Source organism: Nannobrachium achirus (assembly GCF_963921795.1).
Source record: "Nannobrachium achirus genome assembly, chromosome: 23".
NCBI lineage: Eukaryota > Metazoa > Chordata > Actinopteri > Myctophiformes > Myctophidae > Nannobrachium > Nannobrachium achirus.
Window position 1 is genome coordinate 39,688,052 of NC_137830.1, and position 122,896 is coordinate 39,810,947.

At 42.4% G+C, this 122,896-nt stretch overlaps 1 protein-coding gene across 1 annotated transcript; it reads right to left on the reverse strand.

Moving 5' to 3' along the window:
• Positions 1-10,335: 10,335 nt before the first annotated feature.
• On the reverse strand, positions 10,336-100,975 carry ppp1r12a (protein phosphatase 1, regulatory subunit 12A). The gene is made up of 26 exons (XM_080753810.1): positions 100,564-100,975; positions 70,306-70,436; positions 65,148-65,266; positions 53,873-54,032; positions 52,678-52,822; positions 51,054-51,128; positions 50,740-50,819; positions 49,465-49,622; positions 47,490-47,620; positions 43,245-43,472; positions 42,184-42,275; positions 40,884-41,000; positions 40,148-40,300; positions 38,198-38,347; positions 35,872-36,024; positions 34,117-34,207; positions 31,136-31,315; positions 29,949-30,120; positions 28,296-28,417; positions 27,561-27,629; positions 22,646-22,662; positions 22,348-22,468; positions 21,150-21,254; positions 20,576-20,623; positions 19,061-19,111; positions 10,336-12,565 (listed from the first exon to the last, which is right to left on the reverse strand). Exons 1-26 carry the CDS (start codon positions 100,798-100,800, stop codon positions 12,479-12,481), a joined length of 3,192 nt encoding a protein of 1,063 aa, XP_080609936.1. The 5' UTR covers positions 100,801-100,975; the 3' UTR covers positions 10,336-12,478.
• Positions 100,976-122,896: the final 21,921 nt, after the last annotated feature.

Genomic DNA, 122,896 nt, shown 5'->3' on the forward strand with positions numbered 1-122,896 from the left:
TTGAAAGAGTGTCAGGTGGGTGCAGTGGTGGAAAAAGTAGCCTACTCACATATTAGTGCTATTATTATTGTTGTTATTGATACAAAAGTATCAATACTACAATGTAGAAATACTCCAAGTAAAAGTCCAGAATTCTAAATGTAGTTGTAGTGGAGTAAAAAGTACTATTTGCCTCTGAGATATAGTGGAGTACTCAAGTAAAGTGAATACCTCTTGAAAGTGTCAGGTGTGGTGGGTGTGTGACTGTGTGAGTGAGCTCCTTTGCCAGTTATTTAATTGTGCCATCGTCAACCACATGTAGGCTATTCTATAATTTTGATTTATCTTATTCTTATGGCAACATATTGGTTGAGTTTCTCAGCATTCCCTTGGTGATTCGTTGTTAATTGAGCAGGTCTCCCACGCGTATCCCAGTCATCACTCTCCCGACTAGTCCCCAGAGAATAGCCTAGGCTACTTTGTGTGTGATTCTCTGTCTTCCACAAGACTGAAAATGTATTGTATTTAATAGATTCTGCCATTTATACAAGTTAAAAAATGATCTAAATTTAAATAAGCCATGTGCTTTCTTGGGCGTATACTTTTAGACCAGTGAACTGTACTGTCATTAAACTGTATAGCCTACCTCTATATGCAAACTACTAATAAATACTTCAATCAATCAATCAATACATTAGTATCTCCAAATCTTGTCTGAGGCTAGAGGCTAGGCTATATAGGCTATGCTGCATGTAGTCTATTATCATGCAGATTAGCCTATGAGCTATTTTACTATTGGCATCACTTGTGTGGTGTGGTAGAGTTGTTTGATTTGATTTATTGCGACCGAAAATCGCAGCATGAGAAATGTCGTAGCTTGTCTCCGTCTGTGTCAGTCAGTCCTTCAGTCAGTGATGTCACCTGACATCACCTCATCAAATCCATACTGAGTCAGTCAGTCAGTCAGTCAGTCAGTCAGTCAGTACAACATTTTACAGTCTATGGGTTGGTTCCCTTGTCACGATGACATCATATCACAGATGACATCACCTATGTAAAAGTACATATATGGGCATCCCTAATATATGAAGATCCCTGATGTCATTATATCACTGGCCAGATGGCAAAGGCATGGCCCATATATCTGTGTGGCTGGTTCAGATAGGGATCTCCATGTATGGGCATAAAATATATTGTAGACCTATGTATATGGATACATATTATTGTTAATAAAGGATAAAATAAAAAGTCCATATATGGTCATTCCCAGAAACAAAATCAATGTTATGCCCATATGGAGATTTCTGATGTCATCAATCCCAGGCCCTAACTGGCCCAAGAGCCTGCTTTACTCTGATTTACACCCTACCTTCCCCGAAAACGTTAATACAAGTCCATATGTATATGGACATTTTATTTATTTTATCCTTTATTAATACTAGACCTTACCCGTTCGAAGATATGTGCTCCAAAATATGTGCAGAGTGTGGGTTGTGGGGAAAGTTACTGTAGCTGGTGCGTGCGTGAGAATATGTGGGAGCATCATAATGTAAGGAGCAGCTCATGGAGGAGTGTATATTTATGATGGATACAAATAATTTAAAATCATTTTTAGGTGAATAGAAGTATGAATGCGCTTGCTCCACATAGTTTTTTCATACCCGTTGGAAGATGAGACACACATCAAACGCACCTGGTAAAAGCGAGAGAGAGAGAGAGAGAGAGAGAGAGAGAGAGAGAGAGAGAGAGAATGCACATTCCTAACTGTGAGAGAGAGGGGTGTGTGTGTGGGGCTACAGATCCCATGGCCTGGAGGAACGGACCGTAACCCTGACAACAGGCTAAGAAAACGCTAATAAACAGCTTTAATTTGGGAGAAATGAAATTTGGGCTCCGTCAGCGTTGGCATAATGCTAATGGCCAAGCATGTGAACTTTGGGATCAGTTGCTGAAGCGAGTGAATAGATAAACGTAGATAAGCGTGAGCGTTAGAGCGTGAGTGTGTGAGTGAGTGAGTGAGTTGTTTGGTGGTTTATCTGATAGATATATCCATATAAATATATGGACTTAGTATTAACGTTTTCGGGGGAAGGTAGGGTGTAAATGGGCATTGCCAGATGATGCCATGTTAGGGTACTCCCTTATGCCCATATATGGAGGTCCCCAGGCATCAAACCTAGGCCCAAACTTGCCAAGGCCCTGCTTGGCTTAACTAATTAACATACGTTTTATGCCCATATATGGAGATCCCTGTCCCAATGTCATCAATATTAAGGACATGTCTGGAAATGCACATATTTGGTAATGCCAGGGTTTCCTGCAGTACTTTATTGGCCAGGCGGGCCACCCGGCCTAAAATCTGTAGCACCTGGCCAAGAGTCCGGTGAAGATTTTGTGTTTGTTTAAGCAACTTCTCCTCCTACTGTATGTTGAGGGCAAAAATAAGAAATAATCAAAATTAGGGGAATTAATTCAATCAAATTCATTCATTCATTCATTAAAAAATGACGGTGCACGCCAGAGTCCTCCCAAAGCCTACCACCTGGCCAAGCCTTTTTCCTGCAGGAAACCCTGAACATGCCCATATATGGGCATTCCATATATGGGCATGTTTTGACATAACATTGTTGACTATCATGCAGGGGTCTCTATATATGGGTAACTGGTCCGATATACATCACTGGCCAGATGGCCAAGAATTGGCGCGACCTCACCCTTTAGGGCAATGTCGCATGTCGCCCTGAGGCCTCTTACTAGTAATATAATATAATACTTTTTAATGTACTGTATGCTATGTATGATATATAATTCATACAGTGTTTTAGAATGCTATAACCCACAATTGACTTTTGGTTTAATTGGTGACAGCGACTGTAAGCTGTTAACCACTTTCAACCTAGCTGCAAACCTTTTTGGATATCTATTGTAGGCAAACACTTACAACATTTTCAAAAATAGTGAAAATAGCATATCTCCAAGCTCACTTATACAATAGGGGTTACAGTATAGACCTAAGTGCTTAAACACTTGCAAACTGATTTCACTTGCACATTAAAAGTCTATACAACAATGTTGCACGTGGAACAAAAAGTGAAGCTTTGTATTTTTATTTGTTGAATGAGATCGTTTAAAATGTGTGACTTTTATTCAAATATGTTTAGCGATAAGTCCACGATGTCGGTCAGGAGCTTAGGTTTCTATGGCATGCTCTTTGAAAGTTGTCATATAGCACTCAAGTTTTTTTTTTCGTTTTTTTTCCGCATTAATTTGACTCTCTTGCAATGAATTCAGCTTAAGGAAATGTGGCATTCCACACTAATTACTGTGTTGAAGCACATCTCCAATGTAATAACTCTGCTTGACGTTCCAATGTGATTCTGTAGTTGTGATCATTACCTTTTCACTGTTCCGTGCAGCTCTTGCCTACCTCTGTGGGGCCGTGTGGGCTCATTATATGCTACTGGTGCCAAGCTTTAGTCTCTCCAAGCCAGTGATTTAAAGCTGTTGTTGGTGCCAACTGCCAGAATTCCAATTTCATGCCAGGATAACAGCATTATAAGTTACCTGTGCTGTAATCCTGATGGAGCACTCTCATGTGAGATTTACATGAGAAAGTCTGCTCCCAAGGTTGCACTAATATTGAGGCAGCGTTATCATCAATAGCTATGACACATTTCTTCGTGAAAAATTGGGTTTTTGTCTAAAGGATTTATCATAAAAACAACTTTTAGACGGGCCATGTCAGGTGCCCGAAGCCCAAAAGGGTACGGACAAACGTGTCCGTGCCAAAGACTTTGGTCTTGTCTGTGGCATTTAATTTTTTATGTTGAACTGAAAAAGGAGTCAAAATGCAGTGCCAGAGGTCAGATTTTAATGGGTGGTGGTAGAGTGAGTGTGTGTGCGTGCGTGCGTGCGTGCGTCTTGGAGGGGGTCTTTGGGCAGGTGTTCACTCCCAGGCATTAGGCTATTATCTCAGCATGTTCCATCCCTGCCAAAGATAATGAGAAAACGTAGGTAGAGACAGGGAGTGAGGCGCCTTTCCTAAAAATAACTCCTGATCTATGGACTGAGGTCACGTTGCTGCATATTTAGCATATTTCAGTCTGCCTCTGGAAAGAAAAAAATACAAGGGGGCACAAAGGTTGTCGCTGAGTTTTTCCTTCCATGCCAACAAACTCTGTACCTCTTTTAACTAAAGTCCCACTTGGCTTTCCCACAATAATTGTAATTGTACTCACTCCCCCTTTTGAGTGTTACACACCTCTGGAAGCTTGCTGGAAATCGCTGAATATTGGTCAGCACTTGTGGTTTAACAACAAAAAACATATAGGCAGCCAAAGCTGTAAAATCGTAGTAGCCTGAAATTCATATTAACAAAACACAGGGTAATGGTTACTCTTGCATTAACACATTTAAATTTATTCTAAGTTTAGGCTTCAGTCAAATTATGTTAGGTGGCTAATGCTGTGGCTGTGGGCCTATGTTGAGCGTACTCCTTGTACTGTACTAGTAAGACGCCTCAGGGCGACATGCGACCAATTCTTGGCTATCTGATGTACTGTATATCGGACCAGTTACCCAATCTCAACAGTGCCTGTTGAGATTGGCAGAACATGCCAATATATGGGCATTACCAAATATGCGCATTCCCAGATATGCCCTAATATTGATATTGATAATTAATTAATATTGATAATATCGGGACAGGGATCTCCATATATGGGATTATGGGTATAAAACGGACATAATTAATTTGCAAGTGTGATCTGGGAATGCCCATAAATGGCCATGTTCTGACATCACATTGTCGACTATATATGGGCATAAAATATATGGGCATAAAAGGGACATGAAGCCAGAGCGTGATGTCAGAGCAGCAAACCCCTTCTGTGAAGAGTGGTTCCCCTACATCACAGTGACATCAGAGACTGTAAAAATGTGTACTGACTGAAGGACTGACACAGACGGAGACAAGCTACGACATTTCTCATGGTATACCGCGACCTTCGGTCACAATAAGCAACTGACCTTCTCACTTTCATGATCTGCAATGCAGTTAATTCCAGAATTAAGAAGGGAGTCTGTATAGTCTTATAATACCATTCAAGGATGTAGGAAATCATCAGCTTTTCCCTACAGTTGTGAGAAGATTGTAGGGATAAACTAAGTGACTTTCTTGCTTTACCCATAAGAATCAAAAATACATATACAGTACAATATATCTTTAGGCAATGTATGAGTCCCCAATAAAACGCGTTTCTGGTTATTTTATGGGAGCGTGTCGATATTGCGACGTAACATTTGTTCGCCGTCCCATTAGTTTGACGCTGGTGAATACTTAGCCTGGCTTGGCCAGATATATATACCAGTAAGACTCCCTAATCGGGAGATAAGCGACCGTAGGTCACATGTATACACAAAGAGTAGGGAGCAGTGTCCCCAAAAAATGTGGACGGATCCATGTTGATGACATGAGTGTAGACATACTGTGTACCGAGTTGAGTGATTTTAGGGCAAAAATTGGAGGAGCAGTGTCCAAAAATGTGTTTTGCAAGAATCGGCCTCATGGTGGCGCTAGAAGAGGGCCATGTGAGAAATGAGGGGTGGGGTCTCCGCGCCGCCGAGGCGGACGAATAGGTACCGGCCCCGGCTCTCCCGGTGGCTCCTAGGCCAAGTTAGGGCATTTTATGTGCGCTGCAGTGGCAGGGGGTCCTCCACTGGGGGCGCCACCACTTTTGCATCCGTTCTGGAGCACAAGGAGTCGGTGGTCCCCGGGAATTCCCCGTGAGCAGCCCCGTTGGGGTGGTCCTTTGGTCATTTTTGCACATTTGGTCATTTTTTACATCTGGGGGTCCCTCAGGGACCTGGGGGTCCCTGGAGCTCCGGGGGTCCTTGGAGGTTGTAGTTTGGCAGGCAAGGAGTGTGTGTGCAAAATCTGGCATGGATCGGGGCAACGGTTGCGGAGATATGAGCAGGGCAAAAGTGTGACGTGTGACGTGTGACGGACTGACGCACGGACACCTGGTGGAGCTTTCTGTAGTAAGTGCGACCTACGGTCGCAACTAATGCAGCTAACTAACTGCAGTATAGTACCACCTTGTTTTAACATGGGTGGATTGTTTAGCTGTGCTAGGCTAGTGAATGCTAACCTGCCGATGCTGGTGAATGCTAACCTGGTGAATGCTACTATGCCTAAACCTAACCCAAATCCTAACCTCAGTAAAACTATGCTAAACTAATGGGATGTAGAAATATTCAGATTTTACCTATTTTATACCAGTCATGACTGATGAGGGGTTGCTGACACAAGGTTATTTAGCCTCGTAAACCAGCCTATCCCTGAAATTCTGATTCGATTTCTAGGTGAGCAAATGGAATGTAGCTGCAGGAGGAGGTGGTTTACGAGGCTAGGTTAGATTTAGTGAGGACAGAGGTATTTTGATTGAATCTTGCCACACTAAAAGCTGCATGACAGGAAGGAAGTCTATTTTTGAATAAATGTATAGCTGCACCATCATGCAGATGAAGTACAAATTAGCCTTTTGGGCAGGGATGATATTCCAAATCCACTCAGAACACACAGACGTACGTGCATATAGCTTGAAACCTGACTGATCATTAGTCAGGGGATATTAATAACACCTGGGAATAAATTCCTTACCAGACAATTTCTTCACCAATGTGTTCGTAAAGGTGTCTAGTAACATATCTAACAAAGATTGAAATTCAACATCCCTAGGAAAATCTTTGAAGGCTAGGGTAATTCTGGGTCTCATTTACTATTACTATACACTATACTAAAAGTGAAAAAATGACTCCCAAAAAGGTGATTTTTTATTATTCTGAATCCATTGCATGCATTTGTTTTGCATGAAAAACATTCCTTGGGCCAAAAATGGACCCCATATACCCATACAACTGTGAAAAGTGATGACGTCTGTCACCAACACATTGGCGAAGAAATTGTTTGTTAAGGAATTTATTCCCAGCTTTGACAGGTATTCTAATAATATTCCCTGACTACAGGTATCAATCTTGACTTCATTGTGGAGAGAAGGAAGCCTCTTTGCTCTGTGGATCCATCTTTCTACCCCAGCGGTTGTCAAGGACCAGCTCGCGGCGCACCACGATGCATCGTGAGCTTGCTGATCCGCCATTTTCAAATTGCCGATGTATAGGGTTAAAGTGGTTAAACCAATTTTTATGTTATATATTAACACATTTTGCTGGAGACCCTCGGGGACACTCCTCCCCCCACAAGAACCCCTGGGGGGTCCCCCCGTCCACACTTTGACAACCAGTGCTTTAACCCAAATTATATATTTTTTCTTTATTCTTCCTGTGCCCTCCAATGGCTAGTGCCTGTGCCATCTGCAGGGTGCCATCTGGTGACAAGCATGGTGACGAGGGAGGGACGGTGGGTGATTGAGTGGGCCGGCTTGCCAGCCTGCTGCGCTCTATGCTGTGTGTTGCTGAGTCAGCTGCACTGCTCCCTTTGTGTGCAAACTGGCTGAGTGGATCTGCTGTGTTGTCTTGTCTCCATGTCACCATACTATGTAGCATACATACAAACAAGGTCTCTGAGTATGTGTTGCTGGTACTGGAGGTAAGGAGCAAATTGGGTTCAACACCTTCATGTTCAACCTTGTTCCAGGAGGATGTCTGTATTTAAGTGTCTGAATCTGAAGTCTGTATCCAACTCCATCAGGGGACAAGCGAGAGCCCAGGACTGGAGCAGCAACTCTGACTGTTCTCTGGCAACATCCTCTGTGTGTGTGTGTGTGTGTGTGTGTGTGTGTGTGTGTGTGTGTGTGTGTGTGTGTGTGTGTGTATACTATACACGCCAAAATACTGTTCGCTATTTTAAGCACCCAGTGCTTTGATCACAGATGTATTGTCTTCTGCCTTCCTCTAACAGATGGGTTCATAGTTCAGCAGAATGCCTTGAGTGGCAATATTGTGTGACACATTTTAACTGAAAACAGTGCTGCTATTTGGAGCAGGGGGGCTTTGCTCAGCCAGTGTGTCTAATTCTTGTGTGTGTGGGTATGTGATAGTATGTGTCTGTAATTGCGGAGGTTTGGTTAGAGGCAGCAAGTATCTCTATTCCCCCCACAAACACACATTGCAACTGCTGCAGGATATGATTCAAAGGAGGAGATTGGGCTATGGTGGAGGAAAACATGACTTGTGGGAAGAGGATCAGTTTTTGTGTGCATGTGCATGTGTCAGAGATCTATGGATTATTTCCAACCTAGAAAAGCACAGCACAATCATTCCCTGAAAGAGCATCTGTCAGGAATCAAAGAATACATGCACTCAAAAGTACTTTTCTTTCTTTCCTTTATTTGCGTCTAATTCCCCGATGACAATTAATGGGAGAATATTTCACATTTCTTTGGACTGATCAAGTTCTGGCCAGAGACAACAGTTGGGTTTTATTTAACTGGTATCAAGTTAAGCATGACACATAAATCATCTTGTAGGGCCCTGACAAAATATATCAAACAAATTAAGGGATTTATTCCGAAGACTCCTTGCTTTAGCCATACAATGTCATCTATTCAATCAATTTACAATCAATTCCTGCATCTGTATTATGTAAAACCAAGATAGACTTGATTGTATTGATGACATTCCAATCTAGTCACAGTAAAAAAAAGCCTGAAGCCTGCAATGATTACTTGAACAAATAGCCCATCATTGTCCTCTTTGCCTTTCAAACAAGTGAAAGGTGATGATGATACTGATTAGGCACTAGGCAGCAATATTTAAAAGCATTTGATACTATCATTTCTGGTTCTGTGTCTGGAATGCTGTCCAAGTGACCTTTTCCTTATTATCTTCGTCAAGACGATGCAAACCAGACTCGGAAACCCTCAACCATGTGCCCAGGCAAGGGGAAGTATGTTGCATGACCCTCACAATTAAAGCACAATTGTGTATCCCTGAAGAATATATCAAGCTCTATAACACCTCATTAGAGCATGCCCTGTGGTAAATAGCTAATGTCATTAGGTATTTAAGTAAATAATGGTCCTGTGACACATAAATCACCAACAGAGATTGTACAGCTGGATTGAGTTTCTACTGAGCTGAATATAATATGGGTGTGATCTCTCTGTGATAGCTTGGTACACAACATTAACATATTCTCCCTTGGCATGGTTAAGCCTGAGGGAAGAAGAAAACAAAAGCACCCATCACCATCTCACATTCTGTAGCACAATACAAAATACACTATACTGCAGTCTAACTGGGTGCATGCTTTTCAACTGCCAGTATGGAAAGTGGAGCTCCATCTAGTGGTATAAGGCAGTATGGTACAGTACATATAAGCACATGGAGACCCAATCAAATAATACAACACTCATTCAATGCCTCTTTCTCAACTTAAAGGATAACTTTGTTTTTTTTTACAAGGATTCATATTTTAGATTGTAATGGACCAATCCCCAATCACATACACACCCATTGTAACTGTTACAATGGGTGTGTATGTGATTGGGGATTGGTCCATTAGAGAAAAGAAAAGAGGAGTGTTAAAATGTTTTCATTTACTGCTTTCTATTTTAACGATTTTAGTATTTTGATTTCAGTGGGTGGGGGCATGCATACAAGTGGCTAAATATGTATTTTTAGACACAATAAGCTATCAATTTCTATATTAGCTTATTATTTACACAAGCCCCCATAAGTCATCTGCCCATGAAAGATTGTGGTGCATCTTGGGAATGGGTCAACTGTGTCAAAGAGATATTTAGCCTCTTGCATGCATGCCCCAGGTGGGGTTAAAATCACTAAAACGATAGAAAGAAGTAAATGAAAACATTTTAACACTAATCTTTTATTTTCTCTATCTAAAATACAAACCCTTGTTGTAAAAAAACAAAGTTGTCCTTTAAAGAAAAATGTTACGATTTGGATACTAAGGCCCGATCTGTACTTTGTCATATATCGATGTTGCAAAGAATATAAGATCTAGAAGCCACCTACTAGTGCAAGCTTGTAGATAGGCTAGTTTTGGTGCACATCACCATATGACCGGACAGAGCTGAAATTAAGCATGTGTCAATATGATATCGCTAAACATTTGTTCCATCCTTGCCATGTTTAGTTTAGTTGCAAACTGGCTTTAGAGTTTAGAAAGTTTCACTTATCTCATATGCATGTCCATACTGGTGAATTAAATTAAATGTCTAGCCTAAAATCATTAATCAAATCATACAAGTAAAAGACCATTTTAGTGTTAACACCTGGTAGTATTTTCTTTCATAAATGAAAAGGGGAAAGAACACTCAAACATGGGAACTTTTACAATGTACAAGTTTATTTTTAATGAACTCTTCAGTGGTTTGTAGTCACAGCACAGCTTGCATGTATGAAGCCACACATCTATTTTACAAGATGGGAACATTTTAAAAGGAAAATATAACATCGAGAAAAAAAAAAAGAAAAAAAAAAAGAATAAATGGTCAACAGTTCATCTGCAGCGACATTTTTTCTTTACTCTTACTCTAAAATATTCTTCAAAAGGCCACTGAAATGCATAAAATGTGTGTTTCAGATGCATGGAATATATGAGGGTGGCAAGTTGTTTCAACCTGACATCAAGACTCCTCACATGGCGTTGACAGTGCATGTAGACATTGTAAAATGGACTGGGTTAGCGATACCTAAGATTTCTTTTAGTGACAACACCTTGGCTATAATACTACAGCTTAAAAAAAAAGAACGAAAAGAAAAAAGAAATGAACAGCACTCTTCCAAAGATACAATGTGTGAAATGTAGTGAAGCAATTATATTATTTTATCTCACAATTATGTGAACACTTTATTTTTAAAACTTGAAAAAAGAAAGAAAGCATTGAACACTGCCAGCCATTCCCTCTAAGAGAGGCTCTAATGTAATCCAATGTCTTTTGAGTTTTGACTATTAAATTTCGAAATTATAACACACTTTTTGTCCTCTGGAATTTGTATACTTTCAATAGTAACAGACGGGAACCATAAACGCATGCCATGTGCTGGTCTCAAACAATACATACAGGTATATACAGCATCACTCAGTACCTGCTAAAACAAAGTGAGGAATACAGAATATAAACCGACTACACTACAAACATAACCACTTAAACCCTAGACTTAGTTCACCAAGGGCTCTATACTAGGCCCGCTCCTGTTTTTGCTCTATGCTAAATGTCAGTTTAGCATAGAACCCACAATAGGGATGTTAGGGTTCAAGTGGTTGTAAAAAAAAAAAAAAGGGGGGGGGGGGGGGGGAGGCTGAGGGGGGGTGATGGAAGAGTGAAGACCTCTACTGCTGATGGACTCATCATTAAAGCATTTTTTAAAGAAATAAATGCATATTGCACATACAGTGAAAGCTTAAATTCCACCAGGTCCACCTTGTTCTGTAAAGCGAGAATTACATTTCCCTCTTGGAGGAAGACGCACAGAAGCACAGAAATGGAGAGGGTGGGCGTTTAGATATAGATAGAAAGAGAGCAAGGAGGCCTGTGTTTGTGCATGCGTGTGTGCCCTGGTGACGTGTAATGGAGAGTGGGAACAAGGGAGGAGTAACCGATCACTCTGCACAAAGATAGGGCAGCTAGGACACAAACCTAAACACACACACACGCGCACACACATGGGGCACAAACTGGCACTTTTTTTGGAGGGTTAGGGTTGGGGTGGGGGGGGGGGGGGGGGGTGGAGGATAGAACGGGGAACCCGCACAGCACTGGACAGGAAGAGGAGCAGAAGAAATCTTAATTAAATTAAATTAAAAAATAAAGGAAAAATAACGATGACATCGATTAAGAGAGATCGTGGCACAAATAAAATCACTTGTTAGATCATAACCGTGACAGCCGAGTGATTGATGCTTTTTATGTACAACTAAAGCCTAATTTATACTTGCTCATGTGGCCACGATACTCACCAAATATCTGCTATAGTTGGTGAGCGACGCAGCCACACGACAAAGTGTAAATTCAGCTTAAGGCGTATTGGTTAAATAGTTATTCAGGCGTCTGCGCCCACATCATGCTTTTTTTACTACCCTTTTCCTTTTGCTGTGTAAACTCAGTGGTTCTATCAGGAGGACCGCAGCCACAGAATCAAGTGGATTAAAATCTATCAGGTGGTAGCGACATGGCTGGATGAATGTTTGAACGAACCAAGGAAGGAAGGAAGGAATGGATGCTGCGGTGGAGGATGTAGGGAGCAAATACAGCCAATGTCTGACCTATACTTAATTGCGTGCCCGCATCGCACATCAAAGCAGATGTACAAGCTCATCAGCTACTTCCAGTGCACGACACGCACAAGCAACTACAGTAAGTAAAATTCAGGCGTAAAAGTTGGGAGGCAAAAATAAAGGGAGTCTTGTCTCTGATGTCTGTTGCAATTAATAACTAAATGTGCAATTCCATTAGTCACTGTCATGAGGAAGTGGGGGTGCAGAGGACAGGGCGGTGGGGGGGGGGGTCTTGTTCTACTTGGAAAGCTTGCTAATGACTCGAATGAGGGCTCCGTTCTCATCTTTTAGTCTCTGGTTGTCTGCTTTCAAGTCTGGTAGCGTCTGAAAGAGAGAACAAAAAAAGGGGTGGGGGAGGAAAGGGCTTTAGATGGGTCTCGACAGATGTAGGAATGTCCAAAGTTAAGTCCAGTTTTCACAAACGTGTTAATTGCAATCTGCAGCATGTGTCAGCAATCTCAGACCAGTCACACAGCCGTCTCTCACCATTGCAACCTTTTTTATGTTTAATCGCATCCTTGTTCCAAAACTCAGGAGAGCAAGAGAAAAGAAGCGGACACACCAACAGGCCAAAGGTTTCTGATACAGAGCCATGCAGGACCAGAATGGCTACTCACTGGCAGCCACAAAAACAAAACAAATCAAAAACCCTGCCAGATCAGCCACTCACTCCTTTGATCCACACAAAGTAATGTAGGCCATCTCGCAGACAGTATCCACGTAGATACTGGCAGTACTGGTGCTTGGCCAACGATGCAGGCAATTTGCAAAGGAATCAGTTTGTGGGTTGAACTCCAAACGCATAATGGGTGGACATCTACGCTAGGTTTTCAGATGGCTGTTAATTGCCAATGCAGTTGAGTCACACAGTACCCACAAAAGGTTTGTGCACTTAATGCATTTCCCTGCTTGATTTGATCTCAACATGACAATTTTATCATCTGAATTGCTGTGTTAGTCCAGAACACCACATTGAATTACTCCACAAAAGTCTTGGCGAACATTTTAATCACTTAATCAGTGGTATATTGTTCATTCTATCATACAATTCAAACGGATATTAAAATATTAAGTGAAGTGCAAATCATGACATTTATGTATGCACCCTATTGGCTGACAAACAACAAAAAGAGGGGGTTTCACAGTCTTGAAAAAGGGGCCAAAATGGACAGAAAAAAAGAAAGCCACTTCATGCAAAGAAGCCAGAACAAGCCAAACTAAATCTGTGCACTCCCTTTCAGAGGCATCAAGACTAGGACCTGTATGACAAGGGACACTTTCCTTTACAGTACTTGGAAAAATGACTTTGCTAATAAACTTCATGCAATGGACCTGTTTCACAGACATGTCATTGCAGGGTAAAGACAGCAGAGGCAAATGAATGAGTCAATTTGAAAAAGTATGCCAAGGAGCACTGACTATGTGGACAGGACCTGCCTGGCCTGACAACACAGAGGCCCTCTACAGGAAGGGACAAAGCAGGACATTCTTTCTACAGAGAATCCGGTCTTCATTGTGTTTAACAGGATGCTAGTCCATAGTAGCCACAGATATAAAAACCTAGATGCCTCATTCGCCGCTGCAGTTCATTGGAGCGACCTGTATCGCAGAGGGAAGGAGGAAGTGCGGAAGGCACGCTGCCACTCAAAGTGACTACTGGCCAATCACAGCGTGTCCTTTCCAGGACTTAAATTATGAGCTTTATTGGCATGGGAAAACTAACGTTTACATTGCCAAAGCAAGTGCCTCTGATTGGGATACCGAACGTCTTCTGTGACGCGCTTCCCTCGAGATACAGACGCTAGTAGCCAGCGTCCCCTTCTTTGTCATGGTATGTTGGCGGGCTAACAACACAACATATGCCAGTAAACTGAATGAGGTGGGGAAAGCCAGCTCTGTAGATGGAGCTGAACTGCACACTCTGGAGGTGGTTCCAGAAGAGGATGACTAGGAAGCCGGAAACTATCCTGGAAAACAACCTCATCCTCTATGATGAGCTAGCAAAGATGAGGTACACCCTGCCACAGATTCACCACTCCTCATAACCACCAGGCATCTCAACCAAGCATGGCCATATGAGAGCTTTAAAGAGTCTTATTACAAAAAAAAAAAAAAACACTTCCAGCTACCAACTCCTGTATGGACTTTGGTGCACTTGCACACATACTACTACTATGTACATTGCCGAACATTGGCAGATGCCTGCCTAACTCATAGGAGGTCCACGACGTGTCAACAAACCAAACTCTTTGATGTCTCTGTGTGCCCTTTGACACGTTCGACGCGTTGTACAGTAAACTATACTGTAGCTACTGTACCAGGCTACCGCGGTGACGAAAAACACTCCATTTCCCGAAATGCAGCGTGAGATCACGTGACCGGGAAGTGCTTTCTCCCTGAAAGACATGCATGTTACGCTGCGGCAGAAAAGTGCATTTTTCTCCTAATCTAGCTTTTAAATCAACTTCATGTTCAAAACGCAGCCTTTACAAAAGCACTGTGGCCCACCATTGTTTAAAAACGGTCCTGGCTGAAAGAAAATATTATCGTGATAAACAGGACATACTTGGATTACATTTACTCGCATTACGTTTTTGCCAGGAGGACCTCAAAGGTATATAAAATGGCGGGTTGCCATGGGCACCTGCCAATTAAATGTTGAATAATCCTGGGCACCCTATGTGTTTAAGGATAACTGTTGAGAGACTGTACTTATAGATTGTACATCCAGATACTCACTGTTGAAGGTCTACTCTGTTGAAGGTCTACTCTGTTGAAGGTCTACTCTGTTGTGCCGAAGTCCAATTTCAACTTTTCAGTATTTACTGCTCTTTTGCTGAAAATGTCCTGCAAATGCATATTTTCCACAAGTTTCTTTCCCTGTTTTCCTTTCAAATTTTTATGGAATCCAGAATTCACCTTCATAGGTAGATTTAAACTTCGAAGTCAAAGAAGGTCATAAAAATAGCTGATCTACAAGCTCAATGTTCTGCAAATCCCCTGAAAGTCAACTGACTTGCCAATGGCAGGACGTGTGATGTTTTGTAATGGTGAAATATTGCACACAAAATAAAAATAAAATTATCTTGGCGATTACGTCATACAGCTCATGAAAATGCTAGTATCTCAAATTATTAGATAATAGTTTATAATACAGAAATGTCAACCATCTGTAAAGTATGTTCATTTACACACTGAATACTTGGTCTGGGCTACTGTTGAACAAATTACAACATCAATGTGACGTGGCGCACTGTTAAATTAATCTAGAATATTATCAAAGTTTCACTTTTTGAATTACATTATGGAAATAAAAAGAAGTTTTCCATGATATTAAATTGTTTTGTTATGTACCTGTGTATTCAGTGTTGATACTGAACATACAGTATATTCATTCATATACTCATGGTAGATACTGTTAATAGATGTGCATATATCCACCTGTATACTCATGGTTGATACTGTAAATGGTATTCTGTATCTTCATATATTCACTGGTGATGTAGTGATGATTAATATAGTGATGTATTGATTCGTATCTTCACAGTACATTTATATTTATTGATCGACTGTACATATTTTCACTCTTTCGCAGATCAAAAGCAAATATCTTTATTTCGTTATTGACCCTTACCTGTGTTTCATTCTTACTGCTGTAGATGCTAGGCCTGTCACAATTATTACATAATAGTCTAATCACAATTATTTGACATATCGCAATTATTTTGTCATAATCGTCGTAATCGTTTCCATGATCTACAAGCTCACATTGCGTCGCATGTGAGCTTGTAGATCGGCTGTTTCCACTATCTATGTTCTTTATTAAAGGGGAAGACCACCCATTTTCAATATTGAACTGTGTCATTCATATACCTTAGAGGAGTTGTGTGGAAATAGAAAAAAAGTTCCTCCCTTTCTGTGTTGCCTAGAACTGGAGGATTGATTTTGGGGTTTGTATTGTAGTACAATGTAGTACAAGTACAATGTGTGATGTCATCAAGTTGTAGTTTACAATACAAACCCCAAAATCAATCCTCCAGTTCTAGGCAACACAGAAAGGGGGGAACTTTTTTTCTATTTCCACACAACTCCTCTAAGGTATATTAACTCACCCACTGCATATGTCGAGTTTGACGAGCTATAGTTATGGGTCCACTCTGCTTATGACGAATATGACGAGTTATCAATTAGCTTTAATAACTATAAAACAAAAAAGTATGATCGCCGATTCGCCATCCATAGCGCTCTATGGACCCGCCCTATTCACAAAAAACGGATCTGGATGTTCCAGAACGGAAATGGGGGGGCGGGACAACGACGCCTGTATCCTGTCTGCCGAAATGTCATCCGGTTCAATGTTGTGCAACACCAGCGTGGCGCTCCGTCGGTTTCGCTTTGAGCGATGGAAGGCTGTAGTGCTTTGTTGCTTACCCTGCCTGGATCGTATTGTGAATGCAATCGGTGAACCATCGCGCAATGGATTCGCGCGCGCGCCCACGTTAAAGGTAGGCAAAATCCTGGCGGTGTGGACCATTAGAAGGGTCTTAAAAATAGCGGTGGGTGAGTTAATAACACAGTTCAATATTGAAAATAGGCGGTCTTCCCCATTAAGTATAAAAGTTGTCAAATATGTCAGTAATATATATTTAGGTTATATATTTAGGTGTCATATCTGTGCAACTTCAAAGCCTACAAGCAAAACATAAATGTAATTGTCAAAGACAAAAACACAATTAAATCGTTAATTGGGTAGTGACAATTAATCGTCATGTAAAATGTCATAATCGTGAGAGCCCTAGCTATGACATCTGAATTTCCCTCCAGGGATCGATAAATGTTTATCTAATGGTATTATTAGTGCTTGTTAACTGGTACACTAAAATCACACGTACCAGCTAGACGTGTCACAATGCTCTACATCCACCATTTGATTGGACTGTTATTTTAAGTTCATGATTCGGGTCTTGCTCATTGTTTTTCGACTTCCGATGGGGTATGAAATGAAACCCCTAGTACCCACTATGCATTTAATTAGCTACGCCTGAGTTTACGTAGTTATGACACGTCTGTGAAAAGGCTCCATTTAATCATCTGTAATTGAAAACACACAACCATAATTGTGTGTAAATGAAATGCATACAACCAGCCAAATTGGGTATTAGTAAAATAACAGCAAGTCTAAGCTGATACTCACCTGGCGTGACCCTCATATACAATATGTGACATTATTACCTATGGTAAAATAGCGCTGTATACTTAAAACTGGTAAAACCTTGGAAACGTGTACTGTATATAAGGAGAGTGCCCTGTCAGCAAACACCAAATCCAAACACCCTCCCCAATCTACAAAACCAGGAGGTCTGGGGAGGCAGGGAAAGGGGTGCTAGTTAAGGAAGGAAGGAGCATCAAAATCATGGTTGGTTGGGCGGCTGGACACCTGCCTGTCTATGGATGCGGGGCGGTGCGGAAATGGAGCATGAGAAGGGTAAGGTTGGGGGACACGTGAGGAGAAGGAGGAGGACAAGAAGAAGGAGGTGGTGTAGGAAGAGGAGGTGGTAGGCTGACTGACGGACGGACGGACGGACGGGCGGGCGGGGCGTGGCTTTAGAGGTCGATGGCGGGCAGGTGGCTGCAGGCGGACTGGGAGAGCTTAGCCACCACGCGGGCCAGGGCCCGGTTCTCTGCCTGCAGCCTCTCTTTAACCTGCCGCAGGGTCTGAACCTGCTTTACCTGGGGGAGGTTCTGCAGGAAAACGACAAAGAAAAAGAACACCACACAACAACAGGAAGAAGAAGGGGGGGGTATGGAAGGAGAGAGAGAAAAGAAAGAATAGAAAATGGAGGCGGAAAAGAGGGGCATAGAGGCAAGTAGTAGTAAGGGGTAAATGTTATGAGCGTTTGTAGAGAAGAAACAGAAAACAAATCAGGGATAGGTACGGAGGGGAGAGGGTCGGTTAGAGATAGCACAATATAAATGAATAGGGAAAGAGAGAGAGGAGGAGGGAAACAGAAAAGGAAGATTGTTAGAATAATGGGGAGAGAGAGATTGGAAAACTGAAGGCGTGATAAGAGCTCTTTCGGCTGCTGCGTGTCGGGAGAGATTTTCCTCTCGGCTAGCCGAGTTGAATAGAAAGGGACAGCGATAAGATCAGAGTAGCTGCCTACGACCTAGAAATGAACGTACTGTACTACATTATCACACTGCTGGGAAGGACACAACACTGCTACTATTCAACAGCCTTGGGGTATATCTCAACCCACCGGTTTACCAGAACAAGGACATTCAAGTGAACATCTTTAAAAACAGCTTAAATATTCTGTTGGCACAGACTATAATGGGTGATCTGAATTATTTTTACTGGCCCGGCTGAATAAAAAAAAAAACGAATATCTGCTAATATAAAGGCTTGATGTACAGTAGTGGTTTTATGATATCACCATCTTGTCCCGTGTATCTATACAGTATACCCGTAAGACGCCTAAGGGCGAAAAGCCCTAAAGGGCGAGGTTGCGCCATCTGTCTTAACATTCCTGTCACATTGAGGGTAGCACGAGTCCACCAAGAACTGAAACCCCTAACGGATAATCTCAACGTCATGGTGAAATTAGAAAAAATGTGCATCGGGTCCAGTATGGGTCTAGAGTGCGGCTGGTCTGCTAAATTCAGCTGAAAGTGCCAATTTGGCCAAACAGCTGTACTTACTGACCTTTGGAAATGGAAGAAAGAAATAACATCCCTGCATCGCACATTACAAGTACAGTCATGAAATCACCAAACACATGTGTCATCCAGAAAAGTACAAATATTGTGAGATGTTACCTTGAGTTCCTCCTCCATCTCAGAGATCTTCCTTTCTAGAGCTCTTCTTTCCTGTGGGATGGAGGATAAAATACATGAACCCTGGCTTTCCTTCTTAAGACAGCAAGCCCATAAGACGCAAGTAAACACAGACAACTCATCAGACGCTCTGTACACTGCACTAAGCAGACACGTGAGATGGTGAGGAGGTAGCCATTTTGCACACACGTGAACACACATGATAGTGAGGTGTCTGAAAGCCACAACCAGGCAAAGTGATTTGAACAACCTCTTTAAAGTTAAAATGATAGATGATGTTTGGTGGCCGAGTTAATGAAATGACTGAGACATGGTCAACTGAATATACACTAGAGGCCTGTTTGTCACGGAATGAAGAAAGGTGTTACAATGATCAGATACATTGCTTTATGTTAGAGTATGGACATCAACCAGTAATAAAGTCTATGTGATTAATGCGTGATAGTGAAGTCTATGTGATAGTGTTACAGCTAAGGTGTTAGTTAACTCATTTGTTGCGAGTCCCGATAGTCACGAGAATTTCCCTATGTCTTTCACTGCCTTTCTTCTCTTACCTTTAACGTGGTCACGAGAATATCCGTGTGCACGATCGGACTCGAAACGAAACGAAATGAATTGTGCGTGTTTACGCTGTCCACAGAAAATCTGAACATCCGTTCAAGAACTAGCTCTCATGTTGTATAAACAGTGAGTGAATGGAACCATCCCATGGCTCGGAGGGATGGCTGCTTCCGGTTGCCATGGTAATGGTGCAGCGATCAAATTTTTCTTCTTTTGATTAACATTTATTTTTAATTAAAGCTTATTACATTTTCGGGATTATCGGGCCTGACAGGGAGCTACATAGAAAGGGTTGTTTTTGGCAGGGACTGTGTTAAAATGTATAGATTGCAACCACCATCAAATATGATTACAAAAGAAAAATACATCAAAGATGAATGCACAAAACACATGCCAGAGTAATTTAACAGTGAGCGCACAATTCCTTATTCGTCTACTGCCTGTACACACGCGCACACGCGTGCTGCAGCACACAATTAAAAAAAAACAGAGTAAAAAAAGACATTCTTGACAAGTGGTGACCACGCGTTGCCTTGAAGTTTGAAAGAAAAGAAGAAAAAAAAAAAACATGTGAGAGAGAAGGTGCTGGGTGTTTTGGGAGTGTGTTGTTCTCCCTCCACCCCAGGTACAAGGGTATTTGTGACACGACAGCCAACAGCAGAAAGGACTGGCATAAAAAACAACAACTCTTGCTTAGAAGATCATACCGCCACCCAGATGAAATTGGGGCCTGCTTGTTACCTTCAGACATAAAGCCATTAGCATAATGTTACAAGACTGTTCGAGCAGTAAGAGATCATAATCCAGGCAAAACAATGGGAACGGGCATCTGAGCTCAACTTTCCCACATCTACAAGAAAAAAATAACCCCATCAAACTACATTCAACAAGATAAATGTTTGTAACAGAAGTGGAATATTAGTTTGTCATTATTACCCTTTTCTCCATCTCGAGTTGCGACCGGTCAGCATAACGTTCCTGCCTCTGCAAAAAGGGGGGGGGGAACAGTCATTAGCAGTGGTGGAAAAAGTACTCAAATGTTTTACTAAAGTAAAAGTATCAATACCACAATATAAAAATACTCTGTTCCAAGTAAAAGGTTTGTGTTCAAATTGTTACTCGAGTAAAAGTACAAAAGTATTGGCATCAAAATATACTTAAAGTACCAAAAATAAAAGTACTAAAATGTTTAAAAACAGCACAACAGCCATGCCTTTGTTGAGCCCATGTATAAAACAGGGCTGAAGTGGATAATGTTTGTTTTACAATATAATAATTTATATCTGCAAAGTAACTAGTGACTAACGTTTTCAAATAATTGCAGTCCAGTAAAAGTACAATATTTTCCTGAAGTAAAAGTATTGGAAATCGGAAATAATACTCCAGTAAAGTAAAAAAGAATACCTAAAAATTGTACAGTACTTGAGTAAATGTACATAGTGACATTACACCACTGCTCATTAGCCCCAGACCACATGAACCCCAGGATCAAACGGGGCATGTTGTATACCTGCGTGGCTTTCTCCAGCTGCAGCTTCATGTCCGTCAGCTCCAGGTCAGTGTCACGTAACTGGGCCTTCAGCTTCTCATTTTCAGCTAAAATCTGCTCATAGAGCTACAAGGACAGAGGAAACCGCAGAGAATGTTAGAGAGGCAGGGGCTGAAACTTCTAAAAGGGCCTTTTGGTGAAATTGTTTGGAAATAGCAGACCTCCAAGCTCACAACTTGTCACAGCGTGATGCCTTGTGAGCTTGGAGGTCAGCTATTTTCGGTACTTGATACCACACTAAACTTAAGCATAAAAAAGCAATGCTGGCGTAACGGCATGGATTTCTACACAGAGAGGGCAATTTTGTCAACATAAGATGCTGCGTTCAAGTTCAGGAGAGTTTGGACAAGGTGATTCCATATGGCATGGAAGGAGGGGGCATTTGCAATTCTTTCACCATAGTAAAAACTGCATTCATGGTCTGGAGAGGGCACTTCTTACAGATGGATAAAAGGGCAGGGGCTCAAGCCCCCTTTGATGTCTATGTGTGCACGTGCCTAAGAGGAAACAATAGCACATGTTGTGCATTAAAGTGGTACACCTACAATTCTCGCTCAGCCTCGTCAACATGCAACGCTCCACTCACTGAAAGTTTTTAGGCTGAAGGCAGAGTGGCTGTCTCAGAATCCTTAAGTTCCCGGTTCGATCCCCAGCTTCTCCTGGCTTTGTGTCAAAAGTGCTCTTGAGCCAAGATATTTAACCCTTAACTAGTCTTGATGGGTAGGTTGGTACCTAGACATGGGCACGTGCACATGGGCGCGTGCATGCATCCGCCTGGGTGACAGTAGACTGCTGGGCGAGCACTGGCACTTTGGCATGGGATCAACTTTCATAAAAAAAGAAAAAATGCACAGACCTGGTTGGTTGTTTAAGTTGGACAAAATGTGGCTATAGTTTCCCAAATATGGAGATGACTGACGTCTGACATCATAGATGTTTGACGTCATAATTTTCGGGCCCATTGAGAACGCTGAGCTGGTTCGAGTGATCATTGTGATGTCAGAATAGGTCAGTGCAAATGAATTCTGTCTTGGCCATATATGGAGCGTGACACGAGCGTGACAGGACTCACGCACGCATAGGAGCTGCATGTTTTTATAGTAAAGGAACCATTTACCATTTTATTTTCCTAATTGAAAAGTCTTAAGTAATGGTATACCTTCTTATAGTCAGTGGTGTCATCTCTTTCCAGCTTGCTCGAGTATGGCCTCCGACCCTCGCCGTAGCCACGGCTACCTAGAGCGTCAATGCGGTCGGAGGATGAAGTACTGCTCTCGTGTCTGAAACGAGAGTGATGAAAGGACCTCGACGTTTAGCCTCATCAACTGTGCAAATCATCCACAGGGTGGATTTCAATTAACAGGTCTGCAGAGTGATAGTGTTGGAAATTAATTGTTAGTGTTTTTTTCTTAAACCATTGTAAAAGTAGAAGAGAGGTAATATGGGCATCAACATACCTGGACAGACGATCACTCTGAAAGAGAACAGAAACAGAATGTGAATCATCCTGTCCTTAGATCGTAAGCAAATGTTGCACTCGACATAATTTCAAACAAAGCAGTTTCACCAGTTTCTAGGCAAGGTACAGTGAAGGAAATCTAAGATTAATATTTCAAGTCCCTGTCTACATAATTATCCTGATGTTGTTTGAAATCCAAAGAAACATCATCTCTTTGCCCCAAAAATGCCCCTAAAGGAGCTTTATATTACTAGTTTCTCTGCCCTCATTTAGTATTCCAGTATCTACGTTTGGTAATACGCATCCACAGAGAACATTCAAACAAACACCAAACGCATGCAATGAAAACAGAGCAAGCCAGTCATTTCCTACCCACCCCATGTGTTGTGCGGGGTAGATGGTAGCACAGGTCCAAAAAAGACCCGAAACGTAACCGAGGGCAGTGATGTTAATAGGTTTTTAATGTAATGAGTCCCGGGACCCCAGAAGAGTTTTTCGGATGAGTCCCAGGGATATTTTATGGGTCCCAAAAAATTCAACGCCGCGGAGATGGGTATCGTTCACCTCTGAATCGATACGATACCTTTTTCGATACCTGGGAATCGATATGATACCTTTTTCGATACCGTTTTCGATACTTTTTTATGTATTATTATTATTATTACTACCCTTATTATTACCATTATTATTATTATTATTAACTTTTTTCTATAGGCTATTTTACACACCACAATAGGTTATTAAGGCCGTCTAAAGACTGAGCTTGTAGATCGGCTATTTTCAAAATGTTTGCCTATTTCTTATATTTATTTTACAATTTGGCTAATGTTTGAACTTAGAACTAGGATTTCTAAATACACTAGGCTACAGACACGCATTTAATTATATTTATATCACTGGGACCCCAATTTATATTACATTTTAAAAAACTAGAGTAGGCCTACAAATGGAACAGGTCCATTTGGTTCCATTTGTTCACCGAGTAACAGACCCATTAAGTTTCCAAAAGATTCCCTTTTACTTTGCTATTAGCAATATAAAACGTTTTTATATTCAGCAAAATGTCAGTAATGGTATTGTCTGCCTCTCATTATTGTCAAGGAAGAAAGTACCGCATGTCGCTGCCTTGCTTAAGTTTCATCAAGGCAAAAAAAAGCACCCTAAGACACACACCAAAAGTTGTGTGTGCGGGGGAAAGAGGAGGGGCAGCCACCGTTGCACAGAAATCACTTTCACTTTCAGCTTATGACAAACGGCAGCTTTTAATCAATGCACAAGGATTTAAGGACATTATATTTATAATGATTACAAGAACATTCACTACCTGTAGCTATGGAGTAGGCCTACTCCGTTGGAACCTACTCTGTTGGAACGGAAATAAACTTGTACGTGCTGTTAGACAGACAGTTGGCTCCTCTCCTCTCCGCAGGTTTAATAGGAAGCAAAGACAGACACCACGGTTTGATTTGATCATTGCGTAGTCAATTATGAAGGGATTTCAAAAATTTAAACGTCTCCATATTGCTTGGGAAGTCTACTTAGCAGAACATCGCGGCCTTTGCGATTCGCTAATCGCTAATGTTTTTATTTTACCGCGATGCGGTAAATTATGGATTAATAATGGAGGCGCGTCCCCGGGACCCCAGAAACAAGACGTGAATGCGTCTCTGGGCGACATGAACGCGTATTTGACGCGGGACGCGCACGTAATGACATCACTGCGAGGGTATTTGGACCGAGCCGAATTTCCCTGAGAAACATTCTGATTTACTAGCCTGTGCACAAAACAACACAGAGAAAGATTGGATCCGGTCCGAAATGGAGCCGATTAAATTTGGATCCTATCAAAGTGGAGCCGGGGAAAATTGACCCGATCTGGCCGGGACTTTAGCCCCATACTGTGTCCGATGCTTATTTTCACCATTACTTTGAGACTGGTCGTCTTCTTTCTCTACTCTAGTGCTGAGCGCACCTCCCTCGCCTCTTCCGAGAGCTACAGCGGAGGGCTGCCGCTGCGTCATGTACACGTGTGTGTGTGTGTGTGTGTGTGTGTGCCCGCGCGTGCGCATGCGTGTGTGCTCATCACGCACTGTGCTGTGTGTTTCAGACACACCCTCTCGGATCCTTGCGGGTAAATGCATTTCGGAATGCCCTGAACAAGATCCATGGCAATTGGACCTTACCAGACCCCTGCCCCGAGGGACAAGTGAATATTTTAGCCCCAAAATGGCTCGGTTCGGCTCTCAGGTAATCGGTTCCGGGCAGACCCGTGCTACCCTCTAGTGTGGGGTCAGAGGAGTGCTTGTTGTCTCCCCCCATATCGCTGCATACAGGGGTGTCACAAGGGGGGGACTGAGTAACTAGGGCCCAAGGTGGAGGGGCCTTAATTATTTTATACTTTAGCTATTGAAAAATAGCAGATAAACAAGCTCGCTGCGAGCTTGTAGATCTGCTATTTTTGAAAAGTTGCTAAAATGTGTGCAAATCTTTGAACATTTGTCACTCACAGGGGGGGGGGGGGGGGGGGGGGGGGTCCCTGGAACTGAATATTTTTAGATGGGGGGGGGGGGGGGGGGGGGGGGGGGGGGGTCTGTGGCCAAATACATATCATTTTGGCGGTCCTTCACTTGAAAAGGTTTGAGCACCACTGACAGAAACATATATACTATATTAATGCTTTGGAGATATGCAATGTGATATGCAACTACCACTATTTTCACATGTAACCTTCGAAAAAACAAAAAACTTATTTTTGGGATGAGGGTATTTCATGTTCACAAAGACATTGTGAATGTTTGTCATGACAGGGATACATTTGTGTCAATTATGGTGTGATCCATTTATTGTAGGTATCTTTTATCTATTTATTTTTTGTACATTATTATTTCTGATTTCTGACTGTTATACTGCAGGATGTTATATTTGTCTGTCATTTAACTCATTGCATGCCAGGCCCGATAGTCCCGAGATTATTTTAATGTCTTTCCCTGCCAGGCCCGATAATTTCCGCCATTTTGAAAAAACCTTTTTTTTTTTTTTTCAAAATTTTCTTTTTTTTCAGAATCTTTTTTGGACCCCAAAAAATGTAGTAGGCATGGTAGAAATTGCGAAATTGCATGTTTAACCCCCATAGCAACCCCATCTATCAAGCATGGCAGCCATCTTTGTTTACATTTTAGGAAAACATAATGGCTTGTATCTCATGAATGCCTGAACGGATTTCCATTCGGATTTTTTTGTTTGAAAGCTGTAAGCAATGTGGACACACGTGGTGCATTATCTAGGCATGGGTGTGCATGATCCGTGCACTATGAATTACATGGAAGTCTATGGAGACCAGAGGCACCATAGAGTACGAAGGTATTGTTAAATGGCGGGGAATGTGTTAATGTTTCAATGAATTGAGTAAAACCTCTCATCAGACCTTGTATTGAACTTTACTCTCCTGTGCTTATAAAGTATTCAATCAATCAAGTCTGTAGTTGGCATTGCACTTATGAGCAACCTCAACACTAATATTAGACACAAGATCCTGCCCAGTTAAGGCAACCATTTAAGGGATACAGAGCTGAATAAACTGCGAAATAAAGTACAAATTCTCTGGTAAACTAGACAGCTCTTTCTCAGTCTGTCTCAGCAGCTGACCTGCACACCACCCCCTCTTCTCCAAACATGCATTCTTGAATAGCTGCCAAAGCTCCCAAGTTCTAAAGAGCCTCAAGGTTCTACCACTGCTCTCAGACCTCTCCTCGCTTATGCTGCCCCAGTAGCGGGCCTCAAAGTGGGGGTAGAGATCAGATATGGTGATGGCTGGTTGGCGGGTCAGGAGAGGGGGTCAAGCCTCTAGCTATTTTAAAATTGCATTCAGCTTCCTGATGCTGACGGACAATGATTAGAGGAGCAGCTGAAACAATGTGTAGCCAAGACATCATGCGAGCCTTGCAGTGCGATGAATGACAAGAGCGCTGAAGCACAGAACTGCTCTGATTGCCTGCCGTGTCTGCAATATCTGCTGCAGAGTACCCAAGTCTAAAGCCTGATTTATCCTTGGCTGCGCGTCTTATCGCGCACCGAAATAGCGCACACCGTTTCAAAGCGCAGCACCCGCGTGCCACTATGTATAATACAGGCTTATTGTCTCATACAAATTTATCGTAATGACCGTGTTGCATGCTAAATGATTTTCATTCATGCCCATTTAGGTAAGAAAGGTGGTTGTTATGATGAATTAAAACGTATGCTTTTGTTCATCTTGGCTCACTTACAGGTTAAGAATTTGACTAAGATTCAAAAGCCTTAGTAAAAAAAGAATCGCTGTGATAATTACACAATTACTTATAATATACTGAGAACAATGGGCTTCGAGGGCTTTTCCTGAATGCTTTCCTATATGCCAGCAGAGATAATAGGGTGTTTAGCCAGTTAGTTCCGCTGCAGCTCCGCCTTAGTTACCGTTTTGCCCTGCAACAATTCCTGGCTGGCTGGTCAAATATTGTGCGCCCTACTCTACGTTCTTAATTTTATTTATTTATAGTTTTTTTTTTATTCTTTTGAAATTTAGATAATAAAAAATTACCCAGTGAGACAGTGACCCAACCATCTGTAACCATCCATTGTTTGGATTTAACCACTGCTGCTACTCCCATTCTAACAGGAAGTACCAGTGAGGTTTCCAACTTCACGCCACTGTTGTACGAATCATTCAAAATGTTTGTCGGGACGCCCGCTGGTCTACCGGTCCAGGCGCATACCACATACATAGGTTCAGTGTAGCCTGACAGCGTGTCGCCGGCTCGAGTCCCGATCCCGACCAAAATTGCTGTGTGTCACTCCCCATTTCCTGTACCTATCAAAGGCATAAAAGCCCCAAAAACATATCTTAAAAAAAGACAGAATCAAGGGTGTGTCCTTACTTGAGGCTCCTCCCCCTTGGTGCTGCCTTCCTCTGAGTCAGACTGCTGCTCTGGGTCATTTTCATCACTCTGGAAGTAAAACACAAAGACATCATTAGAAATTACATGAAACCACTGCACCCTCCAATATTAGTGTGTGTGTGTGTGTGTGTGTGTGTGTGTGTGTGTGTGTGTGTGTGTGTGTGTGTGTGTGTGTGTGTGTGTGTGTGTGTGTGTGTGTGTCAGGAGTCATCAATATGTCCGTACACAGACAAATCTGTCCGTGACAAAGAGTTGGTCTTGTCCGTGGCAAACTCTAGACTTTGCTTTTACACACCATTATAATATTCGTATTTGATCATAATACCCAATTACTGAATGTCTTTCTTCAGAATATGTATGACACTGATTTACTACGACACTATTTGGTACATTATGAGTCCAACTAGTAGCCTACTGTTGGTTCTCAAATGTTTTATTTGGTTTCCGTTTGTACACTCTCAGAGTTACAGACCTGTTATGGTCATTCAGGGCTAGGTCTGTATGTGTTTCTGGTAATATTATTGTCTGCTCGTTTTGTATGCCATGGCAAAAATTGATTTTTTTTTTACAAAACTGTCCACCACAAGCCAGCATGGTGATGACCCCTGGTGTGTGTGTGTGTGTGTGTGTGTGTGTGTGTGTGTGTGTGTGTGTGTGTGTGTGTGTGTGTGTGTGTGTGTGTGAGTGTGTGTGAGTGTGTGTTGTGTCTCTCACATCTTGTGTCCAGTAGGAAACCCCAGTGGAGCGTCTCTTCTCGCGGGGCCGCCTGCGATCCCGTATGGAGCGGGGCTGAGTCTTATCCTCTCCCTCCTTCTCCTCCTCCTTTCTGTCTGTATCTGTCCATGGGGAAGGAAGAAAAAACAAAACGTATGTTTCTATGATCAGTGGTGCTCAAACCTTTTAATGTCAACAACCCCTAGAAATATATGTATTTGACTGCAGACGCCGATGTATTTGAACCCCCCACCAGAAGCAAAGATTTACAAAAGTTTGCTTTAAAGAATATATATCATCACTGTCGGGCAGAAACCTCGTATCTCCAAGTTTCAAATTTGTACGTTTTTTTTCGCAAAGTAAATTACTGCTTCATCATATGGCCATCGCACAAAAGTAGTGAAAACAGCAGATCTACAAGCACACAACGCCTCGCGGTGCGAGGCGTTGTGTGCTTGCAGATCTGCTGTTTTCACTAGTTTAGTTCATTTTTAAAATGATAAATGCAAAACAAACGGTCTTGGACATACAAGGTTTCCACCCGACAACGACGATATATATATATATATATATTTAAAGATTTGAACACATTTTCATGATTTAAAAAAAATAAATAGCAGATCTACAAGCTCACAGCGCGGCACTCGGTGCCGCGCTGTGAGCTTGCATATCTGCTATTTTTTAATAGTTGAAGCATAAAATAACGGTCCCACCTTTCTGTCTGTATCTGTCCATGGGGAGGAAAGAAGGGACACAGGAGCCAGGTTTGTACCACGCACACACACGGTCATGTGACTTGACATTCCTGCACTGGGGAAGCTGGACTGACCTTTCCAGTTCCTTTGTTGCGCCTCAATGTAATGGCCCTTGTTCCGCATCAACAATTGGCCATCAACAACGTTTGAACTGGGGAACTGTAAATTGACACACCGGCGCACCTTTTTTATTGTGTCTTCCGAGTGGCTGTGAGGAAATCATAACAGGAACGTGACCTTTAATAATGGTCAGGAAAGGCTCGGGTCAACCGTCGAGTTTAATTTGCGGTATGGAGCACCGTCAGGAATACAATCGAGTTGGCAGGAATTCAAAGAAAACAGCTTATTTAATTTTTTACAACTTTTGTATTGTTGAGGGAACAAAGTCATCACTGTTTCCTTCAGAGGGATAGATTGAGGTCTTTTTTTGTATTCCTGAAGAGGAAAGCAATTTTATTTAAAAAGGCAACCCAATCCTTTTCTCCTGTCTGTCTGTGGCAGCGTTCCCATGTGAACATGGACCCTGTGGGAACCCATGCCAGAGCCAGGTGGAATCCAGCTCAACCTGTCTGGCCTTCTATGGCTTTATATTAAGAAGGGATTACATAACATTTTACATTTTGCCTTGCTGTTTACATTTCTATATTGACTTGTCACAAAGCCAAGAGATAGCTTGTTAGCATTGCTGACCAAAGCCAAATGGCTCACTGCAAGCTAACTTAGTAGGTAGAGAGGGCCGTCTGGCAATCAGATCACAATGTTGTCACAACAACATTGTGACATGCATACATGCCATACATGGTGCGCATACATATTCAATAAACACTTTTAAGATGCCCTGGATAAGAGCCTAACGCTATGCTAAATGCCTATACTGTAATAATGCAGTGCATGTCACCTTTCTCTGTGTCCCTGGAGGAGCGGCTATAGGCAGAGGTGATGCCCGTCAGGCTGTTGGGCCTGCTGAGGGAACCGGAGGTCAGGGTGGCGCTGGAGGACGGGGTGGAGGATGTGCTGATAGTGGAGGTGGTGGAGGTGGACGAGGACGAGGGCCGGTAGCGCTGATAGGTCTGGGGGAGAGGGACCAGATACCAGGGTAGGATGTCAGTATATTAACCCATTCAGAACGGGTAAACTATATTGTGTATCATTATTTTATGCTTTAACTATTGAAAAATAGCAGATAATTATACAAGCTTACAGCGCGGCACCGAGTGCCGCGCTGCGAGCTTGTAGATCTGCTATTTTAGAAAAATCGTGAAAATTAGAATTTTGACCCGATTCTATAAGTGTCTTTTGAATCCTTCTAAGGTTTTTTGGAAAAACCTATGTTTCTATGTCAGCAATCTGGCCAGCCATCGTCAAAGAAAAGGTCCTTTTCACTTAACTGGAGCTCAGTTAGTCTGTTCTTGAGAGACTACTATGTCAGTGGTTCTCAAACCTTTTCATGTGAAGGACCCCCAAAATGATATGTATTTGGCCACGGACCCCCATCTCAAAATATTTAGTTCCAGGGACCACCCAGAAGCAAAATTTGAGTTACAAACGTTCGCTTTGAAAATACATATATTCAAAGATTTGCACACATTTTCACAACTTTTTCAAAAATAGCAGATCTACAAGCTCGCAGATCTTGTATATCTGTTATTTTTCACTGGTTAAAGCATTCAATAATTCTAGGCCTAAATGGGTTAAAGAAATAACAATTAGATTTACTAGTCGCACTCAAAATATTTGCAGACTTTTAGCTATGTATGGACAAGGCGTGTGTTCCTATGAGTCGATGTGTGACTAGCTGCGCCAGCTACAACGCACACACAGTGCAGCCTGGATTCGAACATTGCGCATGTCAGTCTGCTAGTGCTACTTAAACAAATATAAAGTACAATTTACTCAATATAAAGACTAATAGGCAATGTGGTGAAACTGGATGATAACAACAACAACAATAATAGGTCAGGAGTGCAGTTTCTACCAGCCTTTATTACTTCCCTTTCTTATTACAGAATAGGAACCAAACACCACAACCATAATTGGTGTAGGTAATATGCGATTAATTCTTGACATTTAACAGAGTCTGCGTACCTCCTCAAAGCTGCGGTATCTTGACCGGTAATCGTCTTCCTTGACCTCCGTCTCCTTCTTCTCCTCCTGCTTCTCCTTGTCTTGCTTCTCTTTCTCCTCCTTCTCCTCCTCCCGGGTCCGCGTGGGGCGGGTCCTGCCGATGGTCTTCTCCGCCTCCTGGAGGTCGGTCAGCGTCACACCCTGCAGGAAGGAAGACCCAGAGAGCATGGATTAACCCAGGGGTCAGCAACCTTTTGAAATGAAGTGCCATGTTTTTATTTTCTAGATAGGCAGTGTGCCATGTCAACATACATTTTAATGACACACCATCAAACCTTCGGGCATATTTTGATTGGCAGGACATTGTTACAACGATCATTAGACTCAGAGCAATGACCCAGAGCAATCTCCCCGACTCCCACCCCAGTCAGAGTTCAGAGCTTTAATGGATGTAGAATTGTGTGAAGGATACAATTTTATGTAAATTAGATGACTTCATTTAATTGACCACATTTAAAAAATAATTCGATTTTAAAATATACATCCTCTCTCTCACACTTCTGCCAGTGATCACCCTCCCCTGTGCCTACCCCTGGATTAAAGCAAAATAAAATCTCCAGGGGTCACCAATATGTACGACATGGACAAATGTGTCCATGGCAAAGACTTGGTCTTGTCCGTAGAAAGGTTGCGATTTTCCTTTTTAAAAAACATTATTTTTAAAAAACATTATTAGGAGTCCACTAGTACTAGTGGTTCTCAAACGTTGTATTTGCTCTACTCTGAGAGTGTACAAATAGAACCAAATGGATCTGTCCATTTGTACACTCTCAGAGTCAGGGCCGATGCATATTCCACTTTTAGAGTCGAGTTTATTTCGGTCGGGGAGCGACAAAACCTCAGCAGTACCGAACAGCCGAATTAATGACGGTACCCGTCCCCCCCGAACCTCTGAATGACGTCATATTTTAGTTTGTACAGAGCCGAATCGAATGCATCGGCCCTTACAGACCTGTTATGGTCATCCAGAGCTAGCTCTTTATGTGTTTCTGGTCCGTGGCATACTTTTTATTTTGACAAAAATGACCATGGCGATGACCCCTGAAAATCTCACAACGGAAAAAGATTCTCATAAGTGATTCTAGAAACAGTATGAAAGGAGCCCTTCCCACACTAGCACCGTTTCCTAAACAATGAACACAACACGTCAAATGATGAGGTTTCAGTAATATTGTTCCTGCCGTTCTACATGCTGCCAACCAGGTGAAGAAATCACAGACTGAGCCTTTAACCTGTGCATTTATGAAATATCTGTGACCATTTGGGTTTTATGGAAAATGCTGCTAAACATGACGCTAGTTTGACCACTTGAAATGTTCTAATCTTAAAGAAAAATTACCGAAAATAGCCCATCTACAAGCTCTCAATGCGTGGCAAACACATTGAGAGCTACGAGATACGGTAGGCTATTTTCACTGTGCAACATGCTTTCATAGAGCAGTGGTTCTCAACCTTTTCAGGCTGCGACCCCCAAAATAATCATATTTGAACTAGGGACCCCCCCACACCCTGACGAGCAATAAGAGTTGAGGCATTATATTTTCTATAACACGCTTCAATTGTGAAAATAGCAGATTTACATGTAAATCGGATATCTTTTACATTTCTGCCTCTAATATTTGACAATTTGTCCAATGTGTAATTTGTCATTTTAGACTAATTAAAAAGTCCTTAAATTGTCACTTTGGAAAAGTGCATACACTTAAACATTATGTTGGTTTGTTTACTATTGAGTGAGAAAATGTTGCACATTAAGTTAATCATCTGGGGACCCCCCCAAAATAATTTGGAGTCCCGACCCACAGGTTGAGAAACACTGTCATAGAGAACATGCTGGCTTCTATTATCTCCATGAGAGCCTTTTCAGTCCACATTCACAGCCTTAGTTCAAAACTGCCTCGGCTGTATAACAAACTACACAAAGGTAATCTGTCATGGATGGGAGGTTTATAACTATCAATAAATCAGTAAGCAGTAATAAGAAAACTCTTCAATGGCCACTTTTTCTCTCTCTTTTTTGCTCAACTGTGTTTTTTCTTTTTCTCCCCAATTGAATCTGTATTGTTTGGGTTTTATACCGGTGCTGAAAAGGTACTTTTAAATCCAATACTGAAAATACAGAAAATATATACATTAGAAATTAGAAAAGTTGAAAGAAATGAAGGTGCAGACAACCACGTGCCCTCAGACACAGGTGGAGTCACAGTCGAATAAGCACTGTTCAAGAGTCGTGGGAATCAGTTACAATCCATTTCAAAATTACACAGACTACTTGAAAGTTAATGTGCCTAAGTTGCCGTTGAGTAGACACTTATAATTATTTCCAATGTTTAACCCCTCGTAAAAATCCAACGGTTATGAAAGGCTGCCGGCGGGTACACAACGCATTCCAACACCAACAACTCTCGTGTATTATTAAAGCAAACAAGTTCAACCTCTTCCAAACGTAATTTTCACTTAGTTAACAAAGTAAGTCTGATGCTGTAGTAAATGTACAACTGTATGTGTTTTTCTTTTTTGTCGGTGATGGCATCAGTTAAAAGATATTTTAACTCAGAGATTAAATATTTAAGGCCCCTCCATAAGGGGAGTGTATAACAGAGTAGCTCATCCTGAAGCCCAAAATCCTAATATCGTCTCTGATCAAAGTTTTTACATTGATGAAAACTAAAAAAAAGAAAATTATGCTATGATGACTAAGACTAAGATATTGACAATATTGTCAACAACTACTAGACTAAAATGTTAGGGAGGGACTAGTGGAGAGGAGATCCAGTAGAACTAAAAGACAAGTCATTTCATTTGGTTGTGCTCGGGTGTTGCATGCTGAATGTTATTCGAAAGTCTATGACTAAAACTAAATCTTCTGCTAAAATCAACACTGGTCTCTTCCTGCATGGAAGACCCGGGATGGATTCTCAGACGTTAACACATGGACCAACCTGGGTGGACCTCCTGGACTGCCGAGCCTGCCTGGAACGGGCTTTCCTCTGGGACTCCGACTCCTCGTCTCGCACTGGCGTCAGGTATGACCTAACACGCACACGCGCACACACACACACACACACACACACACACACACACACACACACACACACACACACACACACACACACACACACACACACACACACACACACACACACACACACACACACACACACACACACACACACACACACACACACTTAATTAACAATCACAAAAGCTTAAGAGTATAAATATGAACCCGGGCCGATTGCTAGGATATATACTGTAAATGATTTAACATTTTGCGGGGCTGAGTGCCAGTCACCTAATTTAGAGTAAATTACATCCTGCACATACTTCTACATTCATTAAAACTGAATCCTAACCCTGGGGAGGGAGTCGGGGAGATACGTGGATTATTGCTCGAGTCTAATGATCGTTGTAACAATGTCGTGCCAATCAGAATAGGTCAGAATTTTTGATGGGTGTCATTAAAATGTATGTTGACATGGCACACTGACTATCTTGTAATTAAAATCATTTACATTTCAAGGTTGCTGACCCCTAGGAGATAAAGCTACACAAAGAATATAATGCTAAAAGGTAGGGCAACAGATAAGGGACAACATCGAGAAATCAGCACTAGAAGAGGGCCATGTGAGAAATGAGGGGTGGAGGTTGTGATTTGCCATCCAAGGAGTGTGTGTGCAAAGTTTGGCATTGATAGGGCCAACGGTGGCAGAGATATAACTAGGGCAAAAGTGTGACGTGACAGACAGACAGCCAGCCGGTGGAGCTTTTCATAGTAACTGCGCCCTGACGGTCACAACAAAGAAGCCTAGATGCGCATTCATGTTTCTGGCCCCATCTGTAAAAAAGCTGCAGTAACTCAAACGGCCACCATGTCAATTTGGCTTCAGCCCTCCACTTGGTGTCTGGGGGCTTGGCTGAAAATAACGATCTGCAAGCTCACAGCGCATACATGATGGACATGACGCGTTGTGAGGTTGTAGACTGGTTAATGTTTGCCGTGCAACACAATAATACACAATAAAGTATTCATCAGGCTTAAGATGAGTCAAACAGAGCGGGGGATTCTTGCACTTTCCTCTAGTGTGGAATATGCCTCCGTCAGCCATACATACAGTAAGTATGAACTCATTCACTTGGGAGCCAAGTACTCTGCCTTGAGGAAAGCGTGCAGCATCTGCCCATCTTCCTTATAAGGACAACTGGTGCAGTCAGAGCCCCATCGTAACCCTGCCCGACACCCATGACAGGTGGCTTATTTCAGCACTGTCATAGCAACAGATGCACCACCCCACCCCATTTAAACACACATTCACACGTGCAGGCTAGCCTGTGTGTGCTCACAAACAGACACACAAAACCTCCTCCCCTGCACTGTGTACACAAAGCACAAGATCCCACACCCAATCCTCAAACAGAGGAAGTGCATTCGGATCACCTTAAACAGCCCATGATCCCAGCTTGCACGTGTGTACGTTACCGGAGAAAATACACAGAGACAGCAACTGAAGACTAAGGCGTGCCTGTGTCCGATGTCTCACAGAGAGAGACAAACAATGAACCCAGAGGGGTTGTGGGTATATAGTTAGTGTGTGTAGTTTGTGTGTGTGTGTGTGTGTGTGTGTGTGTGTGTGTGTGTGTGTGTGCGTGTGCGTGTGCGTGTGCGTGTGTGTGTGCGTGTGTGTGTGTGGTGTTACCTGCGTCGTTCCCTGCCGTCAGAGCCAATGATAGTGCCAGTGGTGGTAGTGGTAGATGTGGTGGTGGTAGAGCCAGTGTTTATAGTGGGGATGACTGCTGCAGACTCCTTTTCTTTATCCTTTTCCCTCTCTGCACTCTCTTCTGACCAGTACCTGTTCACACAAAGGACGCAAACATTTTAAACACGCACACAAAGGACGCACACAAGTTCAACACACACTTCAGTCATACCTTGCCTTACAAAGGAGGATTGCACCCCTAAAAACCATTTAAAGTCCCACTCCAGCCAATTTGACTTGCTGTTCGGTATTTGCACCCAATTGTCTCAACTAATGATGTACAGTTATGGTACATAACCGAAGTAGATCCCCCTCCATCTTCAACAATCAAGTCAAATTCCATACAATATAGCCTAGATTAGACAAGTTACTAGTCAGTCACGGTGCTAAGGTCCCTCCAGACAATGGGATTGGGAAAGTCCCATATCACTTTTAGCCAAATAACAGCGTAAAATTAACTTCTCACTTAACTCATACAGTGCCAGGCGACTTTTAGAGCAACTTTCTCACTATGGGCTTCCCTGCCAAGCGACTTTGGGCGACTTTTACTTAGAAAAAAAACTTTTTTTTTTTTTTTTTTTTTGGACCCCATTAAATCTAGTAAACATGATTTCAATCGCGATTTTGCATGTTCCACCCCCATACAACCCCATCTTTATACAGGGCAGCCATCTTTGTTTACATAACATGTAAAACATAATGGCTATTATCTCAAGAATGCCTGAACGGATTTCCAATCTTTTTTTTTTGTTTGAAAGCTGTGAACAGCCTGCACAAACTTGGTGCATGATCTGTGCATGGGTGTGCATGATCTGTGCACTACAAATTACATGGAAGTCTATGGAGAGGGCTGGCACTAATGCCACTCGAGGGCATTTTTAATTGGCAGTAAGTGAGTTAAAATGCACCCATTTGTCAAAATTAGCTGGTGACACCAGTTATCTAGCTATGACATACAGTATGACTCTACATTTGGTCAAGGTTTCAGTCAGATACAGTAAGAGCCGATAACATAACACCTCACATCGCGAGGCGTTGTGTGCTTGTAGGTCGGCTATTTTCACTACCTTTGAGCAACACTCTTGTATGATTAAGTAGGGCTTTAAAAAAACATAACGCATTGAAACATGGACATGCAAGGTATCTATCTGCCTGACAATGACATTATGTTTCCAAATTTCTCCTCAATGTAGTCATGGCCAATTCCCTGTGCTGAAGTCCCAGTCACTGCACACCTCTACTGTTAGTCTGGAGCATACATGGGCTACTGGCAGCCCGGGGGCCACATGCGGCCCCCACCTTCACTTAATGCGGCCCTCGGGTTAATATCATAATACTGATATAGTAATGATTTTCAGCTGTTGCAATTCCAAACATGGCCTGCTTTAATGCAGGCCTGCTTTAATGACTAGTATAGTAGTATTAAAATATATTTTTTGTATGTCTAATGTATTTGTATTCAAGTTCATAAAGTTAACATGAGTATATAATTAAATAGGCCTATGTTTGAAATTAAATAAAAATGTTACATTTCAGGATTCCAATTAAAAAATAACACCATTATTCAGGATTCCAATTCAAAAGAAGCAAAAAAATAGCCGATCTACAAGCTCAAAACGCGTCGCAGCGCGACACGTTTTGAGTTTGTAGATCTGCTATTTTTTGCTTCTTTTGTATGAGATACTAGAATGACAAAGTAGGACGTAGCGATATGCAACGGTGTCCCTGGTCTGGAGGGTGGAGACGACCATATGCCTCCTCCAACACACGTGGAGTCGCCGGCTGCTCCATTTTCTTTACCCGCCAGTGAGGACTCTCACCTTGAGAGCCTAATGTCTAGGCTTTATCATTACATAATCGCCCGATCACAATTATTTGAGATCACCGCAAGTATTTGAGATCGTCGCAATCCTTTTTGCGTAATCATCATAACCGTTTCCACGTTTTCAAACATTTAAAAAAAGAGTAGATCTACAAAACGATTTCAAAGCATAGGCTATTCTGGCCTTAGTACATTATTTATTTTCATAATTATCAGTCATTTCTTTGTAGTTATTTGTCTTATCTTTGCCTAAAAGGCAAACCTAATGTTTATTTATATACTGTTATGTTCCCATGTTCAATGCCAAAAAACACAATAAAATCCTAATTATTTGTATGAAAATACATTGATTAAGTAAAATGTCAAGATTGTGACAATCCTAGTATTGGCCATGGTAATGTAATCTCTTACAGATCTGTGTGTGTGCGCGTGTGTGTACTGTACCTGCTGGTGAGACTGGTGGGCACCGTGCGAGTGGAGGAGGAGGGCAGGCCGCGCTGGCCCGTGGGCGAGGTAACAGATGAGGTGGTGGTGGAGGTGGTGGATGAGGTGGTAGACGAGCTTAGCTCTTCGTGCCTTCTGCCAAAGGAGCCACTACGGGACCAGAGGTTACACACAAACACACACCCCAAACACAGCATAGTCAGCAGAGGAGACAAAGGAAGAAACCATTGAGAAAAAAAGAGGGTGCGGATTGGAATAGGGATGGGATGATATGAAAATGGCATGTCATGATAAATTGAGATAATATTGCGATAATATTGCGATATTCGATATTGCGATAATCAAAATATCGGGATAGCGGGGGGAAAAAAGACTGTATGAGGTACGTTATTTCCAGGTCCGTTACTTTTACCAATTAGAGAGGTTTAAACGGTAAGGGATATGTATCTCAGCAAATAAAAGGAGAATTGATCCCAATGTATGACGGAGGATAATGTCACGATAAAGTTAAATCTCCAGCGATTTGCAAAAGCTCCCGTCATACAGTCTGGGGGACGGAAGTTCTTATGATGAGGACCCGGTTAAACCGGAAGTGAAGCCTCCTCCCCACTGTCGGTTTCATTTTTAACATTGTGCACATTTATCCTAATATAAATAAAAATCATCTAAGTATATTTAGCTTGCTGCTAAGCAGAAATGACATTTTAAAATATGTTTTCATGAACGGAAATGCCAGCTTCCATTACTAGCCGTTCAGGAGCTGTAGTTCCAGACTCTATATAGCATTCAGAGATTGTGGAATAGTTGTCTGGCTACGCAAGACTAGTGGCGAAGAGTCCTTGGGCAAGACTCTGAACCCCTAGTTGCTCCCGGTGAGCAGGTTGGTGCCTTGCATGGTTTCCTCCGCCATCGGTGTATGAATGTGTGTGTGAATGGGTGAATATAATGCACAATCGCTGTAAATCGCTTTGGATAAAGGCGCTACATAAATGCACCATTTATCATTATCGTCCCATCCCTAAGCAGAGGAGACAAAGAAGGAAAAGGCTGGGAAAAATGAGGGTGCAGAGAACTAGGGAGCTTATGAGATTTCACCCCCCTTGAAAATAAACATGCATATAAAACACAGTTTTGAACGTAATGCTTTCACTTAAGTTCATTTGCTGGATTCATTATCATGAATGCAATCACATTAACAAGAAATTATTGTTGATCAGATTAATCGAATCAGATGATGTTTTTTCAGGTGAATGCATTCCTTGAGGGCATCAGTAGTTTTAGTATTAACGTGCTTATCTCCTGGAGTCTTGTTATGCCTATTTATACTTGATTGCACATCGTGTCACACTTCGACCTGAAGCCGATCTAAAAGCTCACAACATGTAATGTTCAAGCAAATAGATCTACTATTTTCTATGTGCAACACCACCGCGCAACCATGTACACTTTGTACAGTATAAATCAGGCCTTAATGTGTGGAAAATCAAGGCTGCCCAAAGCTGTCCCGGTATCATCACTTAAGCACCGTATATACTTCATCGTACAACAAATGGCAAAAATGAGCTTGCTAGATACATTTCTGGAAACAACTTTGTTCAAACCATTTTGAGAAAACAACCCGAGTCATCCAGTTGTCTCTTAAAAAGAAAAGAAAAAAAGACACAAATATCCCACAATATCTCAACCGCTGACTGGACTTTGTCTTTGTTATAATACTGTATTAGTCATAATAACAAGTAGAAAACAAACTATATGGCACTTGGTATAGCAGAGACAATGACAGAAGATAGAGGTGGTGGTGGAGCCTGGCTGAGGCCTAATTTATGCTCCGCCGTACGATGGTGTCGCCTAACGAAAACAGCAGATATGCAAGCTTACAAATCGTCTGTTTTCAATGGGGGACACTGTCGCACGACAAAGTACAAATCTGGCTCGCAGCTGGTGGTATACCTGCGGTAAATGCTGTAAGACTGGTAGTGGGAAGAGGGCGGCTGCCAGGGTTTAGTGTTACAGGTGTTAGGGTCCAAGTTGGATGTGGACGAGGACTTGGCCGGCACGTCCCGCGTGCTGCCACTCCGCCCTAGCGCTATTGTGTGAGACGTGCTGGCGGGCAGCAGGGGCAAGTGGGCAGGTGGAGAGAGGCATGTTAGCAGGGGACGCAGACACTTAAACAAACAAAAAAACAAATATAAGACAATAAGCGCTCTGACTATGGCCATGTCTGGCTTTTGCGACCATAAAGAATTGTGGGTATTGTAGGTCTTTAGGAGCCATATGGGTCGACTTGTCACTTAAAAACAAAAAAAGCCAATACACAAAATAGTAAACTAGAGGGCACAACAACCAGACAGGACCAGTACAGTCATGCAACACACTCTGTGGCAGTGCCAACATGAGGGAGGCTCATTTGCAAGGCTTTCACAGTAGCTGACGTCTGAACATTGGAAGCATGTACATGCACATACAGTAATCTAATTACGGCATCAAAGTGACATGAACAGTAGGCAAAAACAAACAAACAAAACTTCTATTCCACATTGTACTGTTAGTTGAGATCGGTTATCCAAACAGCTATTTCAGCTAAAGTAACTAAGATGACATCATAATGGACACCAATTCAGATGCTGATCTGATTGTGGAGGGGAGCTTTTGGGAGTGCTTGTTATGGAGGCTTAGTGGGGCTAACCTGCGCTGATAGCTGGGGGTTCGGTTGGTGGATGCGCTTCCCTCGCTGTTCTTCAGGTCGTCGTCCCACCGTCGACGAGTGTAGGAGCCGCTACGTACCAGACTAGCGGCCGAGTCCCTGAGGAACCACAAGCTAAAATAGCACCCCAGATCTCCACAAAAACATCATTTACTGACACATCGACGTGTTTTAAATAAGACCAGTCAGTCTAATCCTGGGGGAAAGACTACTATATCCTATAAAAAAAAGAATTGCCACAATTTAGTTAAAAATGTAGCGTTATCCAGCATTAAAGGAGAATTCCGGAGTAGCCTTTTTCTTACCATAACCCATAAAGACCTGAAAATGGCCTAAAAATTTCTTCTAAATCCCAATGTTTTTTTTTAAAACGTATGTTTCTTTATCTGTGGGGCTCCAAGTTTTTAATGTCAAGGACCCCTAGAATTACATGTATTTGACCACGGACACCCATCTCAAAATATTTTGTTCCAGGGACCCCCCAGTAGCAAAGATTTTAGTTGAAAATGTTCGTTTTAAAAGAATATAATATATTCTTTTAAAGCGAACATATGAAAATGTGTGCAAATCTTTGAATATATTATATTCAAAGATTTGCACACATTTTCATAGTTTTTCAAAAATAGCAGATCTACAAGTTCATAGTGTGGCACTCGGTGCCACGCTATGAGCTTTTATATCTGCTATTTTTGAATAGCCAAAGTATAAAATATATATCCCAGAACAAGTGGTACAGGTGAATTTCCAGAGTCCACTGCAGCGCGAGCGGTGGGGTTTTGCGCATTTTTTTTTTTATCCCTCGAAATTTTATTTATTTTGTAGACATCCGTCATTCATAATAACTTAAATCTCTTCACAGTGTTTGTGTCCCAAATGGGCTACAGCAGCCCAGCAGGGGACTTTGGATGAAATAACGGGTGAAATCTTGTTTCACTGTGGAGAGATTTAAGTTCTTTTTCCGAGCAATAAAAATAAGCGATTTACCACAAAACCCCGGGACTCAGGATGGAGTTATTCAAGTTTTCACCTGTACCACTCGTTCTGGGATATAACAACATCAGATTAAGGAAAGAAAAAGGCTACTTCAGAATCCTCCTTGAACTGTAGACTGTATGCTGACAGGATAACGCTCTCAACAGAGAGGCTGCAGGAAGCCACACACCATGCATAAGCGCAGAGGCTGTTGGCCTGAAAGACGCTCGCAGTGGGGCAGCAGGTGGCGCTCCAGCCAATGCATGTTTAAACGGGGTAACAGACACTGGAACAGGGAGAGTGGCTTTACCTGTTCTCCTTTTCATCGATGTCTGAGGTACTGGCGAGCCTCCTGGGGATGGTTGGAGCCACATAGGCCAGACGAGTTGCTTTGTCCTTTTCCTGTAGACACAGATCCCATTTAAATGACCATTTTAGAGATGTTCAAAAAGCTTTCTGAAAGCTCTCACGCAGCTCCATATTAATGGAAGATTTAACATCAAGCGCAGCAAAACGTGATGGCTTCAACTTCTCACGAGCTGCCTGTACATTATTCTTTCCTTTTCAAATTAATGTCCACTCTACTCAACTGTTAAAGTGACCCAAAGCGAAGCCAAGTTCACTATGTGTCGCTCAACAAAAGTCGAAGTTCTATTTGAAGACATTGGCCTCTCCCCACTCCCTGTTCTTCCAGGGTAGTGGTTCTCAAAGTGGATTCCAGGGACTTTGTGGGTTCCTTTATCTAAATTGACCCATACAAGTCTGTAACTCTAACAGCATACATTTGTACACTGTCGGAGTTAAGGGGGGACCTTGGAATGAAAAAGTTTGAGAAAAACTGTACTAGGGTCGGGACCCCCAGGGGGGTCCCCAAGTTATTTTTGGGGGTCCCCAGATGATTAACTTAATGTGCAACATTGTTTTCTCACTCAACAGTAAACAAACCAACATTAAGTTTAAGTGTATAGAGGGTATATGCACACTTCTAAAGTGACAATTTAAGGACTTTTTAATACCTCTAAAATGACAAATTAAACATTGGTCAAATTGTCAAATATTAGAGGCAGAAATTGTGAAAATAGCCAATGTACATGCTCACAACGCCACGCAACGCGACGCGTTGTGAGCATGTATGCGAGCATGTATGCTGAGCATGTATGCTGAGCATGTAGATCTGCTATTTTCACAATAGAACAGTGTTATACAAAATGTAATGCCTCAACTCTTAGTGCTCGTCAGGGTGCGGGGGTCCCCAGTTAAAATATGATTATTTTAAGGGTTGCGGCCTGAAAAGGTTGAGAAACACCGTTTCAAGGAATCAAATGAGGAGAGCCGCGTCGTCAAGATGTTAAGAAAAGGTCTTTCTCTGACCTTATCTTTGTCTTTGTTGTCCAGGGTGGAGGAGAGGCGTGGGCTGGACGCCGAGCGCATCACCCCGGCCGTGTCCTTCTCTTTCTGAGCCTCCTTGGTGGCCGTGATCTCCGCCAGCGCCCCGTAGCTGCCCGTCTTCCTGAGGCCCAGGCGCCACGACGCCGGAGACTCGTCCTTCCTCTCCTCCTCCGTTTTAGTCGACGTGGTCTTCCCAGCAGGCTGGCTCACCTGGAGGGCGGGGAGTCCAGTCAGAGCCATTAGGGGCGAATAGGAACTTTAAATGAGCATATCAAAGCAGCAGTCCAGGGTTTAGTTGTCTCAGTAAAACAAACACGGAGGTTAATGAGGGATTTCACAAATGCATCACAAAGGGGGCCGGTTGTTGATTCTCCTGATGGAGCTTGAGACCGACCTGACAACATCTTCTGGTTTAAAACACTTTAGCCCTATATGCTTTGTCGTACGACAGTATATAGGGATTTTGGGATACTTTGAAACGTATTTATTCAGTTTAATACATGAATATATTTCCGGTACATTTCTGGTGCATTTTGGCACGAGTTGGGACAGACACTCATGAAGCGTTTGGAGAAGTTGCGAAAAATATACCAGTGAAGGCTTATATGAAAATATACCAGTGAAGGCTTATATGAAAATTAACTTTGTTTAACTGAAAAGGTTACGCAGTAACCTCAAATCGGGACATGGGTTACAGGGTTATTGTGGTTCAAATTAATGGTCATTTGAATAAGAGGGCGGTTAGATATACATGTCTTGTGAGAGAGAGGCACGTCAGGTCTTGCTATAATACTTGAGGCAACAATTAAGCAGAGAAATTAAACAAATCAGATGCTTATTATGAATCAAATATTGGATTATAGCCTAACCCAGTAGAACAGTGAACCTTTCGTTCTCACTCCTGCTTTTCATTTAGGATCATTGAAGAAAATAAAACAAAACATATACAGGAAAACATGGCAATGCATATTCAACCTGTTAAGAGCGCTGTGTTTAGGCTACGCACACACAAGCTCTGGTCATTAATAATCACACAAAACACAAATGTCAGAAATACACAACATTAACAGCTGGATGATGAGAAAATGGCAAAGCAGCACAAAAGCCACACAAACACACACACAATGCTGAGGTGTAAGGGCAGTGCGTTTAGTTGATGCATGCGGAAACAACACATTGGGTCAGTGAGTGACGCAAGGATATGTTGAGGAGGGTTTACATTGGCATCGCCTGGATTGGGCAAACGTGGTTAGGGTTTTTTTAATTGTTTTACTTTCTATTTGTCGTCAGTGCGGAGGTGCATAATGTAAGACAAGAGAACAACTCCGGTGCACACCAAGGCCTCACCATCAGCTTTTTGGGCAAAAGAGAAATGCCAGTTTTGCGCAAGCCTTGACGCCACAATGCAGGACAGCCCGGCTCCGCCACAGGCATGAGGGGAGTCATACATTCAGACTAAAGCCAACCAAGACAAGAGCCCGTGATGAGAGAAAGAGAGACAGGGGAGGTAGAGAGAAATACAGAATGGAAAGATGAGAAAAGAAAAGGTCTGAATAGTTATAGAAGCAGCAGTAACAGAAAAACACACATCATGACACGGACAAAGGTAGAGAAAGAGAGAAAGAGATATTTTAAAAGGCCTGGTCACACCACACAATGTTTACTGTCAGACAACAGAGAGCATCATTATTGTTCTGAGTTGGCATGAGAGACAGCTCTGTTACGAGTACAAGGAGAGCCCATTGAGGTGACAAGAGATTTGCTGCTAGTGTCAAACTGGACATTGTTAATCTTTCGCTCACTTTTGTTAAGACAGAGGACATTGTGCTTCAGAAGGAGGACTGGAACAACAAGCTCATTTTAACCCATTTAGGCCTAGAATTATTGACTGCTTTAACCAGTGAAAAATAGCAGATATACAAGCTCACAGCGCGGCACCGAGTGCCGCGCTGCGAGCTTGTAGATCTGCTATTTTTGAAAAAGTCATGAAAATGTGTGCAAATCTTTGAATATATGTATTTTCAAAGCGAACGTTTGTAACTCAAATTTTGCGTCTGGGTGGTCCCTGGAACTAGATATTTAAAAATGGGGGTCCGTGGCCAGATAAATATCATTTTGGGGGTCCTTCACATGAAAAGGTTTGAGCACCACTGACATAGTAGTCTCTCAAGAACAGACTAACTGAGCTCCAGTCAAGTGAAAAGGACCTTTTCTTTGACGATGGCTGGCCAGATTGCTGACATAGAAACATAGGTTTTTTCCAAAAATCTTAGAAGGATTCAAAAGACACTTATAGAATCGGGTCAAAATTCTAATTTTCACGATTTTTCAAAAATAGCAGATCTACAAGCTCGCAGCGCGGCACTCGGTGCCGCGCTGTGAGCTTGTGTATCTGCTATTTTTTTATATTTAAAGCATAAAATATTGCGTCATAATGTGTTCAGGCCTAAATGGGTTAAGGGAATGAGAGTAATGAATGAACACATGGGAGAGTTGTGAAGTGGTGGTGGTGGTGAGGCGTGATGTGCTGCACGCCAGCCACTGGACGGACTTTTGTTTCTATTCAGCGTGTGTACAATCCCTATTGACACACCAACCATCAACCATCTCGCCGTGTTACCCTTATGTTCTCTCTGCTCTTAACCCTTTTAGACTGGGACTGTGTCACCACTTTAACCATTATTTTATGATTTAACTATTAAAAAATAGCAGATATACAAGCTCACAGCACGGCACCAACTGTTAGGACTTTTTTAAGGTATTTTTTCAGGTCTAAATGGGTTAATTGATGGTGATGCTTGGCAGAACCGCACAGAGTTAATAAAATATGACTATTACAAAACATCTCCAATTTCATGTAATGGCTCATTTCAGACAGAACATGAGGCACAGGTAGGCTAAATGCTAGTTTCTGGCCCAATGCTCCCAGCAGAGGGCAGCAATCGCATAAGGGATCTCAATAGAGTTTAGTAAAAAAAAAAAAAAAAAAAGAAAGTGAGCAGCCTTGTGAACCCACAGTTCCTGAGCCATGAGGCCCATACTGTAGGTCAGGAACCCATCTCTTGTTTCCTTTCGCGTGAGACACCCCTGGAAATGAAGCTAGTATGTAGCAGGGCCTTACCTGGGCCGTACAGGGGCCTTAACCCATGTACCTGACTAAATATTTCCTAAACGTCAAGGATGTCCACAACTACAACACCAGGGGCAGCTCCACTAATCACGTTCAACCCAGATTTGGCTCTAAAAAAGGCAAAGATTAGTTCTCCTGCAATACCACTAACATGTGGAACGCCCTACCTCAAGCCCTAAAGGAGTGTAAATCCCCAACCTCCTTCAAAAATCGGTCTGAAAAGTCACCTACACACGGCTGCTACTTGAAACTTGTAAATAGTCTAAGCCCATACTTACCTCCCCTTTTCCACTGTAAATATCTGCTTCTTCTCTTTATTTTATTTTCCATTTATTTTAATTTTTTTCTGCTTTTGTAATTGATGTTATCCTATGCAAAGTACAGAGTCATGATTAACAATATTCAATGTTCCAACTACTCAACTACTCAACTACTACAACAGTAATACCCATCCAGTATTGCTGGGTTTCAGTCTAGCCTTCTAATGAGGGCTAATTTAAACCCGAGACACCAGGGAAATGCCATTAACTATCTGGGTAGAGTGGAAAACTAACAAATCTGTCTCTAGGAATAGAGCCAAGCAGAGTACTGTAGTGTCCTCCCAGCTCTAATTTTAACCGCAGTAAAACGTTAAACAACACCCTGCATTAAGCTACCGATCACCCCTCCCCCTTTGTGCAGACTACTGCCATGTTTGTTGAAACTTAATTTAAAAATGAATGGCAACTGAATGGCAATTCTATTACCACTATTGGTGGGTAATTGACCTGGTGCCATGAAGCTTCAACCACCCATGAAATTGGGTTTGTGATCAAACGGCTATAAATTAAATATATGTTTAATTGTATTGTTAAAAAAAATAATAACAGGTCGTTGACACGTCTCACGAGTACGAAGTCTAACATGCCGGTGGCCATCAGTATGGCAGGAATAGATTCATGACTTGGACTGGGTTGATGTGAGACTAGCATTCCGAAAGACAGGCATCAACACTGTATACGTCTTTAAAGCAGACACCACTGTCTGAAAATGGGGTGATATTGAGAAATATGGAATATGGACGCTTTGGCGTGATAACACTTTTTAAAATATAGTACCTTCTTGACGGGCGAGGTGGGAGTGGTCACCTCGTTGGTGGAGGAGCTGGTTGGGGAGGACACAGTGATGCTGGCTGGGGCAGGTGGCATACTGTTGCTGTTGCTAACTGGAGCAGATGGCTTGCTCTTTTCTAGGGGAGGAAAAGTAAAAGATCAGATGTAAACTTTTTGTCAAAAGCAACAAAGGAAGTCACCAGCTGAGCAGGAAACAGTGGCTGATGGATTTCAGTGATGTTAAGTGGCTGGACTTCTAAGCTGAGCAACCGAGGGACCTCCATTGAGCTTTTTAACTCATTGACTTTTCGACTTCCGAGACGAAAGTTTCGACTGCCACGCTTTTTCGTTTTTCTTATCTTTTTAAGATCCAGAAGATCGTGCACGATCCACACGCACGCTGTGCCACGATGTCGCCAAAAAGAAGACAGCACGTTAAACCGTCAAAATATACGAGCTAGTATGTTCGCATTGTTTACACTTGGAAACGCACCGCCGCACAGGAAACAGAGATATGGGTGTTTTCCTGCAAAATTTAACATGGGAGCCAATGGAGATGCGCTCCATTTTACATCTACTTTTACAGCAGATGTGCACCATCGTGATTATTAATGAAATAAAACATGTTAATTTTGTCAGTGGCGGCCTGAACATTGATTATAACTCGTCAAACGTGTCATATAGCGATGAGTTAAAATGGGACTCTTGATTGGCTGTTAATGTAGGCCCACTTTCTAAATAGAAGTCACACTGCTATTATTATTAAGGTTTTGTTTTTAGAGATATCACTGAATGACATTGCGATCATATAGTATACTACATATACATACAGTATACTATATCAGTCTAGGGGCGATCCGATAGATCAGGGGTCTTCAACGTTTTCAGGCCAAGGACGCCTTAGTTGAGAGAGCTATGAAGCAAGGACCCCCACAACCTTCTCATAGATTCCATATAGTTTCATTGTTTGACAGCAATATCCTCAGTATATTTTGGATTCATGTCGATTTCAGATATTTAACCATTTGAACCGTCAATACTACATTTGACATTTCACTCTGTACTTAGCCTGCTCTTTTTTTTTTTTATTACTATTACTATTGAAAAATAGCAGATATACAAGCTCACAGTGCTGCGAGCTTGTAGATCTGCTATTTTTGAAAAATCATGAAGATTTGTGCAAATCTTTGAATATACTGTATACTGTATATATATATATATATATATATATATATATATATATATACAGTATTTTCTGGACTATAAGGCGCACCTGACTATAAGGCGCACTGTCAATGAATGGTCTATTTTCAAACTGTTTTCATATATAAGGCGCACCTGACTATAAGGCGCACATAATAGACGCTACCGTTGCGTTATGCATCCAACAGATGGAGCTGTGCTAAAGGGAATGTCAATGTCAATGAATGATCCATATATAAGGCGCACTGGACTATAAGGCGCACTGTAGTTTTTTGAGAAAATTAAAGGCTTTTAAGTGCGCCTTATAGTCCGGAAAATACGGTATATATATATATATATATATATATATATATATATATTCTTTTTTTTTTTTTTTTCTTTCTTTTTTTAAGCGAACATTTGTAACTCAAATATTTGCTTCTGGGGGGTCCCTGATACAATATTTTGAGATGGGGGTCCATGGCCAAATACATATCATTTTGGGGGTCCTTCACATGAAAAGGTTTGAGCACTGCCGACATAGAAACGTATCTTTTTCAAAAAACCTTTGGAAGGATTCAGAGGACACTTGGAATCGGGTCAAAATATTCAAAGAATTGCACACATTTTCAAGATGTTTCAAAAATAGCAGATCAACAAGCTCGCAGCGCGGCACTCGGTGCCGCGCTGTGAGCTTGTATATCTGCTATTTTTAATAGCTAAAACAGTCTAAATGGGACAAACTGCAGCAATGAATGAGGTACAGTATCTAGCGTTTTATATCTAGGCACACAATTACCTGCTTCGTTCTCAGACTCTGAATCCTCTTCATCCTCTTCCTCACTGGAGCAGCTTGACTCGTCCTTCTTACCCTCTTCCTCTTCATCCACCTTCTCGGGTTCTAAGGTCTCGATACGTGGCACTGTCTTCTCAGGCTCCAAAAGCAGCGTTTCTTTGCTAAAAGACGCAATAAAAACCCAATGCATATTAAACAAGTAATCGGCCCATTTAGCACCGAGGCCAATTGTGTTGTCTATATCTTTGTTGTCTGTGGAAACCTTGTATGTCCAAAACCATTTGTTTTGTATTTCTATTTATCTTTTAAAAAACGATTTAAACTAGTGTAAATAGCTGATCTACAAGCACACAAAGCTTCGCAGTGCAAGGCGTTGTGGGGTTTTAGATCTGCTATTTTCACTAGTTTGTGCGACAGTCTTGTGTGATGAAGCAGGGCTTTACAAATTTGAAACAAGCAGATCATACAAGGTTTCTGCCCGACAGTGACGATATACTGTACATAGCTCGAAACACAAGCCTGTTACATACTTGATAACAAATGTATCGAGTACTCGGTATCAATAAGCTTTGGGCTTATCAAGCCTGTTATCGAGCATATAGCGTCCCATGACATCATGTTTAAACAATCAAGACAAGAGGCGATCAAGAAATGATTACAGTACTATTCCTAATATAAAGCCATTTAACACTTATTGCACATTAATGAACGGTTGTTTTAACAAAATATGTTTTACTTTTGTTAATTGTCATCTTCATAGATGGTGGTCAGCCACAAACTCACAGTCACAACAACTGCAATAATAAAATATAACTGTTCTGTTCAGAATTTGTGGTCTCACATCTTTCCACAAATATTAGAAAACGCCCAATAGTGGGCTCAATAAAAGCCCGGCTCAATAAGCAGGATCGATAAGGTGCTCATTATCAATAAAGATTAACAAGCTCCATCCCTACACACCTAGGAGTTCGGACCGCTTCTCAGCCCTCACACCTGTTTCCCTTCTGTTGTTGTGGTCCGCCGGCAGGTGCCATATTTGGTCACAAATATCAACCCAAACTCTATATATGGTAGTGATTGTACACACTCCATATTTTGGCCAAGCTCAAATGGGAACTCCTTATATGATTAGGGCTGAGTCATAGTGACATGAGGTGATGGTATGGTCCACGTGCTGGTCGGCCCTCCCATTAGCCAATTTTAAAATAGGATACAGGTACAAACCAAAAACGAATACTACCGTTTCTCAACAGAGAATTGTAAAACTGGAATAATTACTTTTTGAGTTGCTTGTTATTGTCCCCTGTGGTCGTCGTTTCTATCAAGGGAGACTTCTTCACAACCTTCTTCTCATTCAGCTGGACAGAAGAAAATGGCGTCAACAATAACATCAAAGAGAGCTGATCACAAAGACAATCAAACGAATATATACAAATTTCATCTGGTTTTCACTGGCCGTCGCTTATAAAAAGGTAATACTTGAGACTAAAACTCATGCGAATGCCTCTCAAAGGTCTGTGTGCAGTGAAGATATGTGAAGTGTTATGTAATCTGTAGACACAATGAGCACAGAGAGAAAGAGAGAGACCGACCAGATTCTGTTTCTTCTGTAGTTCCTCCAGGTAGCCCAGAACATCTTCGTCTGAAACATCGAAAGCTGTCTGACCCTGAAGGGGGAAAACAAACAACAAAACGTGTTATTCTAGGAAACACCGTTATAAAATAATGACAACCATACTTGGGGCTAGGTAACATATTAGAGATGGATACACCTAGAATTATTGAATGCTGTAACCAGTGAAAAATAGCAGATATACAAGCTCACAGCGCAGCACCGAGTGCCGTCCTGCGAGCTTGTAGATCTGCTATTTTTTGAAAAAGTCGTGAAAATGTGTGCAAATCTTTGAATACATGTATTTTCAAAGCGAACCTTTGTAACTCAAATTTTGCTTCTGGGGGGTCCCTGGAACTAGATATTTTGAGATGGGGGTCTGTGGCCAAATAAATATCATTTTGGGGGTCCTTCACATGAAAAAGTTTGAGCACCCCTGACATAGTAGTCTCTCTCAAGAACAGACTAACTGAGCTCCAGTTAAGTGAAAAGGACCTTTTCTTTGACGATGGCTGGCCAGATTGCTGACATAGAAACATGGGTTTTTCAAAAAACCTTAGAAGGATTCAAAAGACACTTATAGAATCGGGTCAAAATTCGAATTTTCACGATTATTCGAAAATAGCAGATCTACAAGCTCGCAGCGTGGCACTCGGTGCCGCGCTGTGAGCTTGTATATCTACTATTTTTCAATAGTTAAAGCATAACATAATGATACACAATAATGTCTACCCGTTCTAAATGGGTTATGAACAATTAAAAACCTATTATTCTTTGTATTGGATGTTTCAACAGTGGATGTTTCCCACTGTTACTCCACTGTGGAGCCTACAAATGTGTTCACTAATTGGTTTAGTACAGGTAGATGTTTTTAGCAACACGCTAGCAAATTTGGAAACTGTCATTCCAGCTAACAGCAATTATTTTAACCTGAAGTGTCTGCATCTCCAGGTACTACAGATAATTTAAGAGGCTGGTTCTAAAATCTCGAAAATGTAAAAGATGGATGTTGTTGAATTATACAACAAAAAAAACGTTGCAGTCAATTGAGACATTCAACATTAGTTCTATACTGTAGATCAGGGTTCCCCAATTAGTTTTCCCCAAGGGCCGAATTATGTCTAGGGTACCAAGCCGAGGGCCACAACATTGCAGGGGGCGACTGTGGCGTTCCCACTACTCCAGCGACAGTTCAGATATCGTCGTTGTCGGGTGAAAATCTTGTATGTCCAAAACCGTTTGTTTTGCATTTTAAAAATGATTTAAACTAGTGAAAACAACCGATCTACTTGTGCTTGAAGATCAGCAGTTTTCACTACTTTTGTGCGACGGCCTCGTATGATGAAGCAGGGCTTTACTTTGTGAAAGAACGTACAAATTTGGAGATACGAGGTTTCCACCCGACAACGACGATATACTAGTGTTGTTGCTGCTCTTATACCACCATTATTACTGGGGTTGGTGGGGGCCAGACAGTAGCCCCCCGCGGGCCGCAAATGGCCCGCGGGCCGCCTATTGGGGAACCCTGCTGTAGATAGTGTGATAACATAGCGGCTATGCGTGGTAGATGTGCAGTTTATCCCATCTGTAAAGCTGGCACTAACCACTTTATTGATGAGGTCCATGTCACACAGATTGTCCACCAGTATCCTGCAGGCCTCCTCCTTGCCCCAGTGTGCTGCTGCATGGAGCGGTGTCCAGCCATCGTAGTCCTTAATATTTACATCATACCCTGCTTGGATTAAAAGCCTGCACGAAAGGGGAACAGGGAGAAACAAATATAGCCTCCATGAGAACTAATACATTGGGTTTCCATGGACTGCAACTTAATATTTTTTTCCATGTTGCTGCCAGTGTCTACAGTCTACACATTTGGAAATGCACCAGCAAGCCTGGTAGCACCAGTCCAGATTGATGAGATACTGTGTAATAGGGATGGGATGATATGAACATTTCATATCACGATTATTGTGAAAAAAGAAATCGCGATTTACGATATTATCACGATAATCACAATCTATTATCCTGGGGCGGAACATTTGCCAAACAATAGCAGATCTACAAGCTCACAACGCGTCACGTTGTGACGCGTTGTGAGCTTGTAGATCGGCTATTTTTTGGCAAAGACACTTGATAGAGTGAAAAAAGACTATCAATTACAGTATATATATGTTTTTTATCATGATAAACGATAATATCGTGTATCGTCCCATCCCTACTGTATAACCAGGACCTCCACGGCAAACCAAAAACAGACCCAAATAAACCTAAAAGCTTAGTCATCCCTCAGCAGAGACACAATGAGCTCAGCAAATGTTAGAGACTTGACATCGCTGCCAGTAAATGTACTGGTGTGACATTTTGACCCACTGTCTTCAGAGTATGGAAGCTGTAATCCACATTAGCGTTCTTAGCACTATCTGTGGCAGCAGGGCCGTGTTGGCAGGCTTCCCACACCAGATGGACATGGAGCTGCAGTGCCTCCCTTACAGCAGAGTGGCTGCATTGACTCTTCACAGAGACAATACCTCAACAGTGCTCTGACAGGCCCGAGACCGAGTCATGTTTTTGATTAGCAAACAAGGACCAAACCAATGGCAAGCCGTACTGCTGCCTTGGCTACAAAGACCCCTTTACTGTAACATAGAGGAAAGTCTTACGATCAGTAGTCTTACAATGACCCACTGTTTACTGACATATTACACAACCCCTGATTCAGAGCTTGGCTGTTATGTTTTGCCAGTAAGTGATGTCCACACAACATCATAGATGAACTGCACTCAAGATACGTGTGCTTACTTTAAAACCTCAACATATCCCTTGGCGGCGGCAACGTGGAGCGCAGTTCCTCCCGACTTGGTGTGCCGTACATCTTGGATCTGACCGCTGTTGAGCCATTGCCGGGCATCTCTCAGCATGATCCGCTCCTCCTCCTTCCGGGCGGCTTCAATATCCACCCCTGGTAGAGAAGAGCAGAGAAGAAGAGAGAGGCAGGTTATTCTTTCATGCTGCTGGACTATTTATTTTGTTGCTTTTTACCCCCTTCTCTCCCCAATTTAGTCATTATGCCCCACATACGTTTTGCTGTTGCTAGGGCGGTGGCGATTAATACATAATCGTCTATTCGCAAATATTTTTGAGCGGTGGTCACACCGTCTCCATGGCGTGGCTGTGTGTGTAGCCGTGTATGTATGTGGGTGGGTGTGTGTGTCTGTATGTAGCCTGATTACCCCTGGGTGACCAGAGAGGTGCTGTTGAGTCTAGCCTGCCCTGAGCATCAACTGCAATAGCAGTGGTGGCCTGAGTGAGCAAGTATGGCTCACACTCACACTCACACACACACACACACACACACACACACAACCGCTCACTTCAAACTTGGCTTTGATTTTTCATATTATCGTCAATTATCCAATTTAATTAATAAGTAGTGGGTTTTGACAATAAAACCATTCTTAAACCTCGTCCTCACGTCTACACTTGCATTCTTGAATGCGCCTCCTGCTCCTTGTTGAACGTCCCCCTGAACGCAGTAACGCTCAATGTTCGTCCTCAACAACTCCTCAGTAAAGTCAAGAGTCAACAGCAGCACGGCACGCACAGTGCAGTCACACAGGCAGGCTGGCTGGCTAACTAAACATGCTTAAAAAGTTTGTTTCAACCGATCCAAGCTCGGAACTACAGACACATGTACCATACACATCCCAGGACTATATTGGCTATTGTCACTATTTTCAGTTGTCTGCTATTTTTGCAGTAGTCGGCTATTTTCACAACGCATCGCGTGAGCTTGTAGATCGTCTATTTTCAAATAGCCACGGTATAAAATAGGGCTAAAGTTTGCAAGTAAATGTATGCTACTTAATAGTTACTTTACACCTTTACAACTGATGTTAAAGCTAGCAGGCCGTGTTTTTTGGATAACTTTTGTATTTTTTTCCCCTCCCATTTTCCCCAAATAATTATTAAAAATAAATGAATACGGCCTGCTCATGCATTAGGAGGGTAGTAATCACCAGAAAAAATAATGGGTGTTTTTTAATGGAATTTGAAGTTACAATGGATGTGTGTATGGGGAGAGGCCCTGGGCCTGGCCGTCTGTCCAGCGCAAATCAGTCGCCTCGAGAAAACAACAAGGAATTGTTATCAAATAGAGTAGATTTTCGGTTACTGCATTGTCTATTTCTCATGCTGCAAATGACATTGTGTGTTTGTTTAAATGGCTGCCGAATACAGCATAAAACCAAGCAGCGCAGCAGGTGCTCTGAGCCTTTGATTAGACAGCGGTCTGTTATTGAGTTCATTGGTCATTATCCAGAAATAACACAGCCGAAGTCAAGCATCCAACCAAACTGTGTAATAAATGGTTATATTTGTGTATGTTGATAATGTATCTGAAAAACTGTCAGTAAAAAAATGTAATCATTAATCTGAATCATTTGAGGAAAAGGTTTTTCCCCAAATGCTCTCTTTCTTTGTTAAGTTTAGGTAAAATAGCATGCGTCCACTGGACAGAAACGGTAGTAACCCACAGTTTAAAGATTTTAAACATTTCTGTGACACACATCTCCGACTGTAGCTCTAACTCTACTCCTTTAAGTGACAAAGATACATGATAATCTAAACAGAAACAGATTTGAAAACAACATGTTATGTGCTATGTGGCAGGGGTAGCATAACTCGAGAGAGAACAGAGATATTTAAGACGTTTTGCTTGTTTTTTCTTTTATTTAGTAATTTCTTTATTAATTTTGTATTGCTTATTAGTAGAGAGAGGCAGTCCCTCTGGAGAGGAGACGAGTCCCGCAGGTGCATTCACGTTGGCTCTGGGTATAATGTCCCGCATTATAAGTGCTGAATTTGTTTATAACGTAGCAGGATAAAGTAATATGCCCTCCTGTGAACGCATATTACTTTACTTTTAATATGGTTTGCTTGATGTGTTGTTTCTTAAAAGATATAATAATAAAGAATTATTAAATTCCCCACTTTTCCAGCAATCTGGCTTCCTTCTTGAAGACTGCGTTTACCCCTTCACTCTCAGCTTAACCTTGTTTGGCTGCAGTTGTGAGAAAGGGACAGAACATAATGGCTTCTGTGTGTCTACATCAAGGTAAAGGGAAATTGAGCAACAACAGTAAGGGTAATTATACTTTTGGGAAGTCAGCTATTCCCTTTTTTTGGTTATTCTCAACGAGAAATGTTACAACCGCTGAATACGTTTTAAATGGGGGTTACACAACAATATTGCAAAAACTTAAATAATGTGTCTGTCTTTAACACAACCACAAGAAGCACTGGCATCAGTTGAGCCCTTCGCCAGCAGGTATACGTTTTTTTTTATTTGCGTTAACTGTGGCGTTATGTGGTTAGGGCACAAAGGGGGGGAAAAAGCACCAAAGTGCTACGATTTCACCTATCAACAGTAGAGGGTACTGCTGAGCACAAGGCCTATTTTTGATAGAATATTGGCATGAAGCAGCCAAACAATTTTACAACAAAGCTCCTGGAGGAGAGAACCCCATACACAGGCCTCTCCTGGCGAAACGGGTCAGTATGCCTAAAGCTATAGACTGTGTGTGTGTGTGTGTGTGTGTGTGTGTGTGTGTGTGTGTGTGTGTGTGTGTGTGTGTGTGTGTGCGTGTGCGTGTGTGTGATCAGCAACGAGAACAGACGTGTATTGTCTTGTTGACACCTGGGTGGAACGCAAGATGGCCTGACACATGGGGAGCGCAGGGCTGCGTGACTGTCTGCCTACTCAGCTGTAGTGTCGATTGTGCTGAACAACGTAAACAATGAATCGAGTGCTCTGGGGAAGAAGCCAAGGCTTCAGCTGATCGCATACGTTCTTTTTTTCTCCTCCCATAGATTCGTCAACATCAGTCTGATGTCACTGCGCAAATAGCTATTAAATGGTTAGACTGAGCCTTGACGAAAAGCCGGCTTCAGTTGGCAATTGGTTCCAAGGCATGTCTTTTCTGGGCGGGGGGAGCCTGAAAATCCTTTAGCAAAGTATCTTCCTAGTAAGCAGCGATAATATATTCTTACTTGCCGTCGCACATTGTGGTTAAAGGGGATAAAGTTCAAAGTGAAGTGGACAACAGTGAACTCAGTGAGGAAGGACTGTGAGAGTGCTTGGTATCAGGGCAAAGGGAAGGAGCAGTTGACTTTTACCCAGAGGTCTGATCACTGCCAGCCCACAGGGACAGGGGAGGACATAGATCTGTCAGCCAACAGGACCATGCTCAATTCCTGCACAAACTCACAAACAGAGGGCTACTTGTCTGCACACTGTGTTCTTCAACCGTGGGAAGAAATTTGGAGGAGACAAGATTTATTTAAACTAGTCCTTACCCGTTCAAAGATATGAGCTCTGAAATGATGTGCAGTGTGTGGGTTATGGGATGTGCACTGTGCACACAGTATATGAGGGATGGAAAGTAACTTTAACTGGTGCTTGCATGATAATATGTAGGAGCATCAATGTAAGAAATACCCGTTTCGTTTAATGGCTACAGAGATACTGTGTACCGATCTGCATGATTTTGGACAAAATCTGTAACAGGGCCAGACAACCGCTGCCCCCCCCCCCCCACACACACACACACACACACACACACACACACACACACACTGGTTAAACATGTTGCCTCATGCTAGATGCAGAATAGATATGCCTCAAGCTAGATGCAGAATAGATATAGATACACCATAAAAATGCTAATATACAGCATACGATTTGTGAAAGTGACAAACGGGCTTCACAGTTATGTCAGGTGTGTTCATATGCTTATGGTGATGCGATTTCAGATCAATTGCTCCAGCCACCGAGGAGAAACGCTGTGACAGACAGACACTCAGACACTCACTCAGACATTCGCAAAATTATAGTATAGATATAGACAGTTAGACACTAGGTTTATAAGTCTTCATTTACCCTAACTACATCTGAGGGATGATAATTGCATTTGATGATGACATGTATTCATTTGCTATGTTGATACATTTAATACATAGGAAAATATCGTTTTTTTTGTGGTATCCTTTTAGCCTATATGTCTTTCTGTACAGTTTACATTTCAGACTAATAATAAGCATTGAATCAATCAATCGCCTTTTTGCATCTATTGTCTGAATAACGAATCATTGACAGCTGGATAATCAGTGACAGATTCAACTCCGCCTCAGTCCATTTGAACCCCATGCATGAAGAAAAATTATCTTTATATTTATCAATAATCCCATTAGTACTCTGAGCTTGTCTGGACCATTTGTACTTTACAAAAGGGCAGAGGCAAACAACAAACCATGGAAGCACTCCATTTCCGAAAAATAGGGTTGTTGTCCTGATATGGGGAACATGTCTCCATTCAGACATATCTCCATTCCGACAGTGACTTGTGACTTGTCGGAGTGGCGACACTCCCATGGGCCTAAGGTTTAGGGTTATGCCATCTCATTAGCAGGTCAATTTAGAGCAATATAGTTGGTGTGCAGAATAGATTACTAGGTTAGTTCATACTACTTTGATGAATGGGAGCCAGCTAGTTAGGGCAACAACAGGAGTCCTGTGGATGAGCTGGCCTGCAGCTCAAAGTTGATCTTCCAAGAGAAGGCAGCCCCTTCTATCAGTGAGTGGACCAGAAAAATACATTAGATTAAGTCTTCATCCTCTCGCAACTGGTCTACACATGGTCTGGTAAAGCCAAAATGAAATGCCAAAGGAATCCGCCCTGGGGCAAGAATGAGGATCCTCAAAGGAAACCTCATAGTCCATGGCGTCTTAAGGAAGTCAGGAGCACAGGGACAAAATTAAACAGGCTTTAATCTCAGCTGAAGAGGAAACTTGCTGACTACTACTAGAGCCTTCAATAACCTCTGGGCAGAAAAGCCAAAGGGGTTAGTGTGGGTCTGAGCCACAAGTGGGATTGTCCCCCTTTCAGAGCAGAATCTGCCTGGTCACCTGACCCAGTACACACAGAGCTTTGGATAGGATCTGAAGACGACCTGGCCACAGGGGGTCAACCATGGCCACCCTTTAACCAGTTTAACATCATGACTAGGGTCTCTGAATGGCAGAGGAGAAAATCACATTACAAACATACAGGGGCGTTACACAACAGCCCCGTTACATAATGCTGCCTGCTACCACTATCAACATGGGACAGTTGAGCTGTGGATTGTTTGGCATGGCAGCGGTGAGGTCGAGACAACAGTGGATTCACTCAGCAGTTTATCTCATAAGAACACATTCACATTAAGTCACGTACATTGCTATGCATTGTAAGCTTGTAGCTCTACTATTTCCTATGGCTGTTACAGACTAGGGACGTAACTCTGGATCTTAACGTGAATATACAATGTGACGTTGAGCTTGCATATCTGCTGTTTTCACTAGTTTGGGTCCCGGGCAAACGTCCAATCTCTCTTTTGGGTCACGGGCTAAAAGGTTGGGAACCACTGCTCTAAACCAGGGGTTTTCAAACTTTTTTGACCCAGGGCACCCCTGTAAAGTAACTCTTTCAACCACGGCACCCCTGAATTACATTGTTAGAATCTTACATCATATATTACGCGACGTAAATATGCAAATCTTTTCACCTGAGATACAGTAGACTATGTCACAGAGAAATATCCGTTTCAATCAGAACTGACTGAAAATAACGTTATACTTATACTCCACTTGAACCACAGTATCCCTATTCTGGGGGAAGGTTCACCAAAAATAGCAGATCTACAAGCTCACAACACGTGAGCTTGTAGATCTGCTATTTTTGGTGTAGAGAGTTGGCCGTTTACAGTGCAAATCAGGTCTGTTTTACTAAGCATATTGACGTAGTGATATTGATGAATTCCAAATATGATCAAAATTATTCTGCGGCACCCCTGGACTGGCATCACAGCACCCTAGGGTGCCACCACTGCCACGGCACCCATTTTGGGAAATCCTGCTCTAAACAGACTCATACACTAGCCTAGGATGGGTAATCTTTGAAACTTGATAACGCGCCGCGGTGCCGTTCATTTAGAGAACTAGAAGCTGGGTCGCCCTTCGGGCGGCCCAGCGTCTAGTCGGCGACCTGGCCAACTCGGGAACGATGTAAATAGGGAATGAATGTCCCGCCCTTAAATGCAAACCCCATTATACCTGTTGTCATAGGACCCGTTTTGACCATCTGTTTGCCTGTGTCCATTTATGCCCATATATGGAGATATCTGTTATCTGTCTGTCTGTCAGTGTCCATTTTATGTCCATATATGGAGATCACTGCAGATATAGTTCTGGGTCCATTTTATGCCCATATATGCCCATATATGGAGATATCTGTCTATTTGCGTTCATTTCATGCCCATATATGGAGATCTCTGTATCTGTCTGTCTGTGTCCCTTTATGCCCGTATATGGAGATCTTTGTGATTCTGCGTACATTTTATGCCCATATATGCCATTTGCGTCCATTTTATGCCCATTTATGGAGATCTCTGTATCTGTCTGTCTGTGTCCCTTTATGCCCGTATATGGAGATCTTTGTGATTCTGCGTACATTTTATGCCCATATATGCCATTTGCGTCCATTTTATGCCCATATATGCTATATATGGAGATATTCAGAGATTTTTTGTTGACTCATGTGGCGTACGTGATGTCAGAGCCTTTTATGAGTGATGTCACAATGAGTCAGCGCTTGCGCCGATTTCCTCCGGAACAGCCTGATGTCAACAATCAACCCCGCGGCGTACGTGATGTCAGAGCCTTTTATGAGTGATGTCACAATGAGTCAGCGCTTGCGCCGATTTCCTCCGGAACAGCCTGATGTCAACAATCAACCCCGCATAAGGAGATTCCGAACGTTTCGCGCCGGTTCGGGAAAACCGCGCGCCGGGTCGGGTCGAGACCCGGCACTGCACTCTGTGCCGCGGCGGGGAACGCGCGTGCCGAATCTGAAGCCGGTGGGACGAACGGTTCTCGAGATACGCGGATTACAGACACACACACAGACACACACGCAGAGACTTCTCGCATTTATAGATAGACTAGAAGCTGGGCCGCCCTTCGTCCTTTATGCCCGTATATGGAGATCTTTGTGATTCTGCGTAAATTTTATGCCCATATATGCCATTTGCGTCCATTTTATGCCCATTTATGGAGATCTCTGTATCCGTCTGTCTGTGTGTCTGTCTGTGTCCCTTTATGCCCGTATATGGAGATCTTTGTGATTCTGCGTAAATTTTATGCCCATATATGCCATTTGCGTCCATATAGTTCTGGGTCCATTTTATGCCCATATATGCCCATATATGGAGATATCTGTCTATTTGCGTCCATTTCACGCCCATATATGGAGATCTCTGAATCTGTCTGTCTGTGTCCCTTTATCCATTTTATGCCCATATATGGGGGCATTCATTTTATGCCCATATATGGAGAACGCGCGTGCCCGTGGGACGAACGGTTCTCATATGGGGGCATTCATTTTATGCCCATATATGGAGAACGCGCGTGCCCGTGGGACGAACGGTTCTCGAGATACGCGGATTACCTACATACACACTCACAGAGATTTTTTGTTGACTCATGTGGCGTACGTGATGTCAGAGCCTTTTATGAAGTGATGTCACAATGAGTCAGAGCTTTCGCCGATTTCCTCAGAAACAGCCTGATGTCAACAATCAACCCCGCATAAGGAGATTCCGAACGTTTCGCTTTTATGCCCATATATGGAGAACGCGCGTGCCCGTGGGACGAACGGTTCTCATATGGGGGCATTCATTTTATGCCCATATATGGAGAACGCCAGTGCCCGTGGGACGAACGGTTCTCGAGATACGCGGATTACCTACATACATACACACTCACAGAGATTTTTTGTTGACTCATGTGGCGTACGTGATGTCAGAGCCTTTTATGAAGTGATGAGTCAGAGCTTTCGCCGATTTCCTCAGAAACAGCCTGATGTCAACAATCAACCCCGCATAAGGAGATTCCGAACGTTTCGCGCCGGTTTGTGGCGTACGTGATGTCAGAGCCTTTTATGAAGTGATGTCACAATGAGTCAGAGCTTTCGCCGATTTCCTCAGAAACAGCCTGATGTCAACAATCAACCCCGCATAAGGAGATTCCGAACGTTTCGCGCCGGTTCGGGAAAACCGCGCGTCGGGTCGAGACCCGGCACTGCACTCCGTGCCGCGGCGGGGAACGCGCGTGCCTAATCTGAAGCCGGTGGGACGAACGGTTCTCGAGATACGCGGATTACAAACACACACACACACACGCAGAGACTTCTCGCATTTATAGATAGATAAGAGACGTCATACCGTTATCAGTCCAAATAAGGGTATTTAGTACATCACTGAGAATTTCTGCGTTCCAAATCTCAGAGTAAAAGAATGTATAATTGCTCTGCAATTAAATCTAGTTTAGGGCACAAAGTTTAGTTTACTTTATAATGGCAAATGGTTATATATTCTGTTTCACAAGACATGCACTTGTACACAATGTATAACTGAATTGGTTGGAAAGGCTCAAACAAGCGGTTGGTGTTGGTGAGGATTCTAGCGGCTGTATTTTGTACTAGTTGAAGTTGATGTAGTTGATCTAGTAGTGACGAGCGGCTCAGGGTGGTGTAGAGTCCATTACAATAATCAAGACGGGAGGAGACGAAAGCGTGCATAATTCGTTCCAGGTCTTGAGAAGCGAGAATTGACTTGAAAGGACATACAGACACATGTTTGGGTGTGCATCTGTCAGCGAGACAGCTTTGGTGAGTTTGCATGGCGGATGCTGTGTGAACCAGGCAGTGTGTACATTGAGTCCCGGCAAACAATGTTTGACAACTGCCACTGGCAGAGATGCTTAGAGCTTGGGGGGGTGCGTCAGCCCAGCCAGTGTTGCGTAACCAGCCACCTTTAAGGAGCGTAACCTGCTAACAAACAGCAGCCATTGCATTTAAAACTCTTGGGACTTCAGTTAGAAGAGTGTTAGGGATGTCAAAGCCACAGATGGCCCCCTTCAAAATCTCTCTACTGCTGCCCTAACCTCCACCACACACCCCAGACCTGGTTCATGTTACTCTTGACAGCTTCCTCTACTAGACTATACCTACGAGGAGGCTCGGCTAAAGCAGACAGGGGGTGTAAATGATATGGGGGATGTGTATGCGTGTGCGTGTGTGTGTGCCTACTGTATATGCACTTGCAAGCTGATCGTTTCCATTTCTAAACAGATAAGGGTAGGTTGATGTATCAACATGTATCTAATGCTCAGCTATCCAAGTTTTTTACATGCCAATCATAATATGAAACCGTTCTTACATCAACTGGCCACTGTAGCTGAAGCAGCCTAAAAGTAATCAGCCATTCGCTGTTAATGTTTGAGTATCCAGTTAGATATTCATAGTCAAATGTGGCATCCAAATGATGGTTGTTGCCTGCCAGAGAGGGCCTAATTGCCAGTCAAAGCCAAGTCTGTGTCAGTATACATACAGTAGTACATGTCATGCACCTTTTCCACTGTATACAATGTACAGTATTAGAACAAAAAGGGCATGAATGAAACAGCGACAAAGTGCAAAACTGGGAATACTGAGTCTATTATCTGAGGTTTCGGCCATATGAACCGGGGAGTGATCCCTTGCCCCAAGGCTATTAACACATGTCTGTACATGGCCTTTCACCGGAGAAGGGGGCGTCTTTCACCACCTCAAGAATGCTCTGGCCAAAAATAGAAAAACTCAGCTTTCCAGTATGGACTCATCGCATAAGACCACACAATATATAACTTGATCACAATTCTCCATTATGTAAGCTGCTTCAAGCGAGTTGAGCAAAGAAGATCTGTGCCCCTGCTCACTGGGGGGTAAAAACCCTATACGACAAGTTACCTGGTGCATACAAGACATACCTGGACACAATAAACACCGGCAGAATGTTCAGTTGGTATGTTAGTGAGGTCGAGTGAGACGGGTGAATCAAGCAGTGCCGCTAAAACACAAAGCCAAGTGAGGACCTGCCATGACTTGCTTTCAAGGAATAACTACATTGATTCCAACCTATTGGGAATGGAGGGCGTTCAGGACGAGGCCAGGTTTGGAACACTGATGTACACAAATGCAACGTCAAAGCTTTTCCTTAACACTCAGGACGCCACCATTCACTTGCGCTTTATTTTGAAGAGCCCCGGAAGCTCCGTGCGTGTGCACGTGGGTGTACACTGACGATCCAGGAAGGAGATCTGTTTGTTTACAAACGGTCGCGAAAACTAAAATCCTAACCGGGGCCGACCATCACGGCATAGTGTCGCCGTGAAGACAAGCTGGTCTCGGCCTCCTCGGCGTTATTTGCACCTTATTTCGAGATAAAGCCGTTTTTATGTTTCAGTATAGAATAGGAGTCAATGGATAATGGCCGCTCTCGGTTGCTTCTGGCTGCGTTGCGTCATGACGCATTCAGTTTTTTCTTTCACCAGCACCCGTAGCAAGCGTCTGAGATGCGGGTTACCATGGAAACCTTATCTCGTCTGTGAACGTGTTTGGCTACCAAGAGCAGCCAAACTGTTAATGGAAAACATTCACGCATATTCAAGCATTCTGAAACTCTCTGCAATCTTTCGTGGAATTTCAATGCATTAGTTTAACAGAGATGATTTTTTAAGAATTGCGTACATTTGTGATGCCAGACATTCCACTCAATATCACCCCCTCTATAGATCAGTTCTGAGGTACAGATAAATTATACAGCAGAGCTAAAGAAATCTTAACATGACTGTCAAGTTCACCTAGGCAACTTAAGTTCAGAATTCACAACAATACAACAATGTATATCGCATTATGTAAGATGACTGTAGGGCCAAAGCTCAATCAAATGTGCTACTTTGTGTCTTCAGGCTGGATACTTTCCATGCTTTGCGCAATATCCTAAATTTCCAAGATCTGAAACAATTCCAGGTCATTCATTCCATGCAACTATATATATATATATATATATATATATATATATATATATATATATATATATATATATTTATTTGTGGGCGATTGATGTGAAAAGGATTGAGATGTTGAGGGTTGACGGTCACCTTGTTTGTTGATCTCATTCTGCAGGAGCTCCTCCATCGCCTCCTCTTCAGCGATGTCCAAGGGCGTCTCACCCTCACTGTTCACAACTCCTACATTGGCTCCCTGGCCGATAAGGTACCTGCAAAACAATCAAAACGTTCAGGATAGTGGGAACTGGCCTAGGCTTGAGTAATTAGACGAATACATTCATCAGAAAAAATACGATTTGAGAGCAAAGCCTTGTTTGATCTTTAAAAGACAAGCCATTACTTAAGTGAACGTTCTCCATCTACAGTAGCTGGTTTCTCTATAGTAAGTATGCAAAGCTTTGCAATTTCCATGATTGGACGATTAGCCGGCAGGATCTATTATTTTGTATTAGTAAAAAGACAATGCCTACATAAAAAAGGAAACTTGAATTTGTTTTGCCACATTGTTGCCATCAATGGTGTAACTATTCTCTCTCCACTGCTTTGATGCTTTGGCAGGTCATGTTGTGACCAAAAGGGCAGCTTCCAGGGGAAGTACTATACATACGGAAGTCACGCCCTATAGACACACTCTGCATTAGGTCCTTACCAGGCTTTTCTCCTCAGAGATGAGAAAAGGCTGGGAACGAGGTTAGGTCAGCCGTGTAGTAGTCTCATCTCTGTTCCTGACAGGACACCGTTGTGTTAGGACTGGAGCTGTTCTCACTTGAATTGCTTTTCTTGCACAAATATATTGGTAATTGTCAGTGGCCAATTGGAAATATTATATTTTGACATATTGCCCAACTCAAGTGGAGACTACAGTGACTGAATCTTAATGTCCAGTTCTTATTATGATCCTGATGTTCTCAACCATGCTCTCAGGTAACATACCATATAGGGTCATGCAAACTACAGAGATAAATCAAACCAGCATCAGTTCGTAAAGATTAACCCATCCATACAATCCTACATTCATGGCTGGTTACTGGTTACTATTTAATGCCCATCTTAAGCGATGCTTCTCTCCCTCTCAAGCTTGATTTTTAGTTCGTCGAAAAACTGTGTCACGTACCCAAAATAGCCGATCTAAAAGCACACAACTCACTGCGTTGTGAGATTGTAGATTTTCAGCAGTGTAAAGCATAAATTAAGCATCACACCGACATATACACAGCCCCGCATGGATTCAAGAGACCTCTGTGACCACACAACATCTTGATTTCTGCTGCTTCCAATTAAATCTGCGGAGACTCAAGTCCTTCTCATTAGACCGACGCACCACTTGAAACCAGCGTACCATTTATGACTTCCCCCTTGATGGCAGTTGGGCTGACCACGGCTCCGTTTTCAAGTCCTGCATTGTCTTGATTAGACTTTCTACTCTGCCCGTCTATGGTCAGATCTTACTACGTTTGGTGGCTTGGTGGTTTTGGAGGCCCCACTGTCAGCCATCTTGCTAAGCCTCCCCCAGGATGGCTGTGGGTTGAGAAACCAAGGGGGTTTTAAAGGGGGTTGGGGGGCGATATTGCCTTCCTGCTCTGCAGTTTGTGTGAATGGGCCCGGGTGGTGGTTTTAAATGGGCCTACTGAGAAGCTCCCCTCCCACATTAGGTCGCAGAGTGGCTCGTTATGACACGATGCTTCCATTACTCATCCATGTCAGGCAAGGCACTTGACATTTAGATTCGATGTGTGACAACAAGAAACTTGTTGTCCTCGGGAACGTTGGCCCAGCATGGACACTGGGTTCACGGGAGGACCACTGGAGGACTCACGACTGACAACACGGTCTGAAAAGGGACACCTCTTTGGGGGGGGGGAATTGGCTTACCGTTTTTAAACGACCAGCCAGACAGATATTTGCAGGCCAAATGTTTTTATTGCTTTTTAGAACATTGCCATATTGCCATGTGTCATTTTATACTATACCATCATAATGCAGGTTTGAAATCAAACCCCTGATGGGGTGTCCAGGGCATGGCTTGATAAAAATATACCCTGGCAAATGTAAAGCAGCAGCCCATTGAGTTAAACCGTATCATTTAGATAACTGCTAAACTATAATTCAATCTACCCTCACACACCTCAACCACTTTAGCCACTCTGAAGTAAATAAATATGAAAATGATTAAATTGATGATGAAACCCATAGGTGTGTGTGTGTGTGTGTGTGTGTGTGTGTGTGTGTGTGTGTGTGTGTGTGTGTGTGTGTGTGTGTGTGTGTGTCTCTATTTGTGTTTCATTAACAAAAAAAGAGGGCTTACTCAGCTGATTGATCACAGTTTAGATGTTACTATCATCAACACCAGAATAGCATTAGCCTAGACTTTGTTATTGCTTGAGCAAGTCTTTGATAATGGGATTGTAAAAATGCTGAAACCTAGGCTCCTGTAATGTAACACAGAAGTAAATGAGGTCACAGCACACTCCCAATATGCCCAACAATGAGTGCAAGTGAGCTCCTTGAGCCCTCCTTAGCCTGTTTAAATAACCACTGATAATATCTCTCCTCTCTGCACTCCATTCCCTATAAACGGCCTCGTTGCCTCAAAAGGACTGAGAAAGAAAACCCTCAGATGCAACTCTAGAGCTTATCTGGTGATATGACTGGTGACCCGGATCTCTTCATATTTCATTACATCATTCTAAAACTTGTGACGTTTAAGCCAATTAGGTTGGAGATTAAACATACTGGCTGCTTAAAAAAGCAGATGTTAAGTCGAGTTCAGTATGTTGGCCAAAATAAATGTATGTGCTCTGCTGATTTTATTTCACTAATGCTTCAGGAACAGTTCCCTTCATCTGCCCTGATGGCTCTTGCGGAAGCGTAGGTGAAATAAAAGACTACAGATTACAACCATTTAATCTGATGAGCCAGTCAATGAGAAAGTGAAGTCGACGAATCTGTATATGTTGCGCTAGCCGCAATAAGACTTCCAGGCGGAATAAGAGTATCGCTGAAGACATTGAAATATGATTTCATTTGTCATAATTCATTAAAACTGTAATTAAACATTCAAATTCAATTAAAAAAATATGTTTTAAATGATTCATTAAAACTGTAAATTAAACATTAAAATTAAATTAAAAAAAATGTTTTTGTGTAAAAACCAAACCATTTTGGAACCGAAATAGGAACCGTTTGGAACCGGAACCGATAAGCAGAACCGAAACCGGAACCGGAATCGTAAAAATCCAAACGATACCCATCCCTAATGAGGAGTCCAAGTTGCTTCTTTTCACCTGACAGTGGGGATTTCCCTGGTTTGGACGTAGCGCGTGGAAGGAACACGTTATTCCAACCAGTTCCTTTCCCATCCATCAGGCGCCCCGGCTGGCCAGGGGGAGGCATTATAGAGACCAGTATACTGCATGTTTTTGTGAGGACATCTACCCTAGGAGACACGGGGAGAACATGCAAACTCCACAAAGAAGGGCCCTATCGCCAACCCCACCTAGGGTGTGGGGCAGGCGCTGATGACGTGGAGGAGGGAACACGCCCCCAGCGCCCACAGCGTCCCCAGGCGGGAATCTAACCCAGGACCTTCTAGCTGTGAGGCGCTAACCACTGCACCACCGTGCAATGGTTAGCGTCCTGCTTGTGCATGCTTGAAAGCCCGCTTGGAAATGGCAGTTTCACATAGTAGTGCGGTGTGGATGATTTTGTCAACATTGACAATAAAGCACAAAGTATGCATACCACTCGTCCACATCAGTGATGTCAAATCACATGAAAGCGAGACACCCAATGGCAGACTTTACCGTGAAAACTTGCCTTTGTGATGACCGGCGGGCAGAAAAGATCACTGATTTAACCACAGACATAAAAAGCTAGATGCCTCATTTGCCTCTGCAGTTTATTGGAGTGACGTGCAACAAAGTCCGGACTTCCTGGGAAAACTAAGGGACTGCTGCCAGTCAAGTGAATTCTGGCAAATCACAGCGCGAATAAAGAAAAATCAATCAACAAATAATTCCCCCGACCCGTCGACTTGCAAAATACTGAGTCGTTCGTTGACATCTCTACACTGGACTGATCAGCTTGTGTGCACTGCCAGTAGGGCAAGTAAGCAAATCCACAAATGTTTTAATGTATTGTAAATGTGAATATTGTTAAAGAATATTTACAATATTATGCTGATTATATTTCGGTCTGACCTATATTTAGGTCAGACTGATGTCATCAATATCAGAGGTCTTCAGGGAAGCGACACCATTATTAGAACCCATCTTCAAATGTATTTTATTCCTCAAACAAAATTGACCATTGATTCATAAATTACACTTAATTTATGTCTACATATAGACACAAAAAAACAACTTTAGTTTGAGGTCAAAAGGGCCATAAGCAAAAATCTTAACAGCAATGCAAGCACACTCAAGAGGCTAGCCATCAATCACCAGAGAGAGACAGAGGACTTCCAGCCGAGGAGCCAAAGTGGCTTTTCTGTGACATAATTTAAAAAAAGCAATTAAGACATTATGCTTCAGGAGTATTGTAGATCCAGATTTCTTGATTCTCATCAAATGCCATTTACTGACCATAGACGTTGCAGAGGGTGAAGAGGTCATTTTATGTTTACCTTTTGATGCCAATACTTTTGTACTTTTACTCGAGTGCATTTTGAATTCCAGACTTGTATTTGTAACAGAGTATTTCTACATTGCAGTATTGATACTAAGGATGGAGCACGAAACAAGGGCCCGCAACAAACGCAATAACAAATATATTGAGTACCCGGTATCAATAAACGTATCAAGCTTGTTATCGAGCATAGCGGCCCATGACGTCATATTTAAACAATCAAGACAAGCGGTGATCAAGAGATTATTACAGTACCATTCATAATATAAAGCCATTTAACACTTGCACACTAATTATGATTGTTTTAATTATATTTAATGATCATATTTGTTACTTTTGTCAATTGTCATCTTAATAGATGGTCAGCTACAAACTCATCTTAATAGATGGTCAGCTACAAACTCAGTCACAATAAACTGGCCGATAAAAAAAAAAGATGCCAGTTCTGTTCAGAATTTGTCATCTCACATCTTTCCACAAAATATCAGAAAACGCTCAATAGTGGGCTTGATAAAAGCCTGACTCAATAAGCAGGATCGATAAGGTGCTCATTATCAATAAAAATTAACGAGCCCTAATTGATACTAGTAAAAAACTTTTTCCAACACTGGTCACAACTTACTCTGCTATATCCATGTATCCACAGGAGGCTGCTGCATGGAGGGGGATCCACCCCTCGTTGTCAGGCTGGTTGATGCTGGCGCCATGTTCCACCAGGAAGGTCACCATGTCTACGTTGTCATCTATGCACGCCTGAGGGAGACGAGAGACAGAAAGGAATAAGCAACACTGAAAGATTCACACAGATTTGTGTGTGTGTGTGTGTGTGTGTGTGTGTGTGTGTGTGTGTGTGTGTGTGTGTGTGTGTGTGTATTAGGTTTGTTCAGATTAGTTTTAATGGCAATAGAATTGTCTATCACTTACTGAAGATTACAGATCCATGTCCATCCATGTTGATATTAAACGGAGTAGTTCACCCCCAAGATGACTTTTTTTCTATTGATTACTCATGCCATGGAGAGTAGAGTTCAATAATATGTTTTGGTTTTTGTCACATTCCTAAGACAAATATTTGATTCCAGTAAATGTACCCCAATTGATTCCGGATGGGGACCCGTTTCGAAACGGGTGCCCATCCGGAACGAATGGGGGTAAATTTATTGTTATCACATTTTTGTCTTAGGAATGCAACAAAAAACTAAAAATATTATTGAACTCTAGTCTCCATTGCGTGACTAATCAATAGAAAAAAAGTCATTTTGGGGGTGAACTACTCCTTTAAGGACATTTTCTCACTCACTATAAGAGCCAAGATGCTATGAAAACTGTGCATGTCTTTATTCTCCATAAGTTGCCTGCTGAACAAAACCTCTCTCGGCACACTATACAAGTATAATAATAGTATAGTTAAGCTATGCATATGATTTGGATTGCGACATTAAAGATAATGATAATGTTACAAGGAACATGATGCTGTGAATGTCACATCAAGCGACATGTTTTAATGTTTCACCTTTGGCATTTAGGTAAAACCTATAATATTCCCAAATACACAGTTTTTCCTATTGCGTTTTTGGTCAAACAGCTTTTTCAACTGACCATAACTAAAGTACAGATGATCACAGTTATCATTTTTCTTTTCCGGCTGAACAAAAATATGACCGCCTCCAGCTCCGCACGCACGCACGCACTCCAGGTCCAAATCTATGTCAAAATCCATGCAATGACCTCCGTAGCCACAATGACCGTACTTCCTTCCTCCAACCTCATGCATGGTAAAGCTTTTCTGTATATGACATCCCCCACCCCACCCGCCACCCCCTGGATCACCCAAGTCTAATGTGAGCGTGCTTGTCAGCAGGCCAGCCTGTGCTGCAGCTAGTGTGGAAAGAGCACTGCATGCAATCCTAATGATGGATCGCCACGTGCCTCCAAAATTGTTGGGGAATGTTGGCAGGGGTGGTGCTCCCAAAATGCCGACAAATAGCAGGGCTGCTTGGAATACCACATAGCATAGGACTGCAGAAGAAACATGCATCAGTCTCTTATGCATAAGGATGGACATGCTTTTTGATTGATTGATTGATTGATTGAATGAATACTTTATTATGTAAACAGCACGTGGTACAGTATGACATTACTGTACCACATGCTGTACCACACAAAAGGGTCCTGGGGACGTGTTTCTATTGTGGTCCTATGTATTCAATTGATCCATAGCATATAAAGTTACCACAATAAAACATGTCATCAACAAACTCAGACACTATTATGTACAATATAGATGGGAAAATTACATTTACCTTCCCTTGTGGTCTCTTTTTTAATGCCAATTTTGAAATAAAACCAGTGTTATGCCTCATTCACATACAGAAAACCAAGCTAATGGTTTGCTTGGTAATTCAATGTATTCTCTATGCAAACCAGCTTTTAAAATTTCCAAGCTGGAAAAAAAGCTTGGAATTTTTAAAGCTGGTTTGCATAGAGAATACATTGAATTACCAAGCAAACCATTGGCTTGGCTTCTCTCAGTGTGAATGCAGCATTACACGTCCTTTAATGGATGGTGTGAGGGCATTGCACATTTTGGTGGCAGAATAGTAGAATGTAACATTTTCCATGTTTGTTCTAATTTTGGGTGGTAGAAAAATAGTTAGACCAAAATGTACATCCTCATCTTTGTTTCGTGTGGTACAACTTCAAACCATACTCTGGGAAATAACAACGAATACATGACTTGCTTTTTCCTCGCATCATCCTCCGAAACAAGTTGAAACCTGACAAGTTTCTTGTAATGTGCTTTCCTTTTCGGCATGACATCACCATTAGGCCATGTGTCTATCTTCTGTACACAATCGAGCCAACAGATTTACATGAACTGTGACTTTTTCCTCACTTGGAGCACAGGTGTGCCAATGAATAGTCCTGTCAAACAGAAAACATAAGCACCTCACAACTTTAAATCTTAAGATGCTCATGTGACGTCTTCTTCCATTTTACGAGGAGCACATATTTATTTTTAGGAGCATATGCTGTTTAAGTGCTGGCACAGCGGAACCCCCAGCACAGTAGGTTTTTATGCAACCCAACATCATTGGCTGTTTTGTGGTTGTTTTTTTTGTCTGTACATGCATTCTAGAGATGTTCCCGGCCTTGATAAGAAGCCAGGGATAAAGGGGAAACACAGCTCCTATTTTCCACGTGCTCCTAGGGCTGTCCCAATTATGACATTTTACATGTCGATTAACAAGATCTACGATCTACAAGCTCACAACGCGTCGCGATACGACAAGTTGTGGGCTTGTAGATTGGCTATTTCCACTATTTTTTATAATATGTAAAAACAATATATGCAACATTTTCAACATAGAAATGATCATGACAAAATAATTGCGATTATGTCAAATAATTGCGATTAGACGATTATGTAATCATTCTGAAAGAGCTACGTGCTCCAGAAGCAGTAAACAGGCTGTGGACCCAGAGGAGGTCACATTTTTCCTCCTGCCCTCACCAGGGAGACACAGAAGGAGGCGATGCACAGAGTTCAGAGACGAGCTCCGGGCCACACGGGTCAGAGCCAAGCCTGAGCTGCAACCAGGGCCTAAAGGTTACATTTCACTTTAAAACACCTCTGGGGTCATTTGTCGTCTACTCTGGCTTTTGTGTGTGCACCCCACATTTTTTAAGGGGCTTGATTCAATATTTAGATATTTTATATTCATGTTAGACACATCCCCTGATTTTGTCCTTCTAAGTCCCAATGTGTTAAAAATGGATTGAAATTCAATGGGCGTATATGGGACTGAGCTAATGCATATGAAATATACCAATGAATATCAAGTATTCAATCAAGCTACTTTAAAACTGTATGGAATGCACACAAAAGCCACAGTAGATGTTAACTGACCCCAGAAGTGAAATACACCTTTAAGGAGTTGCCCAGCTTCAAAGGCATACAAATAACAAGGTGACTGGCAACAAAGCAGCAGAGAGCAAAGCCCTGACAGGAAAAACAATAAGCCGGAATGTGATCAAAGTCACAACCGTGGGTGACTTTCATTTTTGATGGAAACAATTTTGTAAATATTTTACCAGTTTAATAATTGGATGAACTCAGTCTGAACTTTTCTTTTTTGCTCCTGCTTAATGCTTATCTGTAACATCATTTAGAGATATGCATGTTTACATCTGAAGCATTCTCACATTCACAGGTTTATCTGGGAGTTGGACTTTAAGTTGAGCTGTGCATACTGCATTCTAAGAACCACAATCCCTCGATAGCGCTATGACCTCCCTGTGCCCCCCCTCCCCCCCCCCCTCCTCCTTTTTACACAGTGTCTGTGCAGTCTCCCACTCTCTCCTGATGTTGCTATGACAACAGAATCATTGACAGGGAAACAGACACACACACACAAGCTTCATGTTCAGGGCACACGACTATCTGGCTGGAATCCTTGTCCAAATTTGGGCCGTTTACAACACCGTACATGGCCAGCACTGAACAGTGCCTGCGTGGGCCTCACCAAGCTTATCAGGAGCTGTGTGTGTGAAGCTGTTCAGGCAGAGTGTGTGTGTGTGTGTGCGAGAGAGAGAGAGAGAGAGAGAGAGAGAGAGAGAGAGAGAGAGAGAGAGAGAGAGAGAGAGAGAGAGAGAGAGAGAGAGAGAGAGAGAGAGAGAGAGAGAGACAGACAGAGAGAGACAGACAGAGAGAGAGACAGAGAGAGACAGAGACAGAGAGAAGCTGTTCAGGCAGTTTGACTGAGTTTCTCCAGGTGCAGATCAACTAAATGTGATGGGCTCATCTTTATTTTAGTTTGCTGAGGAGTGGACAGCGGGAACTCAAGTGACTATTCAATCTTCAATGATGGACTGAATGTTGCATTTTTTTGCACACCTAACCTCGTACTAATGATATTGTGACACAAGTATACACAACCAGTCTCCAACCTTCTTCCATTTCCCTTTCTGCAAATAAATAAAGTATGCTGACGATCATTGTTGGCCTCTCTCATCCATGAGAACTGTCTTCCATTCCATCCTCCCACCATCTCCCTCCCCCACACGCTAAACATCTCCCATTATCTCTTCTAAGTTCTCTACAAGGGGAGCCATGCCCCATAGGTGAAAACTGCACGGTCTTCGGCCTCCCTTCTGACAAGCGTCATTGGCTCGACAGGCCCTTCCCCAGCAGCCCGCAGGAGTCCAACAAAGGTAATCCCATAATGGCTGTAATTGTCTGTGGCTGACAGGTGCCAGAGTTATTGCCTGCATCGAGAGAGAGATGCACAACACAGTAGCCAGAGGGACATGACAGGAGGAGAAAGAGGGAGAAACCCAAGTGTAGAGAGAGTGGGAGAACTGATGGTTTGTCCATAGCAGTGTGGAGATTGGACAGTGGAGGTAAGAGGTCAGCATCGCTGGTGGAGCTGGTCAATATGGGCAAAATCTAATATCACAATATTTCTGAGCAAATACCGTTGCATTGTGACAATACAGAATTGTTTTAATCTTTTTGTTTACATATTTTATTGTTTTTTGTAGAGACTCAACATTAACAAATGAGACAGGAAATAGTGTTGCAACCTTCTTTTCAAATTTGTTCAAAAATACAGTAGCAAAAATAGCAGATCTAAAAGCTCATAACACGTTGCTATGTGACGTGAGATTGTAAATCGGTTATTTTTATTTTATTTATTTATTTTTTATTTTTTTTCGAACGCACCACTCTGTCACAGTGTCACACAGACCCATCTCAGGAGGCCGTTAGCTACCTTTATTTGTGTACCTGAGGCAAGAAGACATTTTTTTTTTTAAAGCTACAAAGTTTCCTGGCAATGGAAGCAGCAGAGAGAAACTGTATTTCCTTAGATGTGTTGTTCACTCACTGGGGTTCTTATTGATTCAACAATAAGGCTGTTAAAATTGGCATTTGAATATCAAATATTCAAATTGTATTTATATTTTTTAAATCCAATCTTTAAAATGTCAAACTCATCTATAATTTATATCAAATATTGTATGCCATTCCTGTATATCTTTTCCGCCGTTTAAACTCTTTCGGGAAAAAAATATTCCGGTGGCCGAATTTTGGGAGCATCACTACCTTGCAGTTTGCAGTGAGATGGCTCTGTGATCTTGTGAGGCCAGCTGCTGAGCATGGGTACAGGCTTCCAGAGCCCCACGAGAACTTGCAAGGCATTTCCTTTTCTTTTTCCCTTAATTTTCACATTGAACTTAGGTTTATCTTAATATTCAAATACAGTTTGACTATTGAACGTTTGTTGACATACCTATTCTGTAGGGTCACAGTCATTTGTATGTCATGGCAGAGAGAAGCAGGGAAAGGGAGAGAGACAGTGTGTGGGGTGGTGGTGGTCTGACTATTAATAGGGGTTATAATAGCCAGCATTGTGGGCTAAATCCTGCCTCACACAGCACCACCGGGCCCTGACTGACAGACAGGACCTGTGCTGTGCTCTCATTGAAACACACAGACGTGCAGTGACTCACGCGCTAGCAGACATGCTGCCATTCAAACCTGTTTGGCCAGTGTGCCTTAGAAGAGAGTGCAGGCCTTGTCAATCATGTAGGCAATAAACGGCTAACACCATCATGGCAGGAGAAAAGCTGTGAAACTATCTGAATAATGGCTCGATATTCCCAACTCGAGCACAGGCCAAGCATCCACCACAAGTCAACTTTAGCCTTAATATTATGCAAAGATCAGGAAGTATTTTAATGCTACGCTCCCAGACAGACATAGTCATTATGCTATTGACAAGACACAGTTTTAAAAATAACAACAGCCGTCGGTTCTGTGTTTTAATATATCCATCATCTTCTTGATGACAAATAGGACTTTTGGGGGGGTCAGCATTTGGCCTGGCCCCTGAAATCCATCCATTGTCCCTCGAGTCCCCATTTGATGAGAGCTGTTGAGGGCCAGGAACACTGCATCCCAGGATAGATTCTAACCTCCTCTGGGTTAAGCTAATGCTAGTATAGGCTCTCCCCTCAGGTGGAATCTTGACATGGCCAAGTGTCACTTTCATTAGCGTTTAGCGAAGCACTGAAACAGCAGAGCTGGCTGGCTGCTTGCCATAGATGGGGGAGAGAGGGAAGATGGCAAGAGGGAGAGAGACGGTGAGAGGACTACACCATGACCATGGCCATGAAACTGCATCCAGCATGTGCTTTAGGTCATGTTAGCATCCACTTTGCCAACAGCACTTAGTAGAGCCTATTAGACTCACAGTACAGTTTCTGCCCATAGCCCTGACTGACAGTCGTTTCTGCAAAGAGCCCCTCTCTAATGGAGGCTGCTGGGAAGTTGAAATAACAGCAACAGTCAAGTGCTAAACTAATCAATGAAGGCAGGATGCTCCACTTCATTACGCAACAGAATTTAATGTACAGCATGTAGCCAGCCTCTGAAAACAGGACTATCCATTTGGAAATGGGGAGAGAGATAGAAAGTAACGCGCAGCAAAGGTTATCGGGAACGGAATTCAAACCCGCGACACGCTGTTGGGCTGGCATTGCAGCCTAGGGTGCCCAGACCACCATGCCTACGACCTGGGCCAGTTGCTTTTACATTTAAAATAAATATATTTAAAAAATCGCACCTGTGTATGGTATCAAACACCACACAAGTGCATATCTCCTTGTATGGGCCGTTTTGTCTCCTATATCAGCTATAGTGATGTCAGTCTCTGCATGCTTTCTATGACGTCAGTCTCGTGTGACGTCAGTACTAGGGACATAGGGACATATACTACGGACATAGGGACACACAAAGCCAGACGTAGGAGCGGTTAGCACTGCTCAAAGTAGTCATTTGAATTAAGAACAATTCCAACATCTTGAGATTTCACATCTCTATTAAATGTTCAATCAAAGAGCAATACACTATGGCATCCCTTATAAAAGATAAGCACAAAGGGTATCAAAGCCAGGATATGGTATGTGAATTAAGCAATCCCGTTGTGGTCCTTTCCTTTATGGCTGATCATTCAGGTGGATTGCCTCTCTGAAAGGAAGCCCAAGCTCTGAGAACAAGATGACAGCCTGGCACTATCACGCGGCATGTTCTGAAGTTTATTAAGCACATACAGAGATTGAGAATGCACACTTGCAGAGGTGGCTGGAAGATATGAGTCATGATTGATGATTGAAAGCAACGAGAGCTAAGCTAAGCTCGACAGGCAGGACAAGAAAAGACTGCATGCTGGCCAAAGTGGCCATACAGTATAGTCATATGACCAGGCTGTTCCATTGAGTTAGCTCCAATGTAAGTCAAAAAATCACACCCGTGTGAACTGAGCGGTGGTCGTGGAGGCTGCGCAACAGCAAAACAAATATATATATATTGTGTGAGTGTGTGTGTGTGTGTGTGTGTGTGTGTGTGTGTGTGTGTGTGTGTGTGTGTGTGTGTGTGTGTGTGTGTGTGTGTCTGGACAACAGCGCCCCTCCCTTAACATGTGTGGTCACAAAAGGTACTGTAGGCTACATACAGACACGCATACAGACAGACAGACAGACAGACAGACAGACCCACACACACGGCCACATATAGGAGCGTTGTGATCGCCGCTCAATAACCCTTTCCCACTACCAGACTTTTACATGTATATGCACACACAGACAATACTAGCTCTAGCTAGTGGTTGGAGATGACATATAGTTTCATCGTTTGACAGCACAATCATCAGTGTATTTCGGGTTGTGTTCCTGAAAAAAAAAAGATAGGGACCTCTATCTTGAGCTGGCTCTTACCTACATGAAATCTCGGGCAAATGGTAAATGGTACATTTATATAGCGCCTTTATCGAAGGCACTTTACAGAGATTGTGCATTGCATTACATTCACCCATTCACTCATACGTTCATACACCAATGGCGGAGGAAACCATGCAAGGCACCAACCTGCTCATCGGGAGCAACTAGGGGTTCAGAGTCTTGCTCAAGGACACTTCGACACTAACTCTGGGGTAGCCCAGGATCGAACTGGGAAGTGGGAAGTTGAACCCTTCGGAAACCCTCTGTGTTCCCTCTGTGTTCTAATGACGGCCACTCTACGCCTGAGCCACTGCCGCCCAAACCTAATATGACCCCAACAAGATTTCCCTAAAATGGAAAGATAGATTTACATTGTCTATGTGATGTTCCAATAAGCTGTTGAGTTGTACATCAACAGTGACATCCCATGTTTGGGCCTGCAGCGTAATTGATTAAGTGTAGCGAATGGTTTCACAAGCACATCCACATGCTTACTTACGCATTGGCAAGAATCAGTATAGTTCAGTACAGACTTCTAATCGAACTTCCAAAACAGAAGCGTACAATCTTACAGTAAAGTCTATTCCTACAGTATACTTTTCAAACTGCTCAAAACTTGTCTGTCGTGTTTACCATACATGTTTATCAGCCTGTGTTATCTGGGGGTGGGAGAACATGACATTTCCATAAGATATAGAGTACGTCAATGGAAGGTCGGCCCATGTTTGTCAGGAAGTGACAAACACCATTTCACATAAAGAGCGGGAGCTTGTCCCTTCATCCTTCAGTAGAGGAAAGTTGGAGAAACCCCAAAAAGCCCTGACACTAATAGAAAAGGATATACATACCTGCTTTGCAACAAGACATCACTGTTGGCACAGCCCACATGACACCTTAGTATTTGCCTAACACTTGTAGCTCTCTTTATCATACTGCAGGATGTCATAATGTTTCGCTATACGCAAGCAACCTTTCTCTATGTAACCCATGTCCCTCCCTGTTTCGGTTGACTGGAAGAGAAATCTAATAGAGGGGCCACTCATAATGGAGGGGCCACTTATAATGCAGATCACATGGTAAAACAAATTACATGATGATAAAAGACTGGATCACTCTAGCTAATCACCAGGCCTTTGTATCATCAACAATGTAGCATCACCATCAGCTTAGTTACGTCTTCCATACACAAGCAATGTAAATTAAACAGGAACTAGTATTAATTCATATGGTCTTCAATTTAGTGCACTCACTCAATACGTGCTCATTACAGACGCTATGTATAGATCAACTTAATAAACATTCCCAGACCAGCAGGGATAAACATGGAAAAGATTAAGGCAGAACCAATACAGCGTCCATCATATGCACTGGTGTAATCCTAAAATAATATGAAGGAATTTGAACCCCAGTCCCTACAAGCTCTGCCTAGAAGAGATGGGTAAAGCGTGTTTCTTTTTTTCAAAAATGCACCCATGACGAGCTCCTCAGAATGGAGGCCTGTCCATTACCATGGCAACCAAGCCTAAAAGAGGATATGGACAGAGGCCTTGTCAGGCTTTTCTAAGAAAAATAAATAAATACAAACAAAAAAAAAAGACTTAATTTTAAGGCACACTGGGGTTGCTCCGATAGTCCCCAGAGGCACCACACAAAGTGGACCTTTGCTGAGGCAGGATCACAAAGCAAATCTTCAGAGCAGCATCTAGGGAAGAGGTTTACTGTAGGTTTTATTAGTATGATTATCTCGATCAGTTAAGGCCAACAGGGTTCCTTGTATGAGATGTATCAAAATCTTAATAGAGACATTCTATACCAAGTGGCCAACTGAAGAGTGGAAGCTCATGGTAAACAAAATTCACCTGTGTGAACTGAGCAGTGGAGGCTGCGTGCGTGCGTGCGTGCGTGTGTTGTCTTGAGAAACCGCTACAATAGAGGCATGCGCGTGACATCATCATCATACCCGGAAGTTATGTGGGAACACCTACTGAGTGTCAAAAAACGACTTTCTGACCTTGACAGCCTATACATCCACAGAAAAGTCCAATCTGATTGCATTAAACAACGTTAAACGATGTTAAACTCACTCTGCCACTCACTTCATGCATACCCTCTATACAAGGCCAGAGGATTTAGGGTCATTTCTGCATTCTGCCTTTCACTTGTTGTAGCAGAGTGGACTTGTCACTCAAAATGGTATTGAAAAACTGCAGTGGCACAACAATGATATCACAATTAACAATACAACAATGAATTATTCTACTGTGTGCTTCCTCTTTTGCAGCTCAGAAGCTGAAGTCTGGCTCTTTCCTGCAGACATCAAAAAACAGTCTTCCTTTACAGCAAAGGGTTATTATCTGGTAGGGCATCGTGCAGAGAGCTCCAAGCTTAATTTAGCAGCACTCAACATCAAGGAGAGACACTTGAGGACCCCTCCCCTCCCTCACTTCCTCTGGTAGGGACCTCAGTTGGCTGACTTACCAACACCCTGTTGGAAATCCTGCTCATGTGGCTGCTGTGCTCTTAACTCATTGAGTGCCTATCCCGAATTAGTTCGGGATATATGATCGTATCACAGGGTGCCTATCCCGAACAAGTTCGGGATATAAAAAAAAAAAAAAAAAAAAAAAAAAAAAAATTTTTTTTTTTTTGAAAAAAATTTTTTTGAATTTTTTTTTTTTTTTTTTGGACCCCATCAAATCTGGTGAACATGATTTCAATCGCGATTTTGCATGTTCCACCCCCATACAACCCCATCTAACATACAGGGCAGCCATTTTTGTTTACATTACATGTAAAACATAAGGGCGATTATCTCAAGAATGCCTGAACGGATTTCCAATCGGATTGTTTTGTTTGAAAGCTGTGAACAAACTGCACAAATCCACTCTGGATTGCATTGGATTTTTCAGAGCTCATTCTTCTCTGTTTTTTTCCCATGCATGAGGTGTGCAAGGTTTAATCATGGCTAAGTTGACGAAAATAAGGCTTCTAAAATGCTTGGTAGCCAATAGCTAACTTCAAGCTAACTTCATCCTCTTCCTGTACATGCAGTCATGCACAAAGGAAAGTGTTCAGGCAAGTCATGGCTGCAGGGCTTCTGCATATACCAGCATATCTCTATGGGATTTTCTCTGGCCACTGGGCGCCCTCTAGTGGTGAAAGGGGTGGCACTAAATGAGTTAACAGCTGAGAGCTCCTGAGCTCAGGCAGCTATGGCCCACTGTGGCTGCCACGCTACATATAACGGGCACATATCTATGGTCTAAAGCACTGTTTCCCCAGACAATGGGTCGCGGCTAATTTTTTTTGGGTCCCTTTGTTTCCTAAATTTGTTTTTGAATTATTATTTCATAACATTTTCAAAAAGCGTCAAAAGAAATCTAAAATTGTCATGAATTCAAAACAAATTCAACTAGAAGCAGTGCTCTTCCGAGCACAGGTCTCCACCAGGCCACACAAATCGGCCTGTTATAGCGCCACCATGAGGCTGATTTTAAAAATGTGGGGCAGAGGTTCTGAATTAGCATCCAGGGAGTGTGTGTGCTCAGTTTGGCAGCGATCGGGCCAACGGCGCCGGAGATTAGCTGGTAACAACCAGGCCACACAAATCGGCCTGTTATAGCGCCACCATGAGGCTGATTTGAAAAATGTGGGGCAGAGGTTCTAGATTGGCATCCAGGGAGTGTGTGTGCTCAGTTTGGCAGCGATCGGGCCAACGGTGACTGAGATTAGCTGTTCACAAACTGCGAGGACGCACGCACGGACGGACGCACGGACGCACGGACGGACGGACGGACGGACGACATACTCTCCCTCAGCCTTCGGCTGGTGGAGACAATGATTGTTTTCACTAATTTCATGAAGAAATAAAATAAATATAATTTGGAAACGCATGTTTAAGAAGTAGTGAAAATAGCCAATCTACTGTTCTATTGATCTGCTGACACCAATGCACCAAACTGGCACAGTAATCATATATTCATAAAATGAATCAAGTAAAAGCGTCCAATAAGGCCAAAGGCTGCTGCCACAAGTGGTACTGTATCAAGATGGATATATGTTCTTTGTGCTCACTGCTCTGCGTGCCCAGGCACTCCTTTCTGGCATCTATGGCAAATCCCTGTAAAGGATAAAGGTGTAATTTGGACTTCATAGACAGTTGGTAAACTACTAACACTTAGGAGAATGTAATGCCACGAGTGAGAAGAGAAGCCACTTAATATCAGAGAGGGCCCCACAAAACACTGAGTACACTGTGATTCTGTTATCAGGACTTTGGCCGAGATCAAATCTCCTACATTGAAAACATTTAATGTTAGAAGAACTCAATGGTAAAATAGCACACCACCTGCCTCCCTTCTCCAATGACTCCTCCATTGTCAGCTGCATCACACAGCTTCATAGGGTAGTGTGACACTAACAATCACTCCACTCCTTTAACATCAGAAAGACCAAGGAGATGGTGGTGACTAGCGGAGAAACGGTGAGATGCCCCAACTCCCTGAAGTAACGTAGTTTGAGGCTGAACTCACACTACACGAGAATCAGGGAAATTTGGGTTTAGAAACACCCTCTAGACGATTTCTTCTAATCAGTTCTCCGTGTGAGGCTTATTAGAAGCGATTATCTGTCCTGACTGTCTTGCAGTATGACTACTACACGCAAGTTAAATTGTCTCCTTTGTTTACATCTGCTTCCACATGTGATTGTGTGAGACGGGATCACGTGAGGTGCTGCGTTGCGCCTGGGAGGCATGCTGCTAATCGTATTAAAATACTGTAGTGTGACTGATTCACCATACATTTCAAGCGCTGTAGGTTAAGGTTTACAAAGCAGGGAATTGGATAAGATTTCAAAATTGTTTAAGATAAAATAAATCGATTTGCTAAATCCCAATCATATCCCTAATATATACGTAGATGTAAAATATCGTACTGCTTATCAACAAGACATACATAATGCCTTAAGCACATCTGTGACTGAGATGTTTACATCTTATCACAAATTCAAGATTTGACTGAACCTGCACTGTCTGTTACTGACTTTGACCACAGACTTGCACTTGCACATGGGCTAATAGGATATGCATTGCCAAATCTTGACAGATGCCCGTCAAGGGTAACTATTGGCATACATATATTTGGCGTACATATATTTGCTCAGAATGTTGATAGATTAGTTGCTCACCGTTGACAGACTGTAGTGCAGGGATACTCAAACTTCTGAAACGGTGGGCCACATTACAAAAATGACAAGGGGCCGCGGGCCGGTAAAATCTCGCTCTTTCGAACGACCATCATTTCGACCGGAGGGTTAGCGACTCACCCCACGGAGGTTAAGGTTAGGATAAGGGTTAGAGTTGGGTGTCAAAAAGATGACATGTAGAAACAGCGAAGCTATCCCCCGCGGGCCAGTTGATAAAATTACATTACTTGATAACTTTTTGCTTTATTTCCACATAACTCAAGACAATTGCAATGTGCATTATTTTATGGCTTGGAATTCCATTTATATTCTGTCAATGACAACATTTGTAATCAAAGTAATTTGCTAAATTTTCTCTCTTTTTAATAATACTGTGAAATTAGCATATTCCACAAAAACACCAAAACAAACTCATGTACATTTGTCTGCTGTCTGGGTTGATATCTGTCTGCCTGCTATCGAGTTGGATAACATTAAAGATAGCTGAGCACATCTCTCTTTCAATTGCTTCACAATGCTATTTATGACTTGGTCCACATTCAACACAAATGGCTTTTTACAGAAAATAAACTTGTGAAAATTGATAGTTAAGGAAAATAAAATAAAATCAAACAATCTACTTAAAATAGATTACCCAGACTGTTTAGCTACCAAATGGCTAATGATGCAGTTGTTAAGTAGAGCTACAGTACGTCTCTTGTTAAGTAGAGCTACAGTACGTCTCTTCATTTGCATTAGGCCTACTATAACATTTTGGGTATGCTAATAAGTTGGGCAGAGGCAGAGCCACTGGTATAAAAAAAAACGGCGAAAATCGGCGATTTCTACGGCCGTTTTCGAGAAACTTGTCATCATACATAGTACAATACTTGTCATACACAGTACAATGTATGACAAGTCATATCTGCCCTGTGCAATTTTTGTTTAAAAAGCCTAATAACAAACATAACTCATTCGTATTTATATGCTCAAATGTTCAATGCCCAAAACACAATTAAATCATGCATCACACTTGTATTACAATTAAGCGTTTGCATAAAATGTCATGAATGTCATTTCATATACTCATTGTTGATGCATACTAATTCAAATTTTCATTGATTAAAGATGTATAGCGATAGATGTATATTTGATGTCTTTCATTCTCACTGCTGTTGCTATGACATCTGAATGTCTCAATCAATAAAGGCTCATCTTATCGTATCTAACATCAACTGAATCCACAAAAAGGGGAACTGGCTTTTCATTAACTTTTAACAGTTCTGTTTCATTCGGTCATTTTCACAACCTTGTGTCATGATATCCTGCTTGTTTGTTTTCGGCAGGCCTTGTAGTTCCTTTGTATTTTTTGGTTGCTTTTATGTGCCCAGGTGCCTGGATTGCTGGACCACTGCCCGTGCCCAGTTCCTTTTTTCTGGTGGAAATCAAATTTCTGAAGTGAGACACATGTGGACCGAATCATTCAAGTAGCTGTCAGATGAACCAAAACATCATCCATCATGGGGCAAGGCTTTTAAAATAGCACAAGGACCAAAAACAAACATTGCTGTATTTCAGACTGAATGGCCAACATAATAGTGGGACATAGGGCATCCTCAATAACAGCCATTGCGTTCTGACTGGGGAAGACCAATTTGCTCCCTTATAAAGCCACTGTACAGTATGTAGGACGAAGCAGCTTCTTCTGAATCTCAAGAGCTAGCCTGTCTGCTTCTCTCTCTCCCCCCTATTAGCATGACTTCTCTGTGCACCCATCTAGTCAGGCAGCAGCGCGGCCCTGGACTAGCATACCAGTGGAGAAATTCCCAGATAAGTAATACTCTGAGGCTCCGGGCTTGCAAGCAATGCAATGGAAGATGTGGCCACTCCTCATTGGGCTACGTCACCAAGCTCAGAGGCACGCAGTCACTTCCACAAAAGGAATTCCTTCTTACCGCCTGTGTCTGTGTGTGTGTGTGTGTGTGTGTGTGTGTGTGTGTGTGTGTGTGTGTGTGTGTGTGTGTGTGTGACTGTGTGTGTGTGTGACTGTGTGTGTGTGTGTGTGTGTGACTGTGTGTGTGTGTGTGTGTGTGTGTGTGTGGAGAAAAAAAAACAAAAAAAAAACGTTTTGAAGTAACAAGGGACAGAAAGACAAATGAAGGAGAAACCTTTTTAATATGAACAGCCAATAGACAGTCTTATCGGGGGGGGAAAACATATTTGAGGATAAGAATAATAGTGAAACCCTTCTTCTTCACTGCAAGACCAGAAAATAATGTTCACTCTGTAGTGTGAGTGTGCATGTGAGTGTGCACTCCTGTGCAATGGCAGGGTTTGAGGTCGGGGGGTGGGGGGGGTGGCCTGGGGGGTCTTGGGTTAGAGCGCTACAGGGCGACCAGCTGGGTTGCTAGTCTAGATGAGCCCTGCTGGGAGCTGTAACCAGGCTATACACACACAGCTTTACAGCTCTAGCTGCTGCTACTGAGGACGACCATATATGGCCCTGGGATTCCCATGGAAAAAGAAGGCCAGGATTGAGGAAGAGGGGAGAAAAAAAATAAAAAGGCTAGGGAGTTTGTAACTGTATGTTTCACTCTGGCATGCACACGGCAGCCACAACAATAGTTCCACTTGAGAGCCAAGTTCGTTTCCATGTGAGGGGTCCAAAGAAGTGTGGGGGGGGGGGCACCAGAGGGAAGGGGCAGAGGGGTCAGATAGCCACCAAGTCAGACAGCAGCAGAATGCAACCTCTGTTGAGGTTTCCATTCCATACAACATGCCTCTTATGTGGAGGACAGTAGATGAGCTCAACTTAGCAGCCACTAACAGAAGAGGTGACTTAAGAGGCATTGGGCATACCTACAACCCTGTGACATACTGGCAATGTTTCTTGTGTTCATAGAAGAAAGCAATTAATACTGGAGGAGGTTCAAACTGACAGCGCAGATGCCAGGGTCTGCCCTCCCAACATTCAGTCATTACCAGTGCAAATATGGATCGCCAGTTTCGCCATAAAAGCATCGATGTAATATTCACAGAAATCAGAAGCAACACATTATCTTTGGTGCATTGCTCTCAGTGTTATCCAAAAGGCAAGGCAGATCTCACAGCTTTGGCATGGTAAAACTAATGGTGTCAGACCGCCATTCCGAAACACCTCCATTCCGAAACAGGGTTAGGGTTAGGGTTAGGGGTAGGGTTAGGGTTAGGGTTAGTTAGGGTTAGGGTTAGGGTAAGGGTTAGGGTTAGGGTTAGGGTTAGGGTTAGAAGTCAATGTTCGGAATGGCGGTGTTTCGGAATGGCGGGGTGTAACCAAAACTAATGCACTCTGATTCAAATTAATGAAACAGAATCGGATTATTTCAATATATTGACCAAAAGCAGTTTTAATCACAAACTTGCACACTGAAAGCCTCATGCCAGAATGGGATTGACTTTAGAGGTAGCAGAGCCGTGGTGCCTGACACTGACATAACACAGAGTTCAGTCCCCTCCCCTTCCAAGTAAGAATGGTATACAAGTTGGGAAGAGAGCTCCACTTAATTTGAAACACCAACTTTTTCAAGTGGAAGGGTGCAGTCCGCCGTGGATTTATTTAGTAAATGAGTGTTGAAAAAGAGTGCGTGCGAGTGTGCGTTTGTGCGTGTGTGTGTGTAAACGGGACAGATGAAGCCGGGCTCACTACTGGAACCTCAAAGAGGAAATGAGAAAAATAAACAGCCACTTCCTGTTCCTCTCTGGCCAACATCTCCCCAACACCCTGATCCCTCCCATCACAACCACCACTTCAGTTTTTAAAGAAGAGCAGTTGTCCTGGAGTCTTCACATAGTCAAGGGCATGCATCAGATTATTCAGACAAAAACTAATTAAGACCTATGGAAGGGGTTTCTTCATACCAGACTACAAAAGTGTTTTCCTTTCTACGGTCTAGTATTTTACAGATCTCAATTACTTTTACGATGATTGTCTGGAAGCACTTAGTGTGGCCCTATACCTTAAGGCAGGGGTCTTCCGCCTTAGCTGAGTGAGACGCAGCAGGGACCCCCTACTACATATTGTACATATTTGCCTTGCAAATAGCCTTTTCATAGATTTCGTAGATAGCTTTATAGGCTTGACAGCACCATCAGTGTTGTGTAAATGAAATGGGGCTTTTTTTGTTATTAAATACATGATCCTTTCTATTATGTTGGATTCATGGTAGAAACATTAATTAATTCATTAATTTGACATTTAAACAGACCTCCCATCAGTGGATTTCTTAATTAAAAAATAATATTGTTTTAATATTTATCCTCAAAAATGATTAATCGAATATTCGATTATTTTGACCCCATGTAATTACATTTAATTGTATATATTTTTTTCATAAAGTATTTTACTTCATTATTAAAACAAAATCATGCTTGATCACGGTTCATTTTAGGTCGTTTTTTAATATCTGCCGATTCAAGGATTGTTCTCCGCAGAATCAGGATTGTTCTCCGCGGAATCCAGTGGGGAGCAACTTAAACCCTCCATACAAAACTTGACCTTTGACTCAGTACTTGGTTTTCTCCTTTCCATCTAGACCAAAACTGTTTGCCAAAAATTACCAATCTACAGGCTTACAACGCAGGGTGAGACATGTACCATATACTGTAGTATAGACTGTGCATTAGCTTGCGTGTGCAGCTGTTTAAATGTTACTGGAAATTCTGACAAACAATAGATAGTTCAAAAGTAATACTTTTATAGATTCCTTTCTCTGATCACTGAAAGCATATGTTCTTTACCACCCTAATGGTACAGTTAAATGTATAACTATAAACTCACGCTGCTAAAAGATGAGCCGATGGGCTGTATTTTGATTGTCTTAAGTACCAGCTCTTATGCCTTAACTTAAAGGCCTGTCCAAACCTTTCGTCGGAGAGTTCCGACTTTCCAAACTCTAATTCGGGGTAATGCTTTTCAGAAGATTCAAGTGATGACATTTTGTAGTTGTAGTTTCCGACGAAAGGTTCGGTGGTCGGAGACAGTATGGACAGGCCTTTAACTTAAGGCATAAGAGCTGGTATTTAAGACAATCAAAACACAGCCCTATTTGTTTAAAGATAAGGAAAATCTTTATCAAAGGAGAATCGGTATCAACAGGCAGTTTTCAGAAAGGCATCAAGTATGGTTTGAATCGCAAGCTTTAAGAATTGTATCTCTGAAGGCTGAACCCCATCTACTGACACTGCTATTTCTCTGTGGACAGAATATCGTTCATGTGCTCTTGTGCGCCAACACACTAATGGGGCTGCACCACAGCAAACTGCAGTTTTATTGGCAAACAATCACATAGGATTTCATGGCTCAGCGTAAACCAAGATCAATATCAAGCAAAAGAAATGTAATACACAGGCCGCTTCAAAAAATGCTAGACATAAAGTTCTGATTTCTTTTGCTGTATAACAAGTACTAAAGTACTATAGGCAGCAGGAGACATGCAAGGAGATGGTGTCCTTTATTTGCCAACTACACTACTGAGTTCAGGTTGTCTGCAATGACCGTTTTCATCATACAACTCATTTCGTCAGCTAAAATGCAGCTTTTTTAATTAAGTGTAAATAATGTAATCTCTCCCTCCTGCAGACAAGAAATGGACACACACACACACACACACACACACTCCTATCTTAATTGTACTCCCCTCTCTAAGACAATGAGGAATTCACAGTCTCAGGTCCAGGTGTTTTGAGTTCAAAAACGGCTCATAAAAACCACTCCACGAAAGGCATGTGACCGCAGCCGAGCAAATAACAGCGGGATGGCTTCAAGTAGACTAACCTAAGGCCGAGGACAGAGACTGTGTGCCATGGAGTGAAGAAAATAAAAGCAAATAACTGAAGTCATCCCACAAACATTTCACAGCAGCTCAATACTATGCATAGCCGTGGTCCGTTTACGCGCATCGGGTTAGAGAGAAAAGCAGTGGGCACTCGTCCGTCAAAGTTGTTGGCAGGTTCCCAGTCCTATTCATTTTACACATATGCATCAACAGGTAGGTGTTCAACTCGGGGGCCATTCTTCAACAACCTTTGGAAACCCTCCAGGATTCAGTGAGAGCCCAACGTATGGATGAGAAATAACCTGGTCTGATTACACAGGAATACACGCTGACATCATCAGATGGAATCCAGAAAAGGGAGGGAGGGAGGGAGGGGGGGGGGGGGGGAGGGAGGGAGGGAGGGAGGGGGGGGAGGGAGAGGCAGATATGGGATGGCAGCATCTGGTTTCACATTAACTACTTGTGTTCATTAAAATCAATAGAGCACAGCAGGGAATCAGGTCATTTGAATGGAAGACATTTAAAGATATTTGATCACATGACGTGGTGAGGCCGGATGAAGATGGTGGACAAGGTCAAGTCCATCTCTCCAACCCAGCCGTCATGTCAGCACAGCACATATACGTGGCAATTGGTCTAACTCTGCTGAGGAATTCTCCTTACGACCCCAGGTGAACCAGTTTCAACCTGTAGCGACGCTCATACTTCGAAACAGCATCATCATTCCAAAAACAAACTGGGAAAGGCAATTGCACTCAAACCCCCTGGCCAATAAGAAAGCCACAGATAGAGTTGGAATTCTGTAGGATTAGCCAGAAAGAGATGGGGTTATATACTGTTCCAACTAAGATGTTTTAGCCTTAAAGGGATAGTTCAACCCACAAATAATTCATGGATATGTTTTGTTTTTGAATCATTCCTAAGCCAATAATTTTCTTTGTGTCTCCATAGGGAACAAAGCAGGCCATTTGTGTCACCATAGGGAACCACAGCTGGTCATCAAATTATTGGCTTGCGAATGCGACAAAAACAAAAGAATCTCCATGGGGTGAGTAATTGTTGGAAAATACGTTATTTTGGGGGTGAACTATCCCTTTAATGACTGACTATGCTGTTTACATTTCTGAAAAATTAAGTATTCCATCAACATTTAAAAGAAAACTTTCATCTTAATTAACCTAACCTGTGTTATCCATCAGCCAAATTAAGTTAAATCACATAAAGAGAATTCGATATTGCCAATATTAAACAATTTTCCAAGGTCATCTCTGAAACCCCAGTTAGCTGATACTGTTCCTGTCTGTTCCTTCCAGAGATGGCGTACAAGGAAACAACGTTGACGTGTCACAATCGGCAGATGACCTGACATGTTGGAAAGCACTGGTGTGCAAATGAGGACTTCCTGTTCTTGATTATGGGGTTGGTAGGGACGCTGAATGAAAACATCAGCGTGGCCAGCTCAACACAGTTGGACCTGCCAATTATACACAGGTAAAATGTCAATGTTCTGGGACCCAAAGTAAAGTACACTGGCAGTTATACAATAGCACTCAATGAGATGCAGAAAATATTGGTAAGTGTAGATAAACTGGTTTCATGTGTCTATAGTGTGGCTGCACCAACATACACCCTGGGACCAGTGCCTGTGCTATGTGGGGGAAAAGGAACGTCCTTTTACCACTGATAAGTAAGTAAGCCTTGCCGGGCCATGAGGCCCATAGGGCAAGAGCCCATCTCCTGTTTCTGTAGCTTGAGGCAGCTTGATGTACAAGTACACCCCCTGGACATGGACACTAGTATGTCACAGGGACTTACCCCCGATCCAACCTTTGACCACTGATACTACTATACTGTATGCTTCCCAACCTGGCGTCCAGGAAACATTTAAACATGTTACACAAAGACGCTTGGGTGGCTCAGTGCCTGCCCACCACTGTGGAGGCTCAGGGTTCAAATCCACTGCAGTGCATCTGGCTTTTTAGAGAGTCTATTAGGGATGGGACGATATGAAAATATCATATCATGATTATTGTGACAAAATAAATTGCGATTTACAATATTATCGCGATAATCAGAATCCATTATCCTGGGGCGGAACATTTGCCAAAAAATAGCCGATCTACAAGTAGATCAGCTATTTTTTGGCAAAGACATTTGGTAGAGAGTGAACAAAAGACTGTATCAAGTACGTACTGTATATTCTAAGTACCGTTTACCAATTATAGGGGGTTTAAGTGGTACCGGATATGCAGATCGTCAAATAAAAGGTGAATTGATCCCACTGCATGACGGAGGACGATATCACGATGAATTAAATCTCCACAATACGATTATCGTGAGTGTTTTTATCACGATAAACGATAATATTGCGTTTCGTCCCATCCCTAGATTCTATACGAAGACAATCAGTGTTTGGGGGAGGGAAGCTGGGTGGGGAGGGCAATATTTGTCACTGCGCGTACAGGCCTCTGGCGGCATCTGTCCGCAGGGAGTGACGGACGGGACGAGTAGGACGTAGGCTGGGGATGCAGTCTCCAAATTCGCATAATATGTGTATTTTTTTAACAGCCAAAATAAAGGCCAATACCACTGTACAGTAAATTGGCATTGATTTATTGTCACTCGAAAAATAATTATGAGGACTGAGGCTGTACAAGATCTCCACAAAGGTTCTCATCCAAATTGGTTATAAAACTGTAACCAAAGGATGGAAAACACTCAACCCTTAATGTTATGTGACCATGTGACTATAATATACCGTACTAAAATAAAACATATATACAAACATATGTTTTATATACAATATTAAAAAGATGTTATACTGTATAATGTAAAAAAATAAAAAAGAAGATCTTTGGCAGGGCTGTAGAACATTCAAATTTGACTTTTATCAGTTTCTGGCACCCCTATAGGCTCCATGTCCTCCCAATGGGGGCTGCTCACTGAAAGGTGAGTCAGTAGGATTATACAACAGCAGTGACCACACAAATGTGTGTGTGGGGAGTCATAACGACAAAATTGGGGAGAAAAGGGGGTAAAGGCACAAAAAGTCATAACTAACTCGCACATGTAACTTGTGTAGCACTTATATAGTTAAAAGGAATTTAGGTCTACAAGTTCACAAGACATTGCGATGGGCTATTGGTATTCTTTGCTATAATTTTGCTTTTTGTCAAAAAAGTATTAGTGCTTAAGTGGTTAAAAAAAATCTGAAAAACACAAGTGTGGAGTGCATGACGATGTGAGGGGTCTCTTATCTTTGTTAGATGTAAGAAAGGGGGGCTCTGAGTAAAATAAGGCTGGAAGAATTGGGTTGGCAATTGAATGTTTGGGCCAGACAAAGAACAAAATCTAGATCGACTAGTAGTAGATTGAGATTCCTCTATGAATTATTGAATGACACCATAATGTATTCGGCATTATGTTCTGTTACACATGCATGAGTGACTGGGAGCCATCAACACTTAAAGTGTTGTTGGATCATAACAAAGAAAATAGAAATTAGAACAAAGAAAGCCATTTGCAGTGCACCTTGCACACCATTACACAAAAAAGGTGCACTGAATGCATTTTGTTTTCCTGAGATGGTTAGATATCAAATGCCTTGAGATGGCACAAGCAATAATAGATGGCTTCTGAGATCCTATTACAGCAGAAGGCCACAGCCTAAATGCTGTAGCACTTTACCATAAAAAGCCAGTGATACAATTACATTTCATTCAGACACTATTCCTAATGCTGTTGACCTTTACTGGGTCCATTTCACAGCCTCTCTTTAGGGCAGTAGCTGCTTCTCTGCTGGAAATGTTATGTTCATTGTTGATATGTGGGTCCACAGCTTCCAGACAGGGGGGGTGTTGCATGAAGGCAACTAAGCAGTGATAGTCTGTATAACTATTCTCCATTAAGGATGAAAGCCTCTAATAAAAATATATATATTATATATATAATAAAATAATATGTTACAGTTATTCCGTCAAGACTAGTTCAGTGTCTGCGCACAGTAGAGATGAATTGGTCAGCGGACTCAGCACCAATTCAGACTAGACCTAAGAAAAACATAGACTACCACAGTGGCATAATGTAGTTTTCAATCCTGTATGTTTCACCAACTCATCAAACGCTCTATACCCTCACATGAGAACGTGCACTGGGCATAACAATGATTATATTGCTCTCTGGATAAGAACATGCAAGATATTAATGTCGCAAAATGTAATAATTGGACACTCCAAAGCAAACGCTCACCCTGCATGCATGTACAGCTAAAGAAAGTCAATCAAACATTATTCATATTGTGCAACATGCTAAACATTACAGTAATCAAATGTGAAGCTAATAAATTAAAGTAGCAAGTGCCACAAATTTGAGTATTCTCAGTTGCCCTGTATGCTTTTTATCCCCAAAGCATTGCCATAACAATATTAATATAAATAAATGAAAACTGGAAATTAAATGTAATGCAATAGTTGGATAATACTTTAAAATTAAATTCAGGAAATAGAGTGCCCCAGATGGGAAAATGTATATGTCACGGTTAGATAGAGAAACGGTTAGATAGAGAAACGGAGTGCTCGCCGTGCGGCACGGGGCGGAACAAGCGGTCGCCACAACAACGTCCTCCAGGCGGAGCGGCTCGATTGTCCACGACATTGCAAGCGGCGCGAAGGCCAGCCTGCTCTTCGCCCCCGAGCGCCGCAGGCGCGAGTGGCCGCGAAGAGCGGGCCAGGTGAATGCAATGGTTGCCGTGGTGAATGCAATCGTTATATTTATGCCCAGGCCGTAAGGCCTAGGCAAGCTAGGCTAGGCTAGGCTAGGCTAGGCTAGTAAATAAAGAAAGAGAGTCGCAAACGAGTGACGTCAGCGCCTTCACTAGTGAATGGCTGTCGTCGCCATCTGGTGGTGATTGGTGTGTGGTGAACGACAAAACAAGCGCTCTTACCACAGTCTAACCGAGTTACCCAAACTAACCGTAACATATATACACAAATTATGTGTACATGTTTTGTCTTCAATCTCATGTTTTGTGTGAACTCGAAATATGCGTCCTTAACTACTTGATCATGGCCAAAAGCCAAATACTATACTATACTATACTATAATAATATTGTAATTAAATTGATTAACACTGTTGTCATTCAGCACGGTGTAGATCAGCAACTTTTTTTGATGATGACATGCCAGGGACGCCCGGGTTAATGTGGTTAACAGTCACAAGGTCTTAATGTAATTATGTAGCCAATTCAGCAGACTAGAAATAAATAGCATTGCTAGGGCTACTAGGCTTTCCTCCATTTGTTAACTACCACAGCAGGCGAGAACGAATGACCAATGGGGGGATGTGTGATGCACAGATGCTCTGCATAGTGCATACCCCGGGCTACCTTGGTCTTGAGCTGTAAAACATGGCCAGATCCTCTATACCAGACATGCATAAACACACACACAGACAAATGTGTGTGTATGTGTGTGTATATTCCATCTACTAACTGGACGCCATGATGCTTTTATCAGGAGGAGAGGGACTCATCGGCAGCATCCCTCCCTGCTCCTCTCATTGGCCAACTGGGAGCCTGTAGCACAGCTGAGAAGCAGCGATGGGTTTGAGCTGCAGTAATTATGTAATGTGTTAATATTACTGGTACTGGTCTGGATGACAGGATCCACACAGCTCTGTCTCACTCTAAACTGCCAAGCACTGCCTAAGGCTCTCTCTCTCTCGCTCACTTTCTCTGTTCACTGTTATGCAACTCCCACTGTACATGCAAATCCACCAACACAAGTGACTAGCAACCTGCAGAAAGTCGTTGCCATGGAGATGGTGAAAGATAATGGTCATGTATTTCAGAGCCATAATGAAGTTGAGTAATGTAAGGATGGGCATTTGGGCATTTTTTTTTGTAAACCTGGACTCTTAGTCTTGGGAATGTTGTTTATCCATGGTTAGCTGTAGAATAATGGCATATTTATCGATATAAACACTATAGTCCACATCACAAGCCTTGGACACACCAACTGCATCTTTGTATAGTACGTTGCACAACTGACTTGAATGCAGTGTGCAGTAGACAGAGCAGCACTACTTGATCAACACAACAATGTAAGAGGACCAATATATCTTGCACAAATATGAATATTTTTTGTGTTGCCTAAATGGTTAAACAAGTACCCGCCCCCATCCCTAGGGTAATGTCTGATCATATGCAATGTAAAAGACTCCACTAGCATTTTTTGCCGAGTTGGCCCATGTCCTTGTAATTCCTAGGATATGCCATCGACAGTAAAGAAAGGGGCCAGGTGTGGGTCAGTCGATGATGAGATTTTCATGCGCAAAGCAGCGTGCCCTGCCTCTGTCCCCCGCTAATGGCCTTGATAGAGCTCAGCGGGCAACAGTCAGCTGGGCCATGGCATCACATGGGGAGAGGCAGGCAGGCCAGCCAGAAAGAGAGAATGACTAGAGGGGAGGGGGTTAGGTGACAGCTGAGGAATGCTTGCTCTGCTCTCCCTTTGCCATGGTTTCCACAGACTGTCATGTGAGGAATGCACGACAGGACTCAGAATACTACCCTCTCAGACTACCAGAGACCGAGACCGTCTCTAGTCTGTTGCTGGGATGACACAGGATTGAAAATACTACCTTCTCAGATCACCATAGACTATGAGGCCATCACTGGTCACTGGCCCTTACTCACCTAATGTCTGTCCTCCAACTCCTCTTTGACACTTCACTTGAATCACAATAAAACTTGAATGCTGCATTGTATAGGTCTAGGAGGCATCTCACCTACAGCACCTACCTACAGCATATCACCTACATGACTATGTAGCAATAGTTTCTTTCTCTTTGGGTCAAAGAAACAAGAATAATATCCCTACCACCATAGTTAGACAATGCTTCTTTCCTAACCCCTAACCACCAAACGCCCAAGAAAGACAGAAGCAGCCTTCAGCGTCAGCAGAATCATAGTAAGTGAAGATGTTCATGTGTCATACAGAGACAAATCATCTTAAGTCCACGGTATGACTCGCAGAAGGACTCAACCACTAGCCTCAATGCAAGCTTATACCAGGCCTACACTACAAAGCACAGCTACATACTCTATGACTCATACCCAAACTTAGTATCTTCTCCTGAAACCCAGTGAGGGGAACTTGTGGTTGTGATATTTATATCCCCCTCCATTAGCTAGTGTTGGGAGCAATCACTGTACCCAAGGAGGAGTGACCCCTCCTATACAAACATGACACACACTTAGCAATAAATCAAGAGGTCACTGGTCTATCACAGAGGAGGAAACATGAGGTAATTACAGCACCAATGAATGTTGAATAGCTTGTGGTTTTATATGTAATCAGCAAGGCAAAAATATAATGCAAAAATAATTCTGTAGGTGTTTGTCAATGATAATTGGCTTCGACACTGTGTGTCAACTATAATTTCCCAAAATGCAGTGATCCTGCTGATGTTCTGAATTAGTTCAAACATTTTAATAAATAACGCAATACAGCTGTGCACTGCAGTATTGTATAAATATCAATTCATATTGCAGAACTATTTATAGACATTCCCTTCCCTAGTTGATGGGTGAGGCAGACAGTAGAGTGAATAGACTATAAATACCCTGTACAAACTAAGAAAAGCACAACAAAGAAGAAAGTGATGAAGACATTATTTGATGCAAGCATCAAATGACACTATCCATCTTCCCTTCACACAGTTGTCTGAACAAATCAACATCAGCTTGACCTGCCTGCAATCCTAGGATTAGCATGTTAAACACAAATCCTTATATTGCCTTCAACTCCTTTCTAAGATCTCAAAAGCCATGGATGGATCACATGCTGGCCTAGAACACACAGCAGCTTCCCATCTCTCCAGAGATGGTTAGGTTTGAAGAGCGGCACCGCAAATTCCTAACTCACTCTCTAGCTCATCCCTGGACATCGGTCCAAAAAAAGGCAATGTTTCCACTGTGTGAGTCTGCACAGGGGGCTTGCTAATTCCATACATACAGTACTGATACGGACAGTGGACACCGACTGAATACAGTAAATGGGTGAATTTGCAGTAGTGCAGCAGCCATCAATTATTTTCTTGGCAATTATACAATCGTTTACTTTTTCAATAAATCAAGAAGCACATTTTTATACACATTTTTTTTTTTTTTTAAATATCAATGAATCAATTAACCACAGTTATTTTATACTTCATATACTTCATCATGTGAAAATACTCAAAATAGCACATCTACAAGCTCATAATGTGTTGCATCACGAGTCTGTGAGCTTGTAGATCAGCTATCTCTCACTACATTTTGCCAATAATGGTATGTCCAAAATAGGGATTGATTATGAATCAATTATTTGTATTGAATTATCAAAACAAAAACAATAAATCTATAAAACTGATTAGATTGATTAGCTGTTGCACACATACTATCAATCTAAAAACACAGAGGCAAACCAAACCTGTCCAACATCACAAGATAATATTAATTACTTGTCTTGGAAGCTTCCTAAAAGCTTTGAAACTGGTGATGATGTAATAACTAAGTGCTGGACTAGGTTATACATACAGGGAAACAGATATGCAAAACGACCTATCTCATTCTCAAGATACACAGAACAGTACTCAGACAAGACATCTGGCCACTGAGTAATGATATGACATCACCAGGGATCTATGCAAGTTTCAAACCCTTTCATGTAAGAATTATTCTATCCTTTGGTAATTTTAGCGCTCGTTTTTTAAACACACAGAGGCTTAGGGTCGATTCAAACCCCACTTTTAGAGCCTAATTTATTTCGGTTCAGCTCTGTCTAAACTTAAACTATGATATGGCGTGTGTCATTCAGAGCCGAATTAATGACGTTACCGACCAGAAATAAATTAGGCTCTAAAAGTGGAGTATGAATCGACCCTTAGGCTTCATCTTTGTATAAGGCAAATTTGCAGCCAGTAAATTAGTTAGACTATTTTTTCCCCACACAGATCACACACACACAGCCAGGAATCTCACTACTGTGCTAATTCATAAATCTTACTGTTACAGTTATTGACATGTAAACAATAAGCATTACAATTATCTCCCTCAAACAAGTCAATGGTGGGTGCAGCCATATCATCATCTTCTGATAGGATATAACATCTGAATGCCTAAAATCTAGGCATCTAGGCCCTAGATAGATTAATCTTTCAGATAAATTCAGACATCTAGCAATGTTATGTAATCTTGCAGACATTTAGCACTAGCAGTATTATGTAAACATGACTGTGGATTTTCACAACAGGAAACCTTTTTTTTCCCTTTTAGACTTACAAAACTAGTCCACAACTCCACATCAACTATCAACTAAAATAGACTGGGCTGGTAATGTTAGCTAATGCACTTAACTGTTGTTAAACTATGTAACTGTATATATGAAATCATACTTGACGCAATACAAGTTAAACAACTTCAGTAGAAGTCTAGTGCAAAAGACACTCAACAACACTGCCAAGTCACTGTCAAGTTAGACAGGTCTCGTTTCTGCTGGTCAAGACAAGACAAGCTGCAACTACAAAACACTGTCAGCGAGGAACCCTGCTTCAAACATTGATTTGTACCATGTTATTGTTTGTTCGGTTGTGTTGTCATGTTGGAAAAGACAACACACTTTGGCTACAACTTGGTGTTAACAAACGTTAACCAACGTCAGCTGCCATTTTCATCATTTGGCTGTGCATAACGGCTAGCTAGATAGCCAAGGGCGTAATCATCAAGCTGTTAGCCTGCTTGCAACCGTTGACATTAAAACCAAAGGGTAACTTAGCTTGCAAATACATTTTTTTCTATCCCATATTACGAGATCAACATGATTTCTATGTCAGAAGAACACAAGCCAGCCTGCGAACGAATTAACCGTTAGCCTTTGCGAAAGCTAGCGATAGCCAAATTAGCTAAATTAGCTGCTAGGATGCTAATCCAACTTTAGCCTAAACTCTCTTGGTAGATGCTAGTCGCAGCTGTTTATTGGCATTCACAGATTTCAACAAACGTGCGAAAGAAACGCACACTATATAGCATCAACGTATATTGTTTCACCTAACGTTTGTTAACCATCAGTTTTCGTTAACATAACAAATGAACAAGAAGTCAACATGACCAGAGAATAGTCTCAACCAGGCTGAAATGGTTCATCAACAAAACTGCCGACCCAGACAATTGACACTATCTTCTTGTTTACAATCTGACACGAGACCAAATACTCCCGCTGTGTTTTGTCCCACAACATGGTTCCGTTCAGGATATATATTGACATTTAGTCTGATGATATACGATATAAAGCGGCTAGGCTGCGGTGATATTGCAGCATTTACACTGAACCCCCACACACACTCTGCCAAGGCTAACGTACAGTCAGTCCATACCAAACTGGATCAATGAAGCAAAGCCAAAAACACCACAGTTCACAATGATCCATTCATTGTCATTGAACATGCACGCATGGCTGGCAACACACACACACACACACACACACACACACACACACACACACACACACACACACACACACACACACTTAACTTATATAATATTAATATCAGAGGCGTTACATATCAGCAGCAGACAGTCAGAACAAGCTAGAATGGCACCATCTATGGCTTCATTTTAAAGCATCGGTTCTCAAACTGGGGTCCGGGGACCCCCAGGCCGTCCTTGAGGGAGTTCCAGGGGGTCCCCAGCTAAATGATAGTTACGACTCAAATGGACCCTTGTGAGTATTTAACTCAAGAGTGTACAAATGGAACAAAATGGAGCCTGCCCAACGGTTCCATTTGTACACTCTCCGAGTTAAATTAAAGGCCCTCACTCAGTGTGCGTACGCACCGAAAAGAAAGGAGCAGTGGACGGAGGTGGTCTATGTAGGTAAACAACACAACGAGAGAGAGAATGGCTTCCATTTGACAGGTGTTCCCAGACATAAAGAAACACGGCGCTGGTCGCGTTTCTTCTTTATGTCTGGGGAAACGGATAAAACGTCCAACGTACAACAACAACAACAACAACAGCAACAACAAACAAAAAGAAGCCGTTTAAAAAACAACCAACGGAACGAACCTGGTGGAGGGCGGTGAGCCCGTCAACGTTGGCGTAGTTTATGTCGGCGCCGCGGTCGAGCATTCGCAGCACCTCCTCGGTGTCGCCGCTGGAGCAGGCGGCCAGGAACACGGCGCCGTCGTCGAACTTCACCTTCGTCTTCTTCTTCTTCAGCACCGGGGGCTCGAGGTCCGTCTCGGAGCCCAGCCACCGCTTCAGCTGCTCGTTCCTCTTCTGCTTGGCGTCCGCCATCTTCATATCCCCCTGAACTACTACTCACTACTACACCAACCACCGCCTCGTCTGTCTCTCTGTCTGTCTGTCTTTCTGTCTCCTCCTCGTCTTTCTCTTTCTGCCTGTGTGTGTGTGGGGCGTCTTATCTTGTCTTCTTTTTTCGGCGAGAGAGAGGATATACTTTCTAGTGGCCACTATCCCACAGCGAGCGCTGCACTGGGGCGTGGGAAGGGGGGAAGGGGGGCTGCTGCTTGCTTGGTGGTGGTGGGAAGAGTCTCTGGGATTGTTTTCCGCTGATCTCGCGAGAACCGGCGGGCAGGATCCCAGGATCTGCAGTAGAACCGTTCAGTGGTGTCAGTTCAGAAAAAGCTAAGGTATGGCAACATGACTGGTGTGCGTGCAAGACACCAGTCATGTTGCCATACCTTAGCAACAGGCACGATGAAAAGTACATTTTATTATTTCCCCCCGTAGCCAAGGTATGGCAGCTGCCATATCTTGCCATACCCAATTGACGCCTCTGGAACCGTTGAACCGAGCTGTGACAATAATAACGTCATAAGCAGCAGGCGGAGATACGGCGCACGGCGGTGTCGCGGCTGGCGGCTCGGCCGAAAATAGCCGATCTACAAGCTCACACAAGGCATCGCAATTTAACCTATGCCTTGATGGCTTGGAGTTGCACGGCGAAATAATATACCTAATAATAAATCAGTCTTGAGGGGACAATTAAATGATTATATATAGCCTATAATAGAATGTAGGCCTATAGGTCTATCTTATATGAAGAATCATTTTATGATTACAAATATATATAAATAATTAATAAATAATTGGTAGGCTATAGTTTTCAAAATGTCAAGTGAATCAACAACAACAACAACAACAACAACACAACAACAACACACACACACACACACACACACACACACACACACACACACACACACACAATGTAATGTCTTTACCTTTCATAATGCAAACTACTAATAAAAGTCTTCAATCTTCTTCTTCAGCCTATAAGGCCATCGTGTAAAACAAGTGACAACCCGCTCCTACATCTGGCTTTGTGTATGTCCATCCATGTGTCCGTCCATATTTCCTCCAATGCACCAGTTCATAACAAACAGAAAGGTGCAATTTGGGAAATTGCAAGTGTGGTTGCACTGACGCGAGTTGCAGGAATCCGCAGATAAATTAATTCCATCATACTATTTATATTACATAATGTGATGTCACGTGAAGTCTGACCAATCCTGTCTGATTGGAAAAAAGTCCATTGAACTTGGGGTTTTGGGGTTACAGAAAACCTTTGGGATTACAGAAAAGTGAAATGAAATTAAACAGGTTTACTTTAGGTGACATAAGAGTTTACAGAAAACTTTAGGACTAAAACAATAGTCTGGTTGCCTATAGCAACCACACTAATTACATCATACATTAATTAGTATTTATTCTCGAAGGCACCGCTCTCTTCACACTGGGTGTGCTTTTGCTCTCAGTTGGTGGTTCACATTATATAGCCTAATATTTCTCATATAACTTCCTTTCACTAGTCTCTATTTTGGACAATGGCACCTAGCCACACTTATATGACTAAATCTATATCTCTCCTGTTAGACATTATTGTCCATCTCTTCCACATTTGGTTGTTCCAAAAAAAGAATAATAACATGTTTTCATTAATTTATGGAATCTAATGTATATCTAAACCTTTTTAAATCGCATAAAATGAAGGCTATACTGTGTGTGTACCATGATCATTACCCCTTGTGTGACGCTATCAACCCATTCTCATTTCAAGTTTATTCATTGGATCATTGTCATAGATTCACCATTTAATATATTTTACAAATCCAGAAAGTCAGTCCTCTGCTGCATGAGGCATGGTGGATTGGCAAAAAAAGGAACCTAAGGTACAGATGAAGATCAGCTAAGCTTATCCTGATTTACTCAAGCACCCATCAAACAGCTATACTGTGTATGGGAACGTTATAGTGGAGGGAGGTCTGGTTGAGTCACAGGAATAGGAGAGCAAGTCAGTGTCAGAAAACTGTTTGCTAGAGGGTTTTATTTTTGCTGATACTGTATCAAGAGAGTTAGAAAGACATGTTAGCTGATGTAAGGCAAGTGGGGCAGACCTCCCCAGTGATGGATGATGTAGAGGGAACCATGTGTGACGCATCCAGCACAGAACGTGATGAGACTTTTATTTGCTTTTTTTTATGAAATGTCTTGCTTTTCATTTTCTCCCTATAGTCTCCCATAGCCAGACGACCAGAGATCTCTGCCTACTGATATGTAGGTGACATCTACATTCTATGAATGCACTTAAAGTGTAAAGGATTTGGAAAATTAAATAAATAATAACAACATTACAGAACCAATAAAGGCTAGGCGCTCCTTCATATTTTCTCCTCAATTTAGTCATTGACCTTCCCCCCATGTGTGTAGTCCCTGACTCCCTGTCACTGCCAAGTGCCAACCCCTACTACTGTTGTTCTGCGGAGGGTGTACAGTAGACATAGTAGACAACCATGTCTCCTATACATAGTAGAGTCACCAGACGCTTCTTTTCACCTGACAGTGAGGAGTTATACCAGGAGCGTGTGACATGTGCAGAGGAACACCCCATCCTTCCCTAGTTCTGCTCCATGCATCCGATATGCACGGTGTGCATGTCTATGTGTACTTTATGGACGTGTGTTTATTCACGTGTCTGTTTGTCTTTCTCCCCTTTCAGAGCAACGGACTGCATTGGCATTTGTAGAACCATGAGAAAGAAAGCCGTATTATTTTCATATATTTATTTAGTGGATGCTCTATCACAATAAAGAACACTACAACACGGAACATTGTCTTTTATGACATTTTAGTGCTAAATGTTTTGCTACAGTATGACACTAGGACCATATGAACCGCTAGCCTCTTAATCATGGGCATAATTATAGTGATGTAATAGCATATAATGCAAACACAGGCAGCTCTAATGAACTACATTACCAAACATGGCAAAGCGCTGGAAATGTTTGCTGTACCTGATAGCCAGGGATGACCAAGAAACCATTTGTGAGTGATTTTTGTTTTGCAAAGAGAAGGCCCTTCGAGTCAACTTGGTAATTTGTTACAGGCAGCCTAATGATTGAATGTCAAATCAAGAAGAGCCCAGGTTCTCTCCAAAGGTCAATTCAAGTGTGACCAACTCCTCCCTTCCTTCCGTCATACGCATATATAGGTATCCTTCCATTTTTTGTCTACTTTGTTGATAACATCCATGATGATTATAGTGATCTAAGAGGAGCTTTTCATAGTCGTATGATGCCAATGAGTCATCACTGTGCATCAACTCACTCAGTTTTTCTTGAATATGTATAGTAAAAGTGTAAATGTTCTTGAGTTCTCCCATTAATGAACAGCATCATGGTCAGTTTACCTAAATACATTATATTCTCAGTCAAATAATTCTAATAATTAGTGGTACTTTTGTTAATTGTGAAATGTTGTTAATTGTCAGAAAGGTCTCCCAGCAAGTGGGTTCAGTTTTCAGGCATTATGTATCAATCCTATTTTATATTCAGCAATTATTAAACCTGACAATGTAACTTACGCAACCTGATTATGGACCTTCAGGATTTTATCTCTATCAGAGGTCAGTGTTACAGCGCATGTGTCATCAGACTTCTAGACAAAACTCTGTCTTTCATTACTCTTCACTTTGATGGGTGATGATGACTGTTCTCGTGTAGTTCCGCATACACACCAAAGGATCACAAGGGTTAGGGTTAGGGTTAGGGTTAGGGTTAGACTGAAGTGCCATGCACTTCAGTCTCCCTTGTTTTCTCCCTTGTTTTTTGGAAAAAAGATTTTTTTCCAAAAAAGTGTACAGAAAGAGTTAAAATTAGGTTTTTATGTGGCCACACCCACCAGTTCATTAATTATGCCTGGTTGTCATGGTGGGTGGTAAGCCAGCTGAAGTTAGCCACACCCACAGTGTTGGGTGAATGGTAAAAGGGGAGGGGATGATTATATGATTTTATCTGTGTTTTTGGATCGGCACTTTTGACCCACAAGGTGTCAGCCTCCAGGAAGAAACCCCAAATACGAAGGGAATACAACATAATTGCTCATAACAACCACAGGGGGTCTAATGAAGTACTGTCAACCTCAAAGACACATGACACATCCACACCACAAAATCACACCGGCACACTCTCACTGTTTGTCTTAGACCACTGAGATGTGGGTAAGCGAGAAAATGTAAAACCTGACAGAGATGTGGAAGTCTCATCTACCGCATGTTTTCTACGCTGCAATGATGTCACTTGTCAGCGCCTCACAACCTTTGACTGATTTCTAAGAGGAAGCCGGTGTTTACAGTGGTAATTGAGTGTTTCCGACGTACTGTAACTGTTCTCCGGCGTGGTTTGTAAAACCAGATGAGGGGTGCAGCTCAAGTTTTGCTGGAAAGGCAGCTGGCAAGCAGGGAGCAGTATTGTTTGCGTGTGTGTGTGTGTGTGTGTGTGTGTGTGTGTGTGTGTGTGTGTGTGTGCGTGTGTGTGTGTGTGTGTGTGTGCATATGGACATACAAATGTGTCCACTTGTGTGGGTGCTATGCTGTATTTTGGGAGGGTGTAGGGAGGGAATTTACAGGTGGGAATCTGCAATTGACATTTAAAATATAGTTAAGCTGATTGACAGACAGTCAAAACAAAACATGTAGTACAGCACAAGTACAGTCAATCACCCTGCCTGAAAGGAACACCCCAAAAAAGACCTTGCGGTCTTGTTTCTGTTGTAGGTCCTTGGTATTCAATGTAAAATAGCAACAAAAAGCATTCAAATATTCCCAGATATCATCATCATCATCATCATGTACAGATTAGGGGGGAAAAGTGGGGTGGGGGTAAGGTAAGAGGGGTGATCACTTCTTGCCTGTCTATGGGATAAGTGATATAACTGCCGCTGCCTCTGGCCTCCTGAGCTAATTATTCTGTCCTTGTTTTTTTCTGTTTTGTTCCTTTTTTTCTCCTTTTTCTTTCTTTTATCCTTGTTTTGTCTTGATATGACCTTGGTGGGGGGTGGGGGGTTGAGGAAATAACATGTCAGATACAATATGATGTACATGTATGTTTATTGTTTGCTACAAAATGGAAAATGAAAATAAAGTGTTTAGACCTACTGTATTTTGTTCTTTCATTTTTATTTTATTTTTACTGACTATATCTACTGCATACTAGTACTGGGTTCTATTTGTCTGTCATTCAATGTTATATGAGATACTTTAATGGTTTCCTGTGGAAATAAGCTTAGTCTTTTCTAGGATCTCCTTTTAGTAGACCTTGTACCAGTAATACTTTAATGGTTTCCTGTGGAAATAAGCTTAGTCTTTTCTAGGATCTCCTTTTAGTAGACCTTGTACCAGTGAACTGTACCGTCACGAAACTGTACCTTTTCCTATGCAAACTTCTAATAAAGTCTTCAATCAATCAATCAAAGAGTAAAATACAGTTAAGCTGATTGTCAGCTTATAGCTGACAATATTACTCCAATAAATCAGTACTCTTCACTAGAAGACGCGTCCGCTGACATGTCCATGCAGGTAACCCAGACAACCAGTACTCAGGGAGAGGACAAGCGAGTACCATCTGAGTGAAGCCAGGCACCCACTCCCCGTCGCCCATTGCCTGTTGTCGCGGCAACGTTGGCGCCTGTAACAGTGGCACACTCAACTCCTTCTATCTAGACCACGGAGTCACTCCAGACAGCAGTGCTATCACGCAGATAGAAATAGTCGTGCTTTGATGTTATCGGTATGTTCAAAAAGTGATGGTAAGAACTGCCCAGATAGGACTGTCTCAGCCCTTCAGCCTTTCAGCCCCTCTCAATTAGTCACTGTCGGGTGGTAAAGCTTGTCGCAGCCCGTGGAATCAGGCAAGAGTTAGCAGGTCTACAGACAGTGCAACTCTGTCTTGCAATATAGGCCTAGATCCTGTGGCGTATAATAATATTCTAGAAGAAAAAGCAGTAAAACTGTAAAATCCTCAATGCTGATTTGTAAAATACCTTAAATCAGTTAAACCAACATTTACAGTATTCGATGGGGCAGCAGTCCGAAGGTGGCATGTTTTACAGGCCCAGACTCACCCCCCATTATCAGCTACTAATGCATAGGCCTCTATCTAATTGCACTCTAGGTATGCTACATGTACTGTACTAGAGGTTCGCGGCCCTTCGGGCCGCTCACATCTAGAGTCCACGCCCGCTTCTTTACTAAAACATTTTTTTTTTAAAGTAAAAAAAAAAATAATAATAATAATAATTAAAAAAAAATGTTTTTTGGGGGGGAACTATTGTGGCGGAACTATTGTGCCGCAGCGCACGTTTCCGGTCGGACATATTTGACCGCCGGACGCACTTCCGGTGTTGACGGCCGGACGCACTGGAGAGAAGTGACTGTTATGCCTCGCGTGATTCAAAATAACGGCGCAGTTCGGCCACTGGAGACGCCCCTATATACTCTATAGAGACGCCCCTCTTAACAACACACACATATAACTGCTAAAGCCTGCACTTGACACTTTTGTGCTGTGCTCAAAATAAACTTGTACTTGTACTTTGAAAGGCCTCTCATTTTATATCTTCTGTGCTGGGTGTTTTTTTTAATGGGTTGGCATGGCATGGTACATAAAGAGAAATTAGAATTAGTGAAAACGGCTCACAACACACTTTGAAAAGATAAAAATATACTGTCTTGTTTTGTTCACTACTAGAAAATGCAGACATAACATAGAAGACATAACTGTTTATTTACAACAGCCAAAAATGTAATACAGTTGTGAAACATGGGCTGTAGGAAACAATTAAGGAAACCATAAAATGTGAATTAACGTTCATACTCAGCATTTCCTTAAAGCTTATTCGAATTCGCCTTTACTTTAACATTAAAACCCGAACTACTGTCATACTCAAGATAACTTATAACGTGTCGGGTTATTGCAGCACGCACATGCAAACACAGTGGTGTCAAATTTCACTCCACTTACTGCGAAGCCCCCCTCTGTTGAAATGGGATCCGCCGGTCCCATAGCTGGGAATGAGCCAATGGAGGGCGGTCACCATGGCGACGGGGGGCGAATGATAGCGTTATGGGCGGTATTCCTTACGTCCTAGACGACTACCTATGAGTTGAAGTCGATGTAAAGGGGGCGTGAATGGGCTTGGAAGTGGGATGCGGCAATCGGAGGAATGTAATAATTGATAGTATCTGAGTGGTTTTCACATTTTTGTATACGAGGCACACCAACGGGCAAGTCAAATCCTCAAAGCACACCATTCATAGCGAAAATAGCACAGTGTTAAGCTTGTATTATCTTTTTATTAAGTGGTTGTCACAAAATCCCAAGGCACACCTGGACTTGCCTCTCAAGCACACCAGTGCGCCAGCCGGCCGCGGCACACTGGTGTGGGAACCACAGCAGTTCATCTGTCAAAGTGCTTTGGAGCAGTAGTTCTCAACCTTTTCAGGCCGCGACCCCCAAAATAATCATATTCTAATTGGGGACCCCCCCCCCCCCCCCACCCTGACGAGCACTAAGAGTTGAGGCATTACATTTTGTATAACATGGTTCTATTGTGAAAATAGCAGATCTACATGCTCACAACGCCTCAACGCAAGGCGTTGTGAGCATGTAGATCGGCTATTTTCACAATTTCTGCCTCTAATATTTGACAATTTGGTCAATGTTTAATTTGTCATTTTAGAGGTATTAAAAAGTCCTGAAATTGTCACTTTTAGAAATGTGCAGATACCCTCTATACACTTAAATGTTATGTTTGTTTGTTTACTGCTGAGTGAGTGATTAAGCTAATCATCTGGGGACCCCCCAAAATAATTTGGGGACACCCCTGGGGGTCCCAACCCACAGGTTGAGAACCACTGCTTTGGAGAAGAGTGGAATGGCAATACAGACTATTTCAGTGCCAGCAAATCATTTCTCAGCAAATCATGTCGTCAAGAAGAGGAATAGATACTGTACCAGGTGGCAGTGAAAGAAAGAGCAAGATGATGAACTGAAGAGGACACAGACAGGGAGTGAGAGAGAAAGCGGATGGGGGGTAGATTGTGTCAGATCGTTCTCGTCGAGGCAAGTAATAATAGCAATCTGATCTCCCCAGTGGTCACATGCTGTGGTCATCGTTGCAGCTGTGACTTCTGCTTTATGTGTGTGTGTGTGTGTGTGTGCGCGCGCGCGCGCGCGTGTGTGTGTGTGTGCATGCATGCGTGAGTGTGTGTATTATCAATTACGCACGCACACTTACTGTAAATCCATTAAAAGTTTATTTACTGTGCAGTTTCACAAACATACATGTACACATGCACGGGAGTACACACTCACACTGGACTGCATCACCCTGACCATACACACTCCCCCATGTTGGAGCTTGTCCCTGCCATCATTGGGAGATTGTCACATTTCTTTTAAGATAGTTACATCACTATGCATGTGTCTTAACGAGTACCAGGGTGCTTCTTGGAAATGCCATTTGGGTAGAGTAATGTTTGCCATCTAGCAATCTAAACGGACTATAGCCCTGTGTTAACATGAAGAGATACAGTACTGTACTGTACCTCAATGAGACGGCCCCTAACCAAACAGTCCACAGAACTTGGTACAGAAGGTGGAGGAGAGTGACTGTACATGAGGTGATATGCTCCTATAGACCTAGACCAGTATTTCCCAACCTTTTCTAGATCAGGGCTCACTTGAAAATCAAGTTTCAAGTTTCAAGTTTATTTCGCCATTTGCATTAAAATTGACATTAAAATGCATTGGAATTTCATGTTCACAAGCCACACACAGAAAATAAAACAAATCATATACATGACAGTACAGAGTAAGACATGGGTACAATCAGCATATCAGCTCAGTGCATCAGCTGTAAAAAGGAATAATAAGTATGCAACACCTTTCAACAAATATAAAGTGCATTAGTGCTACTTATTTAAGAATCGAACTGCTTCCGGAAAGAAGCTGTTTACCATAGCCTACTAGTACTGTACGAACCTTGTGCTTCGATTTCCTGTCAGCTTAGATACGAACGTGTGCATTTGCAGAGCATGTTTATTTTAATGATAAATCAATCGTGTTCCAGCTTGGATCAACGGAACTATAACGTAGTATACTTTGTCACATACTTTGTATCTACATTTTCAAGGTTTAAAAGAAATAATACCATGAATAGCAATACCTCTATCTGTTTTTAAATAGACTTTTAACTAGATTAAAAACTGAATTGTGACCCATTTGGCCAATCAAATCATCTGGATCGAGTTTTAATGTAGGATGTTATATTATAAATAAAATGATATTGTTATTCTACTGACCTAGACAACAGCTGAGCTCTTGTCCTGGACAGAAATAGAGCAGGCCCCTTCACTTATCAGCCTGTACATCCATGTGGTATTGTTCAATTCACTGTTTAGTCTGTCATATTCTTTCAACCCAGTCCATCATGGCGATATGGAAACATTGATTGTGCCAGATCAGTGCAAACGTGCATGTGCTGAAATTACTTTATTAGGTGTGAGCAAATGGATGGACAGACTGACTGACTGGGGGAAGAAATCATATATACTGTGGAGAGAGAGAGAGAGAGAGAGAGAGAGAGAGAGAGAGAGAGAGAGAGAGAGAGAGGGAGACACTATTTTATGCTTTATTTTACATCAGTACTGTAGGGAGACAAGAAACCAAGGGCAGAATGAGAGGATAGACATGGCAAGACAAGACGAGGGTTGAATTAGAACCCACGCGAACAAGGAGCATCTGTGCACCACCTGACCGAGTCACCATGCACCCTAGAATGACTGTATTTTTAATGCATTTAATGTTGGAGTGCATGTTTCTTTAAGCCCAAATGAGTACTGACAGCCTAATAAGACAAGGATATTTGAGTGACCTTGTTTCATAGAAAAAGGGGCTAATAATAGGCTAAATCTGGAGCTGTGCTGCAGTCAGTTGTGGGTTAGTGCTAAAAGCTACAATGAGTCATTCCAGCCAAGCAACCCATGGAAAAAAGACCATAATCTCTTTGCTGTCAAAAATGTTCCAATGATATACGTTATCATGGACGGACCCACGGAGATGCATATGTTTTCTCTCGCCTTGATGATATAGGACAGATAAGACTTCTATCAAGAGAGATGGTAAATGTAATTACATTTTCACAAGTGATGTACATCAAATGCTTGTTTAACAAATATGACCCAAATCATGGCACTATAAATATAGACCAAATTCTGGAGATTTGACAAGTCATATGATGGCTATGCCATGAGTCTGATTCACAAAGCTTCCTACAGACATCCATCCACCTTTCACCTTTGTTGTGTAATTGTAATGATAAATAAGTCAACCTAGAGGTGTGCAGAGTTGAACTGCAGTTGCTGTGGTTCTGCACAAATTTGCTTTGGCATTTGCAGCACCCTCTGGTGGGCAGATGTTTTTGAGTGATAGCCTATACACAGTACTACACACAGACAGCATTGTTTCAGATTGGCACAGCTCATCTAATGACTGAAACTACAACATTTGGTTAACTGAAATCCACTATTTTATGCAGGCAGCAATCATAGCCAAATTGTCCGACTTGTGCAAAACAGACATCCCCACATTTTCATGTCAAGGACCCCCACAGACCCCCGTCTGAAAAGATTTCTATTTTTCAAATATGTTCCAAGCCGATCTACAAGCTCACAACAAGTCACATCCACGTAGTGAGCTTGTAGATCGTCTCTTTTCAAATATCCGAAGTATAACATTTAAAATTGGTTAAAGTGGTTAAACTGATTTTGATGCTATATTAACGAATTTCGCTGAAACCCTCTCAAGTACCTCTGTAGGTTTTCAGACCACATTTTGAGAAACACTGCTTTAACTGAACAGACATAGAGGATGTCAGTGGTAAATGGGGGTAATTTGGATAGCATTATTATTTATTTATATATAATTATTATTATTGATATTTTGGGGGGCTTTTCTGCTTTTATTGATAGTACACAGTGGAGATAGACAGGAAACAGGGAGAGAGAGACAGGGAGTGACACGCAGCAAAGGTTGTCGGAAATCGGGACTCAAACCCATGACGCGCCGACAGGCATAAGAGCCTATGCCATGTGATATGCGCCTGGACCACTAGGCTAGCGGGTGCCCCCAGGGGCCATAGTATTTTAATAATTTCCCAAAAACTGATAAATCCAAAGGTGCTCTTCTAGGTTCACAGTTCTGTGAACCTGTACACTATCTCCATCCACCTTGGTGAAAAGAGGCATGAGAGGAAAAATAAAGCCACAATCAGTCTTCAAAGCCAAAAGGTCTATTATGTTCTAATGCCCCCTACACGGTGTGAACTGATCTCAACCCTGTTGATGGGCAGGGAGCACCAGCCCAGTGGGTGGACTCACTGAGGTCAAATGTCACAGACCATCTCATTTGTCATGGGCAGTACTTCAAGGCCCCTTAGTACACATGCAGACAAGTTCAGATTTCAATCAACTGGTGTCATTGCGACCTTAGGTCGCAAGTTTACTATGAAAACCGTCACATCTTGTCCGCGTATCTCTGTCTGTAGGTCACGCCTGACACTGTGGTTCCCCTGACACATCACTGTGACATCACTGTGACATCACAGGTGATATCACAGGTGACATCACCTATGTAAAAGTCCAAATATGGGTATTCCCCAGAATCCCTTTTATGCCCATATATGAAGATCCTTGATGTCATCGATATACATCACTGGCCAGATGGCCAAGACATGGCCCATATCTGTGTGGCTGGTTCAGATAGGGATCTCCATGTATGGGCATAAAAGGGATCGTATGTTGTGATGTCATGGGAACCACTCTAACATAATCCCTTTTAGCCGGGGACCCAGTCACCAAAATGGGCCTAGGGGTTCTTTATGATTCTGAATCCATTGCAAGCATTTGTTTTGCATGAAAAACATTCCTTGGGCTAGATTTCGGCCCCCCCAAAACTGTGAAAAGTGATGAGTCATCACTTTTTTCCACAGTTTTGGGCTGCCGAAAGTTAACCCAAGGAATGTTCTTCATGCAAAACAAATGCTTGTAATGGATTCAGAATCATGAAGAATCCCTAGTTTGACCCCTCACATGTTACTTAAAGCAGATTTATTTTGTATTTTTTTAATATTTCTAGTGGAGTCAATGGGACAGTGAATATACAAATGGCCATAACCTTTTTTCGCGATGTTTCCGGGAGAGCAGGCCTCTCATTCTGTGGACCTTATTGACCAAACTAATAGATAACACAGAAATAAAAAGTACGGCAGAAAATCACAGGTCCTACCCTATTCCTTGAGCTTTTGGGCTTGTGGGTCCCCGGCTATTTTATGCCCATATATGGAGATCCCTGATGTCATCACTATTAAGCCCATATCTAACAAGACTTCATATGGGAATACCCATATATGGAGGAAGACAGCCCATATCTGTGTGGCTGGTTCAGACAGGGATCTCCATACATGGGCATAAAAGAGATGTACCATATACAGTACATGGATCTCCATATATGGGTAACAGGGTCTCCATATATGGGTAACTGGTCCGATATACATCACTGGCCAGATGGCCAAGAATTGGCGTGACCTCGCCCTTGTCGCATGTCGCCCTGAGGCTTACTAGTATATCTTGTAAAATCTGCCACAGGTTTCAATGATAACGTGTTGTTGCATTTCCAAAACACAACTTGATTGCGTTTGTTTAATGTACAGTAGGCCTATTCATATATATATATGTTTCTCTTTTTTTCATTTGCGCATCAAACCATCGTGTTCAGCTCAGAGCTATTCCATTACTTTGCATTGTGGCCTGTCTTAACACCATTTGGATCTCTGGACTGTACTAGTAGTTGGTGTGCTGTTCCCAAGACCATTTCACACAGGAAGCCCTCAAGCATCAGCTTAAAAATAGAGATGTTGTACATGTGCTCATTGCTTTTGAGCTCTCCCCCTCCGTTTTCCAGTGGAGCCAGACACTTCTGTTGTCTGCAAGCTTTATCGACAGTAAGCTACACAGCGAGTGTTCAACACTACTCCAGCATGAAACGACTTCAAAATCTGTTTAAAAAACATTTAAAAACTGGGGAAGATAGCAGATCGACAAGTTCACAACAGGTGTTGTGAGCTTGTAGATTGGCCAAATTACTATTTACAGTATCATACAGCAAAGTATACTGGCGGGCGTATACAGTTGGTGAGTCTGAAGTAGTTACTATGATATAATAAATGGCTATATGGTCCAGTTCAAGGCACTGTATCAATTTGTTAAATCATTTACTTCATGTCACAATAGCATTGTTTTGGCAATCATTTCTAAATCAATTTAGCCGTGCAACCAGAGATGCTAGCCAGATAACCTTTTGTTGTAGAGGTGAGTAACATCACTGCATAACGAGGTACACAATAGGCTTAAATTGGGTCAAGGGTGTCTGAGTGCAAGTATAGTTTAATCCTGATGTCCTGTCTGACAGAATGAACATTTAAACAAATGCTCAAATACAGCTCATACTGTACAACATGGTGTATATTCATATACTGTAGGTACAGACAAATTTACATTCCATTCCCAGTGACCTAATGGTGTTTTTGTATACGTGTGTGTGTGTGTGTGTGTGTGCGTGCGTGCGTGCGTTCGTATACAGTACATGTGAGCACGCGTGCATGTGTATGGAGGCCCTCACAACAAGGTGTGACCGTGTCAGGGCTGACAAGCTGACGACTGACACTGTTCATCACGCATGGTATCTGTCAACAGCCTCTGCCGGTTCTCGCTCCCTACCTGCAGTGGGGAGGTGGATGGTAGAGAGAGGCGATAGGAGGCCAGCGGACGGGGACAGGCAGACAGACAGGTTGTGGAGCCTGTCCCTGTAGACATCTCGAAAACAGCTCGAGGTGGCGTCCCCTTTCCCATGTCAGAGTCAGAAAGAGCAGAACACATTCGCCTGTCAGCCGAGATCAGCTCAACCCCTACACAGCCCACTGTCTCTTTGTGTGCATGCATGCTCACACGCACGCACGCACGCACAGTCACATGCACGCACGCACGCATGCTTGTGTGCGCATGCCGCACGCATGCTTGTGTGCACACTCACACTCATGCAGGCATGCTTGTGAACACACACACACACACACACACACACACACACACACACACACACACACACACACACACACACACACACACACACACACTCACCCTGGCGCCTATAGGCATATCATCGGAGCTGATGTTAACAAGCTTGAGAAAAGTGCTGGGTGGAAAGTGGTGTTGAGAGAGTAAATTGGGAAAGTCCTTTTGCCTGCACTGAACAGCAAAAAATGAGTGGATTTCCCTTGAAAATTAGACCTACGTGGAAGCAACCATAAAGCAGTTTCACAGATGTGTAAACACAAACAAACCCCACATGAAAACACGGGGCGGGAAGTGCAATCTAAGACAAACAATCTGGTTTATTTTAAGAGCCTGCGTGACATCATCATAACAACCTCCTGCATAGGGCCAGCGCTAAAAATAGCAAAGACGTCAATGTACTGGTACATATATGTCCATGAAGCATGCAGCATGCATTCCCCTGATAAGAGCAGATGGCACGCAGATTTGGGCCTCATTGGAGAATAGAAATAGCTAGTTCACACATGTTCCATGCTGCATCCTCCTTGCAGGTATTGAAACACACCTGGCTGGGGGAAAAATCCCAGAATTGACATTCGGGTCGGCTCAATGGTCACAATGAAAGCAAACACGTGTTAGTGTCAAGCCACACAAAGGTCTGTTTTGGCTTCCTATGCTTCACAACAGTGCTTGTGACAATGTAGTCACAAGCAAGGAGGAGGATATTAGGGTTGCATTTTGAATAACAAACTTTCTACTGAAAAGATTGCATTAAACTAGTGAAGTGAATACAAAACATTAAACTAGTGAAGTGAATACAAAACAACGGTTTGGGCAGGATCTACTTGATCATCAACAGGAGTGCACCCTCATCCAGTGCCATTTTGACTATTATTGCACTTCATGGTACAAATCTCCAAATCTTTGTGTGATAGAAGCTTTTTTTCTCCTTTTCTATATTAACCACTTGAACCCTGTAGCGTCCATATTCTGAGAACTTTAGACAAAAATAGCAGATCTATAAGCTCACAACGCCTCGCAGAGTTATAGCTGTGTATACAGACCTTCACTACTGAACATGTTACGGATGTTCGGAATAAGACCAGGATGTACATAGCTGGCCTTTTTGCACCTTATGTCTTACCTCATGTACATACTTGCTGCTTTATTAGCAACTAGCCCTTACCCGTTCAAAGATATGAGCTCCAAAATGATGTGCAGTGTGTGGGTTATGGGATGTGCACTGTGCATACAGTATATGAGGGATGGAAAGTAACTTGAACTGGTGCTTGCATGATAATATGTAGGAGCATCAATGTAAGAAATACCCGTTTCGTTTAATGGAACAACAGACCATCTCTTTACTCTTTCAGGGTTCCTGGAGAGGGCCTACCGGTAGGTCTCTTGGAGAATGCCCAACCGGTCTTCATGTGTTTTGTGGATTTGGAGAAGTCACATGACTGGGTCCCCTGGGAGTTACTGGGATAATGAGGTGATGGGGACCCTAATGAGGGCCATCCAATCTCTGGATACTTTTGCAGTCGACTGTGCAGTGGCTGCGGTGAGGCTCAGCATCTCTAAATCTGAATTGCCCACTCCAGGAGTTCTTCCTTAGCCCAAGTAAAGGAGTCTGAGAATCTGAGCTGCAGGAGTGGTGCTGTGCCACTTCTGGGATGAAAAGAGAACCAAGCAATAAGACAAAGCTCTCAATCTAATAGTCAATCTTCATCCCTACTATAATGGTCATGATATGTGGGTCATGACCGAAATAACAAGAAGCGGCCACATTGAGTTTTCCCAAGAGGCAGGCATCTCCCTTAGGGATAGGGTTTGAAGCCCAGTCGTCCGGGAGAGACTCGTAGAGCCGCTGCTCCTTTACATGGAAAGGAGACAGTTGAGGTGGTTCAGGCATCTAACACGGATGCCTCCTGGGCAGTTTTCCAGGCACATCCAGCTGGGAAAAGACCAGCTGGGAAAAGACCATGGACCAGATGGGGCTATCATATCTCCACTCTGGCCTGGGAACGCCTCGGGATCCGCTAGTTCAAGTTAACCAACGTGGCTCAGGAAAGGGAAGTCTAGGATGCTCTGCTGGAACTGTCACCTCCATGACCCAACGCTGGATAAGCAGTAGAAGATGGATGGATGGATTTTACAGTTAAGTCCCCGAGATAACATAAATTGTATCAAATGGGCGTCCATGGAATTAAAAGGGTTGAGAATCACTGTTTTTTTTTTTTTTTTAAGAAGGCTTTTATGCCTTTATTGATAGGACAGTAGACTGACAGGAAATGGGGCGAGAGATGGGGAGTGACACGCGGCAAAGGTCGTCCGGTTCCGGAATCGAACCGGCGACGCCACCAGGCATTCATGCCTATGGGGCAATGCCTAAATGGTATGTGCCTGGACCAGTAGGCTAGCGGGCGCCCTGAGACTCTGGGTTTTAAGAGAAGAGGATTTTAACAAGGCTCTCATCCGTATAATGCAACTGATGGACGGGAGCCTTGTTTCAGTTCAGCTCTGAAACTTTAGTTGGTGTGCTTCTCTGATGTGCATGAATGAGTTTTGCCTTAGGCATTGCTCCGCTCAGTGGTGGAAAGTAGCCAAGTACATTTACTCAAGTACTGTACTTAAGTACACTTTTGAATTATTTGTACTTTACTTGAGTATTTCCAATTTTCAATACTTTTACTTCTACTCCACTACATCTTGGATCCAAATATTGTACTTTTACTTTAGTTACTACAGTACCGGTAGTTACTTTTGATAATTATTACAAACCCCACATTATCAACTTCAGACCTACAGTATATACATTTTGGCCATTTGAAAATAGCCGATCTACAAGCTCACAATGTGATGCATTGTTTGTAGATCTGCTATTTTGTATACATTTGAAAACTTGGAAGTGGGACCTTCTGCATAATGAGTACTTTCTTTTGATATTTCAAGTACATTTTGATACCAACATCTTTGTACTTTTACTCAAGTAAATTTTGAATTGCGGACTTTACTCAAGTAAAACATTTTAGTACTTTACTTTTAACACCACTGGCTCTGCTCCTGCTGTTGGGTTTTTCACCGCTGCTGTAGGAGAAGGGGAGGGGGTGGTGTAGAGAGGAGAGAGAGAGAGAGAGTCCACGACATCATCTCTCCTCCAAGCCTTTTAAGGAGCTCTCCAGTGGAGGCCTGTGAGTGCTGGCCCACTTTCCCATCAGAGAGCTCAGCTGCTCCTCAGCCCTGTCCCTGCCGCTACCCTTGGGAGCTTGCAACTGAGAGTGGCTACTGGACACATGCTCATTCACACACACACACACACACACACACACACACACGCGCGCGAGCACGCACGCACGCACACACGCACGAGCACATGGATATCAGAGATGATACTGAGAAACCTCTTTTTCGTATAACGTTCAGAAAGACTATAACTCGAAGACGGCAAATATTAGAAGGCGTCAAACAAGTCGCAGACATGACTTGATTGTTTTGTACACGTGATGATGACAGAAACAAGCTTCAACAACAAAAGAAATCAGTGTTAAAGGTTTTCAATTATTTTAAGTCGCCCGCAGGCCTAGCGGTCCAGGCGCATGCCACTTAGGCTCTGATGCCTGACAACGTGCCGTCAGTTCGGGTCCCGATACCGACGACCTTTGCTGCATGTCATTCCCCAACTCTCCCTGTTTCCTGTCTATCTACTGTAGGCTACTATCAATAAAGGCAGAAAAAGCCCAAAAAACACAGGGATTGACAGGTTTAATTTTGATAAACAGAACTAGATAATAAAGTCCTCGCCCAATGGGTCAATTTGGGTCCATCTTTAAATGAACAGAGGATTTAACCAAATGTACTATGCACAAACAATGTGTGTGTGTGTGTGTGTGTGGGTGTGTGTGTGTGTGTGTGTGTGTGTGTGTGTGTGTGTGTGTGTGTGTGTGTGTGTGTGTGTGTGTGCGCGCGCATGTGTGTGTGTGTGTGTGTGTGTGTGTGTGTGTGTGTGTGTGTGTGCGCGCATGTGTGTGTGTGTGTGCGCGTGTGTGTGCGCACGTGTGCACATACCATAATGAGTATAAATTCTTTACAGTTCAATAATTTATCATTAAGAAATAATCTGAGGAGATGAGGGGATCTAAGGCAGTTGCATCTCCCTGCAGACGCTTCCATAAGCGTCTGTGCAACTCTGAGCTCACCATTCCACCACCCATCATCACACTGCAGTTGTAACCGGCTCTGACCATATCCCTACTGATGTCACAACCAGCCCCTGTGGCCCCTCACCTCCATGCATGACGGATGGGACGGATAAGCAGAATCCCAATCTAATTATTGCTCACACAAAAACAGATTTTAATGACTCCATCAAAATTCAGACATATTTTGATTGGCAGGACATTGTTATAACGATCATTAGACTCAGAGCAATATTCCACCTATCTCCACGACTCCCTCCCCAGTCAGAGTTTTAATGAATGTAGAATTATGTGCAGGATGTAATTTGTTCTAAATAAGACTTCATTTAATTGACCACGTTCAAAAAATATATTTGATTTTAAAATAAAAACCTTCTCTCTCACACTTCTGCCAGTGTGCCAGTGATCACCCTCCCCTGTCCCAATGTTGGCACCCGTGCCTAAGGTTGCCTTCTCCTGGACTAGAACATGGGCTGATGTGAAACAAACTCAAAACATAACAGTCCTTCACGCACGCATGCACATGCATGCACACAATTCTGTTATCTCATTCACCCCTTCTCTTGTTCATTAGCATTTGTCGTCTGCCTTTCTATTTATTTTCCTCCTTTGTGAGTGTGTGAATGTGAATGTGTGCGTGCGTGTTTGTGAAGGACTGTTATGTTGGCATGCTGAGTTTGTTTCACATCGGTCTGTTGCCAAGTCAACTCACTGTGTGTTGCCCTGTTTCAAGTATAGCTTAGACAGCAGCTTTGAGCTGTTCATCCGCTCTTTAAACAACAACCATCTCTGACACACAAACATAATGAGCTCTTTTTGAGAGGTTCTGTTTTGTGTGAGCAAAACAGACCGGGATTTACACACCCCAATCTAATCAAAAAGAAGTCCCTGGTTACATCACCTGAACCATAACATCCTTTTCACTTTGAATCCAAGTTCTGAATGCTCAACAGTCTTTTATAAAGCTCAAACCACATGCACACATTCCCTCATGGATGTGGCCATGCAGCCGTATGGGCATGCACACAGACATGCATGCACGGCACACACGCACTCCCACCATGCGTGCTTGCATGCAAGCGCGCATGGACACATACAAGCGCACGCACACATGAAAGGGTGAAGAGGTAATGCATCAATTGTCCCTCTTCAACTCTTCCTGGAAGCTTAATGCCCAGTGTCTAGAGAGCACTGGGATCAGAGGCAGGCTAGACAATTTGCCCGTTAACTCGCTGAGTTGACTCACCTCCCTGGCTGCAAGGCCAGATGGAAGATGACAGGCCACGGGGACAGCTGCAAGGCCCAGTGCTATGTGGCAAATGTGTGCTGAAATAGCCAAATTAATGGAAGGGCTCAAGTCCAAACCAGGGTTCAATACCAGGCTCCATTTTAGTGTTCTGAGCTGTCATCCACTCGGCAGACATCAATATTTACTGCTGCCATGGCACAGTGATGATGTTCAATAGGCCAGTGGTCCTCAACCTTTTCAGGCCGTGACCCCCAAAATAATCATATTTTAACCGGGGACCCCCCCACCCTGACAAGCACTAAGAGTCAGTTGAGGCAGTACATTTTGTATAACACAGTTCTATTTGCTAACAACGCATGTAGATCTGCTATTTTCACAATTTCTGCCACTAATATTTGACAAGTTTTTGTTTGACCAGAGGTACTAAAAAGTCCTTAAATTGGCACTTTAGAAATGTGCAGACACCCTCTGTACACTTAAATTGTGTTGGTTTGTTTACTGTTGAGAGAGAAAACAATGGTGCACATTTACTTAAACATCTTGGGACCCCCCAAAATAATTTGGGGACCTCCCTGGGGGTTCCGAGTCTTCCGACCCACAGGTTAAGAACCACTGCAATAGGCAATAAGGGCAAAGGGGTACATTTGCAAATATTAGTAAATAAATACCCCCTTAATTCAGGGTCTCTGGGTAACCTCTGAACAACATAACCAGCTACTTTGTTCAGGAGCAGAGACCAACCTTTCAGTTGCACCATGTCTTCATCAAAGTCAAACAGCACCAGCTTAAGGGTGACTTAATTTCCCCCTTGGGATAATAAAGGTATCTATCTATCTACGTCGATGGCAAAGAGACTTCAGAGGAATAAACCACTGGGTGACCCAGATCAATGAAGTATAGTTATACAATATATATATATACCGGTATACAATTCAAGGAGAGTTGGGCCATCTCTGTTCACTTCATGGAGCCAGGTCTTCTGCATACACATTGGCGAATAGTGACAAAGTGCTGAACCGGATGTTTCCGGAATGCATTGGAGTCTATGGGGAAATAGTGACATTTGGAGTTACATGAACCATGTGACCGGACGGTGCTGTTTCTGACCCCGCATTGGCAGAACTCACTAATACAAGGCTCTGATTGAGGGCCTTTCCAGGGGGTCCCCAGCTAACTTAGTAAATATAGCACCAACATCTGTTTGACCACTTTAGTTTTTTTCTTGTTTTTTCCCATTTGTTCTGAAGTGTAATATTTGAAGCTTCCTTGATACTTCATTTTCTTTTGTTTGATCTTACAAAGCCAAAGGTGATCTTGTTATTTTACTGCAAGTTTAACTGTTATGTTTAAAAAAATCGATCAAAATAAATAAACCCTATTTCATAGTTCAGCTATTCCAAAATAGCTGATCGACCAGCTCACAACGTGTTGTGGGCTGTGATCAGCTATACTATCATTTCTTAATTTTTAATATATTTAAAATTTAAAAAAAGTAATAATAAAAATAAATGTTTAAATCGTTTACACACAAATCTTCTATTATGGGTTCTCTGGCACAAGTTCATTTCAGATTGGAGTCTGCAGGCAAAATACATGTGAAATTGGGTCTCCTTGACATCTAGAAGTTTGAGAACCACTGGAATAAAGTACTATATCTAATATTAAATTAGGATCATTTTGTGCATTTAAACATTTGCCAGAAAACACAGAGTCCTGAGGGCCATGGCCATGACAGGACTTATATTCATGGCTCCTTAGACAGGGATATAAAAGGTAAGGCCACTTGCTTCAAGTCATTTCTCTTGGCAGTATAAAAGCATATACTGTACATTTGCTTCTCAGGGATGTCGGTTTCTCTTAGGTCCAAAACAGTCCTCCTTGGTTCCTATGGCAACCACTCTTCAATAACCCTAACAAAACTGTTGCATATCCTTCAACTCAACAAACACACGCACGCACGCACACACGCACGCACGCACGCACGCATGCACGCACGCACACACGCACACACACACACACACACACACACACACACACACATACATACCTTCTGGGTTTGGCAAATCCTCTCGTTTTACTCAGGGAAACTTCAATTACCGTCAACCGACAACCACCACAAGGCCTATTATGGTCAAATGTGACGATGTGGCCAGCCAGAAAGAGTCTCCTCCTCTGTAAATCTCAGAGCGTTGTCTTATGCTCAGAGTACTGTGACAAGACAAGGTCGGGGGGTCACGCCTCAAGGTGATGTGTTTCCACGCGGCTGTGGAGAGGAAATGCACTTATATGGCGTGGTCATTATTTATTGCTTTTAGCTGGAAGACTAGACTGAGTCTGCACTTCTTTGAACGCTGCAAAACCCCAGCTCTGCGTGTCCCTTTCATGCTGAAACACCTGGGTATGTTATAAGAAGACAAAATGAGTTATGTTACGTAGATAATGGCCTTCAAAAACCTTTTGCAAATGTTATGCACAAAATACTGT

Coding starts and splice junctions, on each gene's coding strand:
- ppp1r12a (XM_080753810.1), bottom strand. CDS start 100,800: ATGAAGATGGCGGACGCCAAGCAGAAGAGGAACGAGCAGCTGAAGCGG. Junction 19,112..20,575: donor AACTCGAGATGGAGAAAAGG/GTAATAATGACA, acceptor TCCATCCCACAG/GAAAGAAGAGCTCTAGAAAG. Junction 12,566..19,060: donor AGATGGAGGAGGAACTCAAG/GTAACATCTCAC, acceptor TCTCTCTTTCAG/ACGCTACCAGACTTGAAAGC.